Source organism: Pararge aegeria, chromosome 13, assembly GCF_905163445.1.
Source record: "Pararge aegeria chromosome 13, ilParAegt1.1, whole genome shotgun sequence".
In the NCBI taxonomy this organism is placed as follows: Eukaryota; Metazoa; Arthropoda; class Insecta; order Lepidoptera; family Nymphalidae; genus Pararge; species Pararge aegeria.
In genome coordinates, this window is record NC_053192.1 from 2,831,111 (window position 1) to 2,934,797 (window position 103,687).

At 36.6% G+C, this 103,687-nt stretch overlaps 1 protein-coding gene across 3 annotated transcripts; it reads right to left on the bottom strand.

Moving 5' to 3' along the window:
• Nucleotides 1-310: 310 nt before the first annotated feature.
• Nucleotides 311-103,257, bottom strand: LOC120628699 (formin-like protein). Of its 3 annotated transcripts, XM_039897266.1 has the most exons (18): nt 102,854-103,257; nt 32,627-32,797; nt 25,626-25,705; nt 24,826-24,965; nt 23,656-23,879; nt 22,368-22,616; nt 21,409-21,552; nt 19,467-19,583; nt 17,742-17,870; nt 16,552-16,663; nt 14,887-15,227; nt 12,000-12,207; nt 10,699-11,271; nt 9,777-9,940; nt 8,046-8,147; nt 7,336-7,437; nt 4,749-4,778; nt 567-644 (listed from the first exon to the last, which is right to left on the bottom strand). In XM_039897266.1, the coding sequence occupies exons 1-17, from the start codon at nt 103,004-103,006 to the stop codon at nt 4,761-4,763; spliced, it is 3,027 nt and encodes a 1,008-aa protein (XP_039753200.1). In that variant the 5' UTR covers nt 103,007-103,257; the 3' UTR covers nt 567-644; nt 4,749-4,760. The 3 variants fall into 3 exon arrangements, with proteins under 3 accessions (XP_039753198.1, XP_039753200.1, XP_039753199.1); XM_039897264.1 differs by lacking the exon at nt 4,749-4,778 and having other exon boundaries at nt 311-644; XM_039897265.1 differs by lacking the exons at nt 567-644; nt 4,749-4,778 and adding an exon at nt 3,512-3,957.
• Nucleotides 103,258-103,687: the final 430 nt, after the last annotated feature.

The window sequence follows — 103,687 nt, forward strand, 5'->3', positions numbered from 1 at the left end:
CAATATCGGTCAGCGGTATATAAACCGCTACACTAAAATCGGTAGCATATAAAACTAATATGTTTTAGGCGTTAAAAAAAAAAAACAGGCACTCATACGACAGTTTCGTTCTGCTTATCGAACATAGCCCTTGTATATTTCGATATGACGTCATAAGTCGACTTAATTAATTCACACCTCTCCTCCACCTCGAATTCCGACGGCGCGACTTTATACGTCGACGATTTCGGCTTCCTCGCGCTGTTAGTGCAGAAATCTCCATTGGGTAGGTCGATGTTGTCCTCGATATTGTAAACTGAGATGGGCTTCTTGTGCACCATTTCCAGGTCTTTTCTCCTCTTCTTAGCGGTGAAGAAACCGCAGTTAGCGTTAATGGACATGACGGCGTTTTGTACTGAGAAATCCAGCTGGTCGCTGGATTCGAGCTCATATCATACATCCAGTTCCTCCAAACCTTTGGACAGTCTGTGGGAGTTGATCCTTCGCCGGTGGGAGCGCCGCACGGCATCCGCACGCCGATAGGGCTCGCTTCGTAGCCCGTGCAAGATGTCCTCCAGGGCTCCATTGTACACCTCGTCCTGGTGGAGGAGTTTCTTTTCGCCGACGGCCTGCGACTTCGTTTTTAATTCGTTGATTACAGCCTCCTGGAAATTCGTAGTTATATTAGTAATTTTTTTTTACCTTTTATTTATTTGTAGTTCAAGAACTATTCAGTTTGAGGTATCGCAACTACATCATAATGTAACTATATTTTTTAGTTTCAACAAGAAAAAAATATTGGCAAATTTTTAACCGTTTAGCTAATTCAATATTTAGTTTTTAAGTCTCTAATCAAAATAATAAAAAGTACAGACATGAACAGAAATTTCTTCGTAGAAAAGAAAGAAAGTTTTTAAACCTAACCTAAAAGACGATCGTTCGTAAAGTCGTTTTTGAATATGCTTCAAAAGAAACTTCATTGCAATTTTATGAAATATTTACAACTGAGATTTAAAAAAGTTCATATAAGCTATTAAGGCTTCAGTTATAAAGATACTCTCATTGGCTTTTTGTTATTTTTTAATCATCTTATATATATTTAAAGAGGGGATGCCTGTCATTGCCAAACGTGTGAGCAGTCCCCTGTAAGGACCATTCCACCCTATTCCCCATTTAATCATATTAATCACAACATAGTAGCTGGAGGAGATCTCTTTTGGAGATAAGTATACTTCATACTATTATATTGTAACTATTTCTGGTACATAAATTATAAAATAAAGCACTAGTCTGTCTAAAGACTTATAAAACGCGACCGATGTTATGCTATATCTTTCTCTCAATATTCGCACACCCGTTTACTATGAGAAGAGAAAGGAGATAGCACTTCATCGACGCCTTTTATGACTCTATTATTTAACAGCGCATTTAACAAATATATAAATGATTTGTTATTATCTTAATTTGTTTTACATGAAATTATATACACAAAGCAGTACACTAAATGAGTCAACACAATGTTGAGTTATTTAGTTAGTAGTTATTTTATTCAGAAAAGTTTCTGTATGATAAGAAAAACATACATTATCTTTTTATTTTAGTTTAAGAATTAGCAGAAAATTAATACAAAATGTGATTTTATTTACAAAGAGCTCGTTATCCAATATTTCATGCTCAAGACTCTGTATTAACTAATAAATACACTATTTACTTCTTTTACTACACTGTCTGCTATTTACTTATGACTGACTATATCGACATACTTTCCGGAACTCATTACTGTAAACTAAACGAACAGGAGAAATTAAACTAAAGAGGAAAATCTACAAGTTTTAATGGAAATACGCTTTTTGCAAACGTGGACACTTTTTTATTCCTATAAGGGACTAGCAAAATACAGTAAATATGTTATTTTTATTAATGTAATACTAGTAAAAAAAAGGACTTCATTGATAGTAACGCAATCTATGTGTCTGCAGGTGCAGATAAAACATTATCTCGTTTACTTGGGGATTATATCAATAAATAATTTAACCAAACTACTGCGCCGAATTTGATGAAATTTATATCCTTTCAAATAAGATATGTATTTTTTAAATAGGTTTATTAAATTAGTAAGTATATGAATGGCGTAGTTCTGAGGCAATAAACATAAACATATAAATATTGCGCAAAAACGACCATTTTAATTGGTTATCACTAAATATATAAAGAGCAGCCATCAAAAAATGTTCAGCTTGATCAAATTATGAATTTAAAATGTTTAGTGAAATAAATGAGCAGAATAGATGTAATGGTCGTTTTAGGGTCGCAATTTCTGTAATTCTATCTTTTATTTTACGAATTTTATTAGCTTTAAAACAAGTCTAGGGTTCATTTCACACTGACGTTACACAGTATTGATAGTCGAAACTGACCTTCCATTAGGAGTACAAATGTGACAGTTTCTGATACAGAACATTAGGCTTATAGTATAGGCTATTTTTCTGTACCAAAAACTGCTAGTTGCCAATAGCAACCACAGAAGCCTGGTTATGCTATCCCTGATCCAAAAGTGTCCACGTTTTTGCAGCGCATAAGCTTTTATACTTCTTTATATTTACCATATCGAACATCTATATAAGTATCCAGATAATATAACAAGCCTCTTTCAATAGCAAACAACTTTAGGGGAATTACTTAACTCTACAAGCAGTAAGCATTAGGTTATAAAAACACATGCCCTGTTAATTCCATGCATTGTGCAGCGTTGGGAAGAAAAAATAAAATATTTATATCAATACATACTATTACTATTATAATATAAATTATATTTATTAAAATAATAAAAAAATAAAAGGTAAAATAATAAAGAAATAGAAACATATTTTCACTTGTCCTTAATTCTTTACAAAATTCAAAAAAAGTACCGATTATTACTGTTAAATTTGTCGACGTATATCTATAATGTTAAACGTTTTCTAAAATTTTTTATCATATCCTATCGATGTATTGCTTCATTGCTTCAATATATTATGTGCGGAGTCTTTATGTATTCAGAATCGTTAAACCTTAAGTTAGGGGTTTGCTGCTGTTTGCTGAGGAGTTATGTCCTCTATGTATTCATAACATCTACACGAAATTTAGGCATATAACTGACAATACAACATTACTAGATCAAAAAGATATTGTTTTAGCGTGTTGATAGTTTTATTCCTGTGCTTGACATATCCGGAACATGTGAAGACATGCGACGATGCCGCGTGGTTTTTAAACAAGCCTTTAGTTATAAACAACCTTCAGAATCTCGATCACGTCTCATCATGCTGTTTGACATTGACCACAATGTTACCTTTGCCGATATTAGTCACTTCGCAACATGTTTAATTAATTATAATTTATTTAATCGGTGTATAGAGCGTAATGTCATATTAATTTAATTTATATGGTGCTCCACAGGGGCCTATTCTCGTCCCACTACTTTATATGATAGACATAAATGATTTACTCGGCATAAGGAACAATCAAATTGATTCATTTTTGGATAATATGAAACTAATGTACAGTGAAGCAGGCATTTGTGAAGAAAACAAAATAAAAGAAATAGAACACAGTAAAATTTTAACCAAAATACGTAGAAAATAATAAAAACCAACCAAATAAATATAGCCATTATTGATTAGGCAGTCCATATAGATATTTCTTAATCTGATATATTTATAATTAACTAACAACCTATGCATGACGTAGCTATTTTTACACCGATTAAAAAATTATAAATCTCCTTGTTAGAAAAACCCAGTTAGTTCACACGCACACAATAACATAGGCCCCCTTTTCTTAACAACTTCTAACGACTTACTCCTAGCCAGATTAGGCCGTGACATAGCACCGGGCCGAGACCTAGCAAGGCTAAGTCTAGGCTAGGTCCGGGCTGTGCCTCAACTGAGACAAGTGTTGCTGCAATAGACCTGCGCTGACGGCCGCGTAGTTAAACCTCTGTGAGAATTGAGTACGATGTTACCATCACCTCTAAATTTTGTTTTATTAATGACTAATATGGCAACAATCTTGATCCGAGAAATTGAAACATAAAAATCAATTACAAAGAAAAGTGTCTTAGAACCGTTTATTATCTAAATGAAATAAACTTGCAACGGAACGCACGGAAAAGTTTATATATTTCTTAGGGAGGGCAAAGAACTTAGCAAAAAACTTTGAATAAAGATATTTTTGACTTTTACTTTGAACAAGTCTAGACAACTTTTCAAAACAATAACAAATTTGCCATATTATTCATTGCAAATAAACCATGAGTACTGTGAATCCGACACCAATTATGTTAATATATTAAGTAAAAAAAATATCTAAAATGATATATTTTAGAACTACTCTCATTATTATTACTTCTACGATCTAAAATATGAGAAACTAAATACCTCTTAAACACATTAATGTTTCAACTTTGGTTTAAAAATTGTAATCACAGACATTTTCACGTTATTTTTTGTGACTCACAAAAATATTCATGCGTAGTCCCAAAGGTTGGTCCGAAATTCCCTTGGTAGAAGAGAAATCTTCAGAGTTCTTATATAACAAAGAAGTATTTAGTTTCAAAACAATATCAGGTCAAATGAAAAAATACATTAGTATAAAATGGCACTACAACCCAGCGATACTCATAGCTAATAATTTTCGATTTAGTTCAATTACATATTAGATTAATTCAAACTGTCCGTTCCCAGTACATATACCTAATTAAACAAATAAAAATGGCTAAGTTTAATTACCAATTTGTTTCGTCAAGCGTTAATTTTGAGCTGAAATTAAAACAAAAAAAATCGGAAATAAGCTAAACGTATTGCTGGGAACAATAAATTAAATACAGGCTATATTTGATAGTCGAGAGTAAGTTTTTCGAGAACGAAAGTCGTCAATGATTGACTTTGGCCTGTCAATTGTTATGTGAGGTTTTTATAATCACCCTCAGTCTCTAACCTCTAAACCCCATTGATTATCACCATTTGGCAAAGTTAGTTTGATGCGGTAATACCAGTATCCAAGGAACTGAAATACATTCATCAGTAACAACCCATTATAGCAGTTTAATATAGGACACGGGCGTCCTCACAGAGTGGGAAGGTTTTAGCCCAATTGCGGATTGTTGAAATTTGCACACTTTTGTGAACATAAAGAACTAATTTCAAGGGCATGTTTTCCGACTTAAAAATCACTTGCTTTATTAATAAAGGAATAAATTGTCAAAATTTAAGACGTCATTTTTAAAGGGACAGACAGCGTGTTGAGAATAGAGGCCAGTGTCATATTAATGCGCCACTGCTAGTCACAGGCTCTTAAGGAGTGATCTAAGACCCTCAACACTTTTCCAAACTGTATCAAAGATTATGGTAACAATAGGATCGATGGCTCGTTGGCTTAACGATCGAACTCTCCGAGGGTAGTGGGTAGACAACTTCAATTCCATATCTTCGGGAAAAAGCATAACATCGTGGTTGATCTATTCTCTAAAGAATATTTTATATGAGACAGAAAGCCTTAGCGGATTTTACAGACTGATGATGATGATAAAAACGTTACGTATGATCGGATAGAAGTAGGCGTTGGTTTGCTGAATTCCATGAATACAATTCAAAAGCTTGATGTTGGTTGTACATTGCGTATGGTCATTTAACGCCAAGTCCAATGACGAGCTTAAAAAGTTACACTCGAACTTATGCACCCCTAGTACCAAACTTTAAAATTTTTAATTGGCTAATACTCTCCACAAGTAATACAATAATAAAGCTTAAAATAAAACCCACAAAGAAAACTTTCACAGCATACCTATGACCTTTAACAGTTCTCAGATGAAACCTTTTACTTGCTTGATTTTCTTGTAGACCAATCTTGGCGTATATTTATGTGGATATTATATTCAAAATTTTAACAACTTTAGGAATACACGTATCAAATAACACACAAACGACATATAACTTGCAAAATATATACCGTCTCCATTATTTGGAAATATGGATTTATTTTTTTCGCAACGGTAGAAGGCTTTAGAGGTACGTTTTGTACTGTCTCTGAGACTTATCCGACTGAAAACCTAATAATTTTTGAGTAAATCGCTGCTATAGTTGTTACTGATAGTAAACAGATACAGCCCTAACATCACATACAAAAATAAAATCGTGCGACTCTTGTCACTTTATTAGGTATGCGTCACGTAGCGTAGGTACTATGCGCGTGTCGGTATTTTATCTCCAATAGGGTTGTCATAAGTAAACACTTACAATGTTTTGAATTTGTTGCATGGAAATATAAATATATGCTTCTTTTGATGCATCCCGCAACATTATTTCGTAATTTTGATACACGTTGTATATCAACTGATAAACATCATTTAAAGTACTTTCAAATAGACATTAGACATTTGAATTGACAATTGAAGAATACTTCAAGAAGAAGAAAATACATTAATTCTGCCAATTGAGATGGTCGCGAAAAACTAACCATTTGAAAAAGAGTTTGGTATTAGGGTGGCTTATCGCAAAATCAATAAATAACGCAACTAATGTCTACTCAAAACGCATGACTTCATTCACCACTGAAGCGTTATGTAGAGCCATGTTAAGCGAAAAGTAATTGTGAAATAATAGTCCTAGAATCTCTGTCGCATCACAATCTTAACTGCTCAAGAAATGTGTTTGGGGACGTAAATATTGACATTTCTTCATACAAGTAATATAATTTTTTACGTTTGTTACAAGAATGCAACAGAGAATCAGGGCTATAGAATATTCATGTCCAGCGAAATATGCGCACGCAATGTCCACGTAGGTGACTAATATTTGAATTCATTGAGTGACTCGCACAGGAAGGTATTTCGAGATTGTGTCCTCAGTTTTGACACAGTGATCGTTAAAAGATACACTGATACCAGAGCCACTGGGCTGCAAGTGACAATACTTGCAGTTCAGTGGACCGCAAAGCGTGACGCACTTGCTATGACACATTAAATTATAATTAAAGCGCAAAATAAAGAATAATGTACGCTACATTATTTATTACCTATGTAGTTCTGCATAGATAACATTTTAACTAAAATTTCTAATATGAATGGTTTTTCTTTGTTTATTTCAAAACGTGACTAAACATCTAAATAAATCAACGCAGTGACGACGTGTTTCCAACGAGTGGTAAGAGATAAACCACGTGTAGGCAACGCGTCGTAGTCGGTTATTTTTGTTTATATAACAACTAACTTTATTACCTACAACATAGAGCTTACATTTCTGTGCTGTAATTTGAGTGGAATTTGTGTCCAGTCAATGTAGGAAGGGCTTCAGTGAGGAAGTAGCAATTTAACCATACCTGTTGTTTCTTCTGGCTAAGCTTCGCCTTGTTGGGGTCGAGGTTGTCTGCGTGAGCGGCCGCCTCCAGTCTTCGCCTCTGTTCATTTTCCATGTCCGCTTGCTGTTAATAACATTTTAAACAGGATATTAAAAAAAATAAAAATTACGAAATAATAATATGTAATTATTAAATATTTCACGAACTGTCGGACACACTACACTGACAACGACACTTATAAAACGCAGAAACTAGCCTGGACGCAGAAATTTTAATTTGAAAGTTTTTTTTAATTAAATTTTTTTAGCATTTTATCTAATATTTAAGTTTTTTTTTTATTCAGTTTAGTTTTTAATAATTCTATTCATGTTATAGTGTAATGTGTAGTGATGGGTCATATATACCAAAAAAAAAAAAAAAAATAATAAATTGAGAAGCTGTACAATGCTTTCTCGGTTCATAATTCTACCACTGGATTCCACACACTTGCTAATTTAAAACGGTCCTCACGATTGAAGTTTTTGTGCTTCCGAAAATATTATCGTGGTTTGTACCCGTTGATATTATAGATACAAGTTTTTGGTACAAATAGTCTGTGTCTTTTTCTCATTGTTAACTGTTCATTTCTTGTACAATGTTTCTCTGGATTTATTCATTATAAAGCAGACAGCCGTACAGTGCAGACGTCTTTTCTTTTTCCCCGCGACCAATATATATACCGACAGACTTACCTTGAATGCTCTTGTAAATCTTACAAGTAGCGAGAAGAAAGCATTAGCGTCGCAACTGCGAGGTGCCTCGCCGAAATATTCCACACATGCCGCGAAAGAGTCCTGTAACAGAAACAATATTAGATTACTTACGCAAGCACGCATCTTTGCTAAATATTTTAAATGACCCATCTACTTTGTTTTAATAGTACATTATGAAACCAGTGTGGTTGATAGGATTTTTCTTATGCAGTTATATTTGACGACCGATTCTCGCAGTGGGCGGCGACCCTGCATTCTAACTCCAAGGCTTTGGCTTCGATTCCCACAATATTTAATACAGTTTGTGGATGAACATTAAATGATTTCCAGTGGTGTGAGTATTTATGTATGTTATTCTTAAAAATATACATCAGTCATCTTTGTACCCATAAAACAAGCTACACCTACTTTGGGGCTGGATAGCGATGTGTATACTGTCGTAGTACATTTATTGATTTAAAATTCTAAATTCATTTATTTCAAGTAGGCCTAATAAAAGCACTTTTGAAACGTCAAGTCTGTCTGTTTGTAGCGACTCTACCACCGGTTCGGAAGGCAGATTCTACCAAGAAGAAGCTGGCAAGAAACTCAGCAGTTGCTCTTTCCGAACATCAAGAATTTACATTCCAACATTCCTCTTTCTCTCTGAGAGAAATGAAAGCGGAGCCGGATGCTTCCAAGCAACCTTGTCATAAAGAAATTTATTTATTCAAATTCTATAATTCTTTATTCATGTATGCCTATAACAGGCACTTATGAAGCGTTCATACATATATGTTTACATATGTGTAAGGGGATGGTGATAAATTCGATCGACAACTTAAACCTAAAGCTACAAGGATTCCAAACGCGCCCTGGTCTAAGAAGAGCCCACAACACACTTAGCCGAGTATTTTTTTTTGTTATCACCATCTCACAGTAAATTAATATTAACCTATGAATTTAGAGCAATTCACACCCAAGCTTTTTTGTCGTTTAGGTAATTTACATTATAAAAGGATTTTTCTGTCAGCTTACGTTTTATATAAATTTTGAACTTATTGAGAGACGTCTCAAAGATTTCATTCGTTAATCTATATATATAAAAGAAAGTTGTGTTAGTTACACCATTTATAACTCAAGAACGGCTGGACCAATTTTTATGATATTTGATTTTTTGGATTCCTCTTAGACCGGAATAGGATAATAGGTATTAAAATATAACATTCATACCACAGCTAGTTTGTTATAAAACAATATACGATTGCCCTTGAATGAATTGGCAATTTTATGCAGCCTAGTAAACAGCACAACGAGTGTTTTTTCGCTTTCGCTTAATACAGTAAATTTTCTTTTTTAATTTTGTTATATTTTTATGGACATAAATTAAATTTTAACTTCTTTAAATTTATCCTTTATTGACTCTCTGGGGCAGATTTTAAATATTGCACGAACTAACCTTTTTTGCAGGACATGAAGTCTGTTGTGGGCTTCTTCTTAGACCAGGGCGCGTTTGAAACCCTCGTAGCTTTAGTTTTAAGTTGACGAATTTAGCTATCACCATCCCCTTACAGTTATGTAAACATATATGTATGCCATCAACTCACTTCTATGTCATATTTTACATGTAATGTACGCATCAAAAGTGCCATCTATGTGCGTATTTGAATAAAGAAATATTTGACTTTGACTTCTGGACGAAAATAGAAACTTTATTTAGCACGTCCCCACCTGTGCGTGTTTGGTCTCCGCACGCAGGCGCCGCAATTTGTCGACGGCGTTCGCGACGAAGTCCCGTAGCACGTGCGCCGCGCCACGAGCCTCGGCCTCGCGCCGCGCCGCCTCCATCCCGCGCTCCAACTCGCAAACGTCCGCCACCACGTTCTCCAACGACACTGGCGCAACAGACACCATACAATTAACATATTTAATATAGTGAATTTATTTACAATCCTTACTACTGTTATAAATGAGAAAGCCTGTTTCTTTGTTATTGGATAGAAGCAGGCGTTACTATGCGGAAATGATATATTATGAAAATTAAGCTTAACTTGCTATAGTCCGCAAAAATCAGGAGAATCTGTATGGTGTAATTTAAAATTATTATTTGTGCCTCTGAATAAATTTAGAGGCACTAATGAGATTAAAGGGGCTTAGATAGAAAAGAGCCCTACCCTACGTAGGGGGATAGGGGTAAGCAAGGTATAAAAGGCGACACATTTGGCAAATTTTTCACTTAATTATTCAATATTAGGTATCGGCCAATCAGCGGGACGGTATAGTTGACTATATGCGCGAAGCTACACTCGCGGCTTAGTAGGGTAGGGATTCTACCTCCCTCTCAGTGGTGGACCGAGTTCGAATCCCAGCGCACACCTCTAACTTCAAATTTATGTGCGTTTTATGGAATTAAAATATCACTTTCTTCATGTCTGAGAGTTCTCCAGAATGTTCTCAAAGGTATGTGACGTCCACCAATTCGCACGTTGTGGACTACGGCCTTAACCCACTTCTAGTTGTGGGAGGAGACCCGAGCCATGTGGGCCAGTAATTGGTCCATAAGATAGTGATGATGAATCGTGCATCTGACGGTAAATGCCAACAATACCTGAATGAAAATGTCTTACTCTAATGTATTATTGTATTATCTCACCTTGAGCCGCCTTATCAATGTACATCAGCTCCGAATCGAAGTTCAAAAGTTCAGGGAAGTTCTGCCGGATTGTCGCGACGATATAATGCAGCAACGACACCCTTTTGTCAGTCGACTTCGTATCCATCAACGTATCCAGAGACTGCAGTTTGAAACCATAAGCAGGACCCCTTTTACTGCTGTTCAAGTAGTTCCCGAACGCTAGAATGATTTCCAGAACGTTCCTCAACTTGTGGGACGACTTGACGGACGATGATCCTGAGATTATCGCATGGATTTGAGGAGTTATCAAGTGTATATTGTCATAGAAGTTGCCCATGTAACTCATGATGGATAATTTTGCGGAAATTCTTTCAACTTTGGCCAGTTGCATGAGGAATTTATCTTCTTCTGTCAGTTGGTTGATGTTCTTCTTCTCCGACACGTATTCTTTGTAGGCTTTCTGTTCCGCTTCCGTCGGTACCATTCGTTGGAGGATTTCAACGCTTTCAAGTGGTAACTGCTTTAGGTCAAGTGTGTGGATGGCCGTGATAACTTTTTCGACAGGTGTGTCGAGTTTTCGTCTTGAAATTGCTGTGAAAAAAATGTTTAAATTATTTATGTTTTTTTCAAAAGATTCGTCACATCTCGACATATTTCTCCTTTCCATGCAGATAACTCTAATTTTACAGAAAATTTATAGCCAACGGTAGAATTGTGATTGACATGCAAATAAATTTTCGCAATTTTTTAAACGGAAGACTCATAGAACAAAAGCCACCGTAGTTTAACGAGTTGCGAAGACCAATTGCCAATGATCTGGGCTCAAAGCTCAACCAATCAATCAATCAATGAATCAATTTTTATTTATTTGCTGATAAAGGTAAATACGAGTAGGTGCTACAGAAAAAAATATGTGAATCATAACTGTACCACGCCAAATTGGCAAGCAAATTGTTATCAGGGTAGTATTTAAATTTTATTTTACGTTACTACTTGCTACAATTGAGATATTGGCAATTACAATAATATTAATTACAATTGATGAAATAATATTTATAATAATACAATAATACAATTAATAAATAATAAATTACAATTAAGTTTACATGGGCACATGTCAAAGGATACAATAACTTAATAATTACTTACGAATGTCATTTATTAGTGGCTTAATTTCGTCAGGTAAATTACTGAATATTTTTATCGCCATAATATAAAAAACTATTGTTATAGAGTGGGCCTTTTAAAACATAGGATATATCCTATTGGGATTTGGAGCTTAGACCCAGTACCCATGTTTAACAAATATGCTTGCTTACCAATATTCCTTAACCGTGCGTGTTCCAACAGTGACACGGTGTCAGGCCTGCGGAACCTCTTGCTTGGGAATGAAGCCAACGTGTCGTCGGGCACGTGGGCCACCCCTCCGCCTGCGCCGCCGATGCGGAACTTCTCCTCGAACTCCGCAAAGTTGATGCGTCTTCGAGGTCTCTCCTCGTCTAGTTCGTTGAATATCGTACCGCGCACCTTTTTCGAAATTAGAGCATTTAATGTCAATTCATTTAGTAATACACTAGCTTCCGCCCGCGACTTTGTATGCGTGGACTTCAGAAATGGGGCTAAAGCCACGCACGTTAACAATTTTAAATTTCCCCTCGGAAACTACTAAAGGAATCGGAATGAAAGGTAGCCTATGTTCTTTTCCAAGTCAAAGGCTACAGATGCATGCCAAATTTCATCGAAATCCGTTCAGCCTTTTTTGGGTGATTGAGTAACAAACATCCACACTTTCACATTTATAATATTCGTATGATTATAGCTTCGCAAATAATCTATATATATATATAATAAAAATGGTCTTCGTTTGAGGCTCAATCACGCCTAAACCACTGATCGTATCGACATGAAACTACCATCATTCGATGCGAAATTTTTCATAGATGGTTTATGGCTATCTATTTTTTGAATTCCAACATTCCTTCATTTTTTTATTGCTGTTTTACTTTTATGAACATTTATCCCGCTAATAAAAACAAAAGATAAGCATTTTCTCTTGATTCTTTTGTTTTCATGGATTTCAACAGAGTGTATTAAACGGATTATGGTTTTTTACATTCAGCTAAGAATCTACTCACGGTAGTGGAGAACGGCTGGACCAATTGGGCTTTTTTTTATCTTCAGAATTGTCAGGAGAAAGTTTTGTATGTAAGAAAATTTTAAAAAAGCCCGATAAAAAGTTAAAAATTTCGATGATAATCGAAGAATTCCCATCTATATAGTCACTCACCACGAAATCTCGGGAACCATAAGACTTAGAAACGTGAAACTTGGTAGGAATATTACTTTTGCTATGTAGAGGTCAGCTATGAATAGATTTTAAGAAATTCATTCCCCAAAGGGGATTGCGGGGGCGTTAACAATGAACAATTCCCGTTTTTAAACTATAGCTCCTATAGACTTCAAATTTGGTAGGAATCTTCTGTAAGAGGTGTAGAAATAGGCTATGAACGAATTTTACGATAGCTCACCCCACAGGGGGTTGCGGGGGTGGGTATTAACAATTAATATTTTTAATTTCCAAGCGATAGCTTCTATAGACTCCAAATTTAGTGAGAGTGTTCTATATGTAATATAAAAATGATCTTCGAGCGGATTTTACAATGAATCACCTCCAATAAGGTTCGCGGGGGTGGGTGTTAACAATAAAAAATTTCAATTTCGAAATATAGCTTCTAAAAATTCTAAATATGGTAGGAATCTTTTATTATTCACATAAAGAACATCTCAAAATGGATTTCAATAAAGTCTACTTCCGACAGGAATTGCGGGGGTGGGTGTTAAAATCTAAAATTTTTATTTCTAACCTGTAACTTCTACAGACTCCAAATTTGGTGGGGATCTTCGTGTATGTAGGGATATTCGTGTATTTCCTTACAACAATCGTCTTTTTAGCAGCGGAGAAAAAGTCATTGAGAGGTTTCAAAAACTTAACTTTACATGCATCCAATCAACGGACTGAGAATTTTACATTCATTTTACTTTTGACGACTACATAACCGACGAATTCTTTTATTGCGGGATCGCGGAAATGTAACAGATTAAAATGAATGCATTTTCCAAGCACATGAGATGTGGAAAAGAAATTTAGTTACTTATTCCAATAGAATTCATAAAAAACCTGCACAATTAATTTTCTATAAAAAATTGATGTCACGGAGAAAATTTTAGTTAACAGAAAATTCGTCGCACTTGAACCTAGACAGATTTCAACTTCACATATGAGACTTGCTAACTGACTTGCTATATGACTTTAACTTAAACTTTCAATGCTCATTTCAAATTTTTTTCTTCATGTCAATTATTATTAATTTTTGGAAGAAAGGCACGGAAATGATTGCACATTGAAAGTTACAAAAAATATTAGTGAGAAAAATCACCTGGATGAAAGATACAGGCTAAATCGATGGAATTTGGAATTTGGATGCTTACAGTTCTATCCGCGGGGCCTATTTATGTTCATACAAAAATAAAAAAAAGGAGAATAATAAAAATATGAAAAAAATAAATAAAAATGAAACATAAAATGTAATTTATTTCCTTTTTCAATTCGCCCAGCGAAGCGGGCTGGAAACGGCTAGTTAGTTATACAACGATTTGTCACTTTCTGTCATCAGTCATCATTAACCCATAAACCGCCCACTACAGCGCCCGGTGCAACTCTCAGAATGAGAAGGGTTTAGGCCGTAGTCCACCACGCTGGCCAAGTGTGGAATGCTTAACGTCACACATGCTCACGATGTTTTCCTTCAGCTAGTGATATTTAATGATGTATGACTGGGACGATTATTCAGAAATAGTTTACAGAGAACATAAGGGCAAGTATCTCTATGTGACAAATCAGGAACGAGGAGATCCGTAGAAGAACCAGAGTTACCGATAGAGCTCAGCAAGTCGCAAAGCAGAAGTGGCAATGTGCGAGGAACCGATGAAAGTTGGGTCCTAAAGTTCTGGAATGGCGCCGGTAAATGTAGCGTTGGGACGAAGAGTTGGACAGATGACAACAGAAGAATAGCATGGGACCACTGGACCGAAGCGGTACAAGAACGTGGTATTTGGAAGTCACTACAAAAAACCTATGTCTCGCATTTGACGTCCATTGGTTGTTATGATGACGATGATAAATGCATATCTATTGTAAACGCTTACCTGATTCGGTTTGAGCGCGATCCAGTTCAGCGTGGGCAGCTTGTATTTGGTGTCGACCTTCCTCTTGATCGTCATCGCGTCTGTGTGTTGGGGGGGCAGCATCAGACCCGGTGCGGGCGGCGCCGGGGGTGCGGGGGGCGGCGGGGCGAGCGACGGGGGAGGAGGGGGCGGAGGGGGTAGCGGTGCGGGGGGCGGAGGCGGAGGGATGAGGGTAGCGGGGGGAGGTGCGGGCGGTGTGGGTAGTGTGTGCGAATGCACGTCGCCGTTGGTGAGCGTGATGGGAGGGGACACGTGCCCGTTGACCGTGCCGTTGCATAGCGCGTGTGTTGATATAGCACCCACTGGAAAGTATATTTTTGAACTTCTTTAGAATCGTTATGATTTCAAACCGGATGCAACGGAAAAAACGACAGGTAAGAGACACAAATACAAAAATTGTGTAGGATGAAGCCGGCAAAGAATGAGAAACATACTATTTTATCTGTTTTTTTCCTATTTAAGTTACCATCGAAACCGAATAATATCTAGATAAAGAAACATACACATAAATGTATAGTACAGAGTGAGATATTATACATTTTTTTACCTATTCTAGTTACGATGGAAACTTAATAATAAACCTTACATTCATCCTAATATTTCTGATACTCTACATCCACCTCAATCTCTCGTAGGCTACTTTTCAGAAGTTACACTTCCGCCGTGTGTGAGTAATTTTAGCACAGGATTTTTTTTTCGTTAGCGACTTTTGAACACTGGAAGTAGTAGTAGCAGAGCTCGTCCGTGGTAGTACTACCGCAATGCTTACTTCTGCCGCAAAGTAGCATTGTTGTAAGGTGTAAATACAGGCACATAAGTGTGACCATGAAGTCTTATAACTGACGGACTAAGCAATTAAACCATCGTCTATAAACAGAGCAACAGTTCAGGGAATGCAAGGATCCTGGTCCTTAAAAATGCTGTCCCTTACCCACCAACCTTTGCCTGTAATTCCACCGGCAATCACGCTCTTAAGACCGTAACACAGCAATGTCGCTTTGCCGACAGAACTGAGCATGTACTAGTATAGAAAATAGTACCCGAACGCACAGTATCATAATTCACCATCGCACTAGGTAAGCGAGACAATTAAAATTATTGCAAAAAAAAAACCTAAAAATTTTACCCTTTTTTATTTATTTTAATATTGGTTTAGATTGTAGTTTCTTTTTATTATTCTCATAATATGTATTGAATCTTATTATTGTATAGTATTTTATCTACTCTATAAAAGTTTCTGACCCCTTATGATACATCAGTTGCATAAATAGCTATAATGACCCCAGTTGCCTGAAATGATAAATATACATAATAATATCTTCCGCCCGGTCCAAATATGTATTTATGTAATGTATATTTAAGTGTATTAGTAATCTCTATGTATCTAAGTTAGTATATTAATGTTGTTTTGTCTCACTATATACATTTATCTTGTACACATATGCGTGAGAGTAAATTTCCATAATAATAATAATAATAATATTAATAATGTTTTTTTGTATACATTTTTAATAGTGTTTTTAGTAGTTGTTATTTTTTTTAAACATTTTTAAGAATTAAAAAAAATAATGAAAAAGAATAAGCGATAGAAAAAATTAATAGTAATATGATAGGATGTGTACTCACTAGAAGCACCCCGCGGTAAGGATTTGGTGAGGGATTCCAGTTCCTGCACTTTGGACTCCAGCATCGACTGGCGATTTCTGGAGTCCTGCTGCGCCCGTCTGAGAGTTGAGACCTGATGGACATTTTAGATGAGGTTAGGTTAGGTCATTTAAGTATTGCGTGTGCGAAAGTGTTCCCATGACCCAGTCACCAGGCGACGAGTTGGAACTCCGACAGTTTTCAGTAAGTAAATTTTTACAGACGACTAAAATTTAAATTTATTCTAACTTTTGCGGGAGACTAAAATTTGGTTTACCCCGTCACTAAGCGAACGGCACGGCATTTGTTTGTTTACATTAACACGCTGATGGGATGTACCCTAATAATCAGTAGTAAAACATTTGCGACTCTAAAACCAATAACATTGAGTCAATTTTAATTTATAAAGATTTATTTATTTTATTTACTGCTGGTACTTTAAACTCAAATTCAAAAATTCTTTATTCATGTAGGCCTATCACATGCACTTATGAAGCGTTCATACATATATATGTTTACATAATTGTAAGGGGATGGTGATAAATTCGATTGACAACTTAAACTTAAAGCTACGAGGGTTCCAAACGCGTCCTGGGCTAAGAAGAGCCCACAACAAACTTAGGCGGGTAATTTTTTTTGCTATCTTACAGTAAATTAATATTAATCTATGAAATAGCAGCAATTCTTATTTATTATGATTTTTTTTTTATTCCACTACAAGTCAGTCCTTGACTGGAATCTCACTTGATGGTAAGTGATGATGCAGTCTAAGATAGTAGCGGACTAACTTGTTAAGGAGTATGGTAGTCATACCCCTAATTCGTTAGTAACCGGCATCGCACCGGAACACTTATCTAAATCGCTTAGCAGCACGTCTTAGTCGGTAGGGTGGTAACCAGCCGGTCCCCGGGCGTCTAACAAAGCCAACAAGAGGGACATGCCGTGGTGGTTTTTAGTTTGGGTATACCACTTCAGAGGGGGGAGTCCCACATAACCTCCGTCCTGCCCAAGCGTCGGTGGTAGCAATAAAGCTTTTCCATCGCGACAAAAAAAAGCATGGTAACCAGCCACGGCCGAAGCCTCGCACCAGACCAGACCAGAGAAAATTCACAACCATTATCTCATATAAAATGTGTTTCATTTCTCATATAAAATGTGTTTCATTTTATCACCTCTTCCACGACTTGTCTCCTCGCTTCAGCCAGTTGGTCCCGCTCGTGTCGTATTTGAGCCAGTTCAGCCTCCAGAGTCGCTTGCTTCGTTATCGCTTCACGCTCCAACGCCGCTAGGCGCTCGTGTGCCTGACAACAAATAAAATTCAAATTCAAAATTCATTTATTTCAAGTAGGCCTAATATAAGCACTTTTAAAACGTCAAGTCTGTCTGTATGTAGTGACTCTACCACCGGTTCGGAAGCCAGATTCTACCGAGAAGAAGCCGGCAAGAAACTCAGCAGTTGCTCTTTTCCAATATCAACAATTTACATTTTACATTTTAAAATTCATTTTTCTATCTTGTTACAGATGAAAGCGGAGCCAGATGCTTTCAGCAACCTTGTCATTAAGAAATTCATCAATTGTGTAATAACCTCGATGTAATAAATGTGTTTTAACACATTCTTTAAACTTATGCATTGGTAGGTCCAAAATTACCTTAGGAATCATATTAAAAGCGTATACTCAATCCCACAAATGACTTAAAATATATTATCATCCGCCCACTGCAGTGCACTTATCTGCTCCCACAACCAGTGGCGTGCATAGAGGGTATGCACAGGGTATGCAGATGATATAAAATGAAGAAAATCTCCCTTACGTGTTAACAAATACTTAAGGATAGGCAATGTTAAAGTTATAAAAAGTCGGATCGGTGGACTCTTATTGGATATTTTTTGATTCATTTTTATATAATCTGCATACCCTGTGTATACCCTCTACGCCCGAACACCAAGAAGGCACTCTGTCTTGGCGTTATTAAAAATGTAATAATACAGAATTTGCAACACTAATAATACTAATAATAATCATTTATGTCAGGCTTTACCCATAATTTAACATAGTACATCAGTTACAAAATTAAATTAGGTGCAATTAAAATAAATACATGTCAAAAATAAATACATTTGAAACTAAATAAAATCGGCACATAATTTAAATTAAGAGAAGTAGAAGAACAATCCTTCAATATTGTCTAAGCAGCATTGGTAAACGCAACATGTAGGCCATTTTCTTTCGAAGTCAATTGTCGATGTTCGACTGCTCGATCGTAAAAAGTCTAAGGCACTAATAACGACAGACTAAAATGATACTCAACCTGTTCTATTCAAAGCTTATATTCGTCTATACCTCTTCTAGGCAGAGCTGGCAGGATCGGGGATTCCAAAACGAGCCGAATGAGGTCCAATTTACATTGGCGACAATATCGTCAAAGCAAAATTGACCTAATGTTTCTAATATTAGAGTTGCAAATCCTGTTTTTTATTTTACAGGACCACTTGCTATAGAAGTGTGGACGAATTTGAGCATTAAAACAAGGTGTTTACATTCCATTTTACTCTAATATTACAGAGAATAAGGTAAGTCGAAAACAACTACAATAGCGAGCGTACCAATATCGTAACTTGATTCTTCCTTTAAGGGTTTTCTGTAGAATATGATATGTATCCGACGGCATGATTTTGCTTACTTTTGAATGAGCTAATAACGCTTTAATATATCGCTATACTGAATTTATTTATTTACATACCCAGAGGGACATTACAAATTCATAATTGGTTTCCCGTACTATATTTATGACACAAAATGAAACATAAATATGAAATAACAAATTAAAATACACTAATTGCTAATGTTTTTTTTTATTGTGATATTAATTTTATTTGGTTCATAAATACACACATGGCCCAATTCGTCCTCCAAGTCGTTGACTTTCTCCAACGCAGCCGTCTTCGTCTCACTGTCTTCCATGAGTGCAGCCACGTCGAACACGTTGTCCAGGTACGCTGAGATTTGAACCTGTTCAAGAAATTGTAATGTTTAGGGACAACATTATAATAGCTTCCTAATTTCTAAAGATAAATAATAGTATATTAATTGTAGCAGTTTTTCAGTCATTTTGCGTGCGACAAGGATAGTTTGCGTATGCTAAGTATAATTTGCGTGCGCCAAGTAAACTTGTCGCACTCAAATAACAGTTTTATTTACGAAAAAACTTACGCGTCATTTTTAAAATGGGCACACAGCTCTTTTTCAACCGCAACAGCGAGTACGAAAATACTACTTATTCCGCATGAGTAATAAAAATATAATTATATTACGACAGTAAACACATCGCCATCTAGCTCCAAAGTAAGCGTAGCTTGTGTTATGGGCACTAAGACAACTGATGAATAATCTATGAATAATATACATAACTACTTACAATATATATACAACGTGTTACAGAATTACGAAATAATATTGAAGGATGCATAAGTATATTCCATAAGGAATCACCCTGTGAATATATTTATTATTAAACCATATTTTACCATACACACGAATTCAAAACATTTTAAGTGTTTACTTTTGACAACCCTATTGAGGACAAAAGACCGACACGGGCATAGTACCTACGCTACGCGACGCGTACCTAATAAAGTGACAGGATATATTATCAAAATTAAGCTTAATTTGCTATACTCCGCGAAAAGAATATCATGGAATATCATGGATTTCCGCAAAGTAACGCCTGCTTCTATACAAAGTGACAGGAGTCACATGTGTTGTTAGGGCCGTATTTGATATTTGGTGTAAAACTGCGAGTGTTCCTGTAAGAGACCCTTGGGAAGTCGGTGTTTTTTTCTACGACCAAAGATTTTTCTTCTCCGTCCTTTCAACTAGCTCTGTACCAAAAGTCAAGTCAATTGCTTGCTTAGTTAGGTCATTAAATAAGGGCCACTAATCATAAACACAGTTTCGCATTTGTAATATTAGTACAGTATAAAAAAAACCATCTTGTTATAACACTGAGAAACAGTATTGTCACTAGATGGCGCTCGTTCGATTCCATACTAATCTTAGTTTTAGGCGATCAAAAATCTAACACTATTTAGCCAGATGGTAAGTGGAAAACTATCTGTTATAAACAGAGTTACACTTCGCAGGGTTTGCACGGAAAACCTCCTATGTCCTGCCACCCTGTACTTATCAACCTGAGGCGTAGGTGTGAAGTCAAAATGAAATGAATGTGAAGTAATTCACGCCCTTCAAACCACATCACAGCAATGCAAACAATAGTGGCGTGCACTTCATACATGCACAAAAGCACTGCCTACCCTAAAATTGATATATAACTCGTATATTTGCCGTTTTGCATTTGCATGCATACCCTGGTAAGAAGCCCAGTGCACGCCACTTTTTTTTTTTTTTCCATTGGTAACAAATGCTGTTCAGCAATAAACATGACGGTATTACTTCCCCGGAAGAGCGCTCTCACAAAAAGCTCTCCACCAATAGCCTATTGCAGTCCACTGCTTCAATAATAGCCTGTCCTAACTGGAGGTTTGCCCATAATCACCACGCTGGGCTGCCGGATCGGTGGCAATAGGTTATTGTAATAGCACACAGGACACTGCTGCCCGGTCTGCGTTAGATTACCTTAGTCGTCTCGTAAGACACCCGCGGAAAGAGGAGAGGTGGTGTTGTGGCAACAAGAAGGTCTACTGCCCCGAATAACCAGACCCTGCGGTGAGAGCCCTCTCACCTGAACAGACCAGAGCGTATTCAGAAGTTTTACAAGAACACAGCTCTCACCAAACCTCCAAGAAGCCGTCAAAAGTCGTCTGTGTCGGCGAGTTACCTGCAAATCTTCGCTTTCGCACTGCCTCAGCCTTTCCAAGTAGTAGTCGAGCTTGAGCGCCGTGAACTCGTACTGCAGGTGAACCCTGAAGTTCATATCCTCCACCGAGTGAACTATTATATTCACGAATTGCATGCACGCCACCTGCGGAACAATATTTGCAACTATCAGAAGTGGGATACGATTTAAAAAAAAATATTACAATTTCGTTGTATACCAATTTAATCTTTGTAAAACAAAACATAAATCTTTATAAAAAGAAGTTCATTTAAAAATGAGTAGGTATATGCTTTTACAACATGATACCGAAGGTAATATTAGATTTACCATTACATAAGTTTCAAGAATGTATAAAAACACATTTAGGCGAAAAGGTTGCCTGGAAGCAAGCTGCTCCGGTTTCATCTCTCACAAGATAGAACAATGATTGTTAAATTGTAAAATAATGTTAGAAATGAGCAACTGCTGAGTTTCTTGCCGGCTTCTTCTCGTTACAATCTGCCTTCCGAACCGGTGTAAGTAGAGTCACTACAAACAGACATACTTGACGTTTCAAAAGTGAAATCTTTATTGCACACATAAACAATTATACAAAAGAAAACATAAAACAAAGAGTCATAATAATATGTAAATATTTTAGCGTGCAAAGATGGTCCTAATGGTAAAGCGATCAATTACACGAGAATTTCTGGTAATGACTATTTTCCCTCCGCATGTTTGTACTGTTTTTTCAGCAGTCTCTTTTACCGCCCAATATTAAGTTCCATACAATACGACAAGTCTTACAATTACCTTATAAATATTCCCTTCAAGTTTTAGGTGAATTCGTGGATCGCATATCACTCCCGAGACCATTCCATCCATCCCGCATTCATTCTAGTGCTTACGTAGGGAGTCTTACGTTTTGGAGAAACGATCTTAGTTACCAAAAATCGGACGTCATTGTTACTTTTACTCACCATAAATTCAATATGGAAGCTGTCGTAGTTCATGAAGTACTCCATTAGAGTGTGAAACCGCCTCGGCTCCCCGACCACTTCCTTGAAGTTGTCGAACGCCGATAGGATGATCTGGTGGCCGCCCTTCACCAGGCAGATGGCCGCCAGGAGTTCTAACACCAGCGCCTTGGTCCGAAGGGAATGGTGTACTAGGGAGAGGGCTATGCTGTTTATAGCTTCCCTATGCTGTATCACCATGTTGAAACCGTACTGTAAGGAAAAAGTGAAATTTGTTTTGAGCATTACTATAGCGATGATAGCCTAGCGCGACTAGACGAGTTCGAATCCAAGCACGCACCTTTAACTTTTCATAGTTATGTGCGTTTTAACCATTTTTTTTTTTTTTTTTTTAACGATACGCCAGCCTTCTACGACAATCATGCCCGTTAGAAAGCAATATATGCAAATAAGTACTATAGCTTTTAAGTTTTTGTTTTTGATTTTTGTTTTCATTTTTGTTTTAATTAAATTATTATTCTTTTTCTTTTTTTGTATAATAATTGCTTGCTAGGTACTTATTCCTAAGCAATTGTGGTTGATGTTAACGTATTATATATATAACCAAGTTGTGGAAACTTCATTGGTTTACGTGATACAAAAATACGGCATTACTTTTATGTGTAATAATACTGTTTGTTTCCCTTGAAAAGCTAATAAATAAATAAATAAATAAATGATGAGGTCTAGGTTGGAGCACGCTTGCCTAGAAAAAGCCTATTCACTCTAGCCTCGCAATTAAAATATCACTTGTTGCGACGGTGACGGAAATCATCGTGAGGAAACCTGCATGCCTGAGAGCTCTCTATAATGTTCCCAAAGACGTGGCTACCACGTCCGAAACCCATTGGTGGTGTTGAAATCATGATGATGATGATTGCTATACAAATATTATAAATGCGTGTTTTGTTTTTAATTGTTTTAATAGTGTTTTTACCAACACTTGGAAGAAATATTTATCAATTTTAAGCAACAGTTTTGAGTGAGATAGAGTTAGTCATAATATATAGATGTATTATATCGGGCAAATAAACGAATGCTATATCTATGCAGATGATAAGAGCTCGGACCTCGGCTCGGTTCGACGTTAATCTGAGTGTTGGTGGACTTTTGGACTAATCAATGTTTAGTCCGAACGCCCCCGTGACCGCGGTAAGGATCCACGTCCGGATGATGTCAGAAATCGGGGCCCTATGGCGATAGGTCCTACCCCAAAAGCTCTACCCCTTCTACTAAAACATGACATAGCTACCTTATTGTTCATGATGGCTCGCATGCACATGATGCACACGTGGATGTCGTCGGTGGACGCGCCCATGTTGAGGCGCGCCGCGTGGCGGGTGCGCTTGCGCGCGGCTGCCGGGCTTCCGATGGTCTCGCCGTCGGAGTCCGCGGAACGTGCGCGCCGCCTCCACGTTGCGCTGAGGGTCCCACTGATATCCGTTGGCGCACTGCAGTCCGATGTCGTCGTGTTCACTGGCGGAAGAAACCTTTACAATCCCTTTTAAATATTGGGTAGGTGATATTATTTGAATCACGAAACTTTTTGGATTACAGAAGCGGGCGCTACTTTGCGGAATTCCATGGTATACAACTAACCCTTAACACCACTCGTGGGGGAGTAGGATCCCCCAATATACTAATTTGCGTACTTTTTTTTGTCATTATGAACACGCATACGCACGCGCGGTCCGTGTATTGATTGTTCTGCCAGAAAGATAGACGATGGACTAGAGCATATAGTTTAGCAGGTACGTGCAGCTGGTGGACCTAGGTCCCCCAGAAGTGTAGTATTGTAGTTTGTAAAATATTTAAATTATATGATTGGTAATATTTCCGATTATAAAACTATTGAGAACAAAAGATTTAGTTCGTTTTGAGTTACTTGGTTAGTGGCCATAGAACTAGACACAGAAAACTTCAATAAAACCATTTTTTAATGAACTTTTGAATAATTTTAAAACTAATCCAATTAATATAGTATCCAGGCTCTTAAAAATCAGTTAAATACATGGGTTACTTGGGGGATCTAGCTCCCCCACAAATTTAATTGTGAGGGTAGAAATAGCAAGTGGAGCTAAGTTAAACTTAATTTGCTATAATCTGCGAAAAACAGTCAAATCTGTACATTGCAATTTATGATTTATTCGGCATTTATATATACAATAACCTAACAGATCTCCCAAAATGTGAAAGAGTCTTCCAAGGAGATTTACCTACTAATATAGAAATATTCCATTTGATCTGCAGATAAAAGGTGTTTCCAAAACTCTTCGTAGACCAGAAATGCAAGAACAACGTACTTGTTTAATTAAAATAAGTATACAAGCAAATCGTGTTCGTTGCCTATAAATAAAATAAACCATCATCAAATGTCATGACTACCGGTAGAGATCGTGTAGGAATGAAGCTGAAAGCTCACCCTGGTTGATGGCGTCAGAGGAGTGACTCCTGGCCAGTGCTATCCGTTGCTCGTGTCTCATCATGCTCAACCTGAAGCTCAGGTAGTCGATCAGCACGTCGAGCCCCTGGTTCTGCTCGTTTAGGAACTCCCTCACCCATCTAAAGACAGAGGAACCTGATTACACTGGCAAACTACGGGAGTATGGCAATTTTATTTAACCCATAACCCTAATCGGTTTCTACGAGACGTCATCCCGGAACTCTTAATCGCTTAGCGGCAGTTATTTGTCCGCAAGGTGGTAACTAGGTAAGGCCGAAGCTTCCGAGCAGACCAGACCATAGAAAATCGGATCTAATAAATTACCAAATCTCCTTTGCCGGGAATCGAACCCGAGGCCACCAACTTAAAACCACAGCGCTCACCGCTGTGCCAGGGAGATCGACAAAGGGTATATAATAATTCACCATACAAATTGGTAATTTCATAGTAAATACTGCTCGTCACACTGATTATCCTACATGGCTGAGAGTTCTCCACAATGTTCTCAAAGGTGTGTGGAGTCCACCAATCCCCACTGGACCGGCGTGATGGACTACTGCCTCAACCCCTTCACATTGAGGTAGGAGACATCAGACACGTGTCTTTAGAGCCGGGTTGGTAATGGGATGATATGACTATGACAGTGATCACAAAGATAAAAATATGTAACACTTTATTTAATATGAATTGTGAACTTTTGGCGTTGCTATAATATCCCTTCGGGAGGGAAGCGAAGTTGACCAGAAAAAAATATTGATTGTTCGCAAAGAAATACTTACTCTATGTGATTGGTCCGTAAAGATATTTCTAAATCCCTAAGAACTTGTGTTGAAGTGGAGTCGCCGACCATTTTTCTTTTCTGTAAAAAAGGAATAGTAAGGTTGTAAAAATTTCAGGTACACTAGTAAATGTCGAGTTATATCAAGTAATTTATTTATTACAGCGTTATAATATAACTTAACTATAAGAGAGCTGATTCCGTCTCGAAACTGTTCTATTGGATGTTTGTAATTTATCCAACTGTAGTCATTGTTCCTAAGCATAAAACTAATTAAACAAAAATAAAAAAAATTGTCGGGTGAAAAACAGATTGTTTTTTTTTCGTGTTGGTAGTAATTTTGTACAGTTCATTTTTTTTCTCGTGCAAGACACTGTCTCTCCCTAAAGATGGTAATTTTTATGTAACGAGTTTTCAGCTTTGCTATACTTGGTGATCCACATGTTATCAAAGTGTGGAACAACAGGCTGTGCCACCGCTGCCCAAATATTTCCAAAAAAATATTTTCTTGATTTTTTTAAATTACAGAATTAGTTCCTCTGTATTTTCTACGGCGTCCAGGTTAGGAAGCCCTGCGGTGACAATTCTTGTCACGATGAACTAAAATGGATTAAGTGTGATGGAAGAAAAGTTTGAGTTCATAGGAACCATCAATATTATACAAATACACTGTTGTAGACCTTTACCTCCTTTCATCGCAGCGTCAGCGTTGAAAGCGAGGATGCAGTAAATAACATTGCTGTCAGTGTAGCTTTCAACACAGCAGTCTTATTAAATTACTCGGTCGCAATGGTGTACGCAAATCGTGCGGATAAATCACCAGTAACCTTTAGTATGAGATTATGACGATCGCCATCGTCGAGTCGTTATCGAGTACCCAATATCGTCAAAGTATAATTTACCTGTCTTTGGTTTTAAAGTCACCATAATAGTTAATTGTGAACTATTATAGTGAAACTACTATTTATCACTATATTTCAAAATGTATGTATGTATGTCATTATAATAAATGTATACCACAATAATTATAATCTGTAAACAAGGCCTAAATCGGTCTGATTTAATGCGACTTTACCAACAACGTGTGTTGCATACACGTAAAAAAGTAAAACCACTTAATGGTATTTTTTTTATTAAAACATTAGGGTAGGTGGTTCGATAATGAAGAACACAAGTATATATTGTATCGCCTTTTAAACATTTTAAGCTGTCATAAAGTTTGGTAGAACGAAAATTCCAATAAATTAAATATTAAATAATAAATAAAATAAAATATACTACGACAATACACACATCGCCATATAGCCCCAAAGTAAGCGAAGCTTGTGTTATGGGTACTAAGATGACTAATGAATATTTTTTTTATGAATAATATACATAAATACTTATAATATACAGATAAACACCCAGACACTGAAAAATCCTTATGTTCATCACACAAACATTTTCCAGTTGTGGGAATCGAACCCACGGCCTTGGACTCAGAAAGCAGGGTCGCTGCCCACTGCGCCAGTCGGCCGTCAAATAATATTTACTAGTAGTTCGGAGAAACGATGGACGTTGGGGTCCTAAGGTGCTGGAATGGCGACCCGCACCGGTATACGCATCACGTTGTTAACAAACGGCCCAGGACCGTGGATTGTGGAACTGCCTACAGAAGACGTATGCCCAGCAGTGGACGTCAATCGTTTTGATTTGATGATGATGGCGATGATGACCATCTGGTCGCATCTTGTGCACGCCACTTGAGTCTGGCATACTCAAGCCAAGACCCCCATAGTCGCCACTTGAGTCTCGGCACTCGGTAACGACTGCGAGCGTGGAAATCACGTACTAGGAGCACATGAATCTAAAGAGCACATCGGACCAGTTTCCATTGAATTCGGCGACGATCACGACTCTGCCATATCCACTGCGAATAGTTTTGTTTAGACATTATGGTTATAACGAGCGCTAGATTGCCCCAAGTCCTTATACAGGCATGGGCTCCTTTCATATGCTATCGTGAACAACGCCCACCACGATTTGCGAATGGTGCAATTAATGAGTGATTTACCTACCTTAAATTTATCCATTCTCAGAAATACTTATAAAGTAGGCCTCGAGTCTTTTTATTTATTCCACTACAAGTCAGCAATCTCACCTAGTGGTAAGTTATGATGCAGTCTAAGTTGGCAACGGGCTAAGCTGCTAGGGGGTATTATATAAATCCACACCGCTAATCGGTTTCTACGCGACATCGTACCGGAACGCTGAATCGCTTGGCGGCACGTATTTGTTGGTAGGGGTAACTAGCAACGGCAGAAGCCTCCATCTTGCACTTAGGCTAAAGTTTTCAAAGTTTTGATTAATTCTTTGAAGAATCCTGTACGGGTCAAGACCTAAAAAATCAAAGGGCAACATTTTACTTGTGCTGTCCGAGAGCACAACAAGAAGTAGAAATTAAAAAACCCACGACTTTCATGTGTTGTATATTGAGGGCGTTGTTAAAATATACATAACAATCGACATCTTGGACCAATTTTTATGAGACGTAGCTAAGAAAGAATACTTCCGAATAATTCACCTTTCAAAGAGAAATAAAAACAAATTCAAAAACAATTCTATAAATTTAAAATGCATATAACAAATTTCGCAACCGACAGGATTTGAACCTGCGACTCTGTGGTTGGAGAGCTGTTAGTGGTCGAAGCGCTCAGGCCACGATTGCCAGAGAGTCGCTGGTCCAAATTCTGTAGGTATCCGAAATTATTTTATATGCATTTTAATTTTATAAAATTGATATTTCCTCAAGTGTTGGTAAAAAAGCTATACAAATTATAATATCATCGGTTCATCCGTTCGGGAGCTACGATGCAATAGACAGACACACACACGCGCACGCGCGTACGCGCGCACACATACACACACACACACACATACATATACACATAGAGACCTCAAACTTATAACACCCCGTGGATTTTGCGTCGGTGGTTAAAAACTAATCAAACCAAATGTAAACTATCTTCCAAGAATCATGTACTTCGACGTATAAATGTCTGTAGGATGACTCACGAGTGACTGTAATCGATGTTATTGAAGATTCTCCGTGAGAATGTTGATCGCGTCATGACCATTGTCCCGATCGTGGACAAAGCTGCTTAGTACTGACAGATGGATTAAATTAAGTGGGATTAAAGTGTTAATACAGGACGATTAGTGGGCATTAGCATGCATTAGTATTATGATATCTACGCTCAAAGTATGTCTATACGTAATCAAATAGAAATGTGTAGATTCATAGAAGCATATCACATAGCGCAGTGGACCAAATGGACATACATATACAATGTGAAGTCACACTGGCTCTTTGTTGCTGATGGGAAGTGAGATACAGCTTTAGGTGGACCGAGCTTGCCTAGAAGATGCCTCTTCACTCTTGATTTGAAGGTACTCATATTATAGGTAATGGGGAAAATTGAGGCTGGTAGGGCAATTCAAGATCTTTGCGGTGCGAATAAGAAACGAGGATGCAAAGCGTTTCGTACTTGTCCAAGATATATTAACCAAGCAGGGGGTATACGTAAGGCCAGAACTAGATGAAGATAAACTAAACTAAACGAAGATGCTAATAGTCTTTTGAATATGGTTTTTTGAATATTAGGGGAATTCGCTGTGTGTTGTTGTATGTTAATGCTTAAATTAATAATGCACATAACTCCGGAAAGTTAGTGTATGCCGGGATCGAACTAGGTTCCCCCGAAAGAGACAGGAGATAGGAGTCCTCTACCTCGGACAGGCGTCGGTCGTTACAAAATCTGTCTTCATGTTTAAAGAAAAATGTTATGGCGACTCTCGATGGTGTGAGATAAGAGGCGAAAAACTTCTATCTACCTATCGCATGACATATAATTCAAAATTCATTTATTTCAAGTAGGCCTACTTTATAAGCACTTTTTAAACGTCAAGTATGTATGTTTGTAGTGAATCTACAACCGGTTCGATAAGCAGATTCTACCGTGAAGAGCCGGCAAGAAACTCAGTAGTTGCTCTTTTCCAACATCAACATTTACAATCATTTTTCTATCTTCCGGAAATGAGAGCAAAGCTGGCTGCTTCCAATCTACCTTGTCAATAAGAAATTCATGAAATGTATTATAGATTAGTACTTTGCTGTAATAAAATATATTTTTACACATTTTTAAATGTATGAATTGGTAGGTCCAGAATTACCTTAGGAATTATCTTGTAAAAGCGTGTACTCAACCCCACACAGGAGTTCTGCACATTACGCAGACGATATGCAGATATCACTAATTTATGTCCGTTTCTGGTAAGTAGATTGTTAATATCAGCTTTTTATTTATAAAGAGTAATATTTTGTCCCACAGAGACTATATTATTATAAATATATTGCGAAGCTACTGGTATAGGTAAAACTATCTAATTAGACAGTCTATTTAAATTTAATCGACTTTAATTAATTCTCGAAACTGGGCTTGATGGTAATCAAATACCAATTTCTTGGTTAATGACATGGTTCATCTGAAAAATACAAATTACTTTTGCTATTTTTAAATTGACAACTAATACCTTATTAAATTAACGTCGTGAAGTCTTTAAAAAGTGCGTTTCGCCAGGACTTAAGGGCAGGCATCGGTTGCATCTTATGAAATTTCTTCAGCCACGCACAGCACGGAACGCAATCGGTGTAATGAAATCATTTATATCGAGAGTGATCGTAACCTGAAGGGTTCTAACAGCGTCACCAGAGGATGAGGGCAACCGCGAAAGCTGTGAGCCCCACGGTGCGACGTCGTCATGGGGACGTGAACGGGGGACGTCGACCGAAGGGTGCCTTCTGCGAGGGTTCAGGCCTCAGGTCGACTTTTGGAGGAGAGTAACGACACGACTGGATTATGTCAAGAATCGGGGCCCTGGTCTGCGCTAGTGCAGGCCCCAGAACTAAGAACATACATAACCCTATTTATTGCATGTGCACTACATGCAATAAATTATGTCCAAAAACCGTGAAAACGCCCCGCGCACGTCTCACTTCACACCCGCGTAATATTGCTAGCTCACAAACATTTCCCATTTTGCCCATTTTATATAAAACGTTTAAAAAATTACAGGTTAAATAATTACTGTCAAATGCTAAATACAATTCTGTGCCATTGCTGCATGGTACATGTGCTTTTCAATCGGGCATGCCAGAAGGGTTTTATATAAACTATTTCGTTAGGCTGAGTTTACTATTATTTAACTATGCATCTTACTAATAATTTATGATCCAAGTAGGTCGAAATAAATGACTTTTATTTTATTTATTTAAATAGAGTGAAGGAACTAACCACCTGTTCGAGAAACACTACTAAACTGATGTGGTTTTTGATGCTTCAATATTAGTCGTGTACGCGGTTTCTGTCAGTTCTTAATTCTGTGTTGTAGGCGTTGTGTGTGTTTTACCTAATTGTTTGTCGTAATTATGATCTAATTTTTTCTGAATTAAATGGGAGATATAAGTTTGCACAAAATTATACTAATATTCAAGTAATATTAATAAATTTGGCTCTTACATTTGCTTATTTTTGCCAGTAGGTTGCTTTTAAGAGGCGGGAAAAGACGATGCAAAAAAAAAGATTAATAAATACCACGAAATATCAGTTATTTTATGCAAACGAATTGCGGGTAGCTTGTACGTAATAAACGCACAATACTATCATTCGCTGTACCTACCCCACATTGCGAAACAATACGCAATACATCAGCCGCTCTGTCGCTTTAGCGCGCAATTCCCCGGACAGTAACTAATAGTACCCGCAGCAATGGCAAGCAAATCGCTCAGCCCTTTGTCTTCCTTAAACAACTCTTTGCCGCTTCGTTAGAGATTTGTTTTATTGGCGGAATAAACTTTGAAAAAGCCTTCAATTTAATAAATAAATAACAACGCACACAGCGCCATCTAGCCCCAAAGTAAGCGTAGCTTGTGTTATGGGTACTAAGATGACTGATGAATATACACTTTTATGAATAATATACACTTATAATATACATATAAACACAGAGACACTGAAAAATATTCATGCTCATCACACAAACATTTTCCAGTTGCGGGAATCGAACCCACGGCCTTGGACTCAGAAAGCAGGGTCGCTGCAAACTGCGCCAATCGGCCGTCCGATCGGTGTAATGCTAAAGCGCTAAAAATTGTGATAGAGCAGAAATCAAAACATTTACAAAGTCTATTTTGTCTTACCTGTCTTATAACGTAAACATGTCTTTTCGGTGTAAAAATTAATTAAAATTAGTTTGTCTGACATGTCTATGTGTGTGCGTATGCGTATGTGTTTGCGTGTGCACGCGCATGCGTGTACGGATAAACCGATTTTGATTTTTCCAATTTGACTTAGTCGGAAGTCAGTGTATGTTTAATGAAGATCGTTCCAAAAAATGCCTGATTATATATATTTATACAATACTAGCGTACCCAGCCTGCTTGGCTGGGCTAGATTTTGCTTTATTTTATTTAAACAATAAACTTACTTCATCAAATTTTTAATATAAGTCTCATAATATATTAAATCATTTATTTCTCTCCGTATTCATTCTCTTCTATTCTCTTCTCGAGCGGGTGAAGATCATTATCTATACCCACGTACACCCAACAATAGAATATCATCATAGTAAATAAAAGCTGTATTTGACAGTTCAAAAATAGGAGTGCTCCGATCGTCACCAAACTTTACAGGATTACTCGCCAGGTCAATCCGGAGATTCCCTGAAAGTTTCATTGAAATCAGTCCAGCTGTTTCGGAGCCTATACGGAACATACCCACACACTTCTCTTTTATATATATAGAGATAGATAGGTAGATAGATTATTATTGAAATTCACACTAGTCTTTTTATATTTTTAAAACATAGCATTCACACGAAATATATATGAAAAGATTGTTTACATTATAAAACAAGTTTGAAAAACCTAACCTTAGATTTTGTGTCAAGAGTTCTTCTTACCCTGTGACTCCTGGAGGCTTTGGGGTCGAGGTACGTGCGCAGTTTGTTGAGGTAGTGTGCGGGGGCGTCCTTCGCCTGCACCATGTCCTGGTCGCAGATGATCTCCCATTTCTTCTCCAGGTCATAGTTGCGGAGAAGCTTCGCCTTGTCGGGCGGGAGGTCCATTGAGGCCTTGAATAAATGAAATACAAATTGTAGCATAAACACATTATAATACAAAGAAAACAAAACACCAATCGCCCTTTTTGGTACACACAGTTGTACGTAAATCTATACTATACCATTAATATTATAAAGCTGAAGAGCTTATTTGTTGGTTTAGTTGAACGCGCTTATTTCAGGAACTAAAAATTATTTTTGTTGGATAGTCCATTTATCGTGGCAGGCAAAAAATCACCATGCTAAGACTAAATAGGACCGAAGAATCAATGAATAATGCCTTAAAATCGGAAAAAATATTCCCATTCGACGTAAACTCACAAGCACAATCAGAGACTCGATCTTCGAGTCAAAAATTCAAAGAGAGCACTGTCGCCTGTAATACAGGTTTTTACCTAAATCAGGGACAGTAGATTTTAAATGGCACCTTACATACATATATCAATAATAATATTTACTTTACTTTGTATGAAAATAATTAGTTTTAAAAATTAAAGATAACTGTAAATGAGTCTAAGTTCAGTTTAAGTTAAAAGTTCAAAAAAATATTACTACTGGGCTTCCGTGGCACAAAAATTGTGTACGACGGTATTGTTCCCAAAGTTATTAAAGAAAAACTATATTTTAATTTCTAATCACCATAACTTTTTTATGGTAATCAAATTATTTTTTAAATAATACATGATTTGCTAAGGTGTGTTTTTAAATCATGACATTAATCATTAACCGAATAATTCCAACATGATAAAAAACCGATACCAACGCGAGCCAAGTCGCGTGCAACAGATAGTACCAAACTAAGAAAAAGCGTAAAAAGCAAAACAATATGCATAAATTAGGTTCTTGCAATGCAAACAGCCCGTAGTGGGCATGCAGCGTGCCGCGTAGATAAACAGACGCGTATACCGACTTTGAACCAGTTCCGGGCGCATGCGCGCCTGCGCATAACGGTATCCACGGATGGGCTAGGGTTATCGGTAATCGGTAATTGCATTCCTATTGATTGCTTGATTTCAGCTTAGTGATTTATTCTTCAACCAGCTGTTGCCCGCGTCCTTCGGCCGCATTTATAACTGTTTCTTACCACTGTTATAAAATATAGCCTATGTTACTTCCGTCCTTTAAACTAACTATGCTAATAATCAAGTTTATTGGTGGCTTAGTCAGGGCGTTAAGGACAACCAAAAAAATACACTTTTCATTATCGCCATCATAATATCAACCCGACGGCCGATTGGTGCAAAGGGCAGCGACCCTGCTTTCTGAGCCCAAGGCCGTGGGTTCGATTCCCACAACTGGACAATATTTGTGTGATGAACATGAATGTTTTTCAGTGTCTGGGTCTATATATTATAAGTATTTATGTATATTATTCATCAAAATTATTCATCAGTTACCCATAACACAAGCTACGCTTACTTTGGGACTAGATGGCGATATGTGTATTGTCGTAGTATATTTATTTTTATTTATTTATTTAACCCATTACCGGCCCACTACAGGGCACGGATCTCCTACTACAATGAGAAAGGTTTATGCCGTAGTCCAACACGTTGGCCAAATGCGGATTGGACGACTTCACACGCCTCTGAGAACTTTATAGAACTCTCAGGCATGCAACACTGGGCCCACGAAGTCCTAACTAGAATCACCGCTTTTGTATTTATAGTATAGCCTTTAACGTCTATTGCTGGACTAAAGGCTTCCGCAAAGTATATAAAGGCTTCACCTAACGCTAAGGCGACACTGCTACTCGTTCTCCGTTATTTTCCCTTAGTCGCCTCGTACAACACCCGCGGGAAGAAGAAAGTTGGCGACTACTGATCTACCGTAGCCATACGGCACACTAGTTTATTAGACGTTATATAAGTAAGGCATCGTTATACGCAATGTACCTTTGTGTAAAGGACTTCGCATACTATATCCACTCCACGCCAATTCTTCTTAAGACGAAAGGGATATAATGTAGGATTCTTAATAAGTATATTATGTAAGGGGTTACATGCAGTAAGAGTGAGGGTTGCTACATGATAAATAGTAGCATAATCACGAAGAAAAAAAACTCTTTTGTTTTCAACCGCCTTGCGTCTGCTTTGCCTTATTCTACGCATAAAACAGACAACGCGAAAACGCGTGCCCGTTGACTTGTCGGTTTGTTAACACACATCAAAGGTGACAAATGACGCCGACTATGATCATAGACTGCCTACATTTCCACTCATTTTATAACACGCAGCGATAACACATATATTGGCAACGGCCAAGAGTTCAAACAACTTTCTTATTATTCATTAACTTTTATTTTCCTTATTCGTTTTTACTCGACACTATTTAACACAAGTTGCCACTTTGTTGAACGTTCGCGTTCGAATGCCTAAATTTTTCGTAGCATGGCCCCTTAGGCGCCATCTTTGTCCCCTCCTAAATTGTTGTTGATCACGTGATATTCAGCAAAAGCGCACGAACCGGAAACGAACTCGCAATACATGATAAATCTTATACAATTTACTTAATATTATTATAATTATTCATTAAGTCTATTTTAAATAATTGTTGTATAAATAACTATTACAAATCTACCCTAAACAGTATTGATAACAATTACATTCATACTTATCATCCGGAAATAACAATTCTCTAGTAATATATAAATCTTGATCATGTTATTTTATATATTTAAATAATATTGTGACAGTAAATAATCTTGACTTAATAAATAACCCTAACACATAGTACTATCGTGATTCGCAAACATCACACTTATTTGGCATATTCGGTATATCGGCACGAAATGTGGATTCAGTGTGAACGGGCATGTTTATTGTTCGCAAACATAACTATTCTTAAATGTTATGCGAAAACGAATAGCAACTGTATTATGAAAAAAGCAGGAGAATCTGTATGGTGTAATTTATAATTTCTTAAATCCTTATCTACACACCAAACAGATCTTCGGCAATGTATCCTCACATGTATGTGTTAGTATAATTGGACTGAAGAAATGTTTGTGTGACTAAAGTTAATGCTAGCCGTGCAGGGTGGGTTTTGAACTCTCCGAGCTTTACGAAGGTACTGAGTTATCACCTCACAAAAATGTAAACAAATATGTATTAGAGTTTAATCTTAATATATATAAATCTCCTGTCACGATGTTTTACTTAACCGATTTTGAATTAAATGGGCACACCGTGAGCAGTCTGGTCCAACTTAAGAGATAGGATAGCTTAGATCTTTAATTATAGTCGCAATTTTATTTTATTGCAAATTATTTGTCTATAATTAATTGACAGTCACATGTTATATATATATATATATATATATATATATACTACTATAATCATTTAAGGCTTAGCGATACTGAATACTTTAAAAACAAAATCAAACGAAGACGAAGTCGCGGGCAACAGCTAGTGTTTAATATGTTTCTGTAAGCTCACTGCTTTCATTTCCCTGACGCCTGTCTGAGGCCAACATGGATAAAGAATTCTTGAATTTGAATTTAAATTTCGAACATTGTATATCATGGAATATCGCAAAGTAACTAATACAAATTGTAGTTCAATTATGGTGAAGGGGCATAGCGTTGGCTAGGTAATGAGCCTATTTCGCCGCCAGCGCCAACCCTACTACAGAGCGGTTGAAATAGAACCTGTACATCTCAATGCCAGCGATTTCGCATCCGATAAGCGTAATGAGATCGAATGATCTTTGTCGTTACAAATTATTGCCGTCGTGTCAATGCCGCTTAGCAAATGACTCGAGATTCGCTGCGAGATTGAATTAATGATATCACATAATGTATCTGCATCTCACGAAGACAGTTTACTTAAGGTTGTTGTGTTTTCTTTATTCCTCTAAAACTTAAGCCTTGACTGCAATCTCATTTGGTACTATATGAGTACATACTAATCAGAATCTGACGAGTCAAGAGTATGTCTTACCGAATGAAAGTTTATATCGTTATAGATCATTCAGTGGAAACAACATACAGATTCCAATGCGGGAAAGCCCGTTTGATAACTTTGGGATTGTCTGTTGTGCTCTGAACATAATTGTTTTTCAGTAATTAATAATAAAATTAGTAAAAAAAAAATTAAAATCGACATGAGTTTAGAATGTTAGACCAATGTAAATAAATAAATATACAACGACAATACACACATATCCATCTAGCCCCAAAGTAAGCTTAGCTTGTGTTATGGGTGCTAAGATGACTGATGAATATTGTTTAATGAATAATGTACATATAAACTTATGATATACATTTAAACACCCAGACACTGAAAAACAGTCACGTTCATCACACAAACATTTTCCATTTGTGGGAATTGGACCCGCCGTGGGTTCAATTCCCACAACTGGAAAATGTTTGTTGTGAGGACTTGGACTTGAAAGTAGGGTCGCGGCACACTGCGCCAATCGACCGTCATTGTTTCTCTTTATAATAATCGAAAGGCAAAGCAGACACACCCGTTGGTCAGGTTAATACCATCGACAATACACAGAGCAACACTTCGCAGGGCATGCAAGAAGCACGTGTTATAAACCGCTCTGTGTCCAACAACCTGTGGCGTAGGTGTTAAGCCTCTTACGCGTTTAATTCCACGCTATGCAGACCTTAACACAACCATGCTGATTGGCGGCTGGAATAAACATGGCGGTAGTACTTCCCCGGACGAGCTCTAACACAAAAAGTTCTACTACTTAACTCTTTTTAACATCATTTCATGTTGGTTTCTTAGCATTCAACGGGCCTCTGACACCCGTTCTAGATACCTACTCGACTGGTGAGGCTTTTTGCCGCATTGACCCGGAGGTTTTTATCACCTACGCGGCAAGTCTCCGTGTACCTACTTATAAAAAGTACGCAGTTGAACGGCCGGGCGAATGATTAACGCAAATATTGAACGCGATCGCCCATTCAACGCCTACTCCATTCAGATTTTGCTCCTGACTGTAGATTGAAAACAGGAACTTTTTGTAATAAATAATTCCTAAAATAATAAAGCTGAACAGATTGTTTGGTGGAACGCGCTGATCTCAGGGAACTACTAGTTCGAAATGAAAAATATTTTGTGTTAGATTCATCTATCCTCAACACAGATAAAATTTGGCTAGAAAGTAAGTCAACTCATTATATGTAAAATTTTGGTGTAAAAATAAACGATTTTGATATTATTCTCGAGCAAGGATATGTATATATAACATTAGGTACACCCAATAGGCGCGAGGCATCAAAGAAAAATGTGAAAATTGCTCTTATGGAAGCTTACGTCGCTTGCGTTGGGTTGCAGTTACAGTTAAAGAGTTACGCCAAATAGGTGTATGACGGAATTACTCGCCTTTAAAAGTTCTTAAGCTAAGTCCGCAACAACATAATTTGTCTAACTTATTTATTATCAATTTTGTCCTAGAATAATGCAATATATGCGAAGGTGTTTTTTTTAATTATGATTTTAATCATTATCTAAATAAGTCGCGGGCAGATATAGTTTTACGATTGACTCTAGATATTACGAGTAAAACTATTAATTTAACCTAGATTGTTGGCCTGCGAAACCAATTGATGCAAGGCAAATATTATAAGTTACAAATATCAATCAAATTATCGTTTGGAAAAATATAGTCGACACAACGTAGATACTGATCTCCCTTATAATATATTGGGTACCGCCGCGCTGGTTGCTTGGGCGTTCAAAAGCCCCGCAAGCGCAGAGTGGATGTTTTTTTTTATAATTTTTTAATAGCGCAAGCATTGTTAAGAATTAAAAAAAAAGTTAATATCAATAAATGATAGAAAATAATATTGGGATACATTCATAAGTATTTTTCGTAAAATATGTGACAGATCAATGAATAGCACAACCTTGCATCTTGCGAAGTGCAAGCATCACTTTCAACAGGGACCTAGACCTACCGACGTGGGTTATCGAGATGACCAACGCTTAACACTGCACGTTTTACACCTTAACTCGTGTTTACATTGTATACATGCGGTCTAGATGAACTTTGACTGAGTGTAGACGCGTTTGGAAGCCTATTCTTTAAACCTTACGATTGTCAACAGCTATAAAAACTGCAATTTTTCTTTAAACAGTTATAGAATTCTTGATCGAATTCAAGGCCCGTTTCACCTAAGTAAGAAATATTGAAAAGTTTATTTTGGCATAAATAAAAAAAAATTATACCTACTTATAATAAAAATGTCACAGATCAAATTATGTACGTTGATGTTATTTAAAAAATATGTTTGGTGAGCATTCTATAACCGACACTGAACCCCAAACTGTAATTTTCTTCATTCATGTCTGTCTGTGTCTCTGTATCATAGCCGCGCATAACACTGAAACTATTGAATGAATTCATATGAAACTGTATTGAGTTGAGAATTGAGTTCATACTATGAGGTACATAGTACACTTTTTATCTCCAAATTCAGCTAATTTCCATTAGGGGGAGGATGAAAGTCTTTTACGATTTTACACAATAACTCCGTCAAATGTTAAGCGGTTAAAATTTAAATATTTTTTTACTGGATAGGTTTTTCTATCAGTAAAGTTTTGCTTAAATTTCGTGTAGATCTGATGAATATGATTGGCGGTAGAGGAAAGAACTCCTCAGCGGACGGCAGCAACTCTCAGCGGTCACTTACCTTGTAGGCGAATAACATATTCGAAAAAAAACCTTTACTTATGTAAATTAGCTCAAAATGTAGCTTTTAATTGGTCACGACGGACTGATGTGATTTGTGAAATGGTTTACAAATATTTGACCGCTGACTGGCAAACACGCTGCTCAAACAAACACAAAAAAGTGAAAACAAAAGTTGGTGCAGCTAAGTAAGTTCTTCAACTTACTAAACCAATATTGGTAAATTTAGGCATATTGTTTCAACGGTGGATAAGGAGGTGATAAAATTAAAGGTATTAAACGGCCACGACCGCAAACGGACTTCAGCAATGTCAATTTTTTGTAGTGTCTTTTAGTTTATTTAATTTCATTTGTTACTTATGCAAGTTATTTTAAATCTTTCTGTTATATTCTCTGAGATTCATTGTTATGTTCCCACTACTGGAAAATGTTTGTGTGATGAGCAATAATGCTTTTCAGTGTCTGGGTGTTTATATGTATTTTCTAAGTATTTATGTAAATATAATTCATAAAAATATTCATCAGGCATCTTGGTACCCATAACAATAGCCATTACTTTGGGGCTAGATGGCGATGTGTGTATTGTCGTAGTATATTTATTTATTTATTTATGTTTTATATACCTTTTCCCATATAAAAGATGTATTATCATTATCACTATGTGACTTTAAGCTTCAAACCTCATAGCTAAAAAACTATTCTGTGGTCGTTTCTCTAATGTCCGGCCCCTGTCATAGCATGAAGAGAACTGTGTCAAAGTCAAAAATATCTTTATTCAAGCAGACCCATAGGTGGCACTTTTGATGCGTACATAAGAATTACACGGTAGTGAGATGATGGCGATAACCACATTCGTAAACTTAAAACTAAAGCTACGATGTGTTTGACCACTTAAAAAAATTGTGTATTCTGACATCATCATCATATCAACTCATTGCCGGCCCACTAAAGGGCACTCTCCTCTCACCGTTTAGGCCGTAGTCCAACACGCTGGCGCAGTACGGATTGGTAGATGCCTTTGAGAACATTATGGAGAACTCTCAGGGATGCATGTTTCTTCAAGATATTTTCCTTCACCGTCGGAGCAAGCAATTGTAATTGCTGTATACGCACATAAATTAGAAAACTTAGAAGTGCGCGCTGGGATTCGAATTCGGCCCCCGATGGTGAAGCCGAAGTCCGAACCACTAGACTAGGTGTTTACTGTGCATTGTTTTAATTGTATTATCGATAACTATTATTAATCACAGTACAATAGTGAATACTTAAGATACTATGTTTATACAGAAAAAATTAATAACTAAAACAAAGTATTTATTGTCGCAGTTATATTCATCATTGTTTTGTGTTTTCACTTGTGACGGTATGACTGTCTCCGTTTCTTTATTTATTAAAAGCGAGTGAAAACTCGTGGTAGAGTAAGATTACCATCAAATAATATCGCCGACACCTCACCGAAGTCACGACTCGGAGTCAACGTAACGTAGAGGTGATAAGTTTTACGAGCTTCCAGTTTTACGACGCCATTGCCAATAAGCATTAGCTGAGATTGAAAGACATGCCCGCGTGGGTTTAAATTTATACAACTTACTCGTACACTAGCTATTACGCGATACTTTGTCCGTGTGAATTAAGATTTTTGAAAATCCCCTGGGAATTCCGTTCAATTTTCTTAATACTAAACCTATGCTATTTCTTTATCCAGAGTCAAGTTTTCTTCTGCGCCAAATTTAGTGATCGACGAACAAACAGGCAAACTTTTGCATATGATATTACATTGATATATAGTATGCATAACATACGTACCTAACTATAATGCTCACGGCTTCGCCTGTAATCGTCTAATTTTTTTTTTATGAGCATAAATCGCCCCGGGATATACCCATCTACTCGAATTCGTTAGTTAACATATTGGAATGCTTCGGGTTCTCCTAAAAGATTTCCTTATGCGATGCCAAATAGGCTCATCCCGGGAGCAAAGATCCCGCGACCTCGAACTTACGTGTCCCGGTCTGAAGGACCCTGTTACCGGTGTAATAACAGGCAAATGAGGCTTAATCCCTACGCCTCAAAAAGATGGACGCAGGGCGACACTTTGTAGAACGACATTCTTGCATGACCTACAAAGTTTTACCCTGTTTATAGCCGACTAGATGTTGCCCATCTGCGTTTGATTTTGTGTTTTGACGTGGCATTCAATTTAGTTGTAGTTCTAAAAAAATTTAAAGTATTCAGTATCGCTAAGCCTTAAATGAGGGGTTTGCTGCTGTCCGCTTAGGAGTTGTGTCCTCTATCTCCAACCACATTCATCAGATCTACACAAAGTTTGGGCAAAATTAAACACATATTATAACCTCTATAGTCTATAGTACACAAATAATTATTTAAATCGGTTATAATTTGTCGGAGTTATGGTGTAAATTTGTCAAACACTTTCATCCCCTCTCCCGAAGGAACCGAGCTTAATGTCGGGATAAAAAGTATCCTATATTACTTCTAACACTTCCAAGAATATGTGTACAAAGTTTCATGAGGATCGGTTAGAAGTTTTTGCGTGAAAGCGTAACAAACATACTTACATTGACATTTATAATATTAGTAGGGATAGAGATAGGGAAGTAAGTAAGTATATGGATAGGGATAGTTTTCCACGTACAGGCTACTCTCTGAGATTCATTAAATCACACATAAAAGTCTTTATTCCAAGAAACTGCATTCAAATCGGTCAATCCGTTTCAGATGATGCTGACAACAACCCCCATAATCTAATCTTGACAGCTCTTGACCACTGGAGGCACGCGGATTAAGGATTTACGTTTTTACGAAGCGTAGAATTGAATGGAAGCGGTGATAGCCCAGTGGACTTTCTTCGTCATTTGGGGGGCCCAGTTGCACGTAACTTTTTTTAAGTCATGTGCATTTTTTAAGCAATTCAAATATCACTTGCTTCAACGGTGAAGGAAAATATCTCAACGAAACCAGCATGTCTGAGAGTTGTCTGGAGGAGATCCGTGCTCTGTAGTGGGGTGATATGACGATGATGATGAATATTGAATGGCTTCTTATTTATCGAAACTAACTAAACAATATATTCATAGCGGGTGTGAGTGAACACACACACACTAACACACACTGTTAGTGTGTGTGTGTTAGTGTGTGTATGTGTATGTGTGTACGTTTGAGCGTGTGTGTGTCACATCATTATCAAATCAATTAAAAGAGCATGAATAGTAGAATACTCTACACTATGACAAATTTCAAGAATATAAAAAGTCGTGGGGTTAAATGTATCCTATGGCCGACTCTAGGATGCCAACAATTTCTATGTAAACGATCTCCTTTTCAGTACAAATCCATTTTCTTTATATCCCACTTTTACGGGATAAATATTATGCTATGTCCATCTTAAGGAAGCAGGCATCATGCGTGCCAAATTTCAGGTAAGTTCCCAAAATCAATTTTAAGTTTCGCATTATAGATATAATATTAGTATTAAGTATGTATAAACCTTTAACGTAATTCTTATAAGGCATTTATGGTATAAATAATCTCATACCCGCACTGAGTCACGCAGATTTTGGTATTATTACTGGCGCTACACTGAATGAGTTCTTTTTTAAATCTTACTTCCAATACTATTTTTATAGCGTTAGTGAGGTAACCAATAAGTTATCGATGAAAATGAGCTATGCTTCATTCCTCTCACTACTATTTGACAAGTAGTCCGTAATTTGTAGTCGGGGTTTTGCTAAAATACGGCTGAACAATGTAATCTTGCACTTAAGACGAATATTCGATTTATTTCGTAGTTTTTATTAGAAAACGATGGCGATAATAACGATGGCAACTGAGAAAAATCTTATATAATATATCGATGTCATATCGCAACCGAGCAAAATCTATTATAATATCTCATAGATTTTAACTAGTTATAAAATTATTATTCATTACTGACGAGAGTCCATGCTAGCAGATAGGATGGATAATCCTCTGATCTGTGGGATTTCTTGCAGAGGGCGCGATCTTTAATGTCCGAAATAAAAAAATTGTGTACTTTATGGTAAAGTGTCAGTAGTAGGTAGCTATGAACACGTTAGCAAAGTTTATTTATCAATTATGTAAAGAATAAATAAATATTTGGCACACGACCATAACAGGTAAGCGCTAAAAACAGCTAACGGAATTAGGTCATGGCATATTTAATTAAAATAATGTGATTTGTTTGACAGAAAACAAATATAAAACCAGTAGACATAAATAATAACGCCAGGCTTTTTATATTTACAAACGAAGGTCGGCGAGTTGTTAAATAGCATTGCGATCCAATGATATAGTCATTGTGGATGAATCATTGAATCGGAGGCAAAAACAAGGAAACACGCGCTATTTGCATTCTAACGACGTATCCAATGCCATTGTTACCATTTACGTAACAGAGCATCAATTAAATTATAACGTAATAGTTATAGTTAGTTTACCGCAGTAAAGAGAAAAAATAACATAGTTACATAACATAGTTTTGTAAACTATGTTTTTTCCTTTCCAATAAAATTAAAAGAAACCTATAACCATTAGTAGTTGTTAAAGCTTTTAAATGCAATATGAAGTTGATGAATTGTTTCAGACGGACAAAGAATGCGAAAGTCGATTTAGCATAAGATCGTAAGAACTAAAGTGATATTCGTCAGTTGTTTACCAACTACTGTATTATTGTAATGGTGAAAAGTGCACTTTATAGGTACTAATGTATTTTAGGAATTGTACTGATTTGCTATGGTCGTTTGGCGAACGCTTTTAGATTCAGATTTGAAGAGCTTCATCAAATTCGTACACTGAAAGTGTAAAGTGCAATTATTTTTACTGCTGGTGGGTTTCACGCATCCTTGCTATAAAAATAAAATAATTTTACGAATTCAATTGGTATATATATACCTATTATAAGTATGATTTCGAAAGTAGTGAGTTCTATAAATTAAAGAAAATAATCCAATTTTATTCTAAGGCCGTAGAAGGCTGCTATTAAAAAGTTCAGGCTTCAACTTATGGCATTTAGATGACTGTGTCGGTAACAGACAGACAGGTTGTTAGGTACCTTTAGTTATTATACTTAATTAAATGATGATAGCCTAACCAGAAACGGATGTATCATGCACAATTTTAAGAAACTGTAATTACGTCAACAATCACTATCTGCCGTTAGAATTTATCGTAATTGTTATTTTAATTTCTTATCTAACAATATCCCACGACCATTTGTGCTGTTACTTTTTGTTTGTTACGAGTATTACGTATAAAACTCATGATACGTAATACTCGTAACAAACAAAAAGTAACAGTATTATCTGAGATAATATTAGAAATAAAAATATATGGGCATACAGAATTGACTAAACTTTATATTATAAGTTGAAAGTAATATAAGTAGCTATATACATAATAAATTACTTACATACATAGTATCATTATGAATAGTTACTAGTTTTGTCGGAATAACCATTTAGCAAACAGGAAGCTTTTTTTGGCAACGTATTTGAATATTTAAATCAATCAATCAATCACTAAGTCATTTATCGATAGGGTGTTACATCACTAGCATGGCCGGCGTGATTCAGCCCTACTGATGCTCGACCGATATAGAGCGCGGCCTTCGACGGAGTCAAGCGATCCGACAGAAGGGCGGAAACGATATAAATACCCTCTATTTTTAGAATAACAAACATTTGTCTATGATATCGTTAGCGTACTAAACCTTATTTCCCAGTGAGATTTGGAAATTCTCCCGCGCTCCCATAACTCTCATCACTAACTTAAGGGGTAAGTGGCCTTCTTTTTACCACCACAAAATAGCCCTTGACTGCATAAGATGTTATCGGGCTAACCTAGTGTAGAAGTTAAGTAGCCGGCTACACCTGTGTGTTTGATCACACATTTTCAGACTACGTGTGATATATTATAGTGCATATAATAATGTGTATGTAGTGCATATAGTAATGACGGGCCAAAACCTTCGCTTTCATGAAGGGTTTTAGAGCATAAACATACCACGCTGATACCATGCGGGTTGGTGGGCTACTGAACCCCAATGCAAAAGACGGTGTTAAAATTTTGTTGGCTTTGTGCCGTACACTAGCTGAACGCCCGGATTAAAAAACATAATTTAGTTTTGATAAAAGTTTCCTTTATTCGCAATTGTTCCGTCTATACTTATAATGTCTACTTATCTATTTCAATTTGTATATGTTGTCGTATATCATAGACTTCCGCAAAGTAACGCCAATATTTACAAGAGAGTTGAGTATATTTTCTAATCTCATAGATCCCATGCCGCCGCGGGTGGTGTCGTGAGTCCCACTCGAACATGCGACTTGGGGTCACGGGTCAGCACCTGCGACCTCGACCTCATACAGCAATCGATAGCTCGATCGTTTGTATGCAGCTTTCAGTATAAGGATTATTTTGTTCCATCGATATGATATATCATTATTATTTATTGATTCAGGCAAGTAGGCCCCAATAAAACACATAAAATAATGTTACAAATACTACAGTACACCAATATTAAACAGAGTTACATTTCGAACAGAGGAACACGTTCCTGCATTAAGTCGTAAGCGTGAGTTGTAAGCTCGTAGAAACTGAAGTAGGTTGTCCTCAGTGACTACAGCTTTCGATAAAAGCTTTAAAAACCAAATTATCCTTAAAAAGTAAACCGGAGAAATTGCAGACATTCATTCTCGATTATCGGCAGGTTAGCCGCTAAATAGAGAATGAATGTCTATAGGGAGTATGGTAGTCATACCCCTAATCGGTTTTTACGCGACATCGCACCGAAACACTAAATTGCTTAGCGGGCACGTCTTTGTCGGTACGGCCAACAAGCCACGGCCAAACCAGACAAGACCAGAGAAAATTCCAAAATTGCCCCTGCTAGGAATCCAACCCGGGACTTCCTTCTTAAATTCACAGCGCTCACCGTTGCACCAGGGTGGTCATCAGATACCGCTATCATTTATTTTTCTTGAAAAGCCTTTACTTTAGAAAATCTGACCCTCTAAAATGAACAGAAATACATCTTTTTTACCACCATGTTTAAATATGAAAGAAAAAAATTAAAGAAAGTAAAAGGAACCTAGACGTAGTAGTCAGTAGTAAATAGTAGATTTCATGCCCAAAATTAAATATTAAATCGGCTCACTTTTGTATGATCAATCAGAGGTACACGTCTATCTCGTCAAAGTCTTATAGGTAAAATCAGCTTGAGCTGCAGCTGTCCTTATCGTACTCTACGGGGGAAGACATAGCGGCAATCGTTTTTTTTTTTCAAATGGCAATTCATCAAACTAGTCGCAGAGACCATCGTCTAAAAAAAAAAAAAAAAAAAGAAGTTGTGTTGCAATAAGGTTTTTCTATTCTCAATCACGTAAAAACGGCTGAACGGATTTGGAAGTAATTTGGCATGCATGTAGCCTTTGACAAGGAAAAGAACATAGGCAACCTTTCATCTCGATTCCTTAAGAAGTTCTCGAAGGGAATCTGAAAATTGTTTTGAGGCTATGCCGCGAGCAGACAGCTCAGGAATTTGGAATGCATATCACCTATGCTATGGAAAAGGGCATGTACTTTCTATACTGATCTCTCAAATAGTTCCTCTGTCTAGACGGTTTCATCGAGCACTTACTCTGTGCTTAAGGCTGAGAAATGTTGATGATGACAATCATCATTGCCGGCCCACTACAAGGCACGGGTCTCCTCTTAGAATAAGGAGGGTAAGGCCAAAGCCGAGTGCGGAGTAGTAAACTTCATACGATTTTGGAAACGATATGGAGTACTCTCAGGCATGCAGGTTAAGAAAGAAAAAATTTTTTTTACATTGCGCCACACATTACAATATTCACAACACCACATATGTTATGTGTGGCACAACCTAGAAAAAAGGTGCCAGCTCAGCATTGTGCTGCATGCGCCAGTGGGTGCATACAGCGCTGATTTTCAGTTGGCACCTTGTACCAGGTAACACCACGGAAATACGTAGCCATCCATTGACCACATTTTAATATTTTAATTTAATAATAGGTTTCCTCACAATGTTTACCTTCACCGCTAAAGCAAGTGTTATTTTAATTTTTTTTAGTAAAATACGTACATAATTGAAAGTTAGTGGTGCGTGTCGAACTCGGTTCCCCGAAAGGGAGGCCGTAGCTATAACCACTAGACTAACACCGCTTTTTAATGATGGCAATGTTACATACAAATCATGATACTTTTTTATCGTTTGCAAACTTTTAGACAGCCGGTTGGCGCAGTGGGCAGCGACCCTGCTTTGCTGCGTTCAAGGCCGTGGGTTCGATTCCCACAACTGGAAAAATGTTTGTGTGATGAACATGAATGTTGTTCAGTGTCTAGGTGTTTATCTGTATATTATAAGTATGTATGTGTATTATATTCATGAAATTATTTAACAGCTATCTTAGTACCCATAACACAAGCTACGCTTACTTTGGGGCTAGATGGCGCTGTGTGTATTGTCGTAGTATATTTATTTATATTTTTGCCTGGAAATATAATTTCAAGTGCAGTTATAACTTGGCCAGGTCTCAGACAACAATGCGCCGTTTGAAGGGCACCCACGGTGACGTAGCAATGCGGTGTATCTGACGGTCACAGTTAGTACTTATGCAAATCATGTCATATCCTACACATGTCCTTTAAACTACTAAGAGATTTAAATAAACCGTTCTCATAAATCCACCAATCCGCACTGGGCCAGCTCGGTGGACAACGGCCTAATCCCTTCTCTTCGTGGCAGGAGACCCGAGCCCTGTAGTGAGCCGGTAATGGGTTGATATAATGACGACGATGTTATCATAAATAGCCTATAACAGTTCAGTACTAGAGCATCGGCCTCTCCTAACTGGAGGATTCGTCTATAATCACCACGCTAGGTTATTATGAAAATTAAGCTTAATTTGCTATACTCCGCGAACAGCAGGAGAATCTGTATGGTGTAATTTATACTTTCTTCAATCCGTATACTCCACACCAAACAGTATACCCAATGTACCCTCTACGCACGTTTCGCTCCAAAACCGAAGCATCCTCAGGAGATGTTGACTTTACAATGAATAATTGCTACCACGCTGGGTTGGTGATACATAGATGTACTACACTCGCGGAATGAGTTGGAGTGACGATAGCTGTATTCTTATCAGCCTTCACCACATGGCATCCGTACACCTTTACGTAGGAAATTTGAAAATTCACGAAAGTTAAAACTATCCCAGCGCACTTTTCGCAATGTAATAAAATAAAGACTACGGATATTTTTATTTTTTTTAGAAATTTGAACCTGAGCTACATAAAAGCTGAAAACAATTAGGTGTAAAACCAACCGACAGACGATCGGTTTATTTTTTTTATATATATTTATTTATTTAGGACACTAACAATATTCATATTTACCATATACAGAAATAAACTTGATCAATTTTCTACACATTCACTTATACGAGTATGTTACATCAATAACAAGTGACCATGACATTCACAAAAATTTATAATAATGACATGTAAACAATGTAAAAATAATGACAAAGATAGGAATCGGGGCTTGGTTTTTTGTGTCGGAATTGTACAATAACGGGGATGTCTTCCCGGGACCGAGAGATGGATCCGTTCAAGTAAATTACTGCACTTTATTTTATTGTGTATTGTGTTATACAAAAAACACATGTCAAGGACTTCACGTCTGTCGCTTAGAGATAACATTTTAAACTGTGCCAGTCTATGGCTGTAAGGCTGTCTATGTTTTATACCAGTTAAATTTACCATATAAATTTTATACTTTTGAAATCTACACGTTGAGATCTTTCATTTACAAAGCCACCAGGAATTAAGACCAGGGAAAAGTCAGAAATTCAAAATTCCCTAAAGTTCAACGTTGGGGATCGAACCACGGAACATCCCACTCATAATACCATAGCGCTTACCACTGCAACATGGAGTTTGTCAAGTATTTACCAGTGGTTCAGTAATAATTAATTAAAGAAATTACCGCAGTCGATGACATAATACTTCAAACACGCCAGGCGCTACTTGATCCGACTTTAAATGGTATTAAGTACAAGGTTAGACTTATTACAAGCTTTTCCAGTTGACAACTATTATATTAACTAGCGATGCCCTGCCACTTCATCTGCGAACGTCTTATAAGTAAACATTTCTAAATTACCAAGCTTTTATTCGCTTTTCTACGCCCCACCGCGTCGCTTCGCTAGTCCATTTTATAGTTCGTTTTCCCGTGGCGTTCCTTCAGATATAGTTTGATATTACGAGGCTCATAAGGCAGCGTTACCTTAATGACCCAATTTTTTTTTTTACTCTTTATTTGTACACCACATCATTCAGAGAAAAAAAAGAACAAACACTTCAAGAATGAAGTATGATACAAAAGGCCAAAAGGCATAAATTTCCTCAAGTTTTATAAATTTAAAATGGATATATAAAAATTTTGACCCAATAGGATTTGAACCTTCCACTCTCTGGCAATCGCGGCCTGAGCGCTTTGACCAATAAGCTACGGATCTCCAACTGCCGAAATAAGTATAAATGCATGCACTAATTTCGGCATTTTTATGTGCATTTTAAAATTGATATTTCTTCCAAGTGTAGGTAAGAACTCTATTAAAAAAATTATTAAACCTTCCTCAAGAATTGGGCAATGTAATGCAAAAACAGATTATTCAAATCCGACCGATAGCTCCAGGAATACGCGCGTCCAACCAAAATAACGAACTCTCCAACTTTATTATTAACGTTATGCACGTTAAGCTATTGGAACCTCGTGATAATAGTCGTTAAAGCCCATCAACCCGCATTGGAGCAGCGTCGAGGGGATATTCAAGTACTGACGGCCGATTGTCGCAGTTTGCAGCGAGCCTGCTTTCTGAGGTTTTCTTCTCGATGAACAAGTGTCCTGGCCAAGTGACAGTCGGATTCGAGCATGTTGGCTTTCGTACTACTATCTACAAAAACTGCAAAAAAAAATACACTATTTAAATTGAAAATGTGAATATTTCAGACCTCCACCTGTTTTATGAATATCGAGCGTAAACGAGAAAAAAAATCGCATTTCTTGTGTGGGTAAAATGAAATATTTACTTCACTCTGCTTTTAAAGTATTTGTTGTTATAGCGAGAAAAAAAATATAGAACATCTGTGAAAATTTCATCCGTCTAACTATCACGGTTCAAGCGATACAGCTACTGACAGACGAACAGAAAGACGGACAGACAGACCGACGCGACAGACGGAAAGCGGAGTTTTATTTATAGGGTCGCGTTTTACCCTTTGGGTACGGATGCCTAAAATTTACGTGTACATACTTACCCACCGCGGTATATAAAATACACTTTCATTACATTCCGAGAAGACACCTAATTTCTTCACTCTGTTAAGGTAGGCGGCTAACGGGTACGAAAGTCCCACTATTAGGCAACGTTTCCACTAGAGTCGTACGAGGTGGTTTTATTTTAAAGGTTACAAAAGGTTTTTTTACTGCACTAGTTAATTAGCCTTTGATAGCAATCTCACCTGGTGTTAATTGATGATACAGTGTAAGATGGTAATGGGCTAATCTGTGAAAAGAAAACATAGTAGGATCGCTTCCACTGTCTGTTTTCTGTCACTGTTTCACTGCTTTTATACTCGGAGACGGCTTTAGATACTGGAAGATGAAATATAATCTTGAAATGATGCCAGAGTAGGTGTTTAGGCCCAGATGCAAATCAAAAATATAATGACTTCAAACCCAAGTCGAATTTATACCTTCATCGTTCATCAAAAACCTTAATTATCATGAAAAATATTTAAAAAAAAAAAATCCAATTATCTCGAAATATTCACTCACTCTATTAGGAAAGGAAAACTGAAGAAATCAACATAACAGTTTACAAACCGCTAACCCAGATCATCTCATTTCCACGGAACCCTCAGTGCTCGTTTCTTGCTTGCGCTTGACCAGTTCTATTAAATATGCAGAGAAACATACAATGCATGTTCTAATAAGATTATTTACTAAAGAGTGTATTGCAAGTTGTTGGTGTAAATAAATCAATAACTATTACGACGTTATGCCACGTTTTGTAAAGCCCTTAATGTTCTAAAACTACCTCAATTTTGGTTTCGGTCCTTTTCGTTTAATTACAACCAATAGCAAATGAACTTATCGCAAGTTAATAATGTTCTTTGAACCCTCTCTGGCACAACTTGCGCAGCTCCAGTAGGAAGCGGCCCTAATGTTCGGCACGGGCGTCGAACCCACTGCCCACATGCCTCCGCATCCACCTCCATATGGCTGATAATGTGAATACCATTAGCGAGGTGTACAAAGCGTGTGTTAACTCTTTCAATAGTTGAGATGTGTTTGTCTTAAATTATGTCATTAAACCGTTGAAGTGACAAACTGAAGCTCGCTTTAAAAAAATTGTATTGAAAAAAAAAAAACAATATTGCCCCCATACAGCGGTGATGGCACAGTGGTTAGGGCTGCCTTTTGGGGGGACGAGTTCGATCCCCGGCAGCATCTCAAACTTTTCGGAGTCATGTTCGTTTTATATTAAAAAGAAAATAAGATTTTTGTTTTTAACGAACTGCTGTTTAAAAAAAAAATAATAATAATACTTTATTGCCATACATTGTTATACAAGATTATTAACTAAATGATTAACAATTAATATTAACAATACGGCAAATGGCCGCAAACTCAGCCTTATGCTGTGCATTAGCAACAATGCTCAGCGCTGATTTTCAGTCTGCACCAGTATCAGACTGAGCAAACAAACGCGTCGCCCGTTGCGTTATTACTATAACTAGAGTAAATTCTAATAAAAAATTTAAATTAAAAAAAAAAACGAAATAAACTGTAAAAGAGAACAAATAAAATTAAACACAAACAGTACATATTGTATTGACGGTCGATTGGCGCAGTTTGCAGCAACCCTGCTTTCTGAGCCCAAGGCCGTGGGTTCGATTCCCACAACTGGAATATGTTTGTGTGATGAGCATGAATGTTTGTCAGTGGCTGGGTGTTTATATTTATATTCTAAGTATTTATGTATATTATTCATAAAAATATTCATCAGTCGTCTTAGTACCCATAACACAAGCTACGCTTACTTTGGGACTAGATGGCGGTGTATGTATTGCCCTATATAGTATATTTGTCTTTTTATTATTTATTTATATTTAACAGTTTAAAGTAAACAAGTAAGTAATTAAATAAAATAAATAAATAAAATTGTGTAAAAAATAAAAATATAAAAAAGTTCAAAAGTAAACAACCACAACAAATATATATATATATATAACTGATTAAACTGATTTAATGTTTTAATGTTCTCAAAGGCGTGTTAAGTCTACCAACCCGCACTTAGCCATCGCTATTAACTACGGCCTAAGCCCTTCTTATTCACAACACAACACAAGCTACGCTTACATTGGGACTAGATGGCGATGTGTGTATTGTAGTTACATCATTACATTTTTAATTTAAGTCTCATAATATATTAAATCATTTATTTCTCTCCGTATTCATTCTCTTCTGTTCTCTTCTCGAGCGGGTGAAGATCATTGTCTACACCCATGTACACCCAACCATAGAATATCATCATAGTAAATAAAAGCTGTATTTCACACACAAGTTGACAGTTCAAAAATAGGAGCGCTCCGATCGTCACCAAACTTTACAGGATCACTCGCCAGGTCAATCCGGAGATTCTTTGCAATCCTTGAAAGTTTCATTGCAATCGGTCCAGCCGTTTCTGAGCCTATACGGAACTTACCCACACACTTTCTCTTTTATATATATAGAATAGATACTCTACCGCTTAGAGTACAGCTAACTGCACACAGTATCAAGTTTCCTCAGCTTCAAAGCTCATAATATAAGATTACATTGCAGATTGTTAACGCATTTTATAAGGGCAGTAAAACGTTGAGCAAGGCTACCGACTCTAGTTGGCTTGCGATAAGACTAGTGCGTTGTGTAGATTGCTGGCACCAATCCATAACTTAGCACAACTGATAGCTTATGCCCGGCTGCGTTTGTCGTGGGCTTTTTAGGCAGCGGCGTTTTTGGAACCTTCGATCAATAATGCACTAGATTGCAGTCCCATATAACTTTTTTTTTTTAAACTTACTTAACTTACTAGCACGGATGGCACTGCAATAGTTAAAACTGTGCTGCATGTATCACCGCCCGCCTCCGAGTTATAGTACACAAATTATACAAATGTCCCACTAGGTTTAGTGTATTTTATATAATTATGTGACTTGTTTTGTGTGTTTGTGTGTGAGTGAGTGAGTGAGTGAGTGAGTGAGTGAGTGAGTGAGTGAGTGAGTGAGTGAGTGAGTGTGTGAGTGTGTGTGAGTTTGTGTGTGTGTGTGTGTTTATATTATAGATACGTACTAACGGACAGGTAATTAGTGCTTGCACCTTCTATTTTTCAATACAAAGTAGTAGTAAAGTCACTGGCGATACTTAAAAAAGCCGTTAAGTTTTATTATTTGTCAAACTGAAGGCGATGTTTAATAGTATTTATTTAATTTTAGCTAAGTATTTATTATATGGTATATAGATTAACATTAGTTTTTTTTTAATATTTATTATATACTAGATGTATTTGTGTATATTAGTTTATGTATTAGTATTTAGTTACTCGTATGTATTTATTTTATATTTAGTACCACCTGCAGTTACTTCTCCTCTTTTTTTTTCTAATTCTAAGGTTGCCTGGCAGAGATCGCTACTGAGCGATATTTACTAAGCCTTTGTATTCTACTTCTATTTTTATGTTTCTTTTTTTTCTTGTATAATTTTTAATGTGGTGTTCAAACAAAGAGTTATAATAATAGTACGTTTGGTAGTAGTAGAGCTTCTTCCGGAAGGGCTCGTCCGGGAAGAATACATTAGATTAAATAATAGTTATCACAGGTACATGAGACTTTACACCTGCGCCTTAAATTGATGACGAAGGGCAGGTAGGTTGCAGGGCGTGTCCCTTGAATGCCCTGTGAAGTGTTGCTCTGTTCATAGACCATGGTTTTCCACTTACCATCAGGTGGACAATTATTAGTATGAAAAAATACAAGTTAGCCATTGACTGTAATCTCACCTGCTGGTAGTGATCAGTGAAGATGCAGTCAAATATGGTAACGGGCTAATCTGTGGGCCATACCCCAAATCGGTCTCCACGCGACACCGTACCGGATCGCTCAATTGCTTAGCGGCTCGTCTTTGTCGGCAGGGTGGTAACTATCCGCGGCCGAAGCCTCAGACCAGACCAGAGAAAATTTAGAACAAATTTTCAAATTGCTGCCATGAGCTAGAACCCGGGAACTCCCACTTAAAACTACAGCGCTCTTCGCTGCGCCAGGGAGACCATCAAAGTCAAACGTTCTTTATTGGGATCATAGATAGAGAAGACACTGCCTACTTTAAGACATCGTAAACTAACGTAGCAGATGGGGCTTCGTACTGACATGTATACTTTTTTTTGATAACGATATCATTCAAAGACATCACATCATGACCCATTGTCTGCCCACTGTAAGGCATCCTCTCAGTACTAGAAGGGTTTAGGTCATAGTCGATAGATAGACTTCACACGCCTTCGAGAACGCTTGAAAACATTCAAGCATGCAGGTTTCCTAAATCCTAACTGTGTTTTACTTCACCGTTAAAGTCAGTGATATTTTCAAATTAAGAACGCGTTTAATTCCAAAAAGTTAGAGGTACGGTTCCGGTGGCGGGGATCGAATGGATTCACACCGCATATGGTGCCGAAACTGACTACTAGGCTATCACCGTTTTTTTTTCTAACTGTACTCTCGGTGGGAATGCAGCCTAACACGACGCAGCCATTAGTAGCTGCGGCGCTATGGAGACGGGCGTCGAACCCGTGACCCTCGCGTCTCTGCCGCTTCCGGTGACGATTGCGCTTTTTGTACTCACTTCGCAGAAGCTACATATGAGTTGTAATGATCATTCCATAATGAACGTAATGATACATTTTTCCCGCCATTTTGATAGTTTCAAAGTTAGTTTAATTGTTGGCATGTTCGGCTACAGGTCACGAGGCTCGATTTTCTTATCGGCTCAAAGTCGTGACGTAATCCATTACAGACAGACACGGCACAGGTCTACTGTCAGAATGAGAAGGACTTACGCCGCAGTTCACTATGTTTGCTAAATGCGGATTGTTAGACTTCACACGCATTTAAGAACATCATTAAGAACTCATAGACATGCAGGTTTTACGGGATGTTTTCAAAAAGCAAGTGATATTTAAATTTATTAAATTTAGTTTATTTGGTAAGAAATTCTTAATACTAGTTAAGATTTAGGAAATCCATCCTCATAATACGAAAGAATTTTGTAATTTGAGTTGAGAATTCAAAGCTCACCTGAAGATGCAGAAAAAATTTTCTCACCCGTTCGCTTCTTAAATAGTTTTTAATGACAATGTGAGATGGTAATAACAAAAAAAGCTACATTAAACTAAGTTTACTGTGGGCGTCTTCTTAGATTAGGGTGCGCTTAGAACCCTTGTAGCTTTCGTTTTAAGTTTTGCGTATATATTCTCGACATCATCTCACTTATACTCCCGTAATACAATCTGCACCACAACGCAGTAACAACACCGACTTAAACCCAACGCACACAAAACTGTAAGCCAGTCAGCAACGTCCACTAAAGCAGATCCTTCCCCACCCTTTAGTTACCGTCAAAGGCGCACCCAAACCAAGACCAGGACAGGAGAGATAACGAGGTCATACCCTTACGGAACTTTAATCACGTATGTTTACTTCAGTTATTCATTGGAGCTATTCGACGCACGGTCGGCCGCGTTCGCGCCGGAACTATGGTCATTTGTCTTTGTAACCAGAGTGAAAACATTGCATTGTGTATCCACTCTCTGTGGCGACAAATACTTGAGGACAGTGCATCGTTAATATTAATATTCGGACGTGCGGGTCTTAATGGAAAGAGCTATGCTTGGGGACGGGTAGTCTATTGCCCGTTTTCACTAAACGTAGGAACCGCTTAAATCGGATGCCTAAGTGATGTGATGCGTACAGATAAATAACGTTTCACCACGAACGATGAGCAACGACGTAAGGCGCGTTCTAAAGATACGACACCGAATCGGCGGTGCATAATGACTAAACTCCTTAACTGGCATTTGAAAGATGAATAAAATAAAAATTCGCTTTTTTTAATCATACATCCATACACGGAAAATTAAATATATGATAATACAAACACAAAATACCACATCTTGTGTTCATCATCAAGTTAGGTTTTATTATGAGTTGTCCAGCCAATAACTATCGGTAAATGTATGCCTAGGAATCTTCTTTGATTAGGCGTTACTTACATGGCATTCCTTGTCCATCGTTGGTGAATCGGTCAAATGTCTCTACACCACAGTGGAATGTGTGATCTCAACGAGTTATGAAATTAAAAGAAATGGGAAGGGGTGAAAGAAATGCGCAGCGGACGTAGCTTGGAGCAGCGATTGACCCAGGGTGCTCGTGTGACTTCTATGGGCAACTCCCAATGGTCTTCAACCCCGCTGACCCAAACAAATAAGACCAAATTTACATTTTGCATCTATTCTATAGTATTTCCTTTTAACGCCTTTGGCTGTCTGGAAGATATCGCTGTGTGTGTGTAAAAAAATTTTACCTTCTTCCTTATCCCTCTATTATATTTGCATTTTAGTTAAAAGTTCTCTGTGGTACACAATAAAAGTGCTTTCATTCTTTTACACGCTTTGTATAAGCTTCACCTGTATGTAGGTTTCTAACTGAGTCCTTGAGATCTCGTTCAAACTTTGTAGATATATCGAGAACCGACGACAATACACTAACTTGATAAGATTACTCCATTTTTCAGTTTGCTATTTATAAGATTTTTGTTAATTTATACAATTTTCATGTATAGTCGGTGATATAGGAATGATGTTAATTTTAATTACAAACCATTATCATTATCCGATTTCTTTAATATTAACAAATTTGATGATAAATGGTGAACCGATTAATTTACTATAATAAAAAAAAGTTTAAGAAAAACTAAAAATCACGCATTTATAAATAAACTAAACTAAAAGGTGGAAATTAGTTTGGTTATATACCAAGCGTGTTTTTTTAGTTATTTTGAACTATTAATTTTTTGTTAATTCTTTGTTGGATCTGACAGGTTACAAGTTACTAAAGTCTTCAGTTCGGGACTCTAGGCATTTCTTCCTGACCAGAGTGGGAAAGCTGACTAATTAAACAATTCAGCCTATAATTCAAGTTCTTAGCTATGTATTAAAAGGTTCGATTTTGCACGATATGCCTATAACGTTTAATCATCAATCGAGATTAAGTATTACCTGAAATAACATATGAATGGACATTTGTATGGTACCTACTAGCTGCTACCAGAGTTCTTCGTCCGCAATTACAACAAAAAAAAATTACAACTTTGTTACTCTCCGCCATTTCAACTAATTCATTACCATGTATAAAATTGATTGGTTGCTTAGTTAGGACGAAAAGGGCGGACAAACAAACAGATACACTTTCCCATAGGCCACTCTTATAGAAGAGAAGGTAGAGCTGAAGTCCTGCGCCACGACGTTCGATGTAAGATTTGTAGACGGCTATAATATGGCTACACCACTGTAAATAGTTCTAATGTTTCCAAGTATCATGATGACTAACAATAAAGGTTGCTTCATCACTTTGACCTCGTGACTCAAAGATTAAGAGGACACGATCCCAAAGCTAATTTATCATTCAATTCAGGCTTACTGTTGGTCATTCCAGCAAACCTTAGAGAATATAGAATTAATCTTATGTACTAAATACACTCTGTTATTATATACTTAAAAGGTGTTATTAAATAATTTTCGGTAACAGCCCGAAGTCAGGAAGTTGGCGGTATCAGCTCCTGTGCCTCGGAGAGCACGTTAAGACGTCGGTCCCGTTTATTTAGTTAATTTTGATAAAAATCGTTAAAGCCCACCAACCCGGGTTGGTCTAGTATCTAAAACCGTCTCTCCATGAGAAACGAAGCCCGTGCCATGCATTGGGAAGCTAATACTTAATTATACACTATGGATGATGGATGATGGATGATACACTCTGTATGTATGTTTTTAACCAACTTCTATCACAAAAACATGCCACGAAGCAGCCAAGCGTTCTGGTACGATGCCGTGTAGAAACTTCTTATGGGGTATAGGTTTAACCCAACTGCGATACCCCTAACAGTTAAGCCCGCTACCATTTCAGAGAGCGTCATCACATGCCACCAGTAGAGATGGCAGCCAGGGGTTACTTTTGGTGAAAAAAAAACCTCCTGCGTTAAGGACATGAATAGCTTGAGGATGATGATGACGATGGTAATGACAATATATATAATGAATATCCTTATTTTTGCCGCAATATTGTGTTACAGTAATTTTATAAAGTGGGTAAATAATTAAACATTTGATTAATAACCAATGTTCAAGACATGGAATTGGTGGGTATTTTCATATAAATACGACTGCATTGTCGATATACTCCAGTCCTACATGGACTCGAACGATGCAAAGATACCTCCGGGTGTCTTAGTCGTTTATCAATTGTGTTCGGATCTAAAGGGCGTGGTTATCGGTGTAATTTCAGACAAATTAGGCTTAGCACCTACAACTCATGTTGATGGGCAAAGGGACATGATGATTTTCCGTTAGGTGCTTAGTATGTCATAAAAAATAAATAAACTTGTGTGTACTTATGTACACGCTTTAGAAGTTGTACTTCTTTGGCGTAACAAGATAAAAATCTTTTCCACAATTTATTTATCTTACGCCTTATTCTACGTCTTTGTAGAACAATGATAAAAGGTATTTAATACATTGAAAGTTTTATTAGAACGCATTATCTAGTAATCTCATTATCGGACCACCAAGTTTCACTGAACATTCAAATTTAAGATTTTTGTACAATTCAATCAATTAAATCACCGGAATGAGACCGCCTGCCCGCCTCGGTTTGCTGAGACGGTGTTCGCGCGCATCGTAAAAAGTGAGCTGGCGGACGATTTATTCGCCTCTCACTCGGTTATGCGACTACCTTTATCCTGTTAAAATCGTGTAACCGTGCGGGCGCGTTTCGTTACGTCTTATAATTGTTATTTCACTCCCATGATTTTGTCCTAACGCCACTAAACTATCATCATCATCATCATCTCAACCAATTGACGTCCACTGCTGGACATAGGTCTTTTGTAGGGAGTTCCACAATGCACGGTCCTGGGCCGCTTGCCTCCAACGGCTCCCAGCTACTCGCCTGATGTCATCTGTCCACCTCGTTTGGGGCCGACCTACGCTGCGTTTACCGGTGCGGGGTCGCCATTCCAGCACCTTAAGACCCCAACGTCCATCGGTTCTCCGGACTATGTGCCCCGCCCATTGCCACTTCAGCAAATTAAAGATTTAAGAAACTAAACTATAACTTCAAAAAATTGCGGAAAAGATTATAACGTTGTTGGTAGTAGGCTGATGAAGCGACGTCCGCCTGTTATATTAAACTGATCGGAATACTAACCACTGGCAATGAGTTGACTTGCGGACTCTGCGGTTTACGACTGTTTAAACCTTGAATATAATAGAATATTTACTTGCTTTAACATGGGTAATAATGACATACAGATAGATAAGAATATAATAATTAAATGCTGTTGTTGTTTTGCCAGAAATTAGACGTGCAAATATTTTTATAAATATTGCTACTAATGATTAAATATTAAAGACACTTCTTGAAATTCTAGAAACATAATATTTTACGATAGTTACGATAAATTACGATAGATAATTATTAGCAGTTCGTACTTTAGTGTGTAAATTTATGTATTGTTTTATTGTAATTGCGATTTCCCGTCTCTCATGTATATTCCTTTCGTTAAGGTTACCTGGAAGAGATCACTTTTAGTTATAAGGTCGCCTTTTGCCTCTAATTTTTTTAATGCATATTTTTAATTTGTCCAATAATACGCAACAAAGATGTTTCAATAAATAAATAAAATAGTAATTTTGAAGTTGAGATATAATAGATAACCATTACGACCAACAATAAAATTTTGAATTCTCAATTTGAAACGATGAAATATGATTAATTTAACGTTTAATGTCAGTCAGGTAGGCTTTGGTAAGGTAAATACGTTGATGATCATGATATTTTAACGATCCAGTATTATTAGTGATTTAATTAATAGATAATGGAAACAGGCTTACAGCTAAATGCCACATTGCTCTAGTGGTTAACGGCAAAGATAAAACTCGTGAGGAAGCATGGCTGAGTTCTCCATAATATTCTCAGAAGCGTGTGAATTTTACAAGACCGCACTTTGCCAGCGTGATGGGCGACGGCCTGAACGCCTCTCATTCTGAGAGACGGTTGCGTGACGCTGTCCATGTTTTTATATACTAACACGATCTGCAAATAGACTACGGCCTAAACCCTCCCGGTAATGGGCTTATAGCAATACTTATGAATACCCTATATCTAACAACTTTAGGAAAACTCGCGCTGCAGTAGAACGTGATTTTTAATAATCATCACAATTCATGAATTCCATGAAATGTTAATAAGATTTTATTGACCGTTTGTTTACCCTCCTATAGTTTCGTTTAGGTACCTATACACTGTGTTTTCCTTCAGAGCCAGTTATTTCCATGAATTCCAAAAGCAATAAGACAAACGTAATTTTAGTGTGTTGTGTTATTTACACATATTACAAACTTAAGTATCTTTATAATAGTATAGGTACAAGCGGCGTCATCAATGGGCAACTTCTGCATTTTTTTCCCAAACCAACTTTCATCAGTACACATATTAGTATACCCCAACTTTCCGCATCGTATCGCCCGACTTTATTATTATTATTATTTAAATAAATAAATATACTACGACAATACACACACCGCCATCTAGCCCCAAAGTAACCATAGCTTGTGTTATGGGTACTAAGATAGCTACTGAATATAATATTTTTTTAAATTATAATATACAGATAAACACCCAGACACTGAAAAGCATTCATGTTCATCACACAAACATTTTCCAGTGGTGGGAATCGAACCCACGACCGAAAGACGAGAGAGAGGGTTGCTGCCCACTGCGCCACTCAGCCTTCAAAATTCTCTTTGTTATTTATTGGTTCGCTTTGAATAAGCGTTTATTCGTTTTTTCTCTTTTTATCGGTTCCTAGCATGACGCTGGATAACCGTCTTCAAAAATTAGGATATCTAATGGAATAAAAAATAGGTTTTGTCAAATCTGACCGTGACCTAACTGATCTGGATCCAGAGATTAACGCGTTTAAACAAAAAACCAATTGTGTGGGCTGTCTGAGTCTAAGGCCGTGGGTTCGATTCCCACAAATGGAAAATGTATGTGTGATGAACATTAATGTTTTTCAGTGTCTGGGTGTTCATCTGTATATTATAAGTATGTATGTGCATTATATATTTTATAAAAAAAATCAGTTTAGTTAGTTAGTTTATCAGTTATCCTATAACACAAGTAACGCTTACTTTGGGTCTAGATGGCGAGGTGTGTATTGTCGTAGTATATTTATTTATTTATTTATTTGTTTAAAAGTAACGGAATACGTAAGCTATACCTACTTGCGGCAAGAACTGATGGAAAATTTTAAATTACAAAATATTATGTGAGGACACAGTTATGCGGGTTACACAGCTGATGCAAAAAGTGTCCACCTGTTACAAGCGTGTATTATGAATCATGAAATTCGTGTTAACCATTTTATTCAAAATTCAGTTCAAATTCATTTCAATAGGCCTACTATAAGCACTTTTAAAACGTCAAGTCTGTTTGTTTGTAGTGAGTCTACCACTTGTACGGTTCGGACGGCAGATTCTACCGAGAAGAAGTCGGCAAGAAACTTAGCAGTTGCTTTTTTCCAACATCAGGTTAGTATTATCATCGTCATCATCACACAGGGTAGAATGAGCATGAATGAGAAGGGTATAGTCCGCTGGCCAAGTTTGTATGTTTGTTGGTAAAAATGTATTGCACACACATTAAATAATACAGAAAAGAAACAAACACACAAGTTTTTTGTACACAGTACAAAAAACTTAAAATAAACAATTTGCGTGCAAAGACTTCAAAACGCCTCTTGAGAACATTATGGAGAACTCTCAGGCATGCATTTTCCCTCACGATGTTTTCTTTCACTATTATAAAGCATGTGATAATTAAACAAAAACTATTTACCTACTTAAGATAAAGTTTTTTTTTTAAACTTTAAAAACTTAAAGAAAAAACGGATGGGATACAACCAAAATTAAAAAAAACTTTTTTAATTTTGGTTGTATCCCATCCGTGTATCCAAGTAGCAAAACACAAATAGCGATAAAAAAAAGTGAGAATAACGTCATCGCGTGAGACAAATTCAAAGCACGAACCCAGCGTTTGTAGCTTTGCTGTGGAAATGCTTTGGTATTTTAAAGTTTATACAAATTGAAATAAGAGCTAGTTTCGCAGAGCGTCGTCTGTGTGCATTCGTGTTAACTATCAATTACGCTGCACGCGGCCGTGTTAAAGTATACCTAATAGGTATAATGTGAAATTGTTTGTTTTGTTATATAATCTTAATTGTTTATCGCAACTCTGTACAGGGAGTGTCAATCTCTATGGCCGCTCTGAAGTACGATGCAAGTTTGAAGTCGCACATATCATAAATTGTCCATTTTGAATTAGATTGTACTTGATATTTTGCCACTTATTCAGCACGGAAAAGTTTTATTTCATCAAGAGATAATATTATGGAGACAGCTTCTCTTTCATGGATCTAGACCAAAACCAGTCCATATAAAATCATCTTAACCCTGTAGGTAATAGGTATTAATACAATGTTTCATTTCATTTTATTACACTACAAGTTAGCCCTTGACTGCAATCTCACTTGGGCGTAAAAGATTATGCAATCATCTACATAATTATGACCGTGTTGATGATTAAATTTGTATCTTTCCTTTTTGTATGAATAAATAATCCATGCCTATTTTTTTTATAGTTGTTAATGACGGACCAAGCAGATGGCCCACCTGATGGTAAGTTAAAAAAAAAAAAGCGCAACAACTCAAAAGGCATGTAAGGTCACGTCCTGCGACTTCCTGCTTCCATCAATTTGAGGCGTAGGTATTAAGCCTCATGTGCGTGTAATTACAGCGGCAACCGCGCCCTTCAGACCGGAACGCAGCATTGCAACAATGCTGCTTAGCGGCAGAAATAAGCACGGCGATAGCACTTCCCCGGACGAGCTCGGTCAAAAAAAGCTCTACTACTATTACTACTAATGCATATAACCTATACATTTTTAAACACTTGAAATCTGGGTTTGTGTCTTATTAAAAAATACTAGCTGACCCGTGCAACTTCGTTGCACCAAATCGCTTATTACCGGAAAACACGAATGACATTTTCTAAAAATGAATCCTAGCTACATCGATTTATCGCCCCCGAAACCCCCTGTATGAAAATCGTTCGAGCCGATTCCGAGATTCCAATTATATATTAGAAGATTTGCTCTTTTAAAGATACGTGCCTTTACAGTTCCGAATATTTTTTTGAGACCTACTAAAGGCCAGCATTTTTGTAGTAATACCTAGATCATGACTACGACGCCGACGTAGGTATATACTACTCAGTCAGCGCACGCAGATAAAGCACCTTGGTAGCGTTTTTTTTCTGGCTCACTTAACAAATACCATGATTTCAGGCAGAAATCTTACTAAAATATATTATTACCACTTCGATGAAATATAGCCTATCTTCCTTCTGAATAGAATACTTTTGAAATTGTGAAAGAAAGATAAACAAATAAGTAAAAGAATATACTATGACAATATACACACCGCCATCTAGCCCCAAAGTAATCGTAGGAACGTGATTATTTTATGAATAATACACATAAATACTTATAATAAACAGATAAACGCACTCGGACACTGAAAAACATTCATGTTCGTCACATAAATATTGTCCAGTTGTGGGATTCGAAACCACGGCCTTGGACTCATAAAGCAGGGTCGCTGCCTACTGCGCCAATCGGCCGACAAAAAATTTAATAAAAATCGGTTCAGAACTTATCGGTTACAAACCAAAGAACAAATATTTCTTCTCTATAAAACCAATATCGAAAACATAATAATGTTCATTTCCTTACTTGAAATAAGATATTCAGTAACTTTTTCTGAATTTTTGGACCTTAATCAAGAACACATTAACGTTTTTTCGAACTAACGAATACAGACTTCGAATTTATGCATCACCGATACTTTTTAGACAGATCTAAGAATTGAACTGTTTTTTAAACATTTGCATATAGGTTGCGTAGGTTAATGTGAAACGTGACCTATCATAAACCTCTAGGTACACAATAGCTTATTTTATTAACAATTTTGCCTAGTGTTATTACAACTGTGTTATATTTACTTGGCATTGACGATGCGTATAATATATTTATAGTTTTTTTTTTTAATTTTTATTTAAAGAGCTTTGTCGTCAATGCGACTATGCCGCTCTGTTAAAGCCACTAATTATATTTAGCTTACCGCTACATTATATAAATCAATTAAGTTTTTTGGAAATTTGGATGATATGATTCCTAAAACTATATTTATACCGCCAATAGATTGGTATACACAATTTGTATTAAAAATGGAACGTCTCATAATCTCATTTGTAAATAATAATTAAACTACATCTAATTATAACGTGAAAAGTAAAATAGGCTTCTATTCCTCAAAATACTGAAGCCTATAAAAAAAAAACAACTCGATAAGTGAAGTATTTCGCTCGTGTTAGCGGTGGCTCCCCCTGGCTGATACCTACGCTACGCCATAAACATGTTGTGACGTCACTACAAGATTCATTAATATAGAATTGCTTTAATAGTACTATTTTGATTTATATAATTCGTAATAATACTTGTGTAAATATTTAATGTTTTCCAAATAGACTAATAACAATATATTTTGTGAAATAACTTACCGGAATCTAATATCGTAAAATATTATTATTGGTTCGTTTTGTTGTCAACATTGTAAACGGTACCTGAGCCGTATAAAAGTAGAAGCATTACCTTCTCAAGCATTCAGTCTGTATCAAGTAGTTGTAGGGGGAAACTCTGCTCGATTATATGTCAAATGTAAAAAGTGAAAAATAGTATTATTCCAAGTCCTATCCCCACGTTTTTCAACACTCGTTATCGTGACCACAAGATACGGGATCCGCACATACAGTCACACGGACAGAATTTTTTTAAACAATTTTTTAATTAGGTTAAATAATAAAATGAGATTTAATAATATGATAAGTGTAAAAAATTGTGTTTTTTCTCAACATTTGTCTATTTATATTCACTTATTTTTATAAGAATAAAAAAGAATAAAAAAGTGACATTTTAAGGTAGAAAATGACTCGGTGTGCTGACACCATCTGAATCCTGACAACTGATAACGCTTCGCTTATGAGGAGTGCAAAGCTTCGTCAAGTCAAAGTAAAAAATAACTTTATTCAAGTAGGCCCATAGATGGCACTTATGATGCGTACAATAAATAAGAAATGTGTACATGGTAGTGAGATCTATCATCTCACTATAACCATATTCGGAAACTTAAAACTAAGTTTCCAAAAGGGTTCCAAACGCACCCTGGTCTAAGAAGAAGCCCACAACAAACATCTTTTTTTGTTACCATCTCATATTGTCATTTAGAGCAATATAATAATATAATAAACAGAGCAACCTGTGTAGAGCAATAATTCACACACAATATGCTTAAATTCTAATACAATATTTATGATATTTAAATATCATCGTTCTGACGACGTTTTTGACGCAGTGGCGAGCACTATCTTAAGAGTGGAGGTACCTTTTTTTCTGGTCTGTTCTGGAGGGAGGAATCGGCCGAGGCTTGTTACCATCCTATCAACAAAGACCGCCAAGCGTTTTAGCGTTCCGTTACGACCGAAACCGACAAAGAGCATGGGTTTAAGATAACTGCCTTACCTCCTAACAGGTAAGCTTTAAACCGAAAGGTGGTATATTACACCCAAAAACATTCCCAAAGAGCGTTGACGTCATAGAACTGTTTCGGTGAAGTCACATGCGGTGAAAATATGCCAAAACCAAATAAACGAGTCTTGCTTCAAGCTTGTAGAAGTCATGTACCCCACATAACCTGTAATAATATCACAAAGAAGAAGAATATTTGTAAAGGTTTTATGCGTGGGCAGGTACTACTATGGAAAACAAAAGAAAACGGCGGAGCAGTAGCAGCTGAAATATTGAAAGCCCTTTATGTATTGTATAACGTTTTCCAGTTATTCAGAAAGCTCTACGAAAGGGAAAACATCAAAGTACCTTCCTTCACTTTGAAGTTCTACCTTTCTTAGAATTTTCTATTTTTCGTAATGGAATACTTGCCTTAATAAGATCCATCACCCTTCCCTCTTAGCTTTTAAAGAGCTTGATACATCATTAGGCGATAATTAGGCGCAGCTTTTGTTCTACGTAACAAGAACATAACATTTTAAAACAATGCACTATGTATGCAAAACAAATAAACGGGATAGGAAAAAAACAGCTTTAGTACCTACTAGACCGGAGTTTGGATTTTGGCGGTGATTCACTCCCGGGCCTCAGAAAAACTTTAAAGCCTGTCGGTCGGCTTCAGAATATGCCAGTGAGGGAATAGAGACTGCACTTGTGTAATCAGTGGCGTGCATAGAGGGTATGCACAGGGTATGCAGATGATATAAAATGAAGAAAATCTCCAGTACGGGTTAACAAAAACTTAAGGGTAGACTTGTGCATACCCTCTATGCACGCCATCGCCTGTTTAAAGCACACATATGTGCACTATAATATCTTCCGCGTCATTCAGATAATCTCTCAGAGATTGACTACCGCGGTCGAAATCGGTCAACGAAACTGTATGTAAAAGTAAAAACACGCAACGTCCAATAGTACATATCAATTTATCTGCAAGTTTCCTCATAATAAATATTAAAGGGAACTAATGCTAAGCGGCTTCAATATTCCATAAAATATTCAAATAAGCATTAGGTACCAACAAACGACCAGATGTGCAGCGATGTGTCACGTGGTTTCCTGAATGTCAATTCCATTCACGTCTCAGCTTTCATTGGATATATATGGAACTATGTTTATAGTGAAAAGGACTCCTATCGGAAGCTTTTATTTAGCTATCAGTAGCTGTATTTATGAACAGAAAAGAACTTCCTGACCAAAACCTTATTCAGCGCTGCTGTGCCCAAAGATTTAACTGCTAAAATGACCACCGACTTTACGAAGAAGGTGTAATATATTAGGCCAGTGAAGTCAATAAAGTTATACGGCTCTTCTTATATTGTACTTTCGTAGAACTATTCTTTATTAGCGTGGGTTGTAACAAGTTTAGTTAATATAAGTCTTTCAATATTATCGCTAACACTTATGACCTGCAGGGCTATTCTGTTTTTAAGTTGACAACAAATTTAGCATCAAAGAACAAGATACTAGAAATACCCTTTAAGACTAAGTATTGGTCCTATGATAGATAGCCGAACGAGGACTCCCAGTGGCCGGCCATACTGCCGGTCGTACTGTACGACGCCGTTGTGAAAACAGAAACGGGGTTGTCTTAGAGCGTAAGAGGCAATTTAGTTAAAAGTAACTATAGAGACGCTGTTACAAACATTTTGTTAAAACTCGAGTGCTAGAGAGCCATAAAGCTTTTCCATCATTTCACAACAAAAAATAAATAAATTTATAATGCAAAATATGGATTTAACAGGTTATTTGATGGCAAATTTCCAGTGGCTAGCAAAATTTGGTGAAAACAGAAATACAGAATCAGTCTGCTAGAGTCGCGCTCGCTGTAAGCGCATGTCTTAAAAGTCTTATCTAAGCAAAGCAACCCCCGCGGGGTCATCGTCCGGTGAAGTGGGCTCGGCTGAAACCCGGCTTTCAGTGCGACACCACTTCGTTACTCGCATGCTCTCACTGCCACTGCTCTGCGCTGCTAGACACTCGACTGAGATTTATGACTCATTTTATATCTACAGCATATTTTTCATTTTGGATTACAAATAAAAAATTAACTGGATTTATAAAGCACCAGCTGTACCCCGCAGTTTTTCCCGTGTTAGTTGCGGTTCCGTGGGTGTATCGTGATAAAAAGCAGCTGTGTACCATCGGAATAAATTTCGAATCTAATTAACACGTTTTTGCAACATTTAATGATGAAAAAGGGATAGAAATTTTTTTTTTGGGAAAAATCCAAATCTTAAAACCAAACAAGATATAATTTTACTAAGAAGCAAATACATATTGTACCAATAAAATAATGAACTTTATATTATTTTCTTGAAACATTAAAATAAATGGCAGTGAAGAGCAAAACAAACATAATGAAATTTCTTAAAACGATTCCAAAGGCCCACGCACGTAATCGATAGTGGCAAAACTTGCCCCGATGGATTCCCAATCACAAAAACCAAGCAAAAAGTGTACTTCGCAAAAAGCGATATACGATTCAGCGGTTTAATAAAACAAAACGAAAACCGCAAGCCAACTGTATCTGTTACTCGAGTGACACGAATACCACTGTGCCATATTAAGGTCGATTTAATCGAAGCTGAATAAAGTTTTATTAAACTTGACAATTATTATGTGCCGTGACGGTAGATCATAATACAGTTGTCTCCACCCCTTAGCTTCTCTCGGGTAAATATAAAAGAGATCGTCCTCCGTGCTACTACTACCATATACCGCGATAATAACAAGATAAAATCTTTTCACAAATTTCATCTTTCGCCTTTATTCTACGTTTGTGAAAAACTACACTAACTATAGAAAAGGTAATAATCACCGGAATAAGCCCGCAGACTTTGATAATTGAAAGTGTACACTATCAAACCTTTTTTAGAAAAACTAAAATGTTGACTACCTTCAGGGTGTCGGTTTTTTGTGTCGGCGCGCGCAGCGTACAATTTACTCTCATCATTTTTCCCTAACGCACCAAAAGAAGTACAACTTCAAAAAAAATATCTCAAAAAGGATGACGACAGACAGCATCATAAGTTAATATAATTGTTTGATATATGTAATACTTCGATTTCAGTTATAATGAAAATAGATCAAGGATACTTGGTTGCTATATATGTATAACTGAAAAGCAGCGCAGGAGGCAAGCTTTGAAGAGGCGGATGTGATAGCTTTGGAAATAGGGAGAATAAAGAAACTATGACAGAAAAGGCTATATACAATTTCGTAAGTACATACTAGCGGCTTCATTTTCCTCAAACTTTATTTTTTATAAACTTTAGAAACAAGACTCGGATTACAAAAATCTTCGGTAATAAAAATTTTGCGCAAGGTCGAAGGATATTACAATTGAATTACGTAAATTGTGGGATTATTTTGCAGAGCAAGGAAATTTGATGTAATTATATAGAGTATGGTCGACAACTCGAATCTATATGCATATAATATTATCAAATAGAAAACAACGAAGCTAAGGTCGGTTAATTAAACATAAAATCAGTAAAACAAGTACATTTTTTGAAATTTTATTCATAATTCTTTGTTGAACTCGCCAACTTTGATTATATTTAATCTAAGGACGCAAGTTAAAGGTCAGAACGTGATACAAAAAACAAGGTTAGCTGATAATTTTAACTCCAAAACAAATTATTGCGAGAATGGTTAATTTGACAGAAACGCGGAAGCCATTATCACTTCACCATGCAATAATGTTATTATTGTGGTAGCATTGAAGAAGTTGAGGGTAAAAATTGTTATCTTATATTCGTTAAATGCGAATAACTAATAGGAATTCAGGCCAACTATTGAAACTTGCTTGTTTTGCTCTAATTGATAAATCTAAATGTAGAGTTCTGGAGTTTACCCGAAATACAGAACAGAAATTTGTAATATCATATCAAAAATTATGAGCACTTTGCTTTAAGAGTTCAAATGCGAATTTATAATCACGACTACATAAGGAATAAAAAAAGATGAAATAATTTAATGAAAAGAACCTTAACACACCCAACATGCCCACTTCACAAAATTTACGATTCCAAAAATAAAGTTTACACTTCAAGCCACCCAAGAAGGGTGCTACAAAACCCTATTTCCAATAATTGTGTACTAATTTAGCTTAAGTTAAGAACAAAGATGCGAACGTACAAACATCCTGTCGAATTTATGCGGTACTCGAGAATGTGCTTGTGGGAGGGGCTTGCGACATTCCGTCGAAAACTAGCGATATCAAATAATTTATTTTTGTGATCGATGATTTTTCCAAATAGTATATATTTTGTGAAATAACTTACCGGTTTTGTTGTCAACATTGGAAACGGTTCCTGAGCCGTATAAAAGTAGAAGCATAATCTTCTCAAGCATTCTGTATCAAGCAATCGTAGGGGAAAATTCTTCTCGATTATATGTCAAATGTAATAAGTGAAAACCCGTATTATTCCAAGTCCTTTCCCCACGTTCTCCAACACTTACCTTACCTTGTATTTTAATATGTCCCAGACATTAAATCCCTAGATACTCATTGTCATAAAGATAAAATAAAAACAAGAAAAAGTAACGGATCCAGTAAAAAGATATAGTTACGTAACGTTCGCGTGTTGACGTTAATTGCTACGGTAGTTTTGGTTAGCGTAAGAGCATCAAATATGGACAGGAAATAATTTGCCAACATAATTGACGAAAGCCTCGCTTGTCGTTGAGTCACAGGCCACTGGAAGAAGGTTTTTAGCGTAAGTTTTGAACCTTGTGCTTACAATACGTCAACATTTTGATCGATATTAATTGACTTGCATCACTAAGCGTAGCAAGCTTCGTACAGACTGCAGTACATCCTTAAAATAACATCATTTGGCGCCGCTGACGTACACACCGCATCGCACACTCTGATAAACGTAGCGGGTTATTGGACCCGGTGATTAGCTGTTCTTGGAAATTGATTTGGACCTATCAGTTAACTGGCCTTTTTATCACAGACCTCGACGATATAAAAAAAAAATTGTCTTTATTATCAATTGAAACGTTTGCAACAGTGTTGTTACAGAATTTTTAAACATATTTATTTAATTATTTAGATGAACGGTGAACTCCGTACTATTTAGAGAGATCTATTAAAAAATCAAGAGGCAGTTCCTAATAAAACATTTTTTTAGTTTTTCCGGCAGTTCCTGTGCATTTTTCTGTCCTAATTTTTTTCTGAAACCAACAAGCGTTATTTTTCGTAAGTTAAAAATATACTGAATGTTGAACTGCACTAAACTTTAGTGACTACACCAATAATTTGTCTGATTATGTTTCTTGGACTACATTTTAATTTAGCGATATATAACAAACAACTCATCAGCTTGGTGAAGATAAAGTATTATATGAAAATATATTAGTATAGATAAAGTAATCAGTTGCAAGTTAGCTTATACCAATGAAAATTTCACGGAACTATAGAGGCATTAGACTCAGAATTGACCGAACTACTCTGACGATTTGTGAGCTTTATTTTTCATTAAAGTACTTGGCCATGTGATTAAAATCAGTTAAGCATTCAAAAATTACAGCTATTGTTATAGCTATTGTTATTTTGACAAAAAGTATCTTTCCGCTGCCGCCTAAAAACAAAGAGCCGTAGCTTTGAAAGCGCATACGCAACGCATTGCGCAGGCGCAGCACGGACGCCACTTCCTTCCCGTCTGCGGGGAATCGAAGCCGCTGCTCACGAGCCACGGTGAACTAGAATACATTGCATTCTTTGTTTACCTCCAGGGATATAGGATCAAATGTTTTCCGCTTATAGTGCCCTATGTGGTGGTGCATTAGGGACGGCCCCAAAGGTCTGTTCCGATTAGTCTATTTAGGTGTGTAGGTTGAAATACGTTCCTCATTTCCTTCTTGTGATTCCCAGGAGCCTTAGCATGGTGATCTGACACAATGACAATATAAATGTGACCTACAAACTCTAATTGAAAACGCAACAAATATGAATAGAAATGTTGAACCTTGGATGCAAAAAATATGCAAGAAGGAATTGGTAGCCACTTCCCATTACGGACTACTTCCAGGGCAGTCCCTGTAGGCCATTAGGCCTGTTCCTATTTGCCCGTAAGGGTACCTATGTAGGTTAAAATACTTCCCTGGTTTGGTTTTTACTTCATTGCATTTTTAGACGCCTTGGCACTGTAATCTTACACATGGGGAATATGATGACATTAAATTTAAAACAACAAATTATTATGTTTATGCTATAAATCCATTGAAAGATCTTTCGATGAGTAACTTTTGCAACAGTGAGCTAGACGAGACGCATACAGTACTTTAAAATTTTGAGTGCCTTGGAAGGGTTTATTGGTATTCTACAGAGAATATTTCCTTTCTTCCTTTCCTCCCCTTACTTTCAATACTATGTAGTTCCTCATTGTTAGGTTAGGTGACATTAGATATCCGAGAAAACGATTCCTCGATTGCATGTTAGCAAATCTTATATTAAGGCAACTGAGCAGGAGTATCGGCAACTACAATGCAATAACAATCAATATTTCACACAAAGCGATGTAAACAAAACGTTAACTAGATAGTATCGGACGTCAGGGACAATAACTCCAGTTGTACCCAGAATTTCACAACTCGTTGACTCACTCGTGTTTATGTTAGAACAGATAATTTATAGCATCTGCAGACACGCCAACTTCCAACTCAACTTTAACTTAGGTAGTCTGTTTAATAGTTCGCCTGGAGGTTGATTTTGCAAGTCCAACTCAATAAACGTGGGTGGGCATATCAGTCAATTGCGTTGATCGATCAACGTTTATTTAAATCGCAAACTGGATGGGTACGTCTTTGAGCGGTTTGTATTTGTCTATTGGCTGCGTGCCTTGCGGAGCACGTTAATTATTAGTTTAACGTGCTCCGCACCGTTTCTTGGTCATTATAACCCCAACCTCGGGCTTGATGTATAACACAGGTATGTTATACGTCAGACCAAAGTCTGCTACTGCAATTAATGTCTTACAACACATAAGTGGTCGATCTATGACAAAATGTACTAACACGTGAATGATTATTAGTACTATGAAAAAATCTAACCACCCTTTTTGATCAGTAGTGCATGCTTTTCTTTAAATATTTTATCGTAACAATAGAAAGATTTCCTATGAGCTGGTGTTATGCTAGGGGACCGAAGTCCAGCTATTCATTTATCTTTGTAAGTTACTTAAACTGTTTTCGCGTGTGAAAACTTCTATAGGCGATTGGCGCCATCTAGTTAGTTAAAGTGGAGGCAGCCACAGTTAAAATTGTTTGTAGCCCAAGAATTGGGACGTCTGTAAATGCATTATGTAAGGCTAGACCGACAACATACCCGCATCGTTATAATGATATCAGAAGATAGAAAAACAATTAACTAACGTTTTTTTTAACCCACATGTAGTTGTCACCTACGTGAATTTAAGGCACCTTTATCGTAAAACCTATTCTTAGTGCAAATAAACTAGCGGCTTTCCACGACTTCGTTCATATATTGCCTGCGACATAAATGATTTGGTTACTAGGTAGGTACCTTCCTCTAAAGTTCCGTTAAAATAGCTGTTCCAAATGCAAAAAATTACCCCCCCGATCGACAGATTTAAAATGTTTATAGTAGCTATGCATAACATAGTCATGAGGCGGCTATGTCAAAATCACAAACATATACTTTAATTTATTTGTACATATAGATCGTTCATAATTTTTCCCAAAATTGTTATAATCAGGGGGAATAAATGTCGTACTAACAATATGCAATATACCTGATAACAAACTACTAAACCGTTTTTTTTAGTTTGAAAGGTAAAATTACCAAAGGAATACGAAACAAAAATAAAAAAAATCAGAAGAAAGGACATCTTAGAACTTTTGATCTTAGAGTATTTTTTTCGTAATAAATAAATTACTTGTGCTTTACCGTTACTCCACAAGTCAAGGTTGACATTTCCCAAATTGGTAGTTTATAAATTTTACCGGAAATTTTTAGATCAAAAGAGAAAGGAAACCGCAGTCAGAACTCCACGACCTTGAACCGTACAATTATATTCGTAGATCTATCAGACCTATAAATAAACGTGCGTGTTCCAGGCCACTAACTAATTGTGGACAAAATCGATGAATCAATGAATCGATAACCGGCGCCGTTTGTGCTCGATTAATTCGTGGAACAAAGCACGTTACCGCATTGAAATCGATATTGACTCAGCCCTCGAATATAGTAATAATAATGGTTGCAAACATATCTATATAATATCATTTATATATTAAACAATAAATGCTACGTTCTCTAGGTACTTTATTTTATTGTATATTTATATACGACAGGAGTCTAATAAGTAGATAGATAAATAAATACTTTTTTTTAAAAAACAGCGTCATCAGTAAAGCATCGTTGTTAATTATTTTCCATTTAACCTGACGGAGAATGACAACGAATAGTTTACGAAATAAAATTTATGAATATATAGATAATATAAAAATGTCGCTACGCGATCTTTAGTGGTTGGCTTGCGGTTCAAGTAACACTGTCCGCAGTACCGAGGTTGAGAAATGCACAGATCAGACATATCGATTCAATGCAGCAGTCCAATAACCTGCCAATTCAAAATTTAAGAGGCATGAATCAAAAGCTTTGAGCTGAAAATATACTAAACTAATTTTATCGCACTAAACAGTGTTTTTGTAGAGGGTTTACGTATGTTATTATGTTGATTTATATATTGTCTATAGCCTGCTTAGTGCCTAATTGTTTAGTAATTTGAATTTTCGACTGCTGATAACGATATTCCTGTTTCGTTTCCCGAGTGGGCCAATAATTATTAGATATTTGGTTCTTCAACACTACGTACAAGTACGGATATGGTTTTTTCCTTTGTGATATTTCACACAAACGGAGTTGCGGACATCAACTCGGATAACAAAAGATCAAAATTGATGACCTGAGAAAGTTTTAATTTAAATTTTGGATACTTACACTGAGCCATTGTGCAAATAAAGTTTCAGTCGAACAGTCACTGTAAACTAATAAAGTCCCACATGCTACATTAATTTAAATAAATTTGACACAGTTCTACAATTTAGCGCGTTCCATGTTCACTAAGAACCATATTACGGTTGACCGCATATGACCTAACGTAACCGCTTCCTGCTTAGAACCAATCAGATATGAAGTGAACTAAAAAGGTTGGCACTGATTTTGTAACAGAAAACTGTAGGAAAACCTTCAAGTAACGGTAAGTGACGCAATTTTTAACGTAAACGTTAGGACCTTAAGCAAGGCCAGCTGGGTAAGATAAATAATGTAAACAAATGGTATCTTTAAAACGCTTCGGAGATAAGGGCAGTAATACCTACTAACTTTTATTTTCTCTAATAAATTTTATTAAAGTACCTCTAAATGTTTTTGTCAATAATTGACAGAATAAAAAGTACCTAAGTGTAATGGTGGTTGCAGCTTTAGAAGCGCTCATGGCTCAAAGAAGTCTTGATATGGCAGCCTAGACAAGCAAGATAAATGCGGTTCGGAAAACGGAAGCCGAAAGGGCATTCCAGATCTTCGCGGAACGGTTTAGACACGTGGAAGCAAAGCACTTTGCTCGTGTCATGGGATATTAACTACGTGACGGTGCAAATCTTGACGACGCCTCTAAATGGAAATAGGCATAAATTAGTGACGTCTGAAAATCGACAGCGAAATGTACAGAAGCCATTTGAGTATACGCTTTAATAATATGATTCCTAAGGTAATTTAGGACCTACCAATGCCTAAGTTTAAACAATATGTTAAAAACACATTTATTACAGCGAGGTTATTATTCAATTCATGAATTTCTCAATGACAAGGAAGGCTTTAAAGGAGTTCCGGCTCCATTTTCATCTATCACAAGATAGAAAAATGAATGTTAAAATGTAAATTGTTGATGTTGGAATAGAGCAACTGCTGAGTTTCTTGCCGGCTTCTTCTAAGAAGAGTATTTTCCGAACAGGTTTAGAGTCACTATAAACAGATAGACTTGACCACTTTAAATTTTAAATACTTTGAATTTCCTGAATTTGAAAAGCGAAGGAGTAATTATAATAACTAGTTTTATATTTTGAAAAATTCACATGAGTTCGGGCATTAATAAATAAAATATCAGTTAGTCAGTTATAATAGTAACAAAGTTCACTTTACATCATTTATAAGGGTGATTAGATGGATGGTGAGTAGATAGACCTAATTTCAGCTTTCCAATTGCAGCACAAATGTTTTCAGCCCAGCTACCGTGACGATACAATACGGATGACATTTGTCATATATCCAAGCATATATTTCGCAAGCCTTTGTCTCGTATAAAGTGAATATATCACGGTGTAATTTGGATGAGGCAATAACACGGCCCTACCCTCGGGACTATTATACCGTTTACTAAAAAGTTGGTGTCGAACCCATGGGTGAAAGAAATATGCCTACTGTATTTTCACTATTATTATATTTTTATTGTTTTTTAATAACATTTGAAATTTACGCGTTTCTCCCGAAAAACTTGCAGAGAGCTTTTTATTTTACATTCATCCGATTTATGTTGAATCACCCATCTAGCTTTCGAAAGTTATTTATGCATCGTATTATAACACAATTATCCGCGAAAAATCTTCATCTTTAGAATTGAAAGAGCGAAAGAAAGAAATGATTTATTTATTCACATAAATTGTTACATAGGTAGTGTGTATTATAATATATAACAACCAAGTATAAGGTTCCAATTTAGCATTGTATTACAAACTTTAAAGCATGAAGCTTTGATTTTCAGGTGGAACGCTAGACTAGGTGACGTCACGGAAATAATTATTTGAGAGCTGCCATCTTCTAATTCTAATTAAAAGATAAACGTGTTGGTTGATGAGGCACCTGTCATTATGTAAGCCACTATCTAGTGCAATAAAAGAGTTCGAGGTTTATGGGACACTCCCAAAATTTTGATTATAATTGTAGGTACGCACGCTATTAGGTCATTATTTATTAAAAAAAACGCGTACTACGCGTCACATTAGTTAAAGATAACGTTATGGCACCGGACGAAACCACATCCCACCTATTTTTTAATATATGTACTTTATAAAATAATTTTGCACCACGCGTCGCTCACGTTATGTTCGATTTTAATACAAATCGTTGTTTTGAATGAATGTATTTAAAAAAAATCTTTGATTAACGGGCGTCTCTGTTATAGCGCAATCCGTCCAGTGGGTTGAGTTGTCAGTATGGAATCACCATCAACCCATTACCGGCCCAATAGAGGAGACTGGTATCCTCTTAAAATGAGAAGGGTTTAGGCCGTATTCCACCACCAAGTGCGAATTGGTAGACTTTACACGCCGTTGAGAAAATTATGGAGAAATCTCAATCATGCAGGTTTCCTTGCGGCGCGGTGCTGTATTTTTCTTCACCGTTAAAGCAAGTGATTTTTAATTGCTTAAATTAAAAATTCACATAACTCAGAAAAGAGGCGCGCGTCTTAGTGGCGCGTGCCGGGGTCCGAACTCGGTCCTGCCGAATGGAATCCGAAGCCTAGCCCGCTCGACAATCATTACTTCACATAACAGGTTGCACGTTCTTGCCAGTCGTACGGTAACTCATTTACTGTAAAAGTGGTAAATTAGTGGAATAAATTGCCGAGAGATATAAGACAGTCGCAGACAGTAAACATATTTAAAAATCGACTAAAAGAATTTTATTTATCTAATATGATATAGTGTATGTTTGTTCTTTTGTATATTCTTATGTATGTATATATTATAATGATATGTATTTAACTTAATTGTATCACTGGTTGCACTATCCCGTTTTCCCTAACCTAATTCTCTACCATAAAGGGTTGTCTGGAGGAGATCGCTTAAAGCGATAAGACCGCCTTTGCGCATCTTATATATATATATTTTTTTTTTATTGTTTCGTTATTTCTTGTTTTCGCTTTTAATTTGTGCAATAAAGACTTTATCTATCTATCTATCTATCTATCTATCTACTTCTATTATATTCTGCCGTTAAAAAGCATCAAGTTACGAAATTCAGACTTTATATTATACACTTCTGTGTATTAGCAAAGTCGATGCATCGGTTTGTTTACGAAACAACGTGAAGGTCGTGCATTTTTTCATCTCCAAATACGGTAACTGTGCCTACTTACGAGAAACAGGTCCCCGCTTGAAAGCATCGCATGAAACGCGCGTGACTCGGGAATTTTAATTTGCCAGACGATTAAGCACTTTGTTAATCAATAAGAGTGTTGTGTGCATTCCTCAATTAAATTGACAGACGCGCCAGTCGAGGCCTTGATTTTGTATGAAATTGAAGTACTCAGTACGTGCGAAATACTTAATTTGACGAAAAATTTGATAAATTCGTTATACTCACATATTCTCCATCATCATCATCATCATCGACCCACTACCTGCCCACGACATGGAACGCACTCTCTCCTCTCAGAATGAGAAGGGTTTAGGCCGTATTTAACAACGCTGGCCAAGTTTAAGATTGGTAGACTTGACACGCCGTTAAGAATATTGAGGAGAACTCTCAGGTTGCCTAACGACGTTTTTCCTTTTCCGTTAAGGCGAGTGGTTTTTAAAACGCTCATAGCTCCGAAAAGTCAGTGTTGCGTGGCGGGTATCGAACTCGGTCTCCAAGAAAGGAAAGCCGAAGCCGACTCACTAGGCTACCACTGCTTATCACATATAAATACCTAATAATCAATCGCTTACAAAAAAACCGGGGACTAGTAGTGTTGGTTTCCAAAATACTTACTCTACTCCCACAATCGCAACAAAAATCTTACAGTTGAAAAGAATTTTGACGTATTTTTATCAGTCTTTAAACCACTAGGGTTCTTAAATAAGGTACTCTTTAAAAAAGTGGGGCACCCTACCTATGTCTACATATGAGACAGTATAACGTCATCTTCATTAAGTTGCTGGCATCTGCTTTTAACTAACAACTAAAATAAAACCCACTTCACAGAACTACGCTGAGTGAATGAAATTAAAGCGGAACCGTCTACAACTCGTCCTTACATGCAATGCACTTCAAACGGTTCCCAACAAAGGGAGGGCATTAAAAGGTCGGTTGGCAGCCACATGTGCTGCTGACGTCAGCATCAGCTGGAGACAGCCTCTGCGCTTGTTTCTACTAGGGACGTATGTAATTTTCCGAATAACATCGAAACGAACTAAAAAAGTTAACGACTTCTGGATTCTTGTTAAACATTTGAACAGAAGTGGGATCCAATTCACAACCGTCAACTTTACTAATTTTTGTTTTACGTTATCTAAATCATACTATATCTAACTAACAAAACTCTGGGGCGTGTCGATTCTTTAAACCCAAACTTCTTATTATAGTTAAACTAACGGTAGTATGTGAATGTAACTAAAAAAAATCTCGATTTAGTGAAATATGCCTTCAAATAATCTTAAAAGTTATCCATGTGAAAGTGAATATTACAAGCTAAGAAAAAGTAATATTCATTTTTAATTTGTAATGTAGTTTTTTTCAATACATTAACAAATAACAAAGTACCTATCGTTTGTTTGAACCAAAACTTGTGTTATCTTGTTAAATATGCTAGTCAGAAGTGGGATCAAATTCAAAACCATAACAGTGCAAACGTTTTCTGCGTTACGTTTTACGTTATCGGAAGTGTTTATGTTCTAAGAAGATCATGAATTACTAAAGCCACTAATGTAGATTTTATGATATACTTATATATGTTGCTATATATCATGATACTATGAGTCGGTATTATATAAATGAACACTCATAAAGGGGTTTTTTAAATTAATCCCTGAGAGGTAAAACTGGGAAAATAAACAATGAGAAAGTAGCAAAACGTTTCAGTTACATAAATATGTATCTTCGCATCGATAAACCCATCTATTTAGAACATAGGTTACACATCACTAGTTGCCAGTACTGTTGGTCTTCTTACGTCTCTCATTAACAAGCGTTTGACGTAGCTCTTTAAGTTAACAAGACTGAATGTATAATTAAATGAAAAATATTATATGTTCATAGGTAATTATTTCAATAAAGTTTTAAGGCTGAACGTATGAATTATTTTTAATTCCACTACAAGTTCGTTCGTGCCCAATCTTGCCAGCTGGTAAGTAATGAATGATGCAGTCTAAGTTGTCAAAGGCTTATCGGTTTGAATGCGACATCGCACTAGTGCGCTAAATAATAAAAAATGAATAAATATTTTACGACACTAAACACATCGAAATCTAGCCCCAAAGTAAGCGTAGCTTGTGTTATAGGTACTAAGATGACTGATGAATATTTTAATTAATAATATGTACAATTTAGATACATACATATAATATACAGATAAACACCCAGACACTGAAAAATCTTCATGATTATCACACAAACATTTTCCAGTTGTGGGAATTGAAACCACGGCCTTGGACTCAGAAAGCAGGGTCGCTGCCCACTGCGCCAATCGGCCGTCAAATCGATTAGCGGCACGTTTTTGACGATAGGTTGGCTATTAACCACGGCCAAAGCCTCCAACCAGAGAAGACCTGAGCAAATTCAAAAATTTTAAATTCCCAAATTTCCCGATCCAACCTGGGACCTCCCACTTAGAACCACAGTGCTCACCACTGCGTAACTTTGTACGGTTTTTTGTACGGTCGTCAAATTTAAATCGTAGAGGTTCGCACAAGTATACTTCTGAAGCCTTACATATAATATCCGGTAAGTAGGGATTTAGCTCCTACACTAAATTATTATATTACAAAAACGTTTGATCTTTTTACCAACAGGATAAAAACTGAAAAGCCGCAGGTGATCCTTATCTAATTATGGAAAATACATTATTTTCCCATGTTTACCTACCTGCTATTCAAACGGTAAGCAAATGATTGATAGTCCATAGAAGAATTTAAAAATGCATACAAAAATTTCGGCATCGGTGCTTTCAGAACAGTGAGTTAGTTGGTATAGCACCCAGGCATTGTCGAGTAGCAAGTTCAAATCCCGCCAGTTACAAAATTTTTATATGCAATACAAATTTATAAATTTGATATTTCCTCCGAGTGTACGTAAACGCACTTTAATAAAAAATATTAACATATTCAACACTTTAATTAATTATAAAGATATAAGTAGTTGAAGTAATGGTATTCCTTTTAAGTTAGCAACTGGGTACGCAATTTTGTTTTTGTCCAGAATTATTTTCGGTTATAAAAGCGCACAATATAATGTAACTAAAGTAATCTATAGGTCATCTTTTTTACGACTCAACGATTTGCAAAACTGAAGTGCAAATGGCGGAGCACATAGCTCGAAAAACCGATGGACTTTGGGGTCCCAAGGTGCTGAAATGGTGACCTCGGATAGGTGCCTGTCCACCGAATCGGTAGTCGACCACAGCTGCGAATAGATGACTCCAGAAGCAGTCACAGGTTGCCGCTGGATGCAAGCAGCGCAAGACTTGACATAATAATCATAGTCTTTTGTTGTATCTTATTTTATTTATTATCCTTTTATCACTTTTAAATGTAAAGAATTTCACAAACGAAAAAATCGACATGGGCCTGTAGACATGACCTTTTAATACGATGTGTACAAAAATGTCAAGTTTGCCGTAGTCTGTCGTCTCAAGGCGTTTGGCTTAACCGCAAGGCGAGCGATCACTTGACATTTGGTGCAATTTGACACAGTTATGCATACACCATAAAAAGTCAATGGGGACCGTCAAATAGGTAGAATACCATTGTACTTTCTAATAAATAGAATAAATGGTAAATATATGGGATGGAAATAATGGGAAATATAGTGCCGTGTGGTTACGGCTGATCAGAATACAGGATTCAGATGTCACCACTCATCCTCTTCCCGCGGTTGACGTACGAGACGATTTAACAAATATGGGCTATTTATGAACTATAATAAATAATAAACATAAGCATTATTTTGCTATTGTACTAGTAATTTTGACAAACCAATTAAAATTAAAATTAATGTAGTGCCGTTAAAATATTAAAAATTCTTAATAAATGATTATTATTTTTTTTGAAGGGTTTCTCATAATCACCACTCTAGGCAGACTAGGGTTGGTGATCGCAGTATATGGTAAAAGTATCACGGAGGACGCTACAGCCCTCTCTCAATGATTATTACTATTGGTTGTCGCACGCCTCATAAGCGAAGCATTGAAGTGGGTATTACTGACAGTTTACGCACACAGAGTGATTCTCCAACCTAAAATGTCACTTTTTTTATTCTTTATTTTTTTTTTTTCTCTTCTGGCTTTACAGAGATAAGCCAATGTCAGGTGTCCATATGTTTAATAAAAGTTAGGGAAACTTAAAGTATAAAACATCAGGATTAATCTACTTAACTATTTGGATAGGAAAAGGATAGGCATTGTTCTATAGTTTGATATCATTTTTTTCTAGAAACAAATATACAATTTTCTAAACTTTATACGAATGGATATTTAATAAACAAATTATAGAGGTGGGAAATGGAATGTTTAATGATTCGAGATGAGCAAGAAAGGCAGAACGATCATACATAGGGCATGCAAAGAAAACATGGTTTTATTCTTTATTGCTTTTATAAGTGAATATAAATAAACAAATTCTTTTATTTATCTTCTTAGACCAGGGTGCGTTTGGAACCCTTTTGGAAACTTAGTTTTAAGTTTACGAATATGGTTATAGTGAGATGATAGATCTCACTACCATGTACACATTTCTTATTTAATGTACGCATCATAAGTGCCTTTATTTATTTATTTATCCATGGGCCTACTTAAATAATGTTATTTTTTACTTTGACTTGACGAAGTATTGCACGCCTCATAAGCGAAGCGTTGGTGTGGATATCAGTTGTTTTCAGGATTCTGGTGGTGTCAGTTTACGCACACCGAGTGAGAACCACCTTAAAATGTCACATTTTTTGATGCATTGCTTTTATAAGTGAATATAAATAGACAAATGTAGAGAAAAAAAACTATTTTTAACACTCATGATATTTTTAAATCTCTTTTTATTATTTAAACTAAAAAAGTTCTATCTTGGGCGTCCGTGTATGTGCGGATCCCCTATCTTGTGGTCACGATAGCGAGCGAAATATTTCACTTATTGAGTTGGTTTTTTTTATAGGCTTCAGTATTTTGAGGAATAGAAGCCTATTACTTTTCACGGTATAATTAGATTTAGTTTAATTATTATTTACAAATAATCTCAATTTTATTGTAATGAATGAGATTATGAGGCGTGCACTTTTGGATTTTACAATTTATTTTAAATTATAGTCCTCTTAACGAGAAAAGCGGTCGCTCTAGTAAGATTGCCATTGCACATAAAATACTGTAACGCGACACTCCTGAACGTCACTTCATAGCGGAGTTTGGGAAGTTGATTTAATATCTTTATTCAAAGAACGAGGTCTAGAATACAGAGAAAATAATCGAAATAGAACCTTACAGTGGGATTTTAAAACCCGCACTTTGATTCTAAAATGACTGTTGTAATGTCATATCTTGACGTTCTACAAATAAGGATTATAATGCAAAAACAAAACGTCAACAATATCGAAATAATACTGCTTTAATAGATGGTGTTAAGCCACCTGATCGCTTTAATCGAGTTGTGCTAACCTAACCTAACAAAACACATTGTTCTTTACTAAAAGTTGTAGTGACTATTTAACTGCTAGGGCGAATAAAATAGAAAGTTAAATTAAAAAGTCGGCTCTTTGTCTATAAGATTTTATGTATGCCACTCAAGACCATAACTCGCGATTTTAACAATGCGTATTAATTATATTTTATTCGTTATAATTCTTGATACAAATGAATTCGTTGATTCTTTTCTAATTGAAAAAAGAGTGGTGTGGTTTTATGAAACCACGGTAAAAGTAAAGCTTTTTTTCACATTATAGACATTTAACTTAAAAAAAAATCGGTAAAATATTCTATTAAGGGTATAAACCTCGCTTCATCAATCTTAATTTTATACTTGGAAAATGAGAATAATAATGGGAATTGATAAACGTAGCCTAGGTCTCTAATTAATATTTTTATTGAATTCTGTGTCTTAGAGTACGACATACATAGCACAAAAAATTAAAACATTATTTTATAATCGTTGAGCTCTGACGAGCGCCTGTCATTATTCCTACTCCGCGGCCGACCGTCACTCGAAATGCAACACACAAACGAAAAAGTTTGAGACGATGTAATAAAAGTTTCACTTTAAAAATCGAAAAACGTTATTTATCATATATAATTCAACATAAATAAAAAGCTCCAATAACTATTAAGTATAAGCAAGAAAAGACGCTATCAGTTGAATATCCAAGTTTTCACACTCTAACCGTGTTTGGTGAAACAAAACAAATCGATCAATACATCCGGCCGATTAGAAAATAATAAGCGTCAGATTAAAAAGCTGAAATTACTACACGGGGAGAAAGTGTATTGGCCCAAATTCGAAACACATTAAACTATTATCGACTTTATGAACTCAGAAATAAGATGCGCGTATCAATAGTACTGTCGGCCGCAGATTTAAGTTAATTTGCTATTTTAAATGGCATAAAGCAGCATTATTTTAAAATTTCAGTTGGCATGACATCGTTATAGTACCTAAAATTTAACAAAATGTTTTTAATGTACACGCATTAACGCTTCACGCTTCCCCCGGAAAGTTAATAAAAGAGATAGGAGATTATTAAATAGAAAAATCTTACTTAAATGAGAGATATGTAAAACAATTAGGCAGTGTTTTATGCATATATATTAAATGCAAACCACTTGACGCAGGCCAATATACTACAGTCACATGTTTTAATAATCATAATGATACGAGTCGTTTAATATAGAATCACAGACCTACAACCAACGCCATTCACCGATTGACATCTGTCATTTTCTTCTAATGAGAACGTTACGTCAATGTCAAAAGACACGACATGTTTCTCTCAAGCCGTTGACATTGGATCGAACATACTCGTAGCTCAACAAGCCGTTAACATCTAGAAGACATTGGTATTACTTTGTCCCCAGTTGGCACACATAAAAGGCAAAAACGAGAATTGAATTGAACACAACAACAGAGGTTCCGAGGAGGAGAAATTAACTCCTCACAAATTAGCCCACACGGGGTTATTTATTTGTATCGTCGTACAAAATTTTAGTCTGTTTACTAAAACCTTTAGTTACATTCAAGACTTAAGTACTGTCTTCCCTACTTAGTGTTTGTGTGTTTTTAGATTAACGATAGTGATTTCTAATACCGCATAGTAAATCTATCAATTAAAATGGAGAACCAAACTTTTAAATTGACCGATTTGCGTTACAAAGTTATGTTTGTAAACTTGATATGTTACAGTACTTGATATAGTACAGGGGTCTCAGGTCGACACCCTGTACAGTGTGCACCTTGACTTGCATAAAACCTAAATTAAATTATTAAATCATGTTTATTGATATTGTGTCGACTGTACATAACTTTTGTAGTACATCAATACGAGCCCGTCAAACGCAGTCAATGACCCGTTTAAGAAGTCACATAATTGAGTGCCAGTGAGTACGTGAAAAAACGATACAAAACGTTCATCTGCAAGACGTTAAGACGACGTGAATCACTACTTAAGAGATAATGAACTGCGAAAAAAGTATTTGCACTGTCGCGTCAAGTGTTTACTTTACACTTTCCAAGCGCCGGCGAACTTTTGTTGTTTATAAACCCCTTTTTTCCCCCCTTAGTTTAAACTTAGTACTCGTGGGCGTTTTTGAGTAGGTATCAAAATCCTTTGATACATTAATTTTAACTTTATTAGATTAGTAATTATTTAACACGATAATATTGCAGTCGTTAGCTGTAAATTCTACATCTGAGAATCTGATAGGGACAACCTGTTAGGGAGTAAAACAGTTATATTAAACCTATATCCCTGATCGGTTCCTACACGACATTGTACCGGAACGCTAAATCGCTTAGCGGCACGTCTTTTTCGATAGGATGATAAATAGCCACGGCTGAAGCCTCACACCAGACCAGACCAAAGAAATTAATTCCCAAATTGCCCCTTCCGGACATCGAACCTGGGACCTCGAACTTAAAAGACAGCACTCACAACTGCGCCAGGGTTTCAATTACTATTTTGTTTAGTCGGTTTTAATGAATAATGAACTTTCGCAAAATAACATTTATTGAATTTGTTATCGAGCTTATTTTAAAGTTCAAATTCTTTCGAAAGTGCAGATGTTTTATACCGAGGGTTCTCGCTGCCGAACAAAATTAGTTATGGTAATTTTTGTGGTATAAGTCGTCAGTCAATCGGCGTCAATGACACAACGTTTAAAGAGTCACATGACATCTTAGTTGGTAGTGTTATAAAAAGCGATACAAAAAGTTCAGTGGCAAGACGTTAAGCCGACTTGAATCCTTCGATCGATAATAATTTACTTTATATGCTGTCAGTCTCCGCGAAAATAAACTTCTCAGACACGATTTCTTAACTTTATTTTTGTTAGTTTGCTGATAAGAAAGCCACTGTTTTCAGTACTTGTGGAGCTTTTTGTGACAGAGCTATTTCGGGGAAGTAATTTCGCTATTTCTGCCGCCAAGCTACATTGCCTTGGTTTAGCTTGAAGAGCGTTGTGGCCGGTGCTATTACAGTGTGGCAGTGGCGTGCACTTCATACATGCACAAAAGCATTGCATACCCTAAAATCTAAATAAAGCCCGTATAGGAGGATGGTTTTTTCTATTTTATGCAAATTTTCCTGCTGTATGCATACCCTGGTTAGAAACCCAGTGCACGCCACTGATTACAGGCACATGTGGCTTGACACCTACGCCTTAGGTTGTTGGATACAGGGGGGTGCATTTTGTAGGACGTGTTCATTGCATGCCTTGAGAAATTTTGCCCTGTTCATAGGCGCGGGTTTAGCACGAACCATCTCCTTGGTCCGCCGATTCATCATCATCAGTTCAGGTGATTGACTTCCACTGTTGGACATACCTCTATTGTAGGGAATTCCAAAATCCACGGTCCTGGGCCGTTTTTGAGCAGTATTTATGGATTACGGCGGACGGATTCTGATTGTGATTCTACCGTGTAAAAAATGAGCTAGAGAGATCAAAGAAAACGTAACGTCTTCAGTCCGGTCTGGCGGCCTAGACCGACACGGCGCATGCGCACGGTCAAGGCTGCGATAATGTTGTGATTGTAAACTGTATACACACGTGAAAACGGACTGTTGTTATATATTTACAATGAGTCATTTGTTTAACGGAAAAAAACCTAGTATATTTTTTATAAAATTGCTGGGAATGATTTTAACAGAATATTATAGTTCAATCGACCTTTTTATAACATTTACGAATGCCAGTTGCCAATAGTTCCCTTTGCTTAAAGAGTATTAAGATAGACTGCCTGATTCAGTACAATCAAGCAGTTGATTGAGGCTTCATTGCATGAGCTTTCTGTCCTTACGTAAGAATGCATGATATACAAAAACACAGTTTCTCTGAACGATTTCGGCCACGGTGTTCGATCTTCAGAGAGATTTTTCAACAACGCGAAGATATTATAGTTCACAAGTACGTGCGCAAACACAGGTGCACTCTCTTTCCCCTAACTCTCGTAGTCCGATGGAACGGCAGCTACGACACGACCGCAAAGAGGTCAGATGGAAGACCGACTTCCGATCCGATCCGACCGATTAAGAATATCTCGGGAAATAAATAAAAAAATAAATATACTACGACAATACACACATCGCAATCTAGCCTCAAAGTAAGCGTAGCTTGTGTTATGGGTACTAAGATAACTGATGAATATTTTTATAAATAATATACATAAAATACTTATAATATACACATAAACACCCAGACACTGAAAAACTTTCATGTTCATCACACAAACACGTTCCAATTAAACCCACGGCCTTTGACTCAGAAAGCAGGGTCGCTGCAAACTGCGCCAATGGGCCGTCAACCAAAAAAAAAAATCCAAATCCCTCGGGAATCCAGGACTGCGTGATCTGCAGTCGAAGATGTCAAAGTCTGAAATATCTTTATTCAAGTAGGCCCATAGGGGGCACTTTTGATGCGTACATTACATGAGAAGTACACGGTAATGAAATGATAGCGCTAACCATATTCGTTAACATAAAACTAAAGCTACAAGGGTTCCAAACGCGTCCTAGTCAAACTGAGTTTAAATTTGGTATAACCATCTTTAAGCACATTGTGATTTAAAATTATTATTATTAGGTATTAATGCTCACCGCTAGACCAACGAGCTAACGCTTATGCCAATGATGGCAACCCTAGTCATGGTATGGAATATTAAGATAAGATATTAGTTTGCACCACACACAAAAACCATGAAGATTAATATTGAATGCAGCATGTAATTTCCTGTAATATTCCACCGCGTATCTGCAGGTTCTATTCATCAACCACTGGTAGAACATGGCTAGTGTGACACTGATTTCTTGAATATGATACCAATTTTGGCCAGGAGGAGAACCGGGCCACCGAATTGTACCTTCTATCTATATTACTGTATTGTATTAATATTTCAGCAAAGCTTATTAAATTGACTGCCACTGGCTACTGCTATCAGCAATGATCCAGTAGTTCTTATTAATTTTTTGCAGTAATACTTCTTTAGCGGCGTTAGGGAAAAAAATTTGAAGTGAAACGAAATGCGCGCGCACATGGTTACATAGTTAACCGAGGGAGAGGGGAAATCTTACGTCACAAAAAACCGAAACCCTGAAGTAAGCTATAGTCGACATTTTAGTTTTTCAATAAAAGGTTCGACAGTGTACACTTTTAATTGTGAAAGTCATGATTTTATTGATTCAATTGTACAAAAAACTCAAATTTTAATGTTCAGTGAAACTTGGTGCTCCGATAATGAGAACTAGATAATGCGTTATAATCAAACTTTAACTTCAAAAAATAATCAAAACATGCATTTGGCCCACAGCGTATGTACATGTTCAACATTGTGTAGATGGCTAACTAATATTATGATTGCGAAAGTGTGCTTGTTTGTTTGTGTGTCGTTCCATCATGCCCTTACTTAGCAACCAATCAATTTGAGTTTTGGCATAGAGTTAGTTAGAAAGGACGGAGAACAATATAGGCAACCCAGGAAATCAAGCGCTTCCCACGGGATTTGTAAAAACTAGGTTTGATACAAATATGACCGCATTGGCGAAACACTTCAGTCTTGTTGAGGGACTCAGACGTTGCAAAGATGAAAAAGACTCCTGCACGAATAGAATACGCAGACAACATTTTTATCCCCCTATTATTCCCACTGACAATGGATAAACAAAGCATGGCAATATCGAAAAGGAGAAGTTTACCCCCATTTAGTATGACACTTGTATTACTTGGATATTATTTCTAACCGTGCGCCCACGCTTGGAGAGCGGATAAAACTGTGGGAGAAGATAAACATTTTGTTCTTTCCCAGTGGAGAAAACGTCTCTTCGCCCGTGCATCAATTGATTAATCAGATACATCTGTCAAGGCATATAGATCTATGTCATCACGTGTATATGTATGTAGGTTTTAACGACCTCCCTGGCCGCAGAACGATCCCCGGCAAGGGAAATGTGGGAATTTATAAAAAGCGTATAGGTTTAACATAGCGGCCCTAAATACTAACAGGTTATCCCGTTACCATCATAGACTACATCGTCACATTGATTGCAGTCAAAGGCTAACCTATAGAGAAAAAAAAAAACACTGCAGAAATACCCCTCCCCATGTATGCAAAGCGAGTAGTGGTTACGTATTATTTTTTCACTTGGTCCAAGTACCACAACTTCGTATTTGGTCACCCCAGTGTCGGCACCGGCCGCGCTGCATTCCTGACACCTGCCGCGCATCTACATAACGCGTTCACCGACGTTTTCCAATGCTACAAGAAAACCTCCGCGTTTGTAAATGCGACAAAGTGATGTTTTATAACGTCTTCATGCTGCATTGAACTCATAAACAAACAATACTGAGCAACAAAGTGTAGTGGGGTAAATTGTAAGCGTAGATACTTCCAAAAAAAAACCACTTTAAAAGCTAACTTAGATAAACTAAGAAAATGAAAGTATCTAGGCTGCTACAATGCCTACCCTCAAGTTTTTATAACTCTTACTGGAGATTTTATTCGTCTCAATCAGTGCAGTTTGTATGGAAGCTATTTATATTCGATAATTTATTCAAAATGAGTGAACAATCAAGACTCATTTTCACATTTATAATATTTGTCAATAAAAATCTGAAACACGAGCGTCAACAATATTAAAACAATACAGCTTCAAGCGATAGTAGTAACCCTCGGTTGTTCTGTATCCAAAGATCGCACGATTAGACGTGGTGTATAACGAATCGGTAACTGTCAGCTGTCACTTAAATCTACCTCGATATTATCTTTGCAACTACGTAAGAACGTAAGGCACGCGTTGTATGTTTTCTGCACTTTTTGCTCTACATTCCCACGATATCTAAACTATCCAGTAGTCATAGACAGGACATGTGACCCGCCGTAGAGATTCGGCGACAAACCAAGAGTTCTTTTTTATTCCACTACAAGCCCTTGCCTGCAATCTCATCTGCAAGTGGTGATGCAGTCTAAAATGGTAACAACGGGCTAACCTGTTAAGAGTATGGCAGTAATATCAAACCCATACCACTAATCGGTTTTTAATCGTACCGGAACGCTAAACAGCTAGCGGTACGTTTTTGTCGGCAGGGTGGTTGGTACCGGGGCAGAATCCCAGATAGTATTTTTAATTCCCAAACTTCCCCCTTTCCTGCCTGGTGCTGCGTTTTGGATACTTATCCACGATTCTGAAAACCTAATCCTCAATGCATGCTCCGAGTGCCTTGAGTGGCTTGCCGTGCATAGTGCTTGTTTTATGAAGAACTTGTTTAAAATGTAATTAAGTTTTACTTAATGTCTATTAATTTTTATTTTATTTACATCTTTACAGGAAGTATTATATCGTCTTGTCTTGTATTTAATGGTATGCATATTGCACGAAATACATGATTATTATTATTATAAACCACCCACACAAGGTATGTAAAGTTGGGACCGATCAATGTCAAACAATCACGGCAATGTCTGCGGTCAGAGAGACACAATAAGCGATTAGCCGCGGTGTAAAGCGAATCGCGAACTCTTAAGTCGTCAGTTGTTTTTTTAAATCCACCATGATATTATTTCTGCAATTACGTGACTGTGAATACGGCACGCGTTTATGTCATTACTGCGCTTTTTGCTGCACGCTTCGAGATATCATAGTTTTATTATTTTCTTCACATTTTAAAATAAAACTAAAAAGTAACGAAAATATTGTTTAAATTATAAGACAGGTAAGAAAATTTAGACTTTAATTTCGGCAATGTCTGTCCTAATAACTGACCATTACGAAATATTTACGAGTAATATAGTGACGTAAAAATCATTTTGCTCTTTTGTGCTACAAAAAGGGACCACAAACAATTAATTTTTTCGTGGAAGGTTATTTGTTTTTTGGACACGTATACGCCACGAGTTGGTCATGAAGATCTGGAGCAACGATTTCTCCTAGTAAGTATTGCACATAGTTTTAGTTGGGCGCATGTCCGTCTGATCTCAAGGAATTTCAAAACTTAGCAACCTAAAATAAACTTGGTTGGATACATAAAAGGGTAATATCAATAGCAGCGCTTGCACAAGTATCTCAGGAAGGCCTGATGCATACAAGACTTCCATAATTAAGAATTATAGATGTAATCGTCCATCATCCTTTTTAATATTCCCAAAGAGGATTGACCTAAGACGTTAAAGTTTGAAAAAGACATGTTGTACCGAACCCACAATTCATGGGATAATGGCAAAATGAAGCTTTTCTAAATAAAATTAACTAGAACTTTTCTGGCTCACGATACATACGAGTGAGTATCTTTGTTTGTTATTCGAGCAAAATGCAGGCAGCATAATTTAAATGTTATAGTGTAATGTTGATTTGTGAGAAATAATATATATTTATATCTTACAAATCAACCAACATGGTTGATTAAGAAAATCACGCAGCAACGAGGTAACGAGGATTGATGGCAATTTTGCATAAGGGCACCTAGTTTATGGACCCAACAAAGGCTACTTTTTATCTCAGAAAAATACACCGCACAATAACAACAATATTACCAAACAATATCTTTGGTAACCTTTTTTGCTAGCTAAATTTTTTCCTCAAAAAGGAAATATATTAGGATTCGGTAAGAAAAATTAAGTAAACGAAGCCTTGCATTGCTCGTAAGAGTGACGTTAGAGTTGGAGATAATTAGAGAAAAACGACATCGTGTCGCAATCGAAATCCCTTTGAAAGACCTACATAGTAATATGTTAAACAATATTCGAACACTGGTTAGAAGGACGAGTTGTAAAGTTTCCTATTTGTTAGAAGTACAATAGTTACCCACAAAATAATGTTAGCGTAACAAAAGCGATCAGAAAGTCGAAGACAATGATGGACGACAGCCAACTGTGACGGGCCTGGCAACCGCTCATCGGTAACCAGCACGCATGGGAGATCACACGATTGATTAGCTATCGTAGGCATAGGCAATACAGTAACTTAATAAAAGTGTATTATAAGTATAGATTTGTAAGCTCGCTCGACAACTTAAAATGTGAATAAGTTAATCTTAGTCTTGTTCTAAAGCTAAAATTTGTCCCCACATCCACAGACTCAGGGCTCTTGGAGAAACGTTTGTAGAATAAAAATCAGTGCGACTGGTTTAGAGTTCCGACAGTAAAACTTGTAACGTTAGGTCCATTTAACTTTGATGTTCATGATTCGACACTCGTAAACAGATAGTATAATAATTTGAAAGGTTTATTTGGTATGATATGATAGCATCGCTATTTCTTCCGCATTTGCCTTTCAAAATCCGCGCAACGGAGTTTTAGATTGACGTGGTTTTTTGGATAAGCATCCGAGGCCCTCACCTCAGTTGAGGAGTGTGTGTCTGTGAGTTTCATGCGTGGTGGTGGTTCCTATCATGATATGAATCCTTTTCCAAATAATTAGTTTTATAATTAAAATTGATTATGTACCTGCAAATTCCTCTAATGCTAAAAGCAAGAAAAGTGCCGAGGGCCGCCAGGCCAAGTATTATATAGTTTGGAAATAAAAGTAGAGCCGTGGGTGGTGCTGCAACTAGGTTCTGGTTTTTTATTAATATTGAAACCGATATTAACCAATTTGATGCAGACGAAGTTGCGCGGGTCAGCCAGTAAATAGATATATAATACAAAATTATCCCACAAGATAGTAAGGCCGTGATCGAGAAATCTTTCGAGTGCATCTACCACTCTAACCGCCATTTACCTACCAGTCCTAACCATTTTTAGATGTCACTCACAGTCAGTTTAGGTATTTATTTTTTTAACTCAGAAGGTACCAAAATAACTGGCACATAATAAACGAGAAAAGAGGCAACCCTTACCTTGAACTTATCTGTAAAAGGGATATCTACCAGTGACTCTGAGCTGTAGGAGATTTATGTTTTTTTAAGCTCTAATAATTTTAAAGCTATACAACTTAAAGTAGTAAAATAAATGTTCCTGGACACGAATCTTGTTTCGCGAACTCAAAAACATGTCCGAAGCGTTCAAAAGGTTTTTATACTAGTCTCATTAGAAAGGCAGTACGGAGCGTGTCCAATCAATTACAGCACAGCGATAATAACAGGACCGCAGCAAGGTCAATGATTATCAATTCACACAAAGCTGACTCACTACCAACACTCGGAAGTAAATACGCAGATTTTTAAAGCGAATTCGATCAATATTATACTGGAATATCGACCCGCCCGGGAGCAATGTAGATACACTATAATATGTTTCTCTACTATAATATGCATGTTACTACAAAATAAACCTTCCTCTTGAATCACTCTATCCATTGCTGAAAACTGCATTAAAATCCGTTGCGAAGTTTAAAGGATCTAAGCGAACAAACAGTGGGAGCTACTTTGTTTTATACTATGTAAAGAAGATATATGCCGTCGTCAAAAAGTATGTGTGAAAAATCAGTTTAAATTAGAGATGGACAGAATACTCATTTTTAACTCGCTACTTGGCAGTTTTTTAATTATTCTAACTCGGTTTTAATGCCGAGTTACTCAGCGGAGTTTGAGCCACATAAAGCTGCATTAACTGTGTCAAAAAGATCAAAATTAATTAATTTAAACTAGGCTTACTATATAAGCACTTTTGACAAGTCATTCTGTTTGTAGTGACTCTACCACCGGTTCGGAAGGCAGACTATCGAGATGAAGCCGGTGAGAAACTCAGTAGTTGCTCTTTTTCAACATTAACAATTTTGGAAGAACAGTGTACAATGCCAACAGTTTTCTTATATGATTAAGGTACTTAAAAGACACAAATGTATCTATAGTACAAGATTTGCTCTCTTGCAATCGACGATTCATTTTCGAGTAAGGAAATAGACATGAGAGTAAAATGGATCTTATTCACATTCCGGTAAAGCTCAAATGGCCTAAAATTCTTTAGCTCTAGCTTTTGACAGAATGTTTGTTGGGTTCAGAATTTGAGACTGCAACTTGAGTGGCATTTGGTCCATTTTACTTTGACGATACAGAGTTTAATCGAAGACGAATACTCAAATGCGAGCAAGCATATCTTGTACTGAGCCTACTCGCAACGGGACGAGCGAAGCGTCTATTGACCGAATGTATGGAAATTTAACAAGGATGCCGCGGGACAGCAGCGACTGGCTACGTGGCTACATACATACAAACATTTATTCACATCGCACGCAATTTCACGCGACGCGATTTGTCCCATGGCCAGCACCTTACGAGCATAATATTACATACATTTACATTTATTACATACTCACCAATACGAGTACGCATTTGGTTGTATAATAATTATATTTACTTTACTTGTACATGTAACCTACCTATGATAAACAAAAAAATAAAAAATATATATTATAATATACGTAGATGTTTTAGGCAAGTGTCCCATTACTTCGATCAATAAGGGCCAGAGAACACCCCGAACGATAGGGCAGGGCATTTGGCCAAGACATGCCCCGCTTGTGATACATAGCTTGTTAGGTAGGCCTTCGGCCTCACATTCGCGTCGACCGAGATCGATCCCCGGCACGCAGCTCTAACTTTTCGGAATTATATGTCAGTATGTAATGTCAACGGCCTATTAATACAGTAGCATGCCGTACTGAAACATGCCGCGGCAAAAACAGGGCCAACGCACAGTGGCGTGCACTGTGTTATTTACCAGAGTATGCATACAGCGGGAAGATTGCATCAAATGGGTAAAAACAGAATGCTCTGCCCTGCCATCACCAGAGTGCGCTGCCCTTGATAAAAGTATGAATACACTTTTATATTCAACCTCATAAAAATACAGAAAATACAATAAACACCAATCAATACAATAGGCACTTAGAGTGGTTTACGATAAAAGAAAACTAGGAATAACTCAAAGGGTGTGGAAGGAAAATATTAAATTGGTATTTTTAATGGTAATTTATATTATGAATTACTTTCAACCAGTCGCGAAGCTGAAGTGGCAATGGGCGGAGCACATAGCTCGGAGAACGGATGGACATTGGGGTCCCAAGGTGGTGGAATGGCAGTCCCACATTCGTAAGTGCAGCGTTGGTGGACCCCCAACGGGGTGGACAGACGACATCAAGCGCGTCGCAGTTTCCCGCTTGACACAAGTGGAAATCTTTCTCCGTCCACGCTACACACCTTTGGAACTTACTACCAGAACATATTAGACACTGCCGATCGGTGCACTCTTTTAAACACAATGTAAAGGAGCATTATCTATCGTTGTCATAGTATATTTATCACTGTTTACTTATTATAGATATATATTTATATTTATGTTATATAAATATTTATTATATTATGTATTTTGTATATATAGTATATTCGAATGTTATTGTATTAGTATGTAGAATTTTGTTATTATTTAGATATATGAAATATACTTAGTAGTTATGAAATATATTGTACCTTTATTTGACCTATACCATAATTAAATCATCTTACTCACATCCTGGGGTAGCTGGAAGAGATCTCTTATAGAGATAAGCTTTCCTTTGTACACTTCATGTATCTTATGTTCACAATCACAATTTATGGTACATAAATAATAAATAAATAAATAAATAAATAAAAACAAAACCGTGGAATTTTGAACTCCCTACAAAAGACCTATGTCCTGCATTGGACATCTATCGGTTGATATGATGATGGTTATGATTACATTCAAAAGATGGCGTTAAAATGGCGTCAAATAAAATTTGTTGTATCTCCACCAAATTTCATATGTTAAATGTAAATAAAGAGTCAATATTGTTTAGAAATGTGGATGGATCAAAGTGACGCATAAAGTGGGTACAGTATATTTAGAAGGAACATACTCGTAACACTGCGGTTACTGGTATTGATGTCATTTACCGCTAACGATAACGCCTCCTTGACCCAGGGAATTCATGTAATTACTAGCCGTTCCAAACGGTTTCACCCAAGTCAGGATAGGTCGTATCCATGCCATATTAATCTATAATCGTATTATAACATTTAAAATATATACAAAAATGGCGAGTTATACCAACATAAAATCTTTTCTCTCGGAAAGTACAATTTGCTGCCCACGACTTCATACGCGTGGAAATTTGGACGTGCAATTTTTTTTATGAGTTTTCAGCAATTGATAGAGTGATTCAAGAGAAAGGTTTATATGTAGTAACCATGCATATTATAGTAGAAAAAAGCAAATAAATTAACACCTACAGTGCCATTTTTTACGACCATATTTTCTCACCCCTGAACTTTACTGCAAGCAAAAACACTTCGACCTTTTGCTCTGTGAAAAATAAAAAGAAATCTATCCAGGATAAAAATTAGCCTATGTGCTTACATTCGAGACTTAAATGTATGTATGTATGACTAAATTTCATCCTGATCGAAGACAATCTGGCGTCAATGAGTAACAAACATCCATCCAAACTATCGCATTTATTGTATTACTATAGAAGTAATAAGTTTAAGGTAAATTTCTAGTGTGATTAACATTTTTCCCCTTAACATGACATGACAATGTTTATTGGCTAATAAGAATGACGATGCGATAGATAAATAATTTACAACAACTAAATGGCGTTTACAGTGGTTAGGACTTCGGCTTCACTTTCGGGGGGCCAAGCTCGTATCCCAGCACACACCTCCCACTTTTCTAAGTTATCTCTATCGTTAATGAACAGTGCGACTACCCTCTTCATTAAATTAAATTTATAAAATTAAAAATTCCTCCAAGTGTAGGTGAAAACACTTATAAAAATTATAAAATTTTAAAAAAGCAATGTATGGCACATTCCTCTTGTTTCAAACGTGTCTCATTGTAATATGGACCTTTGAAAAAGTTGATCAAAACTGCAATGTTTCCTACTAGATGGCGCTACATTCGCTATAAGACTAATGTAAAAGGAATATACTAATAACAACATCGGCGGTAGGTGGACCGGGTTAGGTTAGTCCGGAGAGTCGCAGGTTCAAATCCTATCGGTTCCGAAAATCCAAGTGCAGGTAAAAACACTAATGAAAATCGACATCTATAATGTTTTTATAAAACATTATAGATGTCGAATGATGATGTAGTGAATTATCAAACAGCAGATCGCTAAGCAGCCTGTATTAGATTTTTTATTCGCGTTACAATATTTAAGATTGCAAGATAAGTTGCGATCTCTGATGTCGTTCTTCTACTATGTAAATCTTTCACAGTAACGACATTTGAATTTGAATATCCTTGTCTTACGGATTATAAACTTATCTTTTAGACAGTGGCACTTCATACACTCAAAAAAGCACTGCCTATCCTAAAGAAAAATTTTTTTTGAGGATTTTTGCCATTTTATGCAATTTTCCTGCTGTAAGAACTCCAATGCACGCCACTGCTTTTAGATACAGGAGATCCCTGAAATTTTTGCAATGCTGTGTTCCGGTCTGAAGTATGTGGTTGCCGGGGTAATTACAGGCGCATGAGGCTTACCACCTATGCCTCAGGTAGACGGGCACAAGCCTGCATGTTCCAGGACATGTTGCTTTCGATGTGTTCTTGATGTGTTATAGGTAATTTACCATCAGAGGCCCTCAGAGGGGCCGTCTGCTACGTCCGTAAATTATAACAAAAAAAAGTAGTAGTAGTATAATTCACAAGTGAATTTCATATTAGTTATTGGCATTATACTAGTGAACCTCGTTTATTTCTATCAATCAGCTTAAATTCAAATTCAAAATTCACATTAAAAAAATCATTTATTTCAAGTAGGCCTACTTTATAAGCACTTTTCAAACGTCTAGTATGTATGTTTGTAGTGACTCTACCACCGGTTCGGAAAGCAGATTCTACCGATAAGAGCCGGCAAGAAACTCAGTAGTTGCTCTTTTCCAACATCAACGTTTACAATTATTTTTCTATCTTGCGGGAGATGAGAGCGAGTCATTAAGGAATTTATCAAATGTTTTGTAGGCTTAGTTTATAAGGCTAATTTTAAAGCCCGCCTACACTATTAATATTTTAGTTTTTTTACCCATATCCCGAGGTCATACCTTTTGTTAGCAAAAAATAGTAATATGTAACTAAAATACCAACAATCTTGGCTGATTAAAGCCAAGGTCCCTTATTGACCCTATTCTAACAGATCAGAATGTGACGCATAGTTGTCCAACTTGCAGTAATTTACTTATTAGTGTCGGAAGGCCTTGGGCGAGATGACTTTTTTCCTGTTTATGGTAAGCTAAATGTTGGCAAGTGACTAAGTTTGTTAGAAACTCTATTTAGCTTGTATACATATAGATGGATGGTTTTTAAGATTTCTTCCTGATGGTGCTTGATTAAGTCTTAACATAAGAATTAACACGAAAAACGCGAAGCGGTGATAGCCTAGTGGTTAGAGCTTTCGCCATCCTTTCGGGGTGACCGAGGTCGATCCCCGGCACCTCTAACGTATCGGAGTTATGTGCGCTTTTAATTTAAGAAATTTGAAATATCAATTGTTTGAACGTTATAGAAAAACATCGTGAGTAAACTTGCAGGTATAAGAGTTCTCAAAGATATATGAAGTCTATCAATCTGTACTTTGCCTAAACCCTCCTAATTCAAAATTCAAAATTCTAAATTAATTTATTTCAAGTAAGCACTTTTGAAACGTCAAGTCTGTCTGTGTGTAGTGACTCTACCACCGGTTGGGAAGCCAGATTCTACCAAGAAGAAGCCAGCTAGAAACTAGACAGTTTCTCTTTTTCCACTGAGTCATCAACTGTTCCCATTTTACATTTTTCATTTTAACATTCATTTTTCTATCTTGTGAGAGATGAAAGCGGAGCCAGATGCTTCCAAGCAACCTTGTCATTCTGATAGGAGACACATGCCCTGTATTGGTCTGGTAATGGATTGACCAATATGATGATGATGAAGTCACACAATAAGGGTGAAGGCTGTGTGATATTTTAACGCATTTACGCATTAAAAAAAAAAATTTGGTACCTACTAGAACTAAATTTTAACTCCAAATTAGGAATTGTTTGAATTTAATTTATTGAAACTCAATAAATTAAATTTAGAATTATGAAATTTGTGTGAGTTAATATATGAATGATATTGATGTACAAGATAATAATATACATATAATATGCTCATTTTACGTAAATAGAATTATTTATTGAAACAAAATATAAAGAATTCTTCACACCATGTCAATCAATAGTGAGTGTAATGTATTTTTACAATCACTATCACATCTTTTCCCAAAAAATCCATTCACAGAATGAACAATAAAGATAATAATTCAAACAGGAAATGTAACATTTGGCTGTTATCTAAGTACTTCTTCACTTCCCCTTTAGGCACAATGATATAATATGGAAGTGAGATGATAAGATGGCAGGATATGTATTGAAATAGGGGGCATATTGTTAGAACATATATACTAGCTGTTCTTTGTACTTAGCTGGTTGCCATACTTAAAACATGTCAGCAGATATACTGTTCTAGTTATCCAAACTCACTCCAGAAATCTAGCAGGCTGCTTAGATTGCAGTAGTGATGTTGGAGAAAAGAGACAGTTGGTGCATTGGTTTACCACACCTGTACAATTTGGGGCTCTACGTCTGCTCCAACTTGTCTCCTACCCAAATGTTTTGTCAAACTCATATCAGAGCGAAGACTTATTCAAGCAAAAGCAAAATTTTCATTATTTACATGCTTCATGCAAATGATCAGTTTGATTCTTGTTAGTGTGAAGTATGCTTTGAAAATATTAATAACTATAACTTTATAATATAGACAAAAAGAAAATCTTGTTTTATTTTATTTACTTCGACTTTCTTTAAACCAAAAAAGGTTTTTACTTTTAGTATAAGACACAAACAATCGAGTGTGGATGGTATTAAAGTAAATGCCTCCGCACTTCCTACTCCATTGTGACTACAGTGATATATGGAAGTGGGGTGATAAGATAGTGCAGGATATGTTTGCAAATAGAGAACGGATACTAAGAATGTTGCATATCTGATGCACTACAGTGAACCTACTGTTCTAAATATATACAACTTTATTTCACAACAAATTAATATGACATAATATTAGTATTAAACTGAATACTTCTTTTTATATAGACTCCTATAAACAAACATATCTTCATACATCTTAAAAACTCAACTTTTGTATTTTAGTTTTTGCAAAATGCAGGAAGTAGTAAGTACATAAAATTTTTGCACAATGTTTCATTTACCATTTATCATAATCCTTATTTACATGCTTTTAGATTTAAATGTATTATCTAATTTTAAGAAAGTAATGCAATTTGAATTTATTTTAATTATTATTTAATTGATCATTATAATTTTTTAGTTCTTTTAAGAAACCAATGTATGACATTTAAAAGTGCTGTAGCTACAGCCCTAAACAAAAAAACTCTTAGTTTTTAAGGGAACTTTAATTAAAATCAGAACAACCAAAGGTAAAAGTAGCCTTTAGAAGTTGATCTGTATGCTATTCTACTTATTCAGTGTGGTGGGGAACGATGGCAACCTCTTTGAAAGCTACTGCTGCTGCTTCATATTATCAGAGACCAAGAAAGCTTGGCCAAGTGAAGCATGATATCTTGTGTTATAGTTTGATAGCAGAAGTTTGATTTAATTCTGATAGGCTAATAACTGACTGATGTTACGGTAATTTTATAAAGTGGGTAAATAATTAAACTTTAGATAACTATAAATTGATAGTTGCCAAAAATTTTATTAAATTAATTAGGATTTTTACAAATTTGATTAATAACCAATGTTCATGACATGGAGTTGGTGGGTATTTCGATTTAAATACGACTGCTTTTTTTATCTCTGTCCTACATGGACTCAAATGATCGAAGATACCTCCCGGTATCTTAGTCGTTTATCACTGAACAAACTCCATTGCACAGAATGCTTTTGTTCCCATGAAAATCACCTAGCCTTGCGGAATAAAATATTCCAGAGTCAAGTGGAAACTGTTACAAGCATTTTTTAAAGAAAATAGTCAGTTTATTTCTCGACTACATGAAGATAATATCTATAAATTTTAGAAGCAACTTATTACTAATTCGATTTTTTAATTTTTTATTCTAAAGATTTGAACTGTATGTGTAATGTGTTCTGCTATTTCTAGGATTTTTATGTAATAGTTGCACATATTTGTACACCAAATAAATTATTGTTATCATTTTTTAATTTAATATCCCTACTAAAAACAACAAAGCATCAATAACTAAGTAGAATCACCATTTTCTTATTTTTTGCGGAAATAACGTCATTTTTTTAATTGATAAAGAATGGAACAATGTTTTTTTACCACAACACAATAATAACAACACAGAAGCCGTCATTAATGGGCGTGTTCGCTCATTCGTTCCGAACAAAGTAAACAAAACATTAGAGGTACAAACTGCAATATGCGCGGTGAGTAATACGTCCATCTTCCATACACTTTTTGAATCTAAATTGTTAAAATAATGTATCAAGTACCGTTATAAAAGATTCATAATAAAATTCCGATTTACGAAGAATCGTGTTTACAAACACGAATGCCGGCTTATGTTGTAATAAACATACCAGAACTTTGATGAATCGATCCTCCAACTCATCCCGATCCGGCATAGGGGGCTTGGTCCGATTCCTTGTAGACGGCTGCCGTACATGGTGGGTCTTGGTGGGCCCGACCGGTCCGTCCAACATCGTCTGATCCCTCGAAGTTATCAAACCCATTTTACACAATACTTATTGCACTTGCGCACCATCAAGCACGTTTCAAATGCATCAGGTAATTTTTATCACAGTGAACAACACTTAACACATTCTATGGGTCACAATCACATCGCGGCAGCGAGTGTTCAAGTCGAATTCGTAAACAAACTAATACAAAATACTAATGTAATACGACCGCACGACGAAAAAGCGAGCAAAACACGACGAACGTCCATACAAAAACGAAATGCGCTAAACACAGGCGCTATGCGGGTTGCAGCAATCGAGCGAAGTTCACGCATTTGCGACTCGCATTTTATTGGTAGTGAACTAGGTAGTGAAGTTACCCACAGATGCCAGATGAACAGACAATAAGCACAGATTAAATATTGTTCGTGTTCGTTTTGTTTAGTTGGTAGTGGCGAATGAAGCTATCAACATACCTCACAAAAATAATTACGTAAACACATACGTATGAACCCTTCATAACTCATAAGTGCCAGTAATAAGCCTACAAGAGTAAAGAAAACATTATTTTTTTAATTATTAACAGTAACAATATGAAATCGTATTTCTTATAAATAAATGTTATAACCTATAAATTGTAACTTACAACGCTTTAAACAATATAAGAAAGGCATATTTTTAGATGACTTTATTTAAATCTCAGATACAGGACCTAAATTAAATGAACGTTCCGCA

What these genes read in the sequence shown, in the direction of transcription:
- LOC120628699 (XM_039897264.1), bottom strand. Translation starts at nt 103,006, where the DNA reads ATGGGTTTGATAACTTCGAGGGATCAGACGATGTTGGACGGACCGGTC. An exon ending in CTTACCGCGGGGTGCTTCTA is followed by an intron (nt 15,228 to 16,551) that starts GTGAGTACACAT and finishes TATACTTTCCAG; the next exon opens with TGGGTGCTATATCAACACAC. An exon ending in TCGCGCTCAAACCGAATCAG is followed by an intron (nt 12,208 to 14,886) that starts GTAAGCGTTTAC and finishes ATTTCGAAAAAG; the next exon opens with GTGCGCGGTACGATATTCAA.